The sequence below is a fragment of the Mya arenaria genome, chromosome 6 (assembly GCF_026914265.1).
Source record: "Mya arenaria isolate MELC-2E11 chromosome 6, ASM2691426v1".
In the NCBI taxonomy this organism is placed as follows: domain Eukaryota; kingdom Metazoa; phylum Mollusca; class Bivalvia; order Myida; family Myidae; genus Mya; species Mya arenaria.
Genome location: NC_069127.1, coordinates 48784999 through 48898469, shown reverse-complemented (window position 1 = coordinate 48898469; position 113471 = coordinate 48784999). Strand labels below are relative to the sequence as shown.

At 35.8% G+C, this 113471-nt stretch overlaps 2 protein-coding genes across 4 annotated transcripts; one reads left to right on the top strand and one right to left on the bottom strand.

Moving 5' to 3' along the window:
- Positions 1-6015: 6015 nt before the first annotated feature.
- On the bottom strand, positions 6016-14687 carry LOC128238656 (uncharacterized). The gene is made up of 5 exons (XM_052954784.1): positions 14665-14687; positions 13429-13598; positions 12033-12140; positions 7430-7609; positions 6016-7000 (listed from the first exon to the last, which is right to left on the bottom strand). The coding sequence occupies exons 1-5, from the start codon at positions 14665-14667 to the stop codon at positions 6760-6762; spliced, it is 702 nt and encodes a 233-aa protein (XP_052810744.1). The 5' UTR covers positions 14668-14687; the 3' UTR covers positions 6016-6759.
- Positions 14688-30164: 15477 nt separating this feature from the next.
- On the top strand, positions 30165-112231 carry LOC128238911 (potassium voltage-gated channel subfamily KQT member 1-like). 3 transcript variants are annotated; one of them, XM_052955225.1, is made up of 16 exons: positions 42353-42713; positions 66000-66067; positions 67863-68126; positions 69905-69995; positions 73350-73476; positions 85721-85799; positions 86992-87088; positions 90007-90144; positions 90590-90700; positions 92186-92281; positions 94373-94595; positions 96436-96493; positions 99668-99743; positions 101303-101397; positions 104235-104331; positions 104920-112231. In XM_052955225.1, exons 3-16 carry the CDS (start codon positions 67891-67893, stop codon positions 105124-105126), a joined length of 1731 nt encoding a protein of 576 aa, XP_052811185.1. In that variant the 5' UTR covers positions 42353-42713; positions 66000-66067; positions 67863-67890; the 3' UTR covers positions 105127-112231. The 3 variants fall into 3 exon arrangements, with proteins under 3 accessions (XP_052811186.1, XP_052811185.1, XP_052811184.1); XM_052955224.1 differs by lacking the exon at positions 42353-42713 and adding an exon at positions 42971-42999; XM_052955226.1 differs by lacking the exons at positions 42353-42713; positions 66000-66067 and adding an exon at positions 30165-30213.
- Positions 112232-113471: the final 1240 nt, after the last annotated feature.

The window sequence follows — 113471 nt, the reverse complement described above, 5'->3', positions numbered from 1 at the left end:
ATTTGGCTTGTGAGTTTAGTTTCTTAAAACACTTTAACAAACCTTTTCACAAAACGGCCGTCTGACGGAACACTGTCAAAACATTATTTCGGAAACAGGTTTGTCGAAGTGATTGATGAAACTAATAAGCTATTCGAACTCCGGTAATAACACGAAGACTGCCCTTTGTTTCATTTAAAATGGTGTGGTAAAGAAAAGTTATCTTTGTTTTAAAGCTGCATTCTCACAGATTGAACGTTTGACATTTTTTATTTTTTTTTGTCTTGGAATGAGCCATTTTTGCGAAAATCCATTGAATCCAGTTAAATAAGACTGCTGACGAAAAAATATATCACAGATTTTTATATTTAAGTTCAGAAATTGATGTTTTATGCATTTTTCTTAAACCGTTAGTTTAGGCCATAAAACATTAATTTTCGAACGAAAATATGAAAATCTACGATCTGATTGTTTGTCAGCAATCTTATTGGTTTGTGGATATTTACGCACAAATTTGCTCATTTCAAGATTTATTTTTTTCAAAGTTGTAAAAATGGTAAATATGTGAGAGTGCAGCTTTAAGTCTTCATTTTAAGCAAAATGCTGCCTTCCGATCGCATTTAGAATTTATGACGTAATTTATCACGTGGTATACACACACTGCATTCGTAGCATGTTAAGAAACTCGTAAGTATGCTGATTGTTTGGCTCGATGCTGCTGAACTTCAAGAAAACGCAGGATCGCTGAACTCACAAATTTCCTTGTTATGTGTTGGATTATAGGTGGCACACATAATCCTATCCGTAGATAAGGCTGAAGGTGACATGAATTTTATAATCGAAACAACTTTTACTCCGTTATACTACAAGGAGTTGTTGCAAAACACATGCGCTTCACAAATGCAGCATATGCCGGATTTCCAGGGAAATTCATGACGCACAAGCACTCCGTAATTCATCGCTTTTTACAAAGGGTTGGGCGGAGTGAGCGTGGTGAACGATCCCCTAATCACCATTAAGATTTTACTTCAGGTCATCTAACTGACTTAGAATACAACCTAATTGGATGACACATTCCAAAATAGGTGATAGACGACAGCTTATCGGTGCAGGGACACGGTAAAACAGGTGATAGGCGATCGATTATCGGTGCAGGGACACGTTGAAACAGGTGAGAGACGACCGCTTATCGGTGCAGGGACACGTTCAAACAGGTGATAGACGACCGCTTATCGATGCAGGGATACGTTCAAACAGGTGATAGACGAACGCTTATCGGTGCAGGGACACGTTGAAACAGGTGATAGACGACCCCGTATCTGTGCAGGGACACGTTAAAACAGGTGATAGACGACCGCTTATCTGTGCAGTGACACGTTGAAACAGGTGATAAACGATCGCTTATCGGTGCAGGGACACGTTAAAACAGGTGATAAACGATCGTTTATCTTTGCAGTTACACCTTAAAACAGTTTATAGACGACCGCTTATCGGACAGGGACACGTTACAACAGGTTATAGACGACCACTTATCGGTGCAGGGACACGTTAAAACAGGTGATAGACGACCGCTTATCGGTGCAGGTGAAAGTTGAATCAGGTGATAGACGACCGCTTAACGGTGCAGGTGAAAGTTGAAACAGGTGATAGACGACCGCTTATCGGTGCAGAGACACGTTAAAACATGTGATAGATGACCGCTTATCGGTGCAGGGACACAATGAAACAGGTGATAGACGACCGCTTATCGGTGCAAGGACACGTTAAAACAGGTGATAGACAACCGCTTATCGGGGCAGGGATACGTAGAAACAGGTGATAGACGACCGCTTATCGTTGCAGGTGAAAGTTGAAACAGGTGATAGACGACCGCTTAACGGTGCAGGTGAAAGTTGAATCAGGTGATAGACGACCGCTTATCGGTTCAGGGACACGTTAAAACATGTGATAGACGATCGTTTATCGGTGCAGTGAAAGTTGAAACAGGTGATAGACGACAGCTTAACGGTGCAAGTGAAAGTTGAAACAGGTGATAGACGACCGCTTATCGGTGCAGGGACACGTTAAAACAGGTGATAGACGATCGCTTATTGGTACAGCGACACGTTAAATCAGGTGATAGACGACCGCTTATCGGTCCAGGAACATGTTAAAGCAGATGGTAGACGACCGCTTATCGATGCAGGGACACGAAAAACGTGTGATAGACAGTCGCTTATTGGTGCAGGGACACGTTGAAACAGGTAATAGACGACCGCTTATCGGTGCAGGGATACGTTGAACATGTGATAGACGACAGCTTATCGGTGCAGGGACACGTTAAAACATGTGATAGACGACCGCTTATCTCGGCAATCACACCTTTAAACAGGTGATAGACGACCGCTTATCGGTGCAGGGACACGTTAAAACAGGTGATAGACGACCGCTTATCGGTGCAGGGACACGTTGAAACACGTGATAGACGACCGCTTATCGGTGCAAGGCCACGTTGAAACAGGTGATAGACGACCGCTTACCGGTGCAATGACACGTTGAAACAGGTGATAGATGACCGCTTAACGGTGCAATGACACGTTGAAATAGGTGATAGACGACCGCTAACAGTGCAGGGACACGTTGAAACAGGTGATAGACGACCGCTTAACGGTGCAAGGGCACGTTGAATCGGGTGATAGATGACCGCTTAACGGTGCAAGGGCACGTAGAAACAGGTGATAGATGACCGCTTAACGGTGCAAGGACACGTTGAATCGGATGATAGACGACCGCTTAACGGTGCAAGGGCACGTTGAATCGGGTGATAGACGACCGCTTAACGGTGCAAGGGCACGTAGAAACAGGTGATAGATGACCGCTTAACGGTGCAAGGACACGTTGAAACAGGTGATAGACGACCGCTTATCGATGCAAAGACACGTTTAAACAGGTGATGGTCGACCGCTTAACGGTGCAAGGACACGATGAATCAGGTGATAGATGACCGCTTAACGGTGCAAGGACACGATGAATCAGGTGATAGATGACCGCTTAACGGTGCTAAGAGAAGTTAAAAGAAGTGATATATTAACTCTTAACGGTGCACAGAGACAATTAAATAGGTGCTAGATTACCTCTTAGATGTGCACCGAGACTATAAAATAGGTGATAGACTAACTGTTAATGGCGCAAGGAGATGTTGAAAGAAGTAATAGAATACCGCTTAACGGCGCAAGGAGATGTTGAAAGCAGTGATAAAATATCGTTGAAGGTGCAAGGTGATGTTGGAAAAAGTTATAGAATACCGCTTAACGGTGCAAGGAGATGTTGAAAGCAGTGATAGAATACCGCTTAATAGGGCAAGGAGATGTTGAAAGCAGTGATAAAATACCGCTGAAAGGCAAGGAGATATCAAAAGAAGTGATAAAATACCGTTGAAGGTGCAAAGAGATGTTGAAAGAAGTTATATAATACCGCTTAACGGTGCAAGAAGATGTTGAAAACAGTGATAAAATACCGTTGAAGGTGCGAGGAGATGTTGAAAAAAGTTATAGAATACCGCTTAACGGTGCAAGGAAGTGATAAAATACCGCTTAACGGTGCAAGGAGATGTTGAAAGCAGTGATAAAATTCCGCTTAACGGTGCAAGGAGATGTTGAAAGCACAGATAAAATACCGCTTAACGGTGCAAAAAGATGTTGAAGGCAGTGATAAAATACCGCTTAACGGTGCAAGGAGATGTTGAAAGAAGTGATAAAATACCGCTTAACGGTGCATGGAGATGTTGATACCGCTTAAAGGCCGGGGTAATAGTATAAAAAAGGCAGACAATCAGAAAAATGGCCACTTCACTTGACCTCACAGAGCTGTCTGCTAGTACAGACTGCCAGTACATTTTTTTCAAATATTCAAATAATTTAAGATCAAATATTGCTAAAATTTACAAGATGGTTAATTGAATGTATCATATTCATATCTTGTGAATTTCAAGTCTCACAAACAGTTATAAATACTACTTTCAAATATTTATTATTTTCATAATTGTCAAACAAATTCAAATATCCCAGCAAAGTTGATTGACAGATTTTGAAAGTTCATGACCTCCTGCCAACAGCCAACTGAATTTCACTACCAATTCCTGCTTACTACAGGTTCACTATCATAGTATGAGGTTGTTACTGCCATATGGTGGAAAACATCCATGATCTGGGGATGATATATACAATCAAATGGCATATTATAACACAATTCGTGGACGTATTGGTCAAGGTATATGAGACTTTATTTATCTAATCTCAAATGAGAAACCAATGAACAAATTCTTCTGTACCACTCTATCAGAATCATATTACACCACAAGCCATGTAAATGTTTACAGTCAAAACTGCTGACCAGAGCAGACCTCATAACCCCAATTAACCACGCCTCCTCTGCCAAATTGGCTTAATTATTGTCCGGTAGTATATTTGGGGTCATGCACCCCGGTCTTTAACGGCGCAAGGAGATGTTGAAAGAAGTGATAAAATACCACTTAACGGTGGAAGGAGATGTTAAAAGCAGTGATAGAATGCCGCTTATCAGTGCAAGTAGAAAAAAAAGCAGTGATAGAATGCCGCTTATCAGTGCAAGTAGATGTTGAAAGAGGTGATATAATACCACTTGAAGGTTCACGGAGACAATTAAATATGTGATAGATTACCTCTTAACATTGCAAGGAGATTACGAAATACGCGATAGATTATCGCTAAAATGTGCAAGGATTCTACGAAAAATGTGATACATAATGGTGCAAGGAGACGATTGAATAGTGATAGAATACTGCATCACGGTGCAAGAAGACGTCGAAAGAAGCTTTTACGATCAAGGAATAGCTATACTATCTGAAATATTGAATTAGCCAGAGTTCAAATGTTTTCGAACCACGATTAAAGCGCCATTGTAAGTCAGTGTCAATACTGGCGAATGTTGATTGTCTGCATTGATGTTTAATGCGAATGAGGATCTGCAGTCCAAGCATCTTAAACTCCTGTGACAAAATAGTTAGTTGTATGTAACCTTCGTCGTTCGTTGCTTTCCTTTGTTTTGGTAACGCCTTTATAAGTAGTACACAGAGGTATTTCAGAATGACTTGTAGGTAATGCAGATGTTTTCATTCGTCTCTTTGGTTGGATATAATTAGATAGCGGTATTATCATGTATTATCAGTAGACATATGACTCGTGGTCTTAGGCAGCTTTCGAATTTAAAAATCGTTAAGAGGGCAATCACAAATTGGAGCGGAGTTAACACTACCAATATCGACAGTGTGTCGGTCATCATATCTTAACGATTCTGTTTCACCAATTATCACCAGTCGACCAAATGTCACAATGTTAATCATTAGATTCGACGAAGAGTCGTACTTAATACAGTAGTCGTAGTAGACATTTTATCTTATTCAGCGAAATGTCGGATTCGTCAAAGTGACTTTCTACCAAGTATCGTGCACCGTGCCAGATAGTACTTATGATTGTTTAAATTGGAAATGACTATTTTGGGCATTCAAATTTGATTAAATGTTTGCATGATAGCCAAATTCATTTGCATATGTGTATCTGAGTAACCGTCCATATTTGTATTTATTAAATTTATTAATGAAATCTGAATTATAATTGGTGAATCTTATTGAAAAGTATGGCCTCCTTAACAGTTTGATAAGGCAAATATAGATTAATTTCTAGATTCTCATTTCAGGGACGACAGAAACAAAATGGGGCGGGGATGAAAAACTAGCAATTAATTTATAGTCGCCTATGTTTGTCACAGTTTCGCATGTAAGGCGCTAGCAATGCTGTTTCTCGGTAAATACGTTATCAATGAGCATTATTTCAATTAAAGTTTACGAAGAGTTATGTCCCCTACTGCAGTTCTTACGAAAATAATGTTATCGAGTTTGGTTGTAGTCTCGTCATATTAATAAACACTTAAATTGCTATAATTTCCATTGAAGTCAACCAATAGTTGTGTCACTTGATTGTCTTGATTATGAGGACAATGGTAATAAATGAATGCATTGGCTTGTTTTAAGAGTGCGTAGTCTTTGCACAGCTCTTGTTTATTCATACAAACTACACCATTTACACGCTTTAATTATCGAAACAATACATATAGTTAGCACTTCTTCCCAAGCCAGATTTTTAAGCGCCGGGTTATCTTTAATAAAATGTTGTCTTGGGGTTGTATTCAATGTGCTATTTAATTCAATCTTATGGTCACGCATCAGTGACTTTATTCACTGTTTATGTCCGTTATCTTCTCCACGCGATCCGATTAGCTACATCGTTCTTAGAGCCAATTAGGCGCAATATTGAATACCAGCCCAGATTGTATTCATGTTTATGTTTACATTGTACAATGTTATAATTGTTTGTCATTTGCACATATGCGTACATACACACTGGACGCACCGTGTCAACAGACGTCCGACAAAATATCGTAACATAGAGAAGAGTTTTAGTTAGAAAGTACGTCAACGTAACATAATTATTTTATTGAAATGTTTATTCGCAATTTCAAAGGAACCATGGCCATCTTATAAAAGCTTTCGAAATTATCAGAAATAGTGGTCGTACGACACGTCCATTGAGACAAGATCATGGTCAATATGATTTACAAGTAGTATTTAGTTATACGGAGACAAGTATTTGTGAAATAGTTTTTCTCCAAAGCAGCAACTTACATTTCTGAAACACAAATAAAGACCTTTGCATCCATATTTGTTCCAAAGTATTTGTATATATAATATATACATAAACACGCGCCTTAACAATCACATTTAGCACAAATACACGATGTGGGAATGTCAGTGATTTCTGTCTTGAAAATCAAGTCCAGATGTGGTGAATAAACCAACACGCGTCTGGTCACAAACCCTGAAGGCTTACAGATGTAGCCCGGTATGTAAAAATAACTCTGGTAACATGATTTCTTCGTCACTGGCGTCCATGTTGTGGCAGCCAGAAGTCTAGCCACTCCACTGTTTGATGACGTGTCTGTTCCATAGCTGTAAAGCAGTATCGTATTAAAATACCAATAAATTTTCAATCTTTCTTCTAGTGCTGCTCAGCAATAAAAGAAGTTAAAGCTCTGTTTGAAAACCAGTAAATTTGTTCTGTGCCAGGTACCATATCCAATGACTAATATATATTTGAACTTAAGGTTAAGAGTAGAATCTGAATGTTGTGATTGGATTGTAAAAATAACTGGATCTAATGATAAAGATAAGATCTATATTGAATACTGCCCAAGCTGTTGCGGTTTTCATTATTCAACTTAAGTTAATCTTATGGTCATACATCGTTGACTTTATTTACTCTATTGGTCAGTTATTAATAACAAATAATCCGATTAGCTGCAATATTCTTAGATCCAATTAAGACCTATATATTGAATACTAGGACTTATGTTAATTTGTGTTCATATTTATACGTACAAGGGATGAACGCATTCGGCATTATACAGGAATTGACCCTCTAATACAAAGCAGGGTAAGAATCCTCCATTGATGGCCGCAAGTTCCGGCGTCAGTAATCCATCTGGTTTCGCCCATACCATTTTTATAGGTGTTCGTACCAGTTTACACATACTCGTCCAATTGTAGTATGTTCCATACCTGAAACGTTAAAACTAAATTTAAGTTACAAATTCATAATATGTGTCACGTGTTTCCGGTCCCGACGGAAAAATCCCATCCGAGGGCACGCACGTAAGCCGTTTACCATGCATGTCGAGTTTCCGGCCACGCAGCGAGTCAGAAATTCGGAATTTTCCAACAAGGCCGGAAACACATGACTGATTTATTTTCTTGGTGGCAGCATCGGTTACAGATAAGGGTGTTGTTTTTAATTCTATTAAAGTGGGGTTACCATAGCAACAAACGTACGCCAACATATAGTGAGATCGCGAATGGTATTTAAATATGATTTGACATATTTTAAAACAAAATCAAATACACTTTTCCTAAACTGACCAATGAAGTTACAAGTTTGAAAATACATATAACAGATACAAATAATCAGAAATCTTGCTTACAAATGTGACTATAAGTGCTTTGATATGACGGTCCCAGTGTATGTATGAACTTCATTATTAAATAACATAACCCTAGTGCGAAAGTAAATTTATTCAATCGTAACAACAATTGAGATTTCTAATATTAAACTGCGTGCGTTCCCTTGAGGAAAAATGACAACGTGAGAGCGCATGTACTTTTCCAAGAAGTATGAGATATTGCGTATAAGTTCGGAGACTTAAAGATGCACTATCACTCAAAAATAAGATTTAACACATTTAATACAATTGTTTTAATATATCAAAAAGGATGAATAAATGTCGAAAACAGTGGTTCTTATGAAGGATACCGAATTTGATATGAAAGCATTCACCAATCATTTAATATTTTTGCTTTTTCAGCTATTAAATCCACGGTTATTATATGGCTAATAGTAATTAATATTTTCCAGAAGTGCCTTATTTAGTTATTATTTTATGGTGTATCACTCAGAATTGATCTTTGTTTTACATGTGTATACAATTATTGATTTTGAATAAGAGTGTCACTTTAATGATTCGTGACAAATAGAGTAGCGCTAACTCGAGTGCTACATGTAGGGCGAGGAAGATTTGGTACCTATACCATAGCCGTAGCGAAACAATATCAATGGACACGAGACCTCGGTTGTTTTTCATTTTTAACGAAATATATAATACCGGAGGATGTCATATCAAAAAAGGTTACACACCATAAATATTGTGTAGTAATAATAATTAACACTATTATATTATTTGATTTACGTAGTCAACAGATACACAATTAACTGTTTCGCATAGTCGACAGTTACACACCCAATCAGTTTTCATAGTAGTTAACACTTACACACCAATGCAGTTTTCGTATTCATCTCTTACACACCGATTCAGTTTCGTAGTCAACTCTTACACACCAACTCAGTTTTCGTAGTCAACTCTTACACACCAACTCAGTTTTCGTAGTCAACTCATACTCCCCAATGCACTTTCCGTAGTCAACTCTTACACACCAACTCAGTTTTCGTAGTCAACTCTTACTCCCCAATGCACTTTTCGTAGTCAACTCTTACACACCAATTCAGTTTTCGTAGTCAACTCTTACACACCAACTCAGTTTTCGTAGTCAACTCATACTCCCCAATGCACTTTTCGTAGTCAACTCTTACACCAACTCAGTTTTCGTAGTCAACTCTTACTCCCCAATGCACTTTTCGTAGTCAACTCTTACACACCAATTCAGTTTTCGTAGTCAACTCTTACACACCAACTCAGTTTTCGTAGTCAACTCATACTCCCCAATTCAGTTTTCGTAGTCAACTCTTACACACCAACTCAGTTTTCGTAGTCAACTCATACTCCCCAATGCACTTTCCGTAGTCAACTCTTACACACCAACTCAGTTTTCGTAGTCAACTCTTACTCCCCAATGCACTTTTCGTAGTCAACTCTTACACACCAACTCAGTTTTCGTAGTCAACTCTTACACACCAACTCAGTTTTCGTAGTCAACTCTTACACACCAACTCAGTTTTCGTAGTCAACTCTTACTCCCCAATGCACTTTCCGTAGTCAACTCTTACACACCAACTCAGTTTTCGTAGTCAACTCTTACTCCCCAATGCACTTTTCGTAGTCAACTCTTACACACCAATTCAGTTTCGTAGTCAACTCTTACACGCCAGTTCAGTTTTCGTAGTTAGCACTTACTCACATACATGTTTTATAAACTCAACACTGACACACACACAATTATTTTACATTGTCAGTACTTACACATCCAAATATTTTGCATAGTCAACACTTACACACCAACTCAGTTTTCGTAGTCAACTCTTACTCCCCAATGCACTTTTCGTAGTCAACTCTTACACACCAACTCAGTTTTCGTAGTCAACTTTTACTCCCCAATGCACTTTCAGTAATCAACTTTTACACACCAACTCAGTTTTCGTAGTCAACTCTTACTCCCCAATGCACTTTCCGTAGTCAACTTTTACACACCAATTCAGTTTCGTAGTCAACTCTTACACGCCAGTTCAGTTTTTGTAGTCAACTCTTACACACCAATTTAGATTTCGTAGTCAAATCTTACACACCTACTCAGTTTTCGTAGTCAACTCTTACACCCCAATGCACTTTCCGTAGTCAACTTTTACACACCAATTCAGTTTCGTAGTCAACTCTTACACACCAACTCAGTTTCCGTAGTTAGCACTTACTCACATACATGTTTTATAAACTCAACACTGACACACACACAATTATTTTACATTGTCAGTACTTACACATCTAAATATTTTGCATAGTCAACACTTACACACCCAAATGTTTAACATAGTAACACTCAAAACTGACACACACAAATGTTTGACAATGCCAACACTAACACACCTAATTGTTTGCAACACTAACACTTTTGATCGTTGTGTGTAGTCAGCACTGGCAAACATACACATTTCTTTCTGCGTAGTCAGCACTTTAACACCCAATTGTTTTCCGAAGACAAAATTATAAATCCTCCGAATAGTTTGTGAATTTAACACCTACCCCTGGAATTGGTGTGTATTGGCAACACTTACCTTTCTAGTCTGTCTGCGTTATAAGTTAACACCTACCCCTGGAATTGGTGTGTATTGGCAACACTTACCCTTCTAGTCTGTCTGCGTTGTAAGTTAACACCTACCCCTGGAATTGGTGTGTATTGGCAACACTTACCTTTCTTGACTGTCTGCGTTGTAAGTTAACACCTACCCCTGGAATTGGTGTGTATTGGCAAAACTTACCCTTCTAGTCTGTCTGAGTTGTAAGTTAACACCTACCCCTGGAATTGGTGTGTATTGGCAAAACTTACCCTTCTAGTCTGTCTGAGTTGTAAGTTAACACCTACCCCTGGAATTGGTGTGTATTGGCAACACTTACCTTTCTAGTCTGTCTGTGTTGTAAGTTAACACCTACCCCTGGAATTGGTGTGTATTGGCAAAACTTACCCTTCTAGTCTGTCTGAGTTGTAAGTTAACACCTACCCCTGGAATTGGTGTGTATTGGCAACACTTACCTTTCTAGTCTGTCTGCGTTGTAAGTTAACACCTACCCCTGGATTTGGTGTGTATAGGCAACACTTACCCTTCTAGACTGTCTGCGTTGTAAGTTAACACCTACCCCTGGATTTGGTGTATATAGGCAACACTTACCATTCTAGACTGTCTGCGTTGTAAGTTAACACCTACCCCTGGAATTGGTGTGTATTGGCAAAACTTACACTTCTAGTCTGTCTGAGTTGTAAGTTAACACCTACCCCTGGAATTGGTGTGTATAGGCAACACTTACCTTTCTAGTCTGTCTGTGTTGTAAGTTAACACCTACCCTTGGAATTGGTGTGTATAGGCAACACTTACCTTTCTTGACTGTCTGCGTTGTAAGTTAACACCTACCCCTGGAATTGGTGTGTATTGGCAAAACTTACCCTTCTAGTCTGTCTGCATTGTAAGTTAACACCTACCCCTGGAATTGGTGTGTATTGGCAACACTTACCCTTCTAGTCTGTCTGCGTTGTAAGTTAACTCCTACCCCTGGAATTGGTGTGTATTGGCAACACTTACCCTCCTAGTCTGTCTGCGTTGTAAGTTAACACCTACACCTAGAATTGGTGTGTATAGGCAACACTTACCCTTCTAGTCTGTCTGCGTTGTAAGTTAACACCTACACCTGGATTTGGTGTGTATAGGCAAAACTTACCCTTCTAGTCTGTCTGCGTTGTAAGTTAACACCTACCCCTGGAATTGGTGTGTATAGGCAACACTTACCCTTCTAGTCTGTCTGCGTTGTAAGTTAACACCTGTCCCACGATTTGGTATGTATAGGTAACACTTACCCTTCTAGACTGTCTGCGTTGTAAGTTAACACTTGTCCCACGGTTTGGTATGTATAGGCAACACTTACCCTTCTAGACTGTCTACGTTGTAAGTTAACACCTGTCCCACGATTTGGTATGTATAGGCAACACTTACCCTTCTAGACTGTCTGCGTTGTAATCAACAAAATCCACACAGGAGCGCGTAATTTCCAGCTCTGCCTTGTAGTGTGCATATTTTGTTAGCAATGCATCTATAGTTGCCCTGCAATAGAAGGAGATTACAGCAACAGTTGATCACATAAACGACAATTTGAACTATAAACAAACACTTCACATTTCCCTTGACACTGTTGTAAACTAAGCGCCAGTTGTCAATTACTTATTAAGGTAGACCATCCACAATGTGTTAGTGCATTTCAGATTTTGACATCGAGATTATAAATTGTACATGTTTTATGAAATTAATAAAACATCCTATTTTGCATTAAATACATATGTTAAATTACACCATAATGACGCTACTATTATACACTATATTAAAGACATGTAATAAAACAAAACAAAACACTATTTTTGATATAGCAATTTAATCATTTCGTCTCTTAAATAGTATAATGTCTTTACATAATAATATATCGGTGAAAACTAAAAATTTATAGAATAAAAATATTCAAATGTAACATGTTGTGACTTTGAAATGAAACTTTATCAGTATTACAGTTTTGTTTTCATGACAAATGGATTACCTTAAGTTCTATGACAAAGTTCCTCATGAATTTTAAAGAAAACCCGATAGCACATTGTTTGATTGTCTTCAACGATACCAAAAGTATATATGTGATCATCGGTCATCAGACTTCAACGCTACGTCCAATAGCGATACTTGTTCCTCGAATACCTTAAGTTACCCATGATAAATTACGTCATAAATGCTACGACGGAAGGCAACATTTTCTTTCACATGAAGACTTAAAAACAAAGAATATTTTTCTTCACCATTCTAAATGAAATTAAAAAGCCCTACCTTCGTTTCATTACCGGCGTTTGATTATTAAAGTGAACAGTTTCATCAAACACTTCGACAAGCCTGTGTCAAAAATAATGTTTTGACAGTGCTCCATCAGGCGGTGGTTTTGTGAAAAGGTTTGTCGAAGTGTTTTAAGAAACCAAAATCTCAACCAAACTCTGGTAAAAGGCCGAGGGCGGGATTTTTAAGCGGCGTGGACTGCGTAATGTTTCATTTAAAATGGTAGAGACATAGTAAAGTTATCTTTGTTTAAAGTCTTCTTGGAGGCAAATTATTGCCATCCTACAAAGCATGTATGACGCGATTCATCACGTGGTTTACACACACTGAGTTTATCAGCTAATAAAAACTGCGGTCTGGACACAAGAGCCAAAAATAGAAGAACCGTATATTCGATATACATGAAGCATAAATGATAAACGAAATGTACAAAACTTGGGAGTTTTTAATGTTAACATGTACTCATCTTAGTTACCGTACAAAACTGTTGCACAAACATGAAAATAACTGTAGCTATTCTTACGTTGGGTATGTTGTCTCCGCATACTGGTCCTCTGAGCAAATCCATTGGTGTCCCGGATTGACCCGGCCATATGTCCAGGCATCCTCATAAGAGAAGACGCATTTGCGAGCGGGGTATCTTTTAGCTGAGTTGGCGCCAATCAGCGTTGATATAAGGAGGATGTAGAAGATCTGAAGTTGTAAATGTTCACGTTATTAATCAAAATAGAAGAAAATATCCGAACATTAGGAGCTAATGTTTGGCAAATGGTTCGTTATATTTAAAGGCGACTCTTTCACGTTTCATTTGGGTGGACATTTTAATTCCATGTGATAATTAAATTCCTTATAACAATGGTAAGTCGTAGCTCATTTAGATCAAATAAGAGTGTTTGTGTTCTTGAAGGGACTGGCAGATGTTTTGGCGCCTAAAAAAGCAGTGTTCCATTTAACGCAAAGTCACGTGAGATATTGTAATTATATAACAAGCCAGCTATAGTTTACAAGATACAAGAACATTTATTTCACGTCGGATATACATTAATTACCACACTAACTCGCAGAGCTATTTTCCGATCAAATACAAATCAGATAACATATCAATAATGCATCACAGAACCTGGAAGATAATCAATGCAATCAAATAAGATTAAAGATACTAGTAAATAGTTTAAGCAAAATAGTTAAAACATAAAATCAAATCATCTTAAATGATGATAAATATGTCGATTCTTAACAGATAAATTGTCATTGTAAACTAGAAGATTTGTTTATTAAAACTATGCTTTCAAACGATGTGCTTATGTATGAATTTAATATAGGAAAAATAGATTGAACTAAATTCTTAAAATGCAAATAACATTGATACATGATACAAAAGCAGAATGCCAAATAAAATACATAAAGCAGTACATAGCGCATGGTTTTGCAGACATATCTGTGGAAAATGTGACAAATGAAAAGACGAATGCATACATAAAATTATTTTAAAGATCTAATTTTTCATGAAATATTTTTTTATAGTTTTAACACGATCTATGTCTATTTCATATCTACTCCCTTTATCTAGATTTGTACAAAATGAATGCTAGATATTGCTTGTTTTTGTATAATTTCACTTATTCGGGTCGTGCGTGCAGTCACTAAAATTTGGAATACAATATTTAAAATTTAATACCCACAACTCGAGTTGGTGGAATTATACACGAGTGTTTAACGTTAAATCACGATGGCAGTGGGTCAAGTAACTGTTTTGTACCATGTTCTCAAGGATAACGTTCAATAACTAGTATGTGTACAAGTGAGTATCCTTGCAGTTTATCCGCACGAAAGTTATTGCACGGTCATGCTCCACCTTTTTGGAACCGTTCCGATAAAGGAGTTAATTTATGAACACAAACAAGGAAATCACTACCCCGCATTGAATTAACGCAGTTAAACTGCGTTTGATATAGAATCGCAATCAATGTATTGTTTGGTCGCTTTTGAAGAAAGCAGTCAGCAGTTCAATGCACTATTTTGGATGACAAAAATACAAAATAGAAACAGAAATTAATTCAATCATACAACATCTTCGTATGTTGTTAAATTGACGGGTTTTTTTTATATTTTTGAAAAGAAACAATACTTTAATTAACAACTTCTGTAGTTAACTCTTAAAAAGAATCTCACAAAATTATTTTATTCATATCAATTTCATAAAATGATAAAGAGAAAAAGGACTTACCATGTTTATTTCGTTTAATCAACACATAACCGTTCAGATATTTACGAACATTTTGTTATAACTTCAAGCAGAGTTTGTCTAATATGTAACAACCGTTACGATTGGACGATAGGAAGGACGTCAATTACGTAGAAATAATTGAAATTAAAAACGTAAGATTAATGAAGAAGGGACAATATCCTGAATATAAATAGGGCGAACGCATTTGCTTTAATGTCAAACAAGTAATTATGTAAATTTTGAATAACAAGATAATTAAGCGAGATGAAGATATGATTGTTGCATGCTTGGATTATTGGAGGGGTCGTTACAAAACTAACGTCATGTTTAATGTTGCTCGCAATTCATCTGCATTATACAATAACACAAGAGACACAGCAAATACACATGACAATAAGCTTCTGATTATAAGTGTATGATAACCGCAATACATATATCTGTTTCATTAACGTAACAGTCATATACACATTTATAACAAACATAAATTTTGAGGTATTAATTACTGATAACAAGATTGTAACCGTGTATGTAATAGCTGAAAACGCATAAATATTGAATAACTGGTGAAGACTAAAATGTATACAGTAATAAACTAAATCGTGTCATGAGGTAGAAATATCGTGTTTTCTGCACCTTTCTTTCAAATTGAACACGATGTCCTTCAGAACCATTGTTTTCGATATTAATTCACCATTTTCGATAAATGAAAACAATTGTATTAATTGTAGTATTCTTGCTTATTTGGGAGTAAGGGTTCATCTTCAAGGAACAGTTGGCATGTTCATATTCATCCAGTACTGTGCCCTATCCTCAAGCAGGCATTCGTAGCCGTTTCTGAATACATGACTAACTCCGTATCTGCAATGTTCGCTGACGACATCACCTATAATAAAACTAATTAGTACATGTTATATAACATGAATCTATGACAGTGTTGTATTGTGATATTATTTCTTGTTGAATGTTAGTGGTGTATTGGTAATGCACCAGTCAATTGTAACCAAGGCACCCAGGTCAGGGGGTATACTGGGGATAGCCGGTGAAATGGCCCGTGTTTTTACCTTCCAGGTGGCCCCGTAGTGCCGGGTTAATGCGGTGGTTTTGTATTCGCGCCAAAAATAGGAATGGAAGTCATCTAGGGCCCTTGGGGTCAGGGGGCATTTGGCGTGGATTTAACAGCAGTTGGACCGAAAGTCAAAGTCCCCGCTATTCCCCGGACATGGGGGTGTTGTGGTTACAATTGACTGGTGCATACTGCAACGACACTCGACGGAGAATCATTGGAAAAACAACATTTTGTATGTGTTTAAAATTCTCTCATGAAATCATTACATGGCTTTCTATATAAATAACCGGTCAATATGTAAATGTTCGGTATCCGGTCAATGTTTCCGATTTTTTCTGTTACTTAAATATTTTCATTTGGTCTATTGCATATTCTTAAATTTTGCTGTGTTAAGTAACGCATTTTCTGAAAAACAAAGTTACAGTTATTAATTTGAATTACTACTGTAAACAGTTAATTAAAAGTACCTATCTTTTAATGCATCGCTTCTTCTTTAATTCAAATCGAACTTCCTTCAAATTTACGCTATTCGTATTTTAAGGCTGTAGACTGCAGGCATACAGACTGTAGCGACGCAGATCTTCTTTTTGTCATGACAACTTAAAATGATTAATGCGCCGGTGTTACCAAAAACGACGTATGATGTTATTTAAAAAAGTGCGAACTACAATTAACGCCGTATTTTCACGCGGCATCCACTTGTGCTTGCTGTAGGACCTGTGCGTTCAATGTTCATTCCGCATTGTTACAGTTAACGCCTATTTTCAAGTGGCCTCCACTTGTGCGTGCTGTAGGACCTGTGCGTTCAATGTTCATTCCGCATTGTTACAATTAACGCTTACTTTCAAGTGGCCTCCACTTGGGCGTGCTGTAGGACCTGTGCGTTCAATGTTCATTCCGCATTGTTACAATTAACGCCTAATTTCAAGTGGCCTCCACTTGTGCTTGCTGTAGGACCTGTGCGTTCAATGTTCATTCCGCATTGTTACAATTAACGCCTAATTTCAAGTGGCCTCCACTTGTGCGTGCTGTAGGACCTGTGCGTTCAATGTTCATTCCGCATTGTTACAATTAACGCCTAATTTCAAGTGGCCTCCACTTGTGCGTGCTATAGGACCTGTGCGTTCAATGTTCATTCCGCATTGTAACAATTAACGCCTAATTTCAAGTGGCCTCCACTTTTGCGTGCTGTAGGACCTGTGCGTTCAATGTTCATTCCGCATTGTTACAATTAACGCCTAATTTCAAGTGGCCTGCACTTGTGCTTGCTGTAGGACCTGTGCGTTCAATGTTCATTCCGCATTGTTACAATTAACGCCTATTTTCAAGTGGCCTCCACTTGTGCGTGCTGTAGGACCTGTGCGTTCAATGTTCATTCCGCATTGTTACAATTAACGCCGTATTTTCAAGTGGCCTCCACTTGTGCGTGCTGTAGGTCCTGTGCGTTCAATGTTCATTCCACATTGTTACCATTAACGCCTAATTTCAAGTGGCCTCCACTTGTGCGTGCTGTAGGACCTGTGCGTTCAATGTTCATTCCGCATTGTTACCATTAACGCCTAATTTCAAGTGGCCTCCACTTGTGCGTGCTGTAGGTCCTGTGCGTTCAATGTTCATTCCACATTGTTACCATTAACGCATATTTTCAAGTGGCCTCCACTTGTGCGTACTGTAGGACCTGTGCGTTCAATGTTCATTCCGCATTGTTACCATTAACGCCTAATTTCAAGTGGCCTCCACTTGTGCGTGCTGTAGGACCTGTGCGTTCAATGTTCATTCCGCATTGTTACCATTAACGCCTAATTTCAAGTGGCCTCCACTTGTGCGTGCTGTAGGACCTGTGCGTTCAATGTTCATTCCGCATTGTTACAATTAACGCCTAATTTCAAGTGGCCTCCACTTGTGCGTACTGTAGGACCTGTGCGTTCAATGTTCATTCCGCATTGTTACAATTAACGCCTAATTTCAAGTGGCCTCCACTTGTGCGTGCTGTAGGACCTGTGCGTTCAATGTTCATTCCACATTGTTACAATTAACGCCTATTTTCAAGTGGCCTCCACTTGTGCGTGCTGTAGGACCTGTGCGTTCAATGTTCATTACGCATTGTTACAATTAACGCCTAATTTCAAGTGGCCTCCACTTGTGCGTGCTGTAGGACCTGTGCGTTCAATGTTCATTCCACATTGTTACAATTAACGCCTATTTTCAAGTGGCCTCCACTTGTGCGTGCTGTAGGACCTGTGCGTTCAATGTTCATTACGCATTGTTACAATTAACGCCGTATTTTCAAGTGGCCTCCACGTGTGCTTGCTGTAGGACCTGTGCGTTCAATGTTCATTCCGCATTGTTACAATTAACGCCTATTTTCAGGTGGCCTCCACTTGTGCGTGCTGTAGGACCTGTGCGTTCAATGTTCATTCCGCATTGTTACAATTAACGCTTATTTTCAAGTGGCCTCCACTTGTGCGTGCTGTAGGACCTGTGCGTTCAATGTTCATTCCGCATTGTTACAATTAACGCCGTATTTTCAAGTGGCCTCCACTTGTGCGTGCTGTAGGACCTGTGCGTTCAATGTTCATTCCGCATTGTTACAATTAACGCCTATTTTCAAGCGGCATCCACTTGTGCTTGCTGTAGGACCTGTGCGTTCAATGTTCATTCCGCATTGTTACAATTAACGCATATTTTCAAGCGGCATCCACTTGTGCTTGCTGTAGGACCTGTGCGTTCAATGTTCATTCCGCATTGTTACAATTAACGCCTATTTTCAAGTGGCCTCAACTTGTGCGTGCTGTAGGAGCTGTGCGTTCAATGTTCATTCCGCATTATTATAATTAACGCCGTATTTTCACGCGGCCTCCACTTGTGCTTGCTGTAGGACCTGTGCGTTCAATGTTCATTCCGCATTGTTACAATTAACGCCGTATTTTCAAGTGGCCTCCACTTGTGCGTGCTGTAGGTCCTGTGCGTTCAATGTTCATTCCGCATTGTTACAATTAACGCCTATTTTCAAGTGGCCTCCACTTGTGCGTGCTGTAGAACCTGTGCGTTCAATGTTCATTCCGCATTGTTACAATTAACGCCTATTTTCAAGTGGCCTCCACTTGTGCGTACTGTAGGACCTGTGCGTTCAATGTTCATTCCGCATTGTTACCATTAACGCCTAATTTCAAGTGGCCTCCACTTGTGCGTGCTGTAGGACCTGTGCGTTCAATGTTCATTCCGCATTGTTACAATTAACGCCTATTTTCAAGTGGCCTCCACTTGTGCGTACTGTAGGACCTGTGCGTTCAATGTTCATTCCGCATTGTTACCATTAACGCCTAATTTCAAGTGGCCTCCACTTGTGCGTACTGTAGGACCTGTGCGTTCAATGTTCATTCCGCATTGTTACCATTAACGCCTAATTTCAAGTGGCCTCCACTTGTGCGTACTGTAGGACCTGTGCGTTCAATGTTCATTCCGCATTGTTACCATTAACGCCTATTTTCAAGTGGCCTCCACGTGTGCGTACTGTAGGACCTGTGCGTTCAATGTTCATTCCGCATTGTTACAATTAACGCCTATTTTCAAGTGGCCTCCACTTGTGCGTGCTGTAGTTTTGCATTGGTTCTCACAAGCGGCCTTCACATGTGCGTGTTGTAGGGCCTGTTTTTTAATCTTTGTTACGGGTTAAAATATTTAACACCGTCTTCACAAGTACATTCGTACACAAGAGGCAACACTTTATCACATTGTGCATTTGTACTCCAAGGCCAAAACTTCATCTTGCAGTACATTTGTGTAGTTCATTTGTACACCATAGACAACTATTCATCTTGTAGTACATTTGTACACCATCGACAACTATTCATCTTGTAGTACATTTGTACACCATCGACAACTATTCATCTTGTAGTACATTTGTACACCAACGACCACATCTTATTACGAAGTATTTTCGCACACCATCGACAACTATTCATCTTGTAGTACATGTGTACACCAACGACAACTATTCATCTTGAAGTACATTCGTACACCAACGACAACACTTTATCTCGTAGTACATTCGTACACCAACGACAACACTTCATCTTGTAGTACATTCGTACACCAACGACAACACTTTATCTCGTAGTACATTCGTACACCATCGACAACACTTTATCTCGTAGTACATTCGTACACCTACGACAACACTTTATCTCGTAGTACATTCGTACACCAACGACAACACTTTATCTCGTAGTACATTCGTACATCATCGACAACACTTTATCTCGTAGTACATTCGTACGCCAACGACAACACTTTATCTCGTAGTACATTCGTACACCAACGACAACACTCCTCTGTTTTTACACACCTTCTTGAGTTGTGTAAGTAAGCTTTGTTATGCTTAACCGATTGTTTGCATACCGGGGATAAAATTTGGTCAAGTTTGTCTAAGTGTTTGGGAAGGACCTGGTGCAACTGCCTACTTTTAAATCACACAATAATTAACTTTGCTATAAAAATGCATTTTTAATATGTGTATACGAAATATTTACTTAAATTTGATTCGTGTATTTTTAAATATATTTGCTATGCCCTCAGCAAGTTCCTGTTTAGCGTTGCTTATTCCATCATCGGCTTTGTAGGAAAAAACCCAACGTTGTGGCTTTTTGATCGAAACAGCAGTTTGCTTTGATTCCCTTATAGAAATCGTTTGACCAGATTATGGCATCCACTAACGTTTCGGCGTCCCCTAAAATCGTCCAAGTTAACTTCTTATTTCGAAGTAGGAAAAATAGTTATAATATACGCATAAAATGCACCATTTCGGACAAGAAATTCTTAAAAAAATACTACATACTCTTTAAACCAAATATGATTCGGTTCTGAGGGAGGGGCGTACTAAGTCAAAAGATAACGCCCCTAAGTTACCCCCCCCCCCCTCTAACCCCAAGTTCTAGAACCGCCCCTGGTATCTAGTAATTTAAAGCATAATTTAGACAGTAAAATAAGGCCTAAAAAAAATATGTCCGTTTCGGGAAACCCGACCCTACCTATAAAAATGCGCCGACCCTAACTATTTTTTTCCGTTTCTGAGCAAAAAGAATATTCGTTAGCGAATAGAGAGTTACGAAGGGCGGATAAATGCAGATTATAATCAGAATTATTGTTAATATGATAAAACAAAGTCAGGCAATGACTGTAATGTAGGAAATACTGCCATGTGCAAGAAAACACTCTGAACTAACGACAGATTTTGAAAAAAAAAATCCCTACCTACCCTACCTAGAAATTTTGGGAAGGTTACCCTAAACAAACAATTTTTTGGGGGGCCTAAGCAATCAGTTTTAATTTACATACGGAATTAGATTTTTAATTACATAAGATAATGTGACTGCGATGTCTAAACATATTTGCCGATAGTAAATCATGGTTTTAACATCATGCATAACGTAAACATAAAAAGTGTCTTAAATATTGAATCAACCAAATTCAGTCAAGGCTAAATGCACACATATTGACGACACTAATTTGGTAAAATAATATCCCGGTGTGATAGCTAGCGTGTTTCGTCTTTTTTCCATATTTGTCAATGTGCGTGCGAAAAATACTTGGGCTAGTTTCTAAGTATCATGCCATAACAATTGAGGTTGATTGTTTTTCATAATATACTAGTATATAATATATTTCTATACCTACTCTATTGATACATGGATAACAAAACTTCAAAAAAGACATAACCCAGGTACATCAGACAGATGTATAGTAATACCACGTGATAAATTACGTCTCATATGCTGCGTCGGAAGGCAACATTTTGCTTAAAATGAAGACTTAAATGAAAGATAACTTTTCTTCCATGCCGCTTAAAAAGCCCCGCCTTCTTTTATTACCGGAGTTTGATAAGTTTATTAGTTTCATCAAACTCTTCGACAAATCTGTTTCCAAAATAATGTTTTGAAATTTCTACGTCAGACGGCCGTATTTGAAAATGGTTGACGAACTGTTTTAAGAAAGTAACTTCCCAATCAAACTCTGGTAAAAAAAAGAAGAATTAGGGGTTCCGTATGCTGCGTAGACTGTGCTATGATACATTAATCAAAGCGCTGATATCGCTGCATGAACAGGGTTTTATACGGGTTTTCACCATTTAATGATTCACTATCATGTGTGTATTAATAAGGTGCTGATATGTAGCACAGTGAATCTAAGAGTCCCCGTGTAAAACAACCACCGGGGCCGCCCCAGGTTTATTGAAGCATGATGGTAAATGACAAATTAATATTTAATTGACAATAAAGTTAATGTCGCTGTGTAAGCAGGCAAACCAGGAAGGAGAATGTAACCAATCCCAGTAAAAGACTCCATCCTATGGTGTTACAATATGAGTTAGGCTTGCCAAGGATTTATTAACCAGAGAAATAAAATAGAAATTGGTTGATCATCCTGGGTGAATTTAAAAGATACACTAAAACCGTTTCCGGTTGGTAATTAGATGTTGGCATAAACATAAAGACTATACCAAAATTATTAAATTGAAAACGATCCTTTTCAGGGCCACTTTTAAATTTTTAAATAGTATTTTAAAATGATATATACATTTTTTTTACATAAAAAATGGATTTAACCCGGGAGGAACGATAAATAGATAGTATGCAACGGATGGTGAATTATTGAAACAGCATAGAAACAAACTCCACGAAGCCTTCCTCCCCGCACATGTGTGGGGTTTAATAATAGAAAATGAAAATATAAAAATGGGTGAATGTTTGTGCTATTCCCAACCAAGAAAATGAAATATATACTAATCAAACTTTACTCATTGGCAAGAGTTTGCTTATGTTTGCCTTGTTATTAAAAATACAACAGATTAAAGAAAAATAGTTTCTTACTTAAATGATCAAAATTAAAATAATTGCTTTCAAACAATTGTAAATGAAACCCACCTAGCTCGGTTATTGGAACCATAGCTTGCAATTTATATAGTCTGCACTTTCTCAAACTATATTTTTGGTGGTAAAGAGGCAGAAGACACTTGTAATTATTAATAGGCATTTAATGTTGTGAGTGTCGAGTTTGTGGCTACACTGAAAAGAGTTGAAAACAACCCTGTTCAAAAATGACGAAGAAACAGTGAAGTTATCTTTGTTTATTCTTTAAAGACTTCATTCGAAGCAAAATGTTCCGACGTAGCATTAGTGATGCAATTTATCACGTGGTATATACACACTGCTTTATAGTTAACCGTGCCGTACATCGATTTTTTTTATTGTCGATTTGTATCTTCTTTCTCTTTAACACTCCAAGCTATTCACTGAGCTGAAACATCTTTCCGGTATTTCCTAGTTATCTATGTCATTGGCCCACACATATGTGTGGACAACAAATATAAGGTATTGCCAATGTGTTTCCGATAAACTAAATTTATTCCAAGGAAGCCACAACGACTGCTTGAATACCTAATTCAATTTGTGATAAATGAACTGTAATCGACTTGATCGTGGAAACTCAGACTTTAAAGCTGCACTCTCATAGATTGAACGTTTTGACATATTTTTTTTTTGGCTTTAAACGAGCCAATTCTTACGAACATCCATGAAAAACAGTGATATAAGACTGCAGACAAAAAATCAGATCGCAGATATTTATATTTAGGTTCAAAAATTAATGTTTCATGTATTTTTTTCCATAAAACATTAATTTTCGAACGGAAATATGCAAATCTGTGATCTAATTTCTTGTCAGCAATCTTTTTATCATTGGTTTGCAGATATCTACGCAAAAAATGCTCTTTCCAAGACAAACAATAAAATAGTTGTAAAAATGGTATATCTGTGAGAGTCTAGCTTTGTAACGCCGCATAACACCATCGCCGCATAAACGAAATCGACCACGTTTATGCGGTGATTTTCAACGCATAAACAGTACTTTCTTATGTGGCAAAAAGGAACACTTTCGCCGCATAAAAATCACACAATTAAAACACATACCAGTACACTAGTGGTTGATCAAGTTTCATCAAGATCGGACTAAGGTTTTTGTGTCCACTTAACCAAGCTTTGAACCAGACTTTTTGAGACGTAAATTCTGACAGAGATTTAGTAAGATCGGTTTAAATGTGAACCAAACCAATTACTCTTTCTGTGAAAACGTTTGAAATGACGTTCGGTGCGACTAATGGCGACGATATATGTTACGACAACGCAAAACACCGTCATTTTCGACAATCAGAAAATTGAATCGTTTTATGATGTAACATAATTATATTCTCGCCTTTTTGTCAGACTGACGGGCATGTACCCTTGACAATGCGCACTTTCAACGTCATTTCAAACGTTTCTAGAAAAGTCAATTGTTAACGACGGACAAACAAAAGAAATCCAACAATCCTCACAGCTCAATATGTGCTCTTCGTGCTCAGATGAGCTAAGAATTATTTCAATGTCAAGAACTACTGGTAATTGTGCGATTGTGAAATTTATTCACTTCTGGGCGATTAGCGTATATCTCTGGTTACCAGGGCAACAAAAGAAAAACTTTTGAAAATGATATTTTTTCCAAAATTTTCAACACAACATTAGTTTTGGGCACTTGAACAAGAGGACTCAGATGACTGATATAGGGTCATCATGGACGTCTTTCTTTCATTGATTGTGTTTGTATGCACTAGTCATTTGTAACCAAGAACATGTAGATTTGAACGCTCAAAGGGGAGTAATAATTTATTTTCAACTTTCAATTTTGGCTTAACTTTTAAAATATTACCTAAAATTTGACCAATTTGCCTGCCTACTTTTCCCGTTTTTCTTCAAAATGACAGTAATATGCTACGCCCTAATCTTAATCAACATCATAATCAACAACATCATCACAACCACCATCATCATCACCACAATCACAACCATCATCATCATCATCATCATCATCATCATCATCATCATCATCATCATCATCATCATCATCATCATTATCATCATCATCATCATCATCATCATCATCATCATCATCATCATTATCAATCACAATCACAACCACCACCATCATCTCTACAATCACAACCACCACCATCATCATTCATACACCAATGAATAAATGTAAGTGACTCTGGAGACTCCAATGTCACAAGATTTCGGGACGGACGGACGGACATCATCATCGTCATCATCATCATCATCATCATCATCATCAACGTCATCACCATCGTTTTTGTTGAAATATTAGAACTCTATTTTTTAGCTTTATAATAAATGGTTTGAATGATGGTGGTGGTGGTTACAATTGTGGAGATGATGGTGATGATTGAGATGATGTTGTTGAAAAGTTGTCATTCACCGCATAAACGAAAAACAACACGTTTATGCGGCGATGCTGCTATGCGGCGATACATAGCTTTAAACGTAGGAAAGTTAAATTCAAATATATTGCCACGACCAATTAAATCGGCAAAACAGTCCAAAACTGAGTTAACTTACAGATTAAATGTCGCGAATATCGCCATCGTGATTTTGCAATAAGGTGATGAAAAGTTTGGCATACGTTTACAATGCTATTTGTAACACAAATATGAAAAGTTCGCGTGGTCGTACTTTTCGAAGATATTGGGGAAAATATATCGACGGACATATAATTGTTTTAGGTTCACGGACGCTAGCTTTTAATTTTCGATCAAAATCTTATTCTGCCCACAATGGTTAATAAACAGTGGAAGTATATTCCTATTCCATAATTCGGACGTGTCACCTAAAGCGTTTGGCGTATACTTTCTGACGTCTGGACACGGAAGGCGTAGCATCAACGTCACCATCAATGCCTTCCGCCTTCTGGACGAGGACCAAGACATAATCGTCGTTCCTCTCCGTCTGGACGTTTTATAATACAATAGACCGTGTGACTAACTGGAATGAACTGTGCCAAAGTACATGGATTTATAACAAAAGATTATTCTTAAAATTCTGTACTGAACATTGCAATTTCTATTGGTAAAACATTATTTACCTGAAGCAGAGCCCAAATGCCTCGTATGTCTTTAGCCGCATGAAGAAGGCCACAATCCTTCGAATGTTGCGTTTACTTGTTTGCTGCGAGAAATGTGTTCAATTCGTCCGCACGTGCCGACCAGCGATTCTTTAACAGAGACCGGAGCCGCGTCCGCAACGCCATGCTTTCCCTGCAAGCGATTCTTGGAAGTTCAGCAGTAAGCGTCATTTTGATTGTGTAATAGTTTAGTAACAGTAATAGTAGTCGGAGCAATTTATTTTAGAGCATCAACTCAACATTACAAGGATACCAATTATTGTTGCAAACCATTACGTTTAAAATAAGCTTATCGGACTCGCTCATGTTTTGGCACCTTTTTCCGGTAATACATCTGAAAACACTTAATATATTATAACTCTTTTATACCGATATTGCAGAAAAAATACACTTAAAGCATCATCATTATCATCATTACCACTGCCACGAAGACAAATACCCTAGCCCTTATTATAAAAGTGTTACGAAATTATACCGCCACTACAGATTTGACCGCAAATACCTATCATCTCATTCTGAGTCTTATACGACGTGTATTAGATTCAAAGGTCAACATTTACTAAATTAACTTTTAATAAAGGGGCTGTCTCACGTATGATAAAATAAGGAAATTGTCGAAAACTGACATAGACTTGGCATCAATGTGTAAAATGCATTGAAACTTTCTAACTGAAGTACCACATAGTTTACAATTTATTTAAGTTTAGCAGTTATTTCGTATTTCTCCATTTAAAAAAATTACTGGGTATGTCTACCAGGTAGAATTCATTCCTTATGCGTGATTGGCTAGTCGGTTTTATTACGTGATATTACCGAGGTAGGTGTAAAGCTTAATTATGTCAAGACGCCGGACTTCAATTTTGGCGACGCGGGTTCGAACCCGGTCTCCGACACATTTTTTTTACATTTTGGTACTTTTTTTAAAATTATGATATCAAAGCGTAACACATTCTAATAGATAATTGTCCTGAGATTCGTTACAGAAAAAAACTTTTTTTGGTGCCAATCTGTGACACAGTCCCTTTAATACGTTCGTTGTGTTTGCTTGGAAAACGTTTGGAAGTTGCTCGATGACTCAGAGCAATGTTTTTGCTGATTTAAAATAGCATTGTCTCAACTAGTGCACCAATATCTGGCACCGTGCAGAAAACACACCATCGGTGATTCGGTAATGCTTCAGTCCTGAGCCAGCTGGGGTCATATTACAGAAGCATCTTAAGTTAAAGTTTTACCTTTTCCTTAAATTCAACAGCTTCCTTAACTGTTTTATTCCACAGGTAGAAAGTGCTAATCTTAGTGTATATTAGGCATTTAAAGTTTGGACACTAAAGTTTTTAGAAATGAAAACTCCATTTTAAAGATTTTTTTAAGAAATATAACAATTCCAAATTGTACACTTAAGTTAAAATATTTTATATATATCTTAAGATGCTTCTGCAATACAGACCCTGGTACTTTGATATTTTGCCGTTTTCCACCACTGGGTCTCTGTCTATATGATGAAGTGTTTTGATGCTATCTATAGAAATGCACCCTGGCTTAATTAATATAATTGTGGTAATCAAAGCAAATTATTGAAAGTTATTCGAAATAAGTATTTATCAGAATGTTAAATCATGTTTAAAATCATAGTCATCATACTCAGGCGATTTTAGCTACGCTATTGGCTTACGCCAAGGGGAGGTAATGTCGCCGATATTATTTTCGTTAAATGTTGACCTAGACCTACTGGTTATTATGCATTAAACCAAGACAGTTTAGCAGATAAGGCATCTGAAGGCTTTAAATGAATTAATGAATAGAATATGATTTATAACCTCATATATTTTGCCAGTTGTCTGATGTCTTTGAATAGTCTATATTGAATTAAATGTGATTATACTAAATCAAATGAAATATTTAACGCTTTCATTAGAAATTTTGCAAGATTATTACAAGTTGAGATTGCCACGAGTACTGCTAGTGTATATGGCGAACTTGGTAGATGTCCTTTATATATCCGAAGGTATGTAAGGATAATTAAATACAGGACCAGGTTGAAATTGGCAAATACAAATAATATATTGTTAAGAGCTGTATCATGTGTTGTATTTAGAAATACTAGCTGATAGTAATCAAGGATATTCTTACTGATAACACTCTTAAATGATTTTGGTTTTCATAAATATGTATTTGACGATGTGCAGAATATAAATCTAAGAATTATTGAATTATTCAAACAGGAGTGGCATGGATTATTAAAGTAATAGTTATGCTCTTGATATGTATAAGAGTTTTAACAAGAGGTCCATGAGGGCCTATGCTCTACTGGCATGGCTCTAGTGGTCATTTTCAATCCAGAGCATGTACATGTGTATATGTATGGGTAGTAAGCTACAAACATATAGTTCACGTTTTGAATTTGAGATAGCTGAAAACGTTGCGCGTTCAACATCTGAGGACAGAAAATGTTGTAAGCAGATTAGTTGCATGAACTATTTTAATTGTTTTATTCTGTTATATTCAATCTAAAATAACAATATATTATACATATGTCAAATAAGTATCGGTTTATTTTTTCGCCTGAGACATCAAAATGATATTTTGATTTTGGAACGTTTCGATCATTATGAACAATCAAATAAATAGTTCATATTAAGATCCTCCGCAGTGGATGGGGTGGCGAATTTACGGTGTGAAAAAGATTCACGAATATTTGCTGCGGTATTTACTGACATGAACATACATTTTATGGTATTTTTGTGTGTATCGCTTAATGGAATACACACATAATAAGAACGTTTTTCGTTATATAACAAAATAATATTTCGGTATAAAACAATACGTTTTATTTCTATTTAGGCGAAATATCAGTCTGTTGTAGGGATAGATTATTAAGCTATGGTTTATACATGTGTAGGTCCGTGGTTATAACAACGTCAACAAATAAGTAATAATACAGACAAGTGTGTGTTTTTGTCACACCAGGGGCTCCGTTAATATCAATGCCACCTACTATTTTTGACTTCTATATTTGTAATTGCATAACTAGCCTAAGAGTTCATGACAGTCAAACAATATATTTTGTTAGGTCAAGGTGTAGATATATGTATGTTTAAATATATGATAAGTTGCATAGTATACATATAGTTAAAAACAACAGAAACAAAACACGTTACCCTATTGTTTGATTCATGATTGACAGAACGGAACAGAACCGAATATTTATTAGACTTAAACTTATCGTCATAATAACACATATTCATACAGAAAATATATCGAGTGGTGAAAGCGAAAAGGTTCTATCTGCTTCTTTATTTAATGTCACTTAGAACCCCCATCCCTCCACAGGCTTCCCCACCCCTCTCCAACCTCCAACGATTACGGCATACAACATTCGAACACAATAAAGTAGTAAATCCGGGCGTATTAAAGAAAACGCTATATACCTCAGAGAATGGAAGGGATTTTCGGTATTTACGGGGATTTTCGGGTTTTCGGTAATTCCACCGACCGAACCTTTTCGCTTTTACCCCTCGAAATGCACCTTGATGGTACTGTAAATCAATATAATGCGCATCATCCCATGACGTTGGCAACAGTTCGACCTTCGAAAGGTCATGGGTTCAATCACCGGCCGACTCTAGTCCAAATAATTGTACGTTGACAGATTTTTTTACGATTTTAGATATGGCAAATCCTTCATTGGAAGAATCCCGTTTAACACGTCTATTATTTTAGACTACGACCATCTCGTATTGATGTGTTTATATATATTTTTTCTTTTTCTTTTTAATTTTCATGATAAACAAATGAGTTTAATTTAAACATTAAATTAAACATTATTTATAATTTATTTCAACTACGGTACAGTGGGAGTAAACATTCCGTTTTCATAAATATGTTTCTTATAATCCCGGTGTAGCCAGAATCCGGACTCCGGTCAGTGAACTGTACTCTCATTTACGTTTTCCACACAAGGAATTTTTTTACCCCTCGGAGCGGAAAACAAATACAGAAAATAGGTATCTATATATATATAGTCTTTTCCTCATTTGTCTTTGGTGATAACGGATTTAAATGTATGCAACACTTAGAGCAAGGCCGTTAGAACTGCAGACAGTCTAAAACGCTTCGTTTGACTGCGTGATTTGTAGTTGTTAGGGACGCCACTTTTTGGAATGGATGGCAGACTTGGCTAAATAAAAAAAAAGCCGCTTTAAATTGTCACTTGGTATTCTGACATTCAAAGCAGGCCCATGATGTGTACTGTCATGATTTATGTGTGCAATCTGCATTTTTTTTTTTTTTAAGTAAACCTAGAAGGAAAAGTGTCTGGGATGTAATGAAGCACACTCCAAAAAATTGTACGTTGTGGACAGATGATATTTTTATTTGGAAAATCCTTCATGTACAAATCTGAACACTTTTTGAGGTTTTTCACAATTATCTTGGAGAGTTTTTGTTGTAGCAAGTTAATATTGCGTATGAAACATCTTTGGTTAATGTGACAAAATCTGTTAAAGTACAAATTCACGATCTCATCAATTTTATGTCGAAAACCATTCATTTTATGGACACTTTATCACCCTTAAATTTATTCTATGAAGGGCACAGATACCGAACACTTGCAAAGCAAAAATATATGGTCATACAATTATAATTAATAAGTATGCTATATTAAATAATCACTAAGCTGCAAAGTTATTGATTGTTTCCGATGTTTTTCAAAACATGCAATTCAAATGATTTCTATTTATAAATATCTTTAATGTAGGTCAACATAACTGCAAAACCTTAAGATGCGCGTGGACATGGGAAATATGTGGTGATTGGTGGAGTATTGGAACAGGCGGCATTTATTGTAAAGCGATGAAAAACTGAAGAAAATAGGACTATGATCTACTTTTCACCATTTTCCACCTTTTTTTCACCAAATGTCACCCAAACATGGCCGTTGTTGGATTACTGGAATGTTTTCCACAAATGCCATGTGGCAATCATTTACCCCAAATGGCACCCAAACATGGCAGTTGATGGAGTATTTGAATGTTTTTCACCAAATACACCGTGGCATTTGGTGGCATTTAATTTATCAAAATTGCACAAATATCTCTATTTACTCACTATTTAAAGTTCCACAAATGCTAGTAATTTTCGGTACAATACATTAACATATTTTGAGCAAATTTTCCAGTAGGGATCGAGGTCATTCTGAGTTTAAATCAAACATTAATGGGATCCTTTCAACTTAAGGGAAATAGCAACAAAGCATGTACACAGAATGCTTCGTTTAACTCATAGTCATCATTGTCATCGTCATCATCTTCATCATCATCATCATAATCATCATCATCATCATCATCATGACATCATTGTTGTTATTGTTATCACCACCACCATCATTATCATCATCACCACCACCAACATCACCATCATTATCATTATCATCATTACCACCTCCATCACCACCACCAAATATCTTTTATTAAGAAGAGCTGGTTTGCTATGCTCACTCCGCCCCATTCTTAATCAACAAGATCTTACTTCATGTTGTCTAACTATTACATAGTGTTGCAAGTTAATTTTAATACTTAGTATATGAAATGATGCTGAAGCAACAGCATGAACAGCAACTGAATGCTTATTTAATTCCATGACGATTGTGCTGTTAATTAATGACGATTGTGCTGTTAATTAATGAGTTCCATCTTTTAGTACTCTTTTTTACAGTACATTCCTTTTAAAACTGAATTCATGTCAATTATTTTGGAAAAAATAAAACCAGTGCTTTACAACACATGCATAAAGCTTATCTCTAAGAGAAATGTTAAACAAATACAAAGAGCCTATGTGTGTAAAAAAGATAAAAAAATGATAAGTCACGAGTTTTTGGTTGTTTATATGATAAAAACAGTTACCTTTTAATCAATCCATTTAATTTATCAAAACTGCACAAAAATCTCTATTTACTCACTATTGTAAGTTCAACAAATCCTAGATACTGTCAGAAGATTAAAATATTTTGAGCAAATTTTCAAGTAGATGATGATGACAATGAAATGGTAAATCAGTATCGTGAAATACATGTTCACTTGGATAAACTTCCCATACCGGTAATATTGTATGACTTGTCACCTAAGGTATTTAATGTTTTAGTATTCTGCTTGCTTTGCAAACTTTCATTGTATCAAGCTGAAAAACACTTCACACAATGACTATCAAAAGTCATTTACTGGTAAATCAGTTGTTAAAGGGACTAGACACCAGATAATACAATTGCAAGAAAAAAGAACATTGTCAAAAACTTTTATGTCAGAAATTGACACCGTTGTGTTATTTATACATTGAATCTTACTTTAACATATACTAGTAAATCCGTTGTTAAAGGGACTAGACACCAGATAATACCATTGCAAGAAAAACATTGTCAAAAAACTTTCATGTCAGAAATTGACACCATTGTGTTATTTATACAACATATTGGATCTTACTTACTAATGTCTGTCACATCGCTTACGACACATGCATCTATCCCAGTTAGTTTAAAAGTAGCATAGTATTTATTTGTACTCATAAACCAATATGATTTTAACTGGGAAACCAATATGGGCTATTTTTAAACAGGGAAACAGATGAGACAGCAACTTGAGAGTTGATTCTTTCAATCATGTAAAATGATGTATTTTTGGCCTCCTACTTGCCTGCATTAACAATGGTAGGCTTGTTTTTGGGAAATGATACTGTATTAGCAGATTTTTTAACCATCTGGTGTCTAGTCCCTTTAATCGTAGTATATATATTTTCCTTAATATGCAATATATTTGTATTCCTTTCAATTTTCCATCAGATGATCTAAACCTAAACCAACAGGTTGTTTCAAAACTATGTACCTTTTAAAGAAATAATGTATTTTTGAAAATGTGTATAACTTGCAAATCCATGATAATGTAGCCTTTCAAGAATTTGAGATTTTTTTTAACCTAGGTCTTATTAAATAGTTAACTATAAGTTGAGTCAAACATATATATTACTACATGTGCATGTCAATTTCAGACCAGTTTAAAACTTTTAGAATCTGTGAGTAATTGATCATAAAATTTGGCTAGAAATGCATTTTATCATTGACATGAAAAGTAATGGATTAAGATCTAAAGTATGTATACTTACAAATTTTATATAAATAGTTTGATTGGACACCATTGCATAAACATTTAAGAACATGCTTACAATATTAAAGGATGTTTAAGTGCTCTATATTATATAATGTAAACTACAAACTAATGGGCCTGTCACTGTTTATTTCTACTGCTTCACCTTATTAAAATCATTAAATGCTAACTGCTGATTAACTGAAATAAATGTATTGGAAGTTTTGAATCTGTCGTCTCATTGGACAAAATATAATGTTGAGCACTAACATTTATAATAACACCACCATTTACTGCATATTTTTATCATTTGGGAGTTGTTGAGGCATTTTGCCTATTGTGTTTACAAAATTTGATCTACGGCATATGCCAGTATATGCATTTGTAGTTCAGACTATGTTGGACAAATTTTTATTGAAAGGGAAATCAATGCTGCTAATGCCTTTTCATTTAGTTTGTAGGGTTTCTTTTTCTCTCCTCATTGGATATACTGTACAAAAATGTCCTATAGGAAGAAAATGCCCTTATCGACATGCATGTTTTTTTTTGTGGGTTTATTATTTTCGGATTCCTTTGACATAAATTAAAAATGCTTACTTTATATCCAAACTTTTAAGGAAATGCAATTTGTTCACGTGAAAAGCATCACATTGGCGCCATCTTTTGAGGGGATAGGAAATTGTGATAAGAGTAGTCGTCATTTAATATTTATGATCCTATACATGACTGATTATCAAATTTAATGCATTTTTAAGGAGTTTGCTGAATAAATAAAATTGATAAGAGAGCAGGGTTCTTTAAAAAGACAGGCGCCTTGGACACTATAATGTCTTACAGAAAGTGTTTCTGAATGAGAAGTAGAAAGCAGAATGATATAGGGAAAGTTGTTATAGATTCATCATTGGTAATTGTTAAAAGGTATTTGTTCCATTATCTAGTGTTTTGCCCATGCTATTTTATTCACATATTGTGAATATAATTTTCTTGCTCACCGGATAGTCATTTCCGGTAAATTTGAAGCCGTTCTAGAAAATTCCATCTGGCACCCCCCTGATGCCAGATGAGTCACATGCTGTAAAGTTTTACTGTTTATTTCTTTTATTTCACTTTATGTAACCATAATTATGAGATTTCAATAAATGAGTTCCATAAACATTAACTAAATACAAAAATAGACCTTCAAACAAAACAAAATAACCCTTAAAAGATGTGATATTGAAAAAACTCCTTGACACTTTGTGATTAAATGTACAAAAATCCATATTTTTCGCCAAAATTTTTTTTTATGGTATGTTAGAAAAAATATCAATCATGTGTTTCTGTTTTTGATAGAAAAATCCGACCCTTGGGCATGCTGCATAGCTGATAAGCCGGCAAGCCTTGTTACCTTGCAAAGCAGGTGCCCTCGAGTCGGATTTTTCTGTCTGGAAGGAAAAAGCATGACAGATATTATTAATCTGAGACCTTTGAAGTTGTTGAAAACCTCATGGATAATATGTCTTTGCGTTGCAAGATGTCCCAGCAGGCACACAACATTGTTTCAATGTTGAAATATAGTTGAATATTGGTCACAACATCGATCAACAATATTTCAACGTTGAAACAACGTCGAAGCTTCAACGTTGAAAAATTGTCGATATTTCGATGTTGAAACGATGTTGAAATACGGTCGATACCTCAACATTGAGGATGGTTGAAAAATGGTTGTCATATTAATGTTGTCATGACTTTCGAATATATATCGATATTCTGTTCTGATTGTATTAATATTTCCACATTCAATTTTTTATAGAGAGCCATTCATGCTTGACGAGTAGACTCCTTTTTTAGGCTGAATGGCCATTTCCGCAATACAGAGTTACCCCAATTGGAAAGTTTGAAACGAGTTGCGCCCTTGCGTATTGCGTAGTTCCGGTCAGGTTTCAAAAAATATCGATTGTGCAGATCATCAGTAACAGCAGAGCTTTAAAATTATCGTAAATTCCATTAGTTCAAGCTAACTACGTGTGGGAAGTGACAGTCGGTTCCATTCGAGTAAGTACGTTTGGTATTTATTTACAAAATTTAAAAAAATTATGTTTTTGAACGAATTATTTGTTGAAAATCATACATTTCGGATACAAAAAAACCCCTATTATGTTTATAAAGCATGGTTTATTTACATTTATTGTTTTAATCTTTTACATTTCAGCATGGATGAAGAAGAGGTGGCGCATCGCATTGTTGGTGGGGCCGTGGATGAGGAGACATTGGCAAATTATATCTTTTGTTAAATTTAAACTCATTTTACCATGTACATGTACATACTGTATAAATGTAATTCCAAACAGAACTGTGTTCTTTATAGTTTTCACCTTACCTTAACCCTTCAGCGGTTTAACTGCAACGTCTATTCAATGTTGAAACTGCAACGCCGGTTCAACCTCATTTCAACGTTGTTTCAACCTCATTTCAACATTCAATACAACTTTCAAATACAACCATATTTCAACCTTTTCTCAACGTTGAAGGATGACTGTTGTTTCAACGTTGCTTCAACGTTGTTGTGCCTGCTGGGGTGTTTCGTTGTACTGTGGTCACAAGCCAACATTCTCTGCACTGGTATAATGCTTTCCTGGCTTGCTCAAATTCTGGATTTTATATAGCTGGGCTATATATAGTTAAGAATGTTGATGCCAAGCACTAGTGTTGGAAATCAGGCTTGTTCATCCAAAGTTTAATTTCAATGACTGGTTGTGCATGTGAAAAATTTGTTTGAAAACATTTTGAGAATGATTTTTTTTCACCTGGAAATGGTGTGACAAAATGTTCTTTTAATGTGACTGACATATGTTTAATTCGCACCCAGAGTATTCATGTATTCTGATGAATTCCTTGATCATGTCTGTTATGGGAATTTAAGTGTTGTTTTAAGTGTCTTTTAATACCACAAACATCCTCCGCAAAACTCTCATTAGTAAACCACTAATTGTTTCTTAATTAAAATCAATACAAAAAGACTACTCTGACATTCAATTTAGTAATTTTACAGAAAACGTTGTTGACTACACAGGGTAAGTCAGTCAACAAGTAAGTGATTTTAATTTTTAATGAAGGCCACAAACAGGATTTCTTGATTGTACTAATTATTTAATTGTCTTAGAAGATACCAATCTGTTTTGTTCCAGATATGTTAAAATAATAAAGCTTAAACGGCTGACCACAATTGACATGATCATGCTCCGAACTGGATTAAGGCCAAAAAAAAATACCTGTGTTTACGGTAACATGGCGAAAAAAATAGTGTCAGTAGGTCGGGATTTTTTTTTTTTTACACTTTCCATATCATGCAATTTTCTGTTGCATCAAATCAGTTATGTTATATCTACCTGTTTCCTTATTTACAAAATGTCTGATAAAACAGTATTGTTTACTGTCTGAAATCATTTCCTTACCTAATCGACTACCGTATTTTCCAGCCAATTTTGCCCATGAAATCTGGTGTTTTTTGTATACAATGCTGGTCGTGATCGATTTTTAGGAAAACCCAGCACTTCAATTTCAACAAATCTGTGATAATCTTCTAGCCAAACAGTCACTTATCAACTAAATATTTGATTTGCTTGAGGAAAATCGCCGATTTTCTTGTCAACTGTGAGCTCCTTAAACAGGGCCTTCAAGTGGAGGTAGGTTAATAAAAGAACAAAGTAAATGCGGATATGGATTTATTTTACGTATCTTATTTTCGTACATTACTACAATCAAAGTTTCATTCATATTTATAGTGAATTAAAACATTTCAGTCATTGTTTTAAGATTCCCAGACAACGATTATTGTTTATTATTTTTTCGATCGTAAGGTATTTTCGTACCAGCCTAAGCGAAACCCAGGCAATCAAATGGGATCATACGGTAACCGACTGACCAAATTAGATACAAACCATAGCCATGCGCCTTTGATCTTATCACCGCTTGTGCTCTGACGCCACAAATTGTACCGTTTGATCTGCAGCCGACACATTCCAATAAATGTAAAAGTGTTACTAACTTTCGCAGGTTTTTGTTTGGATTTCAGTTGATGGGACTTAAATAATGCGAAATAAATAACCATTTGATAATTGCGGATAAATTAATATTAGTTTAAACATATTTATTATGCAGAAAAACAACAATACAGCATTTGTTACAAACATATAAAATAAAGGATTGGAATGGTAGAATTACCTAATAAAGTTCCTTTCCTTGAATGGTTATTTGCAATAGTATTAAATACAGGTTTTACTAAATAAAGGATTAATATGATAGCTCCCAGAGTAGTAAGATGATTTTAGATAGAACGGTGGTAAAATTTCAAATTTAAAGGAATTTAATATCAGATAATGAAAAAAAAAAACGCAAAAGAAGAAAATGATAAGCTATGTTGAGATAGGAGAAGGAAAGAAGGAAGGCAGAGTAAAAGTCATAGGATGGATTTAAACTGGAGTCGATTAATCAAATCTTTTTGTTAAGTGAATATATTGGTGGACTGCATCAAACAGTTTGAAATTCTGTTCTTCAGTCAGAGTGTCAGCACCATACAATAGTGAATGAAGAGTTGCTTCAGTCAGTGCTTCCACTGAGTCGATCAGAGAAAGTCGGAGTAGAGTGAACATAAAAGAAGAAAATGATATGTTGTTTCTTGCCGTCCGCAAATACAGAGTGGAGAAGATACGATGTTTTTCGAACAAAGGTGATGGTTTAACGAGTATGTAGGACTTGAAGCTTACGCTTCCCATAATAGAATAACTTGCTAGATTTAGAAGTAACTGACTTGAGATACTCTTTGAAACCAGACACGGTATCTAAAGAAGATGCCTCAGCTGGAAGACTATTCCAGGAAGAGATAGCCGAAGGAAGGAAAGAGTTCATATACGATGATGTGCGAGTTCTAGGAATGGAGATTTTAGATGAATTTCTGAGAGATCTTTTTGATACTTGCCCTACTGTTGGGGGGGACCAAGTATGAAAGATAACAGGAGTGAACCCATTTTTCATTTTTAAGAAAAGGAGAAGTTTGTGCTTTTCGCGCCTAGTTTGTAAACTTTCCCAGCCAGTTTCAACTTCGAGAAGACGTAAGGAAACGTGTACAACCAGTTACAATTCTGGCACACTCTGTCTGGATTTTATCTAATTCATTCTTTTCATGTTGGGTGCAATTACTCCAAATAACGTCTGCATATTCAAGAATTGGTCTGACAAAAGATAAATAAATAACTTCTAAAGATCGCCTGTCTAATTGAAATCTTAGCCGTTTCATCACGTTGATCCGAGCCCAAGCTTTATCTTTAATATAATCAATATGAACATGCCAACTACAATCTTCAGATATATGTATTTCGAGATGTTTATGGGATTCAACAGAGGGTATCACTGTATCAAACATTTGCAAAGGAGGATGAAGGGGCTTTAATCTTTTTTTGGTTAGCACCATAGATTCGGATTTAGATTCAGATGGATTAAATTTCACAAGCCACTTGTCAGCTTAATGAGACAACTTGTTGATATCGGACTGTAGTTGCTCAGCTGCAACTTGGGGTGTTTCGACTATGACAAATAGACTAGTATCATCAGCAAATAAATTGATGTTAGAATTGACATCATTTACAATATCATTAATGTATATAAGAAACAAAAGGGGACCTAAAATAGAGCCTTGGGGTACACCAGCCTTAATCTCAGAAAATGATGAAGAGGCTCCTGGAATAACCACTCTTTGTCGACGATATTCCAAGTAATTTGAAAAAAAAGAAAGAAGTGAACCACATATGCCTGCATGTTCGAGTTTGTACAAAAGGCCACAGTCCCAAACCTTGTCAAAGGCTTTACTTTCATCAAAGAAAACAACTCTTATTTCAAGACCTTCGTCAAGGGCATGGCAGAACTTATTATAGATATGTTAGTTGATTAATGGTAGAGTCACCGGGCAAGAAACTGGATTGAAAACATGTAAAGAAGTGAGTATCACGGAGAAAATTAAAGACATGTTTAAATATAATCCGTTCAAAGACCTTTTCCATAGTATTTAGGAGTGATATTGGACGATCATTTGATGGGTCTGAAGGATCACCCTTTTTGAAAATTGATTTCAATGAGTATACTAAAGTTGTTATTGAGTATTGGTAATGCAAAGAACAGCATTAATAACAAAGGGAATCGAGCAGAAATACAGAAATGAGGCATGACAACCTCTATTTGGTCAACACTATGATCTCGTGAAATCGTGAGTTAAAAAATACGAAACAGTATTCAGTTGACCTGCTTAACTTAGAAACTTTGCGAATCGATAAATTGACTAAAAAGAAATGGATTGACTCAGTCCACCCTATGAAACTAAAATGCGAGAATGAAATAGAAGTGAGGAAAAAAGAGCATAATAATCGAAGTGAGACAAAGGAACACATGACAATGATATGGAGAATTAACGTTCTAAAATAGAAAGATATCAAGGTATGAAGTATAGCATGATGCGAAAAGGTTGATACTGGTGGACACATTTTACAAAAGGGTAGGTGAGATATTTAATTTAAGGGGTGTTTTTAATTATCGAAAGCTCTGGTATATCATATAATAGAAATTGTATACATTACCATAAAAAGATCATTACTAGTTGATAAATACTCGCTTTAAGTAAGACTGAATGTGAGTATAAGTCTAATATGTAGAAACATCAGGAACGTTAAAATCTTGGTGGTGTATGGTAAATCTAAACAAACGTAGAACAAATATACAAACATTATGTTAGTGATTTTACAAAGCTCAAACATATGTTAATAGAGTAAAACTACATGTATAAATTGGCTTTACAAAATACAGTGCCATATCAACTAAATGATAATAGTTAGGTAACATAAAGTATTTGTGTCATTATCCTATTTCTTAGGTCAGAGTAATGAAACTGAATATAATGCATATTCGCCCATACAAAAGAGCGCACCGCGCTTGAAAGGCATGTCAATTGGCCACATTGCCGATCTGAAACCTTATGACATTATTAGATAGTTTCATAATAATGCAGGCTTTACCTTAATTAATGTAATGTAAATTTAGAATTAAACGACAAATTGAAGTATCGTAGTTATCAATATATGACAATATTCAAGTGAGCATAATGTACGTCATACATACTAAACAACTTTGGAAATACATTTGTGAAAATTGCGAATAAATTAAAACGAAAATAGGGTTTATACAACGTAGCTAGAATAATCAATATGGCGTAACAATGTCATAAGAACAGGTAAAGGTGACCGATTCGATAGACCAGTATAAACATGACTGGATTACCAGTGCACACTACACTGCCGAACAAAAGTTAATCACGGATTCCCTCTTCTTTTTTGAGAGATGTGAAGTCCTTTTCAGACTCAGTTCGATAGTAGCGGTTGGCATGGCTTTTGATGATTATGGTGCCGTCTGAGGTCCAAGTGCTGTTGATCAGCTTTCTCTGCGCTAGCACTCTAGACTGGTAGTAAAGGTGACTTCTAGATTTGGTGAGGTCCTTATTCAGAAAGACACCCTTATAACCAGTGTTTTTGAGTTTCGATTTGCATGAGTACATCTTGTTGCGGGCCCTGTAGCTGACAAATTTAATGATGATATCGCGCGGTTTAGTGCGCACAGATTTAGCCCCACTATTTTCATTTTCTAGTGCACTCACTTTAGCATTGATGCCTTGTAGTACACCATCTACAATGGTTTTTACCATAACGGGCAATTGCTCCTGAAAGGACTTTTGGATAAGAGCACTAATTTGAGAAAAGTCCTCACTTCTGAAGTTACTGGTGGCACCGGAGTCAGACATATCTGTATGTTCGCGCGGCGAATCTAGGTCGACAGAGCATTCACGGACCCTCTTTGAATCGGTAGGGTCAAAAGGTGATGTAAGGTCTCGCTTGCCAGTTAATAGACAAATTAATATTACTATTAATGAAATGTGTATTGGAACCTGGTAGTTTAAAACCTGCATCAATTCGCAAAGCCTTATTGTAGGAAGCCTGCATAATATACGCAAAGCCTAATCGTAAAAAAGTAAGTTTTATTTTGGACATGGATATAGATATTAGAATAACACTGCAAACTATAATTCAAAATATTTTCATTATAAAGACAGCAAAATATGTCTCCAGGGATCAATCACGTGTTTGGACCGTAAACATGTGTTTGCCAATTTTAAGATATCGGACAGGGTTCGCCGCCCTCCGCCATTTGATTTTCCTGTCTCGGTAATACATAATCAGGAATGAAAGTATATTCTCCGGGGACATTGAAAGACAAACAACGAAAATAATAACGATATATTTAAAGAAATATATTTTTTAAGGATAGAAATTAAGTTGTTTTTTTTTTACTTTAAGGCCACGTTTTTTTTATTTTTTGGTTTACGAGAAATTTTTGAAAAAGTACTCACCGGCAGGTCGAAAAAAACAACAAAAAAACAAAACTTTAAAGACTTAAGCATACCACTTTTCGAATCTTTAGAAAAACTGATTTTTTCACATTTTGATCATTTATAATATATGTACATACAGTGTTCTGCCAAGGACGCGCCCTTGCGCCATTGGCGCAGAAAAAATCGGGATGGCGCAACGAAATACCTGTAGACGGGCCGATCGGCGCGCCCGTTTTTCAAAAAGCCGTTTTGACTTAATCGAATTTTTAAAGAGCCGTTTTGACTTAATTGATTTCTTTTTCAGAAGTTTTACAACACAGCATTCATTCGATAAAACAACGATTTTCATTGGTCCGTATACGTGTAACTATCCAACCGTGAGGGGTAGTATATTTTTTTGCCAAATTCAATGTCATCATCATGGCTGAGAAAAAGAAAACAACTCAAATTAGAGGGGGGAGATATAAACAAATTCAATATCAATGAGGCCCTCAACAGGTGCATTAGAGGAATGCAAAACAGAGGAAAATGTTCCTGGGTGGGGAGGGTTATAATTTAGGGATGTGATTTATCCGCGGATTCGCGGAATCACGCGGATCTAATGCCCCCAAGGACCCTCCCCCCCACCCCCCCCCCCCCCCCCCCCCAAAAAAAAAAAAGAAAAAAAAGAAGAAATAAATAAAAAACAGATTTTTTTTAGCTGATTAAAAAAGATAATGGTGTGACTCAAAAAGTCAGTTTTTCTTGTACGGCAGTGTGCTTTTTACCCCAAAAGTGCCCCTCAATCAATCAGTCAATCACATCCCTGATAAAGCATAACAACACATTGACATGTGAAACTGTTCATTAACGTATATCATTGTGTCTCAATTGTGCCATGTTTATAGTTTTTTCTAAATGTTAAATTGATCTGTCCAATATTTGAGAATACTGATGTCATGTGGATGTTACACCATGTATATAATGGGTAAATAAAACACTTTCATTTAAAAGTTTTCATTTTTGGAAAAGGTCATGGCCCTTCACTTTTGAAAATGGCCCCTAATTTTCATGACTGCTGGGCCATCCGGCCCCATCTTTTTCAATCCTTGGCAGAACACTGGTACATATATAAACATTGTATAAATGTAATGTTTAAGGTACTCAATAAAATTAAACAAGTACTGTAAGCTTGCTGTTACATGTGTTTATCATTTAAGGGGTTTTGAAAACGAATATAAACAGAAAACACATTTTATTGCAATATGATACAGGTAAGTAGCACTGTGTCTCGATTCACAAGTTTATATATTAAAATTCAGTTTCCAACATCATGTGTAGAATGTTTATCTGTTTTTTTTTATATAAATGGATAGGAATAATCTCCTTTGAAACATATTGAACGGAGATATAAAACTCTAAACCTTGAAGCATTTATATGATTCCCAAGTAGTCTTCCAAATAAGCAAAAGTTTACTGCCGTTGGTTTGTGGTTTTGGTTCGGGCCTATGAAAAATTAAATTTAAACACGAAGTCAGGTCAATGTGGTACTTGGGTCATTTTCTATATTTATATACTATATGAGCATTCGGAATGGTTTCAAAATCCTTATTTATAATACTGCACCAACAACAATAAGTCAGATTTAATATGGTCATAAAATCATTATGACACACACTACTTTAAAAACAAACACTGTTTTCTAATAGGTCTATGATAATAAGTCACTGTCGCTTGTCATATCTCCATAATTTCTTTAATATAAACAAATAATTCAGACAATTGTGACTGCCCCCCCTCAGTGCTTTGATTTTGAAAAGTAAAGTAAATATCACAGGTCAGGAAATCCGTATGGAAAATACTAATGCTCGATTCACATTATTAAAATAGGTTATACATCTACAGAAACAAAGGTTTGCAGAAAAATATGTTGATGAAAAAAGTTGAAATTCGGGTCGCGAAAATATATGACAGAAATGAAATGCGACAAGTTTACCTACCAGAACATTTTCTATGGGAAGGTACTGAGATATTACAGTTCCAATATCTTCTTGTGCCGTTGTTTTACTTTTAATAAACTTTTGGCATAGTATTTTGTTGTTCATTTCGAACTTAGCGTGGAAGAATATATTCGACATGACGCCGCGATACGTTTCGTACCCACTCTATATTGTACCCGAATTTAATTTTTTTGACTCGCAGCACGTCGGATCGGCAAAAAAAATCACAAAAATCATTTTTATTTTTTTCAGTTTTGTCAAAAATAAAAAAAATGTGGCCTTACATCTAAAAAAAGATAAGGGTCGGTGAGGAAAAAATAGGGTCGGTCGGGTTACCGGAAATACAGGTGTTTTTTTTTTGGCCCAAGACCGCTCTCGATTTTCACCTACTCTGTAAAAGAATATAGTGAATCCATTAATTAAGTCCTAGTGCATTAATTTTGTTTGTCCAAGGTTAACCGATCCCACCATTGGTTAAAAAGTGAATTATTTATATCAGAGTGGTTCGGCATGATGACGTGTCATTTACAATACAGATCATAACGAATTGCATTCTGTCAGGCGGTACATTTTTATGTCCTGACAATGACATAGGTATGCTTTGAAATTTAGTTTCCTTATTGTTTTTAATATAGACATGCATGTTTTAACAGTTGCCCAAGGTTTTGGGTATCTTGTCAGGTTTTGGGGCTTGAATTGAAAACTTGCAACTTGAAGCAATATAAATCTGCTGTTTAAGCATTGAATTGGCTGCCAATTGGTTTTCAACTGCCTGTTGATGTCTGTAATATAATGCACTACCCCTTTGTAGTATAGTACTTACTGCCTGGGTCACAAACCTTATATTATAAAGACCAAAATTTTGGGTCATTATATTGCATGATAAAGACTAAGCACCATTGACAATGTTTATTTTGTGGTTGCAGCTGATAAACATTATATTGGGTGAAAATTCACATTCACCTTGCTGGTCTGAAACAGGTCACATACTTTTTTTTGCAATTGATTAAATGAAGTGCAAACTTCTCAGATTTCATTTTGTTTTTCGATAGTCTTTTATCCCATCTACCTCTGCTCCCCTTCTAAACACGATTTCCAAAAAAACATACTTCATTCTATGATGTAACAGGAGGCATGTTCACCCAAGTCTTTGTTGTCTGGCTTAAAAGCCTTTTGATGAAAGATTAGGCCGCTATTGTTTTTTATTGATGTATTGTTATTTCCTTGTACTAGTCTGATATTCCAGAAAATGTAATCAGTACCTCTGCATACAGAAGAATTGAACTGATTGACGGCAAAAATCTGCATATTGCTGATTGTCTTGCAGATATTGGCCTTATTAGTATGATTAATATGTCTATGATAATTGGAAGTTGTACAAATTAGGTTTAATCAAGCTATGTATCGGCAGATATTTGTTATAAATAAAGATTAGTAATACGAAGCAGGCTATTTATTTGTCCCAAATGTTATATCATTTTGTTTAATAATGGCGTACCATAATGTGTTTATTTTACTGTAAATATGTTACAGTTTTTGACTTTGTAAAATATGATATAAAGGATATAAAAACATGTGAGTAAACCAATTGATTGATATTGAAGAACTAGTTAAACAAAGAAATGCAACAGGCTTCACAGGCATATCAAGGGTTTTGATATTACATTTTTTATATATCTGATTGACAGGGCTTGAATTTAACTTTTTTTGATACTCGCAAATTTTTGCGAGTGCTTAAATTTTCAACTCGCAAAACCAGACACTCACTCGCATTTTTTTAAGGCAAACCATTGTGTTTGCTAGGAAAAGGTATATATTGTTTGGAAAACAATGGTTAAAGGTATAGTGTAACTGTTTTAATGAATGATCATGTAATTTTTATACGCCCATCTTACGATGGCCGTATTATGGGAACACCCATGGCGGGCGGGCGGCGGGCGGGCGGGCGGCGGGCGGGCGGTCATCTCCACAATGTTGTCCGCTCTCTAACTTGAACATTTCTCATCCAATTTCCACCAAACTTCATGAAAGTGTTTGTTGGTGAAATATCTAGGTCAAGTTCGATAACCAGCCAAATCGCTTTAGGCACTCCAGAGTTATTGCCCCCTGAATTTGTCAAAATTGGCCATTTTAGCTTTGTCCACTCTCTAACTTGATCATTTCTCATCCAATTTCCACGAAACGTCATGAAAGTGTTTGTTGGTGAAATATCTCGGTCAAGTTCAATAACCAGCCAAATCGCTTTAGGCACTCCAGAGTTATGGCCCCCTGAATTTGTCAAAATTGTCCATTTTAGCTTTGTCCGCTCTCTAACTTGAACATTTCTCATCCAATTTCCACCAAACTTCATGAAAGTGTTTGTTGGTGAAATATCTAGTTCATTATTGATTAAACGATATCATCATAAATGTAACACTGACAATACGTTCTGAGGAAGTCTGATCAGGCCAGTATTGGTCTGTTTAATGTTCAACTTCCTCTTCCACATTGAAACAGTTTTACAGACGGATTATTTCATTTTGGAACTGATTGATCATTGCCATCAGCCATTGGCGATTTAAAATCCACATGCGTAATTTTTGTTATCTTTTTACTTATCATCATTTTATAGACTGTATCTCGATACGATTATCACTAAAAACAGCCACCAAAAGTTTAAACGAAAGACCAGTCTACAAAAATACATAGTAACGAGTACCTGCCACATTGTAACGAGTACCTGCCTCTGCGCATAATGTTAGTCTACGTCATCAGTTTCTGTGTGATTATAGGAAAACGAAAGTAGGCATTTCTAAAATATTTTTTTTATCTATTGTGCAGGAATTGATCACCGATTATGTTCATATCTATTTCAATGATTGCATATTTATTATTATCTGCAAATTTTGAACTCGCAAATATTTGCCAGTGCCTTTTAATTCAACTCGCATTTTTAAATTTTGGCCCGCATTTTGCGAGCGTGCGAGTGCGAAATTCGAGCCCTGTCTGATTTGCTAAAATCTCAAAGTCATTTTAATAGTAAATAAAATGAGACTGTGCCGGAAAAAAATATTTTCCCTCAAATTTTCTTCTATTGTCTTATTCTCTTATTAAGTCTTCCCTACAATTAAAGGGACTCACTCATGGTTTGTAAAATGATTTTTCTTATTTAACAATAATTGAACCCTGTTGACCCGAACTCGCTTGGCTCTAATTCCCCATTTACCAAGACCGATTTCTTTATACTGAAGGTAAACATAATCCTGCTTGGCTCAAATTTCCGAGGCTCGAGGTAGTATCCCTGGTCCCTGGGAGAAAGTGTGGTAAATCATTAGGAGTGTCAAAACTAAGATACCGACAGCTGCATGGAACCCTTCAACAAATGTTGATATTCTCTCAAATGTTGTCTTTGAAGATCACAATTTTAAATACCATTAGTAATATTCACTCAGGCGGATGTCCAGACTTTTTTTTCATGTGATGTTTCCAATGTATTCAATAAAGGTTAAAATATATATATCAGCTATTGTATAAGTCCTTGTGGCGGAGTTGTGAAGGCATTAGTTTTATTTATTTTTCTTGACTGTTCTGGCATGGGTACACTCCCCACTACAACCAGAATATTTTTATGACCCCTTTGAAGAAGAGGGGGTATGTTGCTTTGTACATGTTGGTCGGTCAGTCGATCGGTAGACCAAAGCTTGTCCGAGTGAGAAGTTGTCAATTCCTGGACATATGGTCATCAAACTTGACATGAAGGTTGGGCCTGACCAGTAAATGACCCCCATTGAATTTGGGGCTTATTGGGTAAAAGGTGGAGGTCAAAGTGACTTTTTAAGGGTAAAAGGTTTTCAAAGCTTGTCCGAGTGATAACAATGCTTAGACCTATTTCCATCAAATTTAAGATGGATGCTTGGCCTGCCAGTAGATGACCCTATTGATCTTATTGGTCTTTAGGTCATGGTCACAGTGACCTTGAATGATAAAAGGTTGTCTGAGTGTTAACACGGTAATGCCTGCACCCATGGCCCTCAAATTTGACTTGGAGGTTTGTCCTGATCAGTAGATGACCCTCAAATTTGACTTGGAGGTTGGTCCTGATCATTTGATGACCCCTATTGTTTGAAGGGGTCATCGGGTCAAAGGTCAAAGTCACAGTGACCTTGAGTGCTAAAAGGATGTCAGAGTGATAACTCAACAATGGGTTCACCTATGGCCCTCAAATTTAATTTGGAGTTTGGGCCTGACCAGTAGGTGACCTCTATTGATTTAAGAGGTCATTGAGTCAAAGGTCAAGGTAACAGTGACCTTGAATGCAAACTCTACAATTCCTGGGCCTACGATCATCAAACTTGACAAGCAGGTTTGGCATGACTAGTAGATGACCCCTATTGATTAAGGGGTCAAAGGTCAAAGTCACTGTGACCTCAAATGGGAAAAGGTTGTCAAAGCTTATCAGAGTGATAACTAAACAATGCCAGGATCTATGGTCATTAAACATTACATGGGGACTGGGCCTGACCAGTAGATGACCCCTACTGATTTTAGGGGTCATAGAGTTAAAGGTCATGGTCACAGTGACCTTGAATGTGAAAATGTTGTCTGAGTGTTAACTCAACAATGCCTGCACCCATGACCCTCAGTGGTTGGGCCTGAGCAGTTGATGACCCATATTGATTTAATGGATCATCAAGTCAAAGGTCAACACAAAAATCTTGTCTGTGTGCTAACTTGACAATGCCTGCACCCATGGCCCTAAAACTTTGAATTTTGGTTTGGGTGGGGGGGACAAGTAGATGACCACTAAGGACCCCAAGCGTGAAGGTCAAGGCCACTCATAGTTATTAAAATTACCTCATATTTACTTATTCCTTGCTACTAAGAGGATACATGTTTATCTGCAAATATCTGTCATCATCTGAAAGTGATTAAAAACTGTACTTACTATCCTCATAAATACTTTGAATGGTCATAATCTTTAAACTGCCTCTAAGGCATCTTTGCTGTCAATTCAGTCCATGCATATTTCATTTAATTGTCCAAATAATCTTGACAACATGGCACTTTTTTTTATAAAAAGATTGTTTTCAGATGCCTTTATATGAAGAAAAAAATGAGCGAGCCCCTTTAAAAGGATGCATCTTGATGATGATCTCAAGTTGGTATGAAAAGTTATAATGTATACGCTGTTTTATTAGATATAGAAGCAATTCCAATCTCAGTAAGATGTCCCTTTAAAGGTGTTCAAAAGTAATGATTTTATAGATCACCAGAGTCCTGGTATCAAATTATATTCGTAATTTAATTTTTGTTTGTCACGAGAATAGTAAATGGCTTATTGTCTGGTAAAATCTCTACTGACCATTATTACTGTCATATTTTATCAACTTCGTTTGGCATTAAGTTACCAGAGACATATTGTCATATGGCAGCTTTGCCATGTATTGATGACAACAGCAAGCGATAGCATTTTCAGTGTGACCAGAAGACATGGTGTGATTGTTAACCAATTCTTGTGAAAATTTCCTTAAATAACAATTTGAGGCAGGAAGAGGAGTGAAATTATTGAATTTATTGTTGTCTGTGCTTTTCAAATGTCAAATTATCTATGTTTAATACTTATCAGTGAAATTTCGAGTTTGGCAACAGTATTGAAAACTGGATTATACTTGGGAACTTGTATTTTACTTCTCTTTAAAAAAATCTCTGATGTGCTATTGGTTATTTGTTTAATTAATAACATCTTTGGATTTATTCTGAAAATGACTTGAAATACGGATGCTATCTGAAGATCAAAATTCATGTCTGCAATAAAGTAAGTTTGTGTAATTTATCTCTTATTGAAAGTTTTGTTTCAATGAAATTGACCGTTTCGATTTAATGGGGTTTTGCTGAGAATCAAACCTGCGACCCAATATTTTTTGCAGTCCTTAGTCAAGAACATAACTGTAATTCGCGACTATTCTACAGTATAAAACATTGATTACCTTCATAAAAGTTGCTTTGGGAGATCCTGATATTTGGAATACAAGATTTTGCAAGGTAATTGTCTTTTGATACACGATGAAGCCGTTAAACAGACCTCAAGTGTTGGAGTATATCTTATGTTGTCTTTGGGTGCACCCACAGTCATTGGGAAATCAAAAGTGAAACTCATGTTATAATGCCCATGCACTGATTAAACTAGAATTGTGAACTATAGTCTCAGGTTCAAAAGCTGATGCCTATTTTGGCATGTCTTGTTGATATTACCAGTGTGCTTTATTATAAACCACTGAGGAAACCAGACATTGCTAACCTCTTGCATAAGAGCTAGACTCAAATATGCCATTAAATGTTGCCATTAATTGTTATAGCAATGACATATTAAGTGATAGAAGTGCTGCAGCGGAGATTTAATGTGAGGAAACTTATAATGGTCTGGTCTTTTTTATGAAGAACTATATGTGGGCGTTTTGTCTTTTATTATATCGATGAGGCCATATTGGAGCCCTTGTCTAGGTAACTTGATTACTTTCGGCATTTGAACTTGAATTTTTTTTACGATATTTTAATTTATATTTATAATGAAGCTTATACCATATTTTGTCCGATCACATTGGTTATGAGATTTGGGTATTTCTGCAGGCTGCTGTATGGCCAGGTGGACGTCCTTTTGGGCATCAACAGTTCATGTCTGAGCTGTAAATTTGTCATCTCATACCTGGGATTGTATTATGACTTAACACAAATGGTTCACCATATCAAGCCAGTGTGTGGCGTGCACTGTCCTGGACCCATCAGTAGGTCCAAAGGTCAAGGTCACACGTAGTCAGGTCACAGGCTGTATATTGGCCAAGCATTATGGGATTTAAAAATATCTTGACACGTACAGCTGTTTACCATTATAAGCTGAAGATACCCATGTCATAAGGTTGAAAGGTCACATATAAGTGTCATTGGTCAAAATGTATTTTGGCTTAATCTGTGCTGTAACAGTGTGTGTACGTATATATCACATGATAAATTGCTTCATAAATGCTACATTAACATGTATGTTGAATATGTGCAATAATTGGCTTCAATGAAGACTTTACACAAAGATAAAATTAACTTTTATTTTTAATTATTTTGGAAACAGGTTTGTCGAAGTGTTTGATGAAACTAATCACCTTATCAAACTCCGGTAATAAAACGAAGGCATGTCTCTTTAAATGGCTTAGACTGTTTTGTTTCATTTTAAATTGTGAAGTAAAAGAAAAGTTATCATTGATTTAAGTTTTCATTTAAAGGAAAATGTTGCCTTCTAAATTTGTAGCATATATGAGGTAATTTATCAAGTGGTATACACACACTAGCTGTGGAACAATGGCCATGCATTGAGGGATTGCAAAATAACAAATGTTCTTCACCATAAGAAGTTGGCAATTTAAGACTTATGCATGTCAGTAAAACAAAAGTCCAACTAGAGGGTCATCAGTCAAAATTTATTGTATTATGGGTTGTCAGGGTTGCAACTAATATCATGTGTTAACTGCCATTGGGAAATTCAAAACATTTCTGGGGAAGCCAAAATTATAGACCATACTTTTAATAGAGTTAATATTCTTTATCCATCTGTCATTTTCCCAAACCTTCTGATATCACAAATGGAAGAGCTGGTTTCCGTCACATTTGCATTTATACATTGATTCTCATATTAGAACAGTAACCATGCAGTACCGGTAGTATTATTAATACAAGCTTTATATACTGTTCAACATTATTGTGTCTCAGGTATATGGAAATATTGTTATGATATATCTGCCTACCATGTATTGTTCAGTAGCAATTGTCAACTAGTTTTATATTTAAATTCCTTTATTTCTAAGAATATTTAAAAAACTTCAAGAAGGGTAACTCAAAATGGTAAACTATGGATTTTTCTCAAGACTCATAACTAAAATTATACGAGTTAGAGGAATGTAAATGCTTAGTTGTATCACAGTTTAATGCCCCTCTAAGTAATAGCCAATGAAATCGCTGTTTTGCATTTGAAAATCATTTTTCATAAAATATGCCCAGACGTCTTGATATGTAGAAAATAAGAGTAAGAGTTTTTTCTGGTATGCAGTCTACATGATCAAACGCAGTGAATGTGACAATATAGGTCAAATTGTAAATTTGTTATCATTCATATTTTGAATTTTATGGAACAATTTTTTTTATATTGCTGCTGATGCTTCACTCGCTAATGTGATGTATTCCATTAAATTCAAAATGAAAAATGATTTTTCGAACAATCACTTTGGAACAGGTCTAAGACATATAAATTTAACATATACACTAGTTGTACTGGTATATGTACTAGTTCCTGATATATGGCACAGCGCACCCCAGTTAAGTCGTGCAGCGTCGGGAACGGGCCAGTATATACACTCCGGTATAGTAGGGGTGGTCACCGAGCCCGAGCCACACTGTCTAAGGGGCACGTGCAGTTGGCCATTAATTTGGGGAATTAGCTGGCACAACTGCGTCAGTTACCGTTTAAGTTCAGATCACGTTTAATGGTTCACTTTGATTAACAACTCGAGTCCAATTAAGATATTTAAAAGTTGGTTCTTTATTAATTCCACATTTATGTTGAATAGTTAACAAAGATAAATCCAAAGACTTATTCAACAAGAAACATTCAATAGTCCATGTGATATATTAAGTTATGAAAGTAAGTGAATTAATTATATAGTCACAAAAAAAGTAGTTCAAAGATATTTCCTTAGTAAAAGAAGAAGTACAAAGTTCCTAGTCTATAAGTATATCTAATGTATATATTTCTCCTCCTCCCTAAATGAAAAATATACATACTTATATACTAACTTAAAGAGTAGAAGTTACCAATCAGAATTAAGTGATAAAAAGATAATGTTCAAAGATTTTAGAAAGTGTCACTCAAAAATAATTATTGTCAAAAATAACGGTGACATATAGTTGTTTATGTACTAGTTTCGTTGTTTGGCAATATCTTAGTCGTATACGTACTAGTTACATTTGATTGGCAATACCTTGAATTTGGTACGAAAAGGTTAATTACCACACCTACTACGCTCTTAACTCAGATAATAGTGGTTGCAGTAACTATTACTTTGTAAGTGTAACAGCTTGTACCCTTGAACGGCAATACACATGACTGACTGTAGCATTGTCTTTTTATTCCAATCATTTGCCTCTATTTAAACAATTGTTATTGAGCCTATATATGCACTAAGACTTGGTCAAATGTCATCATGAAGGTGATCTCGACAAGTTTTATAAATCTGTCACATGATCGTCTGTAACAGCTATAGCTTTAAGACAGTGTCCTTTTTATTTAAGCTCATTATTTTAAAGAAAAAGAGAAGGAAATATCATAATTTTATATATATATATATAATAAGACTTGTACTTGTCATTGTCACTGTTAGTGTGTTGATCAGAATAATAAAAAAAATGTTCAAATGAATCTTGGTCAATAGTCCTGTTATCAGAGATGATATGCATTAGTTAGCAAGGCCCTTAACTCCGGATTGATTTATTGTTAAAATTGTACATTCTTTTCCTTTACAATGACTAACCTTATAAAGTCAATGAGTTTGACAAGACGTTCCCTTGTGGTTCAAGTTGTCATTCAAAATTGATGCTTATTCATATACTGCCCACATGCAAACATTTTAAATCACTTCAGAGACATAAATATTCAATTTGTATTTGATGGCTGGAAACAACTTGGCCCTGTTTACCCATTTGGTGCCATTTTGACATCTGCGCATGACACATTTGAATTCCATGATGCCACATTATGGGAATGATATGGCACACTTGAGGAACTTTAATGGCTATTTAATGGAAATTCAATGTGTTTTCAAAGTTTGCTATTAAAATCATTGAGAAGGGAGATTTGTCGAAATTCCTGGATAAATTCCATTTTAAGAATAAACAAAATTATATCTTATTATATATATATATTGTATATATTATTGTTCAATTTTGGCAATTTTACAGAAAATGGAGCGCCAGAGTGTCAGATTTCAGATCAAGCAAGACTGTCCCCATTGTCTGTAAAAATCCAAAACTGAATGCTAATTTATTTGGTGTTAATATGTTCCACCTTGTATTTTTTGACGAAATTCCAACCACCCAGACTACTGCATGCTGGCTTCATTCAATCAGGGTTGGAGAATGTAAATAGTTTAGATATTGTTAATACCTGCCATCCACTAATTAGGCCCCAGAAGGGTTCCCAGAGTGGGATTCGCAAAATAGGGATGTTTGGGCATGTCTTTGTGATGTTTTGGAACCTTTCCATGTCCTTCCTTAACACTTCTGGAAACCTTCTCGGCACACCCTTTACTTCATAGATACGCAATTTTACTTATCTATCCATAGCTTCATAGATACGGATCTTAACGTTTTATCCATAGCTTCATAGATACGTAATCCTACGTATTCGTAATGTAGGGGCATTTATTTTCATACCTGATGCTTGTTTATGCGCTATAAATTCATATTCATGAAGTATAAACATCGATAAATACAATGCACTAAAAAAAACACTATGTTACTATTTAAAGAATTTCGGAAAATCGGGAAATAAGGTCACTGGTATCAAAGATGCGTAAAACGTTGACTGCGCAGGTTTGTGGGCATTCCTGTCTCATTTTCCTCGTGGAAATTTACACAATACTGCAAGTTATAATTAACTACCAATAATACAACTATATTTTATTGATCACGCGCCTGACGTCACAGGTCATGGTTCGAAAACGTGTCAAAATGTCGGCCATGTTGGATAAACAAAAAATCATCTGGCTTGTATAAACAAAGGCCATAAATCATTATATGGGACATATGTGTCACTTCTGTTTCGCTAATCCGGTCATAAAAATGCGCATCTGCTTCTACAAATTGAAAGTAAGTACAAATGTGTTATAAAATAATGACTATCCCTATTGTTAAACTTTGACATGACCCAATTTAACATCGATCAGCTGTTGAAACACGTGTTTTCGAATACACAAGAATGCAATGTAGAGCTAATTTCTGCCCTTGTTAACTTCAGTTTAAAACAAGATTCCTGAATAATGTCATTTATATTTCAGTGTTTGTCTGACGAATCGGAACATTCTGGCTTCGATATAAATGAGTTTGAGACATTGAGTACGACGTCGAGAATTCAGACCTCGGCGTCACGCACACAAGGATACGAGATATGAGGATTTTTAAAATCAAACCCAAATGACAATACATGGACATGCAATAAACGATATAAATTTAGTAAACAACAACATGCAGGCCTCATTTAGTAGTTGAATAATAACTTTATTTGTTCATTGTAGTGTTAAATAACCGAAAGTTATACATACTGTGACTGTTGATCAACTTGTTTTTTTTCTTCTGTATCATATATATAAATATACCGTGCTTCTTTGTTGTGAACTATTTTTTAATTCTGTCCATCTTTGTTTCAATTCAGGTTGCATTAAATGAATTATAAAAATATGTTGTTTATAGAATATTTTGTGTTATGTTTGATAAATAAAAGTGTAGTAAAAATTAATTTTCATCAAATTTGACATATTTTTCTGTTTATTTATGAATATCATGCGGAAATAATTTAGATAACAAAATAAAATTTATATGACTGGATTGGAAATTTAATTCTCTATAAACTTTACATTGATGACTTATTGATTAAACCAAAAGAAATACTAAGAAAATAGGTTTGTAATACATTAGGGTTAAAATTCCAATAATATCAATAATCTCCTATGAAGTAGGGGTACTGATATGAACTGATAAGCCATGAACTGGCAGCCTGAAATGGCTTAGGTTTACATGAAGTAAAGGGTTAAAGAGTAGAAGTTACCAATCAGAATTAAGTGATAAAAAGATAATGTTCAAAGATTTTAGAAAGTGTCACTCAAAAATAATTATTGTCAAAAATAACGGTGACATATAGTTGTTTATGTACTAGTTTCGTTGTTTGGCAATATCTTAGTCGTATACGTACTAGTTACATTTGATTGGCAATACCTTGAATTTGGTACGAAAAGGTTAATTACCACACCTACTACGCTCTTAACTCAGATAATAGTGGTTGCAGTAACTATTACTTTGTAAGTGTAACAGCTTGTACCCTTGAACGGCAATACACATGACTGACTGTAGCATTGTCTTTTTATTCCAATCATTTGCCTCTATTTAAACAATTGTTATTGAGCCTATATATGCACTAAGACTTGGTCAAATGTCATCATGAAGGTGATCTCGACAAGTTTTATAAATCTGTCACATGATCGTCTGTAACAGCTATAGCTTTAAGACAGTGTCCTTTTTATTTAAGCTCATTATTTTAAAGAAAAAGAGAAGGAAATATCATAATTTTATATATATATATATAATAAGACTTGTACTTGTCATTGTCACTGTTAGTGTGTTGATCAGAATAATAAAAAAAATGTTCAAATGAATCTTGGTCAATAGTCCTGTTATCAGAGATGATATGCATTAGTTAGCAAGGCCCTTAACTCCGGATTGATTTATTGTTAAAATTGTACATTCTTTTCCTTTACAATGACTAACCTTATAAAGTCAATGAGTTTGACAAGACGTTCCCTTGTGGTTCAAGTTGTCATTCAAAATTGATGCTTATTCATATACTGCCCACATGCAAACATTTTAAATCACTTCAGAGACATAAATATTCAATTTGTATTTGATGGCTGGAAACAACTTGGCCCTGTTTACCCATTTGGTGCCATTTTGACATCTGCGCATGACACATTTGAATTCCATGATGCCACATTATGGGAATGATATGGCACACTTGAGGAACTTTAATGGCTATTTAATGGAAATTCAATGTGTTTTCAAAGTTTGCTATTAAAATCATTGAGAAGGGAGATTTGTCGAAATTCCTGGATAAATTCCATTTTAAGAATAAACAAAATTATATCTTATTATATATATATATTGTATATATTATTGTTCAATTTTGGCAATTTTACAGAAAATGGAGCGCCAGAGTGTCAGATTTCAGATCAAGCAAGACTGTCCCCATTGTCTGTAAAAATCCAAAACTGAATGCTAATTTATTTGGTGTTAATATGTTCCACCTTGTATTTTTTGACGAAATTCCAACCACCCAGACTACTGCATGCTGGCTTCATTCAATCAGGGTTGGAGAATGTAAATAGTTTAGATATTGTTAATACCTGCCATCCACTAATTAGGCCCCAGAAGGGTTCCCAGAGTGGGATTCGCAAAATAGGGATGTTTGGGCATGTCTTTGTGATGTTTTGGAACCTTTCCATGTCCTTCCTTAACACTTCTGGAAACCTTCTCGGCACATCAGGCCAAATCAGGATCGAAAAAACTTTGGCATCCAAATTTTAAAAGTTAAAGGTTTAATTCGAGACGGCTTCGGGGTCTTCTAATAAACATCAGGAACCATTCGCGACGTTCGGGGACCCATCACCATTAACTCAGCATCTTCGGAAAGCCTTCTGCGAGGCTTCAAAATCTTTTAGCCATTCTGAGCAGTCCCTAAAGGAAGCTAAATTGATGCCGAAAGCTCCTGAAAGACGACGAGTGGAAGAATTTTGTTTCGCGTATACATGTGGAAGCTATGCAGATCATGTAACCCTATGCCGATCATCATGCTGAATCATTGCTGGAGATACCAATTGTCAGCAAAAGAGATGCTGAGCACAGAGTTCCCACTCACGTAAAATATTACATAAATCATGCCAAAAAAATAAAAATCACAAATACATTTTTCACCTGGTACAAGATCGCGCACATCTGAAAAGCTTGCGGGCGAATATTAATTTCTTTGGAATCCTACACCACGTTCTAAAAATAGACCTGACAAATATTATCTAGTCCCATTGATTGGCTTAACCACAGATTCTGCTCGCTGACGTCATTACAATGTAGATGGGTTATAACTTTATACGCCTGGCGAAATGAATGATTAGCAGTGAACCTGTGCAAACTTCAGGCGACGAAACAACATGGGACAGACGTGGATGAAGTCATCCAAAAGGCAGTTCAGAAATGTAACCTGTAGACAATAAACTTTGATTGACAGGGATTGAAATGGTTGTGAAGTTGTAACTTCAATACAAAACTAACAATTTGTTATTATGCAACTTTTTAATATTTTTTTTTTAAGTATTTATTTATTTCATAACCCCAATAATTGCATTTTACCCCCAATTTTTGTACGGAGGGGATAAGTTTACCCTTGAAAAAAATAGTAAGTGGGAACTGAGACTGCATGGAGCAGGAGCCGTATTTCCCGAACTATAAAAGAGCGACAGCAGAAGCGTCTGTTTGTCGGATGCCGTCAGTTTGCCGATATTTTCAAATTGACAACATCGACATTTTAATGTTTTTGGTGCGAGTTGAACTCGTTAAAAAAAATATAGTCATGGTAAGAGAGAAGGGCAAGCTACCAAAAAGAGATTTGGGGTGAAATATACTAAGACAGCCAGCCCTTGAACACTGAAGTTCAGCATAACCTATTATCTGCCGGCCCAAGCTGAGAAGAAAAAATCTCAAAAGAAAAACTCCATTAAGGGATGCCCCCAGCACATCCCACTCTTCTTCTGCTGTAAAAGGCAGCAAAGACCAGAGCAAGCTGAATCAGAACTTGAAAGAGACTACGAAAAATAGTAAGTCTATTATTTTCTTATTAAAGGTATTTGTTACTGAACATTCAGGTCACACCAGATAAACCTATAGTTTGCATTGACTAATTCCAGAAGGACTATGCTAAAGAAGCCCTTGTAATTGTGATACAAACTATCTGAACCCGGTGGCTTCTAAATTTCCACATGTTTGCCATCGAGGGAAACAAGAGTAAGAGGCATGTTCAACCTTCTCTCGAATTGGGTAGCCACTTCACGCCTGGCCTCTGGAGTTTTGGGAATGCCCAGAGGGTTTCTCCTGAAGCAAAGCAGTACACACCTCTGGGACAAATGGGTAAACACTTTCTGCAGCATCACGGAAGTCATGTGCCAAGAAGGCGTACATGTCCCCAGATACTATGTACCTCAGCGTCATCGCAAGCTTTAGGCCAGCAGGAAAGACATTACGGACCCTGGTGTTCTTTTTCTGAATGCGAGGTGTTAGACGCTGGAGTATGTCGTCAAACATTGTTGGGGTGATCCTCCAATACCTTTTGAAGGAGGAGGCTGAAGGCATCTTCATCTCTGAGTTCTTGCATCAATGTATTGTACTGTCCATACTGAAGCCTCCTGTCGTCTGTGAGCCAGGGGCAGACCCACCATTGATGATGTTTTCTTCTTCTCGGTCTCAAATACAATGTCCATGCAAGCATGGCACCATTTCAGCTTGGATTTGAAACTCACTCTGAAGTGCAATGTGAAGGCCTGTAACATCCATGGTGTCCCAATAGCAATTGATAACCAAATAGTTTATATGTACCCCGACTCTCAACATTTAAGCATTCTATCTTGGTACCAAGTATTCTGCAACTCGCCCATTTATTGATTAATGATACCGAAAGGTTCCCGAAACTAACAAATTTTATTGGCAACCCTTCTACAAAGCATCGGGGCTGTAGTGGAAGGCAGCTGTAAAAGAATGTGATTTACTATGGTTTTAGTTGGAATGCATTTATAATGAGCATGATTTACTATGATTTCAATTGGAATGCCTTTATAACAAGCATGTCATTTACTATGGATTCAATTGGGATGCATTTATAAGGTGCATGCTTTACTATGCTATCAACTCAAGAATGCATTTATAACATGCATGATTTACCATGGTTTCAATTTGAATGCATTTATAACATGCATGATTTACCATGGTTTCAATTGGAATGCATTTATAACATGCATGATTTACCATGGTTTCAATAGGAATGCATTTATAACATGCATGATTTACCATGGTTTCAATTGGAATGCATTTATAACATGCATGATTTACCATGGTTTCAATTGGAATGCATTTATAACATGCATGATTTACCATGGTTTCAATTGGAATGCATTTACAACATGCATGATTAACCAATTGTTTCAGTTGGAATGCATTTACAACATGCATGATTTACTATGGTTTCAATTGGAATGCATTTATTACATGCGTGATTTACTAAGTTTTCAATTGATATGCATTTATATACTCTTCTACAAAAAGAAAAGAAAGCTAAAAAGCACCTAAATGGCTTCCATTCTTATTTTTCAATAGCAACAAATTGTTGACATTTGAATTATTAATATTATTAATGTTTATTTTTATGAGGGTTGATCGCGAAGTTCGTGTTATTAATGTACTGTAATTTGTGTTCTTTTGCAAATAAATAAACAAAACATATACCACAATAATGTTTAATGAATAACAATACTCCATGATAAATATTATATGAATCCATTAAAAAGTTTGATAGTTACATCAATTACAACACAGTTACTATGCGTCACTTTCGCACGCCAAAACGTAAACAACGTCAATTAACGTCACACGTCATCCATATTCAATGAACAGTGCACTTTTTCTACGTAGTCACCACGCAAGGCTTCACATTTCTGACGTCTCGCAATCCACTTGATAAATGACTCCCGGTACCAGTCTGTGTCAAGTTGTGAAACTCTTTGACGGGTTGCCAATGTCAAATCAGCAGGGCTGTAGGGAGGGTGTTCTATTGAGACTTCAAATCCCAGAAATGTAATCTCTGACTGTAGAGTTTGCCCTATGTGCAGGAGCATGATCCTGGTGCAGGATAATCCGATCAAGGTCCAAAGCCGGCTGTTATCCTCTTAAGAGCATTCACAAGAGCCCTTTTCAATACCTGAAAATCAACATGTTTCAGTTAGCAATGCAAGCGGTGATGTTTTAATGCAAGAAAGTATTGTAATATAAAATTAATCAATTGCTATATTTCTATATAAATATTTAAATTTTATATCATTGTAGTTTATTGATTTATTTATCCGTGGGTTGCATTGATATTTACCATTGAGTTATTATAAGTCAGCATTCACCGTTCTTCCCTCTTTGACTCTGTGCATCACGATCATCCCGCAGCGATCCATGAAGAAGATGAACATCTCTTTTTCGCAGCTTCTTTGCACCCGATTTTTTTTCGGTGGGTGTATTCTTGGTGTTTTCCACACCGACAATTGCGCCTTCGTCTCTGTATCATAGTGATGAAGCAAAGTTTAGTTTGTTGTTACTATCCTGTCAAGGAATTTGTCACCTTCTGCTGCGTACCGATCCAAGAATGCAGCTGAACACCTTGCTCTCGTCTGCTTTTCTTTCGTCCGACAGCAACTTCGTGACCCAGCGCGCATTGACTTTCAACATACCTAACCCTTTGTAAGAATGCCATGTACAATTGAAGGAGATATGTCAAGTTCACTGGCAATCTGTCTCAATGTTTTTTGTCTATCTTCCTGGATGATACTTCTCACTTTTTCTCGAACACTAGGAATCACGATCCTAGGCCTACCTTAATTCTCTCTTATTGTCTTCAAGTGGTTTTCTGCCATTCTTAATTTTTTTGTGCCATTTGTAGACGAATGCTGGGCCAAACCTCTTTAAAGTATCGCATCATTTTGTCATTGAAACTGTTTCAGCTGGTGTCATTCTGATCCCGACAAAAAATTTAATGAAGCTCCGTAATTAATTCAACATCTCCAGTTGAAGTCATGACGCAGGTTTGGTTTCCTTGACTGTTCAAATAAACTGCTATTTTCAAACCGGATGTAGTAAACAATGTTGAATTTTAAGGAAATGGCGTCATGACAATGATATTGAACGTGCAAGATTTACGCGGATTTTTGACAATAAGATCCAGTGTACAAATTGCATTTCTTAAGGTGAATGAATGGTAACATGTATACACATTTCGGTGTGTGCTGACTCTGGCCTTTTGCTTTGCTAAGGATACGTTAATTATTATTATTATTGTTAGCCGATTGTTATTTCACCTAATATTTAATCTCTAAATAAATTGATCTTGTGGATAATACCGTGTCAGATGTATTGGAATAAAAATAAAAATGTTATGAACATTTTACACGAACTTTGCGATCACCCCTCATATAATTATGCAACATGATGGCATTTATAAGTAATTTTGTTAAAATTGTAATCTTGCCTAATCTTAAATTTACTGTAATGTAATATTGTGTAACACATTTTGCGCTGAATTTGATCAAACCCATCAGCTTTCAATTTTAAAACTACGGACATGTATTATTGTCCTTGGCAGATGTTTTAGTCTATTCCAAGCTAGTTATAATAACAATGTCAAATTTTAGGTATGAATTATTTGGGTCAGGCTGATTTAAGTCTATACTCTAGCTAGGTAATGTAAACTTTTCGGCATAGCATTATTTGGGTCAGCGGGGCTGATTATTTTCCGATGGGTAGTCATGGGAGGGGAAAGATTTAATGTTTTATCTTCAAGGCCCAGTCATTCAAGTGTCAAAATTACAAGGCCATTTGAAAAACAATGGTACTTAGATTTAAACTTCCAAAGTGTTGGCATTCCCAATTTAAGTAGACATATTTCATTTGGGAAATTGAACTTATGCTTGTATCAGTTGATTTGGAGGTTTTGAAGCACAGCCGGCCAAAATGGACAGCTCAAATGGCAATTTGCCGCTTCACATTTAGAAAATTAAATGAATTTTAAGTAAAATAAGTAGTAGCTGGTATCGGTTACAATATACTATTTGATTAAAAACCCCGATTGAATATAAGCTGAGTGTCAAGTCCACCCTATTCACGATTATCTGCTGAATGATTGAATTTGCGGAAACATCAGATTATATATATATAATACTTGACTGCACTTGATGTATAAATGACAGACCGAAACAGGCACATTAAAGATCAATGTCAACGCTACACGGTAACACAAACACGACTTCAAAACTGGTGGAAAAATCTAGTGACTGTTTTTGTTTTGGCGGTATTTTCTGACATCTTCATCCACCATTATCGGTACAAATTACAATGGTTTAGTGCATTTTTTGCAAACAGAAGTATAGTCTTGTTGATAAGGTGTATATAAGATGGTGACAGCATTTTTTTGTTCGATAACTGTAACCTTGGTCATTAAACTATAAAACTGTTCAAAGTATTGACATAAAACTTTGAAAACAGTTATTGCGAGCGACATTTCGCTCATTTGTTAAGTGAGGCCCTGAAAACTAAGTTATTGCGAGCGACATTTCGCTCATTTGTTAAGTGAGGCCCATAAATCTTGTTTGAATGGTAAGCTGAGTTTTATATTGCCCCTTTTTATTGATGGAAAGAAATGCAGAAGAGCATTGACATTTAATCCATGGTGCTCTAGTTTAAATATAAAGATTTATTGGTCCGAATAATTCATTATCTTAATAATCAGATTTTTTGTACATAATTATCTGATATACAATGTATTTGTTGTCTTTTGGTAATGTCTGTCTGGTAAAGAATCAGATTTGACAAGTTACCAGACAAGTGAAAGTGATTTTAGTAACCATAATGTTTCCCTGACGTAATTAATGTCTGGACATTGCGCCTAATTGTCACTTCAACACCATAAAGCCTGATTTCTTAAGAGCAGGAAAATAAAAAACCCAAATCAGTGTCTGGCAATGAATCGTGGTAGCTCAACATCAAATATTTATGGTTTTAATTTCATGTGAAACGTAAAGTGTAATTTTCCACTCAATAAATTATTCAAATGAAATTATTTTCACTCTATGTGGGCTGTGTTGTCACTCAATTCATTAAGACTTATAGTGATGACTTTAGGATAATTGTATCAATGTTTACTTCTGTACAAAAATAAAGCAACACAAACTACTTTCATGTGTAAAAGTCATGATTGTTTCCTTCATACAACAATCATGTGCAAAGTGTATTTTATCAGGAAGTGAAATACATGTTTTATGAGATTGTATATAAGAAAAACTGGCATTTTACTGTGAGGACTTGGTGTGGCAGATTCGGGGCATGTCGATTCACCACTGTTTAGCCTTACCACACCCCTGCATATTTACCTCAGCTAAAATAAAAATAAAACATTAGGAATATTTGTTTTATTCATTCCTGATTTATTGATCTGATTAAAAACAGATATAAAAAAGTTCAATTGTTAATTAATGCCATATGCCCCTTACGAGTAATTTCAGTCAAACTTTTGCAAAATCAATAATGTCTGTTACTCCCTGACATCATTGACTCTTGCTAGCATCTACACATTTTTTAACTCAAATAGAGAACACAGGAACTCTGTTATGATGTTTCACCAAGCTACAGAGATTGCACCAAGCTGGTAGCCGAGTGCAGCTCTCTTAGGGCCCCAGAAGAGCTTGCACTCAGTGAGCATGAGGCATCGCACGTTGTCTGTGGAGATTTGGACCACAGTTGCGAGGCCTGTAAGAGCTTGTAGTTTGTTGCTGGCATAACTATTGCGTGGGGAGTTGGACGGTCAATGTATGTTGTCTGTACAATACTACAGGCAGGGCGGGGAACTTGAAATGTCCCCACGTTCTGTCTAGGATGTTGGTACAGATAATCTACAATATTGCATCCTCCAAAAAAAAAGGTAAAACGTATTGGCCTCTTGGGTTTGGATCAGTAGCTATGATTGTACGGAAACCGTACAGATCCAGTTTAAAAATTGCTTGAATAAAAATTGCTTGAATAATTTGTACAATTTTATCATTCCTACTGACATCATATAGATATGTGACCTTGAAGACAATTATTAGCTATAAATCTTTTGCATGTGTTGAATATTATTAATTAATCTTATAAATTCATATATTTTTTGTGTTTATAATAAATTTGAAATGACATATGAAATGAAGTTGTTAACGTTGGCCATAAACAATTTTGCTCTTACTAAAATAATGGTTATATTGATTTTATTGTCAGCTTGTTTAGCAAGAAACATTTAATGTGGAATGTGACATGCCAGTAAATTTATACAGGGATGTGGGATGTGGCATCTGTCATATAAATATGTAGCTTAATCTCATGCATCTAGAATAAATTGTATGCCTTGTAATTAAATGACTGGCATCATATACCAGTGATATAGGGGATATTGTTAAAATATAGGAACTGACATAATGGAAGAAAAGAATGGAGATGGAATAAAGTGACTTCAGTCAAGTATATAATATGTATTGATATGTTTTTTGCTTCGTCTGTTGAAAGAATGAATTTGTGATTGGTTGTATAAAACCTTGGAAATACTGTGGGGGAAATTCTTGGCAAAACCAGGCAACGATACATGTGCATGAATTAAACTTAAATGGTATAATACTGTAGCATTATGCATATATATATTTATACAGTCGAAACTCGTTGGCTCGATAATTTCCAGGGACCGGCCAAATTACTTCGAGCCTCGAGAATATCAAGCCAAGCGGTATTGCTTATATACTGAATGTGTATTTCTCTTTGAACGTTTTGTTAACCTCATTTGTTATTTGATACATTACCTCCCCATGCGAAGAGTAGGCATTGGATATTATAAGTTATCATACAGTTTGCAACATGACGCATTCGATACTATGAAAATATAATTTGATTTTTTTTATTTATTTATATAATAACATTCAGCGCAATATTTTTTTGTGAATGACGTTTTATCAAATTGCATTAAGATTTACACATGTGATTACATAATTTTGAAGTTTGTACTTGTGCCAATATAAGACAGAAATTAAAGTGATGGCTATATTGCTTGCTCAAACTGTTAAACCATTTAAATATGATAATAATTATGATACTTAAATCAAGCAATTCTAATCGATATCGCCTTTTGCTAAATGAAGCCACACAAACAAATCAAAGTGTGAAATTCTTACGCCATTTTCACTATAAATGTCACGGGGATGTTGCACTTTTATGAAAAATGAATTTTTTTTCTACTATTTAATATTTACTATAAACAGATTGACATATTATCTGAGCATAATTTTCTGAAGTTCTATGTTTGTGACTCAAGTCATTCAAAAGTTATGTACCTAAGACCCGCGAAATTGACATCGAGCATTAAGCAATCGAAACAAAGTGTGAAATTCTTACTAGGGACCTAAAAAATGACATCGAGCGTGGAGAAATATTGACCCTCAAGATATCGAGCCATCTGATCAAATTTTGTAGGAACATATAGTTAAAAAAAAATTTGGTCGTTTTAATCCGGTTCGAGCAATTGAAGATATCGAGCCATGCGATATTGAGCTAACGAGTTTCGACTGTATATGTGTCAAATATCAAATACTGTTATTCTTTCTGATACTCTTTTTCAGTTATGAACTTAATTGCTGTTATGTCATTATAACTGAACTATGGCATCCGTAACCTGTCATTAATCAAGGTAAACATGAGTGCAGAAAAATGGTATAATATCAATCAGGAGAGTTTAGGGTGAAGTAAGTGTTTTTGAACCATGTTGTCAAGGACAACATTCAATAAAAAAAGTACGGTATTAGTGAATAGCAAAATAATTTATCCGCACTGTTGCATTACAAAATTGCTACGCCCATTCTACAGTTAATGTTCTGATATGGGAGTTAAAGTGTAAACGAAAAGAATGAAAACACTCTTAGATATGGTAAATGATCAATCGAGAATAATCGACACAGTTTTTATGCACCGGCCTTTGAAGAAGAAGGTGTATATTGGTTTGCATATGTCGGTTGGTTGTTCTTTTCGTCAGTAGACCAAAGTTTGTCCGAGTGAAGATTCCTGGAGCAAACTTGACATGAGGGTTGGGCCTGACAAGTAGATGACCCCTTTTGATTTTAGGGTTAAAGGTCAAGGTCACAGTGACCTTAAATTGGAAAAGTTGACGTAGAGGATGGGCCTGGCCAGTAGATAATCACTATTGTTTCAGGGGACATCAGGTCAAAGGTCAAGGTCACAGTGACCTTGAACACAAACTCAACAATCCTGGACCTTATGGTCATCAAACTTGACATGAAGGTTGGGCTGGACCAGTCGATGACCCCTGTTGATTTTAGGGGTCATTGGGTCAAAGGTCAAGGTGACCTTGAATGGAAAAAGGTTGTCCTAGTGATAATTTGACAATGCCTGCACTCATGGCCCTCAAACTTTACTTGGAGGTTGGGCCTGACAAGTAGATGACCCCTATTGATTTAAGGGGTCATTGGGTCAAAGGTCAATGTCACAGTGTCCTTGAATGTAAAGATCTTGTCTGTGTGATAGCACGACAAAGCCTGCATCCATGGCTTCAAAAATTGACATTTAGGTTGGAGGTAACAAGTAGATGTATGACCCCTATGGATTTTGAGGTCATAGAGTGAAAGGTCAAGGTCACAACTCATTGAGCATTAAAATACATCATATTTACTTATTCCCTGCTGCTAAGAGGATACATGATTGTTTATCTGCAAAAATCAGTCATCCTCTGAACATGATTAAAAACTGTTCCTACCATTCATAATTTTACTTTGAATGGTCATAATCTTAAAACTGCCTCAAAGGCATCCAAAATCAATGACAAAATCAGCTGTCATTTTGGTCCTTGCATATTTCATTCAATTGTCCAAATAGTCATAACAACATGGCGCTCATGGGGCGCATAATGTTTGACAAACATCTCTAGTTTATTGTGGCTACAATGCTTCTGGTGCTTTCTCTCTTGTGTTTGGATAAATTGGGTGCCACAAAAAGGGATTACTTTTGATACAATATATATCTTTTACTTCTAATTTTGTAGTTTTAAATTTTTGTTCAATATCTAACTAAAACTGGAAATCAGCTGGTCCAGATTGAACAATTGTATTACATCTTACAACAGCACACTTTTTCAAATTTTGGTATGAGTTGAGTAATATTTATTCTCATTTTAAAGCTTTTCTGAAATTTAAAGGCAATTATCTTAAGTGATAATAATGATGAAAATATATTTTTGGGAAGTAAAGTTTTAGTAAGTAATTTGGCTAAATTTGAAACAAAATGCTTAAATAGTCTGTTATGCTTAAAATAATTTTCATTTTTGAGAAATTTGGAAAATCTTGAAAAAATCCACAAAGAAATTAAACCTTATGGTTAATTTATGGTATTAAATATCTTATTTTTCTTCAGCATAAGTAGAGCATTTCAATTGCCTTATGTTGTCTATAAATTGTGTCCAATTTTCTTTCCAGGAAGTAGGGAACGGCAGCAACATCAGCCATGGGGACAAATACAAATCAAGGGATGGAGATCAAACATTTACAAGACCACTTCTCCTCAAAATTCCAGCAAGATGCCTTGTCTTCGTTCGAGAAACCGCCTGAAACCGAAAAGCTGATTTCCGAACAATATAGGATGAAAATACGGACATCGGTGAAGTCAACGATCCAGGGGAAGGTTTATAATTTCCTCGAACGACCAACGGGATGGAAATGCTTTATATATCATTTTACTGTGTAAGAATGGTACATTTCACTTTATTTATCCTCAGACCTGAAATAATTAATTTGCCATCCATTTTATTTTGTGTAATGTTTTAATGACAGTAGATTTTTTAAATTTTAATAGCATTTTTCAGTAACTCCATCAGAAATAGTATTTAAAATCTAGTAAAATATCAATTGATTTATTATCTTAAGAAGCATAATGGCATTGCATATTTTTAACCTGCAGAAATTGGACTTCTATAAAAAAAACTTCAAAACTAAAAAGATCTCGTTAATATAAGGAATGTCTTGTATAAAGACCACCTCAGTTGATGCTAATTTAATTACATTTAAGGCCACATATAGCTAGCTAGTTTATTAAGTGTTTCCCTACCCTCACTTTTGGGTGTGGGTAGCTAGGCTGGTAGATTTTCTACTTGACCACATCCCTAAATTATGAAAAAACAAAAATATACAAATGAAGCCATAAAAAAATTGGAGCGCGAAAATAATTCTGAGTCAGTCGGAAAACGCCAAAGAAACTATTATATGAAGCCTTACGAGGTTGTTACTATTAATTCAATGCTAAATTCCGATTATGACAGCCCTCGAAAACTACTGACTTTGTTAAACAAACAATATATTTACTCAAAGTATGCATTAATGTTGTTTGCCTTATGGCTATCATGATAAAGTAAAATCCTTCCTTGGTTTATATAACATGAATATTTATAACAGGGTTGACCAGCATCATGTCAATTGGCGTAGATCTAGCATTATGATTAGATGGTAATTTGTATGAAATTAACTGTTATGACAGCAGATGTCTCATAAGTTATCAGATCTATGGTAAATGCCATATTAACATTGATCAATGCACTCGTATATTTATATGCACTTGGATGTTCGATTGATGCTGGACAAAAAGTTATTACATAATTTTTCAAAAAATGATGTCAAGATGTACGTGACACTTGTGCCATCAAAGTACTATAGTAATGGTGTTACTCTGTAGAAATTATAACAACCTTTTTTGTAAATGTTGAGATAATTTTGACTTGCGTCAAGTACCAATATATATATATGTGTGTTGTCAAGGATACCAGACATCTAGATGTAGCAATTGATGAAAAACGTAATATTTCTACCTTCAATGATGATTGCATTGAGCTTTATTTGTACCAAATTTCAAACATTTTCAACACATTTGTTCAGTTGATGTAAAATTTCCACGAACATCCCAGACACTACCCTCATACATTGAAGCAATCACATGAATCTTTACTTACAGAAAAAACAACTAAATTAATATTGTAACTGCTGGCAAAGAAATGTTTTCTTAGGTTTTTAAACGTATGTAATATAAATTGGCTAGTTTAGAAAAAATAAGTGAAAGACATTAGGTTTAAACCCTTTCAAGGAATCTTAAAGGTCATGCGCATCTTATATATGTTATGCTATAACATGACCATTGCAAAATATGATTTACATGTGTGTTGGCGTCTGTTTGCTCATTATTTGAATGCTCTTGGTGGAAGGTTATTATGATTCTGAAAGCAAGTTTTATTTTTAGCTTGTTTGTTTTACAAACACAAGAAGTTGAGGTATTGTCATAACCTTGGTGTTGACAGCATGACAGCATGCAAAAACATCAACCTTGGCCATAACTCTAAATCCATTATATATATTCAAATAAAACTTGGTATACATATTGAGTTATATCCCTTTTTAACTGAAAAACAGCCAATAAGTGTTGGCAGTCCCTCAATGGCACTCTTGTTAGCTCATATCCTACTTCTATGTTGCAGGTTCATGATGGTTTTAGTGTGTCTCATCTTTAGTGTATTGTCCACCATTGACCAGTATGCCGACTTCGCCAATGAAACCCTCTTCTGGATGGTAAGAGATTAGCTAGTGTTTGTGAACCACTTCATAGGTCAGTGGTAGAGCAGCTGCTTCTGGAGCTGGAGATCCTGGGTTAAATACCCAACCACGTTATACCAAAGACGATTATGAAAACTGTACCAGTGGCTTGCTTCATGACCCTTGCCTGGCACTTGGCTTTGAGGGTTGTCTTGGAAACTTGAAGTACTCAGTACTATTATAATATAAGTTATATCTGGGAAATTTGTCTCCAATGTATCATGCTTTACACTGTGCATGTTAGTTTAACTTTAAACACTATATTTTACAACGAAGTTATGATAACATGTACTGGGGTAGTCACTCTCGTTGGCAAGAGTGTGGTCTTGTGTTGTGGGAGAAACCGGAGTGCCTGGAGAAAATCCACTTCTCTGGCTTGCTGACCACTAACCAAACTCACATTAACTGGAAGGCCAGGAATTGAACCGGGGTCGCTTTGGTGAGAAGCGAGTGTGATAACCACTAAGCTAACCAGACAACCAATGCAAGTGATAGGACCAGAGGGGGTCTGTTCTTAAAACTAAGAGATAGGGTGATTCACCTGGAAGTCCCATTACAAATAAGGATATGGTACTCCAATAGGCTATCTAAAGGTATCCTGAATGGCCTTGGCTTCATCACTTTTTTGTGCGTTATTGTTCACCAATAATTATAATTTCAAACATTATTTATGGGAAATGGGGGTTTAAAAAATGCAAGGTTGACTTTTGAATGAATACCAAATCTTTATATATTGCTTATTATCCAGTGAAACTTCTGATATTGTAATATGTGTAAATTAAACTTTTATTTTGCTGTAATGTGCTGATTGACACAGAAATAGCATTTGCATCCTTGTATTTTATGTAAAAGCCTTACAAAAGCACTTCATGAGACACACGTCTCAAACTTTTCTGTCATAGTAAAGCACGAAGCCATGTTGCACAGTGTATGGCATGCAATTTCTGTCTTTTACAGGAGATAGAAAACGATGGTCATTTTGCAGATTGCTTTGCATTGATTTCCTAAAGAAAATGCGATGTCATTTTGTTATTTACCTACAGTAACTTTGCAGATTAAGTTATGATATTGTTTTATATCAAAGGATAAAAATAAACAATGTATAAGATGGATGCTGTCAACAGGATTCATCCATTTTTTGCAATTAGTCTGTAAAATGTTCAAAGATTTTTGGCTTTTTAATTTTTGCTTATCTGTCTGACTTTCTTCCTAATGTAAAATATTTGCTGACATCCATTGGCATCGTCACTCTTCAACAGTTGTTTACTTGGTGTAAATGGACATCACAGATGCATGAGAAAACGATTGCTGGCTAAATGGAGTTTTCAGCCAGCATACTTGAGCCTTAACGATTAGCAAACAATAGTGTTTTTTTTTATGTTTGAGAATCATGCAGGTTCATAAACAATAAGGCTTGGTACCTCATTTCTTGGGCTACTGTCAATTTCAATATAAAAATGCAAATGGTCATGTATAATAATTTTAGCTTGGCTCTATAGTTATGAAAAACCAAATGAAAAAAAATGAAAACCACTATATTTAAAATGGAGTTAAAAAAAGATTTACAATTGTTCTTGACATTCAGATATAATAATGGTTTCGTTATATTCTTATCAATTTGTTTGCTTGTCTGTTGGTCTTCTTAAGAAATTATGTTCCTCAATTTTTGTTAAGCAAGTCCACAGTATCACTCTGACTGAAGTTCAAGACGAGTTAGTGACTAATTTAGGGTACAAAATTCAGTCCCATTTCTCATCCCAAAATATAATTTATACTCTTATCCCCAATATGAAGATTCACTTTTTGACTTCTAAAGAGAAGAGTTTTGTTGATAAGAAACTTCAGCAAAACAAATCAACCCCCTCCCCTCAAAAAAAGGTACAGCCGTATAACTGGCTTTCACTTTTCTATTCATAGCTTGTATAAAAACTTATATGTTAACTTTTTGTATTTTTTGCAAAGCCGAAATTCCCAAATTTAGTCAAAATTTAATGCATTTTTCCCCAATCAGAGAGGCCCTGGTAAAACAAGAGTTTTTTGACCGGAGCTATGCCCCTTTATTAAATGTTAAATGAGAAAATGGATGAGTATTTGCATCTGCTTCCAGTTCACCTCATTGTCAGTTTAAGATAATAGCCAAAATAGTTGTGGCATTGTTGTCGTCATCATCATGCAAACAATTTAGTCTTGGACATAATTCTAAAATGAAACTTGGTACACATGTTGCCAGAGAAAATACACACATGTCTTAAATATCACTTTAATAAATGCTGAGTTATGTACCTTGTTTGTAATAGAAAACCTCCCATAAGCATTATAAGAGTTTGCTCATTATGGCCATCTCCTACTTGATTTATATGTCAATGAAAAAGATGCCTCCAAGCATATTGGTCTATCTTTTCATTTTGTCTAAAATGAGAAGACATTGATGTTAGATATGTTGCAGTAAAGGTTGTAATTCTGATAAAATTGCAGTTATGCAGTCTTGTATTTCAATGGTAAACAATATAAGCTACACACTCACAGATTTACGGTTTTGACAACCTTTTTTTTTTGTCTTGGAATGAGCCAATTTTTGCGTAAATATCCGCAAACCAGTGATATAAGACTACTGACAAAAGATAAGATCGCAGATTTTAATATTTCCGGTCGAAAAGTAATGTTTTATGGCTATGTTGAAAAGTAATGTTTTATGGCTATAAAAGTGTTACTGACGGTTTAAGAAATATGCATATATATATATATAATTATAAAAAAAAATAACTTTAATGTGAAAATCTGCGATCTGATTTTTTGTGAGCTGAGTCTTGGGTATATAACTGGCTTCCATGCATTTTCGCATAAATTCGTTCCAAGGCAAAAAATAATAAAAATGTCAAAATGTTCTAGCTGTGAGAGAGCAGCTTTAAAGCTGCATTAGACACAGATCAGCAAAATTTGGGGAAAAAACAACAAATAGTCCTTTTCCAGCAATAATGTTTCATGGTTGATTGGATTCCAATGAAACCGCAACCCAAAATTGTTTTAATGAATTATATTGTAGAGATTTATAATTATGTGAGGAAAACTAATGCTAAGAATGGATGGCTGTTGCCAAACGGAATAACTGCCACTTTAAATCCTATGCTTAAATATTGCATGAAAGCTTGGCAGTTACATTGTAGCAGTGGAGGTAACCATTATTTGTCACCAAAGAGATCTTTGAATCAGTTCCTTATGGACATGTTTCTTATAAACGCCAGCTGTATGGATTTTTGCTTCAGAAACATATTAGGGAGGGAGAGAGATGCTTTGTCCATGTTTTGTAATATTTCTTTTTATTATTTTCAGGAGATAGTTCTGGTTGTATTTTTTGGCCTCGAGTACTCAGTTCGACTTTGGTCAGCTGGATGTCGCAGCAAATACATTGGCATACGAGGGCGATTCCGCTTCGCCAGAAAACCAATCTCCATCATAGGTTTGTACCCTGGTTCCATCAGATAGAGAGAGGATTTCCCTGGTGTTTTTAGAGAGTAATACGTTCATCATTTTTTTTTTAAAGCAAAACAAAATTCAACAATCTGGGTTTTCAATTGATAAATTTACCGACAACAATATACCCATATATATAATCTTCTTGCTGATGCCATTTTTAAGCTTGTCTGCTTTTGCGAAGAAGATGTCGAGGTATTGTTATTGCCTCGATGTCATTGTTAACAATGACTAATTCAACACACAGTTGGCATGGTCATTGTACAAAAACTTTAATGTTGGTCAGTACACAAAAACTGGTCAAGATATTTAAACAATCTTGATACAAATGTCCGAAAAGACATTTATTATACACATGATGCATATCAAGGCTTTAACAATTGTTCCCCTTGTTGGAGAGAAAAATAGACAACAGACCAGCAATGGCATTCCATATCTGCGCTCTTTATAATTGTAGATTTTAAATTACACACAATTTTTTTCTTCTTGTATCAGAATTCCAATTTCGACTTGAAATGCAGAGATTCTATTTCTAATAAATATCAAAGTTATAAAGTGCATGCTGCCATGTAATGAAAAGAATGAATAATATATTTGCTGAAGATTGGGAAGATGCACGTCCGTTATATGGTTATTTTCTAGGAAAAGTGCAAATATTAGATTCTCTAAAAATCAATGCCTTAAACAAAGCTTTTACATTTGTTAAAGAGTTTTAGAGAAGTTTTAAATAATTAACAATTGTCTGCCGCAACTTGTTCATTTGTTTAATAAATTGTCTGAATAAAAGATATGGACATTTCGTTATCGTATGTAAACACTAAAATTGAAACCTTTAATTGATAGAACATGAAAAATGATTAAATATATTGTTATTTGTATCGTGCAAACAAATTATACTGGACAAAACTTCAAAAACATTACAAAGATCACTTTCAAATTTTAGCAAGCTAGGCCATTAATTGCTATGGTAGAAAGGTATGAGGTTACTAGAGTTAAAAAATGCAAGGCAGCAATGATAATCATTATAGTTAAAAGGATGAGTTTAATCAAGTTAAAGGATAAAGCAACGCAGAAATTAATGTACAGGAGCCTAATGAGGGAAGGAGAGTGTATGAGGCTTGGACTGCTATACAATGTATGCATGTTTAACAACAAGAAAGACAACTTGGGATTATGAAACACATTAGTATGCAAGTTGAAAGAATACCCAATGCAAATGATGGGGGGGGGGGGGGGTATCAAGGATTTGACGTTAGAGGGGGCATAACTTAAGTGGGTTGGTATTTGACTTACACCCCTCCCTCAGAACCGAAGTGTTTTTGGTTTAAAGTTTTGGCAGGGGGGTTTGGTGGTACTGAAATAATGCATTTTGAGCGTTTAAAATTTCTCGTAATAAATAAAAAGTAAATATGGATGATTTTAGGGGGGACTATGCCAGGTGCCCCCCACCACCCATTCCCCTGGATTTGCTAGTGAGCACAAAATATATTAACCTGGTGTAAAATGTGCACAATGTGCATAATAGTGATTGGAGCACTTAAATAGAATAGATAGAACAATGGGTCGTGTTGATTAAACTTTTCCTACCAGTTTGCATAATGATTAAAAAAATATGATTAAATTTCTCGCAAATGTGATCAAAGTTAATTATTCGGAAATTTCCGGGCTCTCACATTGCCCATTGGTTTCCCAGGGGGAGTATCAGGAGGATTTCATTGTTATCAACATTGATTTTGATGTTATGATTTATATTTGATTATCGTTTTCTACATTCTGTTACTAGGAAGGGTAAAATCTAATGGTATATTGATTGGAATTGTAATGAGTTGGTATTCGATGATAAATAAAGCAGATGATTTGAAGTTATATAAATTAAATTTAATTAAAGTCTAGGCTTAGCTTTAGAAGACTTTGATTTTTTGCCTCAAACTTGGTATAGAAAAGTGGCATATGAAGCAGGATTTAGGGTTAGTTTGTAACATTCAGGTTGTATGTATTTATTGTAAAGGTTGTTAATATAATGAGTATCACTCTCAAGATTAAACATTTTAAGCTTGCCTGGAAATATGTAGAGGTTTAAATTGTCACAAAGAAATGGTTCAAGGTAATATTGTACTTAAAAAATAAATGGTTTGATGAGACACAGTCGCATAATCACTTTTTTACGTACTAACAACCTTTACTTTTTTAGTGGTCTACATACTGTGGTGTAGACTACCTACTAAGAAGGCCAGCCATTGTTTATATTTACCGAATAACCTGAATAAAATCAATAACGGCTGATCACTGCTGATTTACTGAAATAAATGATTTGGCAAATTTGAAGTATACCCACTTCTCATTGGTCAGAAAAATATGTTGGCCACTAAAACCAACATAAAAATTGTCAATGTTTGTAGCATTAATGAATCTGAAAATACTTTTGTTGAGTCTACATCATGAATTTGAAGCATAAAACATTGTTTTTAATTACCATGGTAAAGACAGATTATACGCATTAGTATATTAATTATTACTCTGGCTTAAATATGTATTAGAAATGTATGTCTCATATAGCATTTACTATATAGTAAACAAACCAGAAAAAAACATACATCTTAAGCCTGAAATAATTGGCATCAGCTGGTAATACATTAGCACAAAATTGCCAGTCCAGTATTCAATCATTTTAATGAACTTTTTCTTCTTCAGGAACATCTGTATGAGAACATTGACCATATAATTGCTTAGAACTTTTTGTCTCTGGCTCAGTTCAGAACTCCAGACTAGAAATTGCCTTGCTAATCACATCCTGCAAATTAATGGATAAAAAGTATTGCTTGAAAATAAAACTGCCACCAATGGTCTCCTATATATGTTTCACGACTCGGCTCTTTCCTTCTTGACGATGGCTAGCAATGATTTGAAGCCATAAACTTTCATGATGTTTTCCTTATATGACATTGTCTTTATGTGTGTCTTTGCATGGGGTGAATATTAAATATCACAGGATTGCATGTAAGGAAAAAAAAAATACCCAATGTAAAATTTGCACCAGGGTACGTATAATATAAGCCCTGGAGTGCCAAATATCTATTTATGGGGAGTACAAATAATTTTTGAACTTATTAGAAAAACCTAATGAGAAATAAATGTCCAGATTATTTATATTCTATTTTTTTAAAAGGAATGTTCTGGATTCTGTAAATTTTAGAAGGTTTTTGAAATGTAAATAAAAGCTGTGGGTAGGGGGCGTGGTGGGCAGGCATGAAGCATCAACAATTGGTGTTCAGGTTGTAACTTTGTCATGAACGGAAGGATCTGTAAATAGCTGGGCACAAATATTCTCCATAACACCGTGTGTCACGTATAAGACCCATGTCTACAGATCGAAGGTCAAGGTCACACTTAAGGGTCGGTCATTTGTTAAAAGGCCTTGTACTTTATGCTCAAGTTTAATTAATGTACATGTTTAGAGAGATTTTGAAATAACTTGACGCAAACATTTTCCATGACAAGACCATAATGTGATGCTTAAAATTGTGCTGTATGTCAAGGATCAATATCACACTTAAAGCTGCACTCTCACAGATTGAACGTTTTGACAACTTTTTTATTTTTTGTCTTCAGGAACGAGCAAATTTTTGCGAAAATCCATGGAAACCAGTTATATAAGACTGCTGACAAAAATAAGATCACAGATTTTTATATTTAAGTTCAAAAATTGATGTTTTATGCATTTTCAAAACATTAATTTTGAACAAAAATATGAAAATATGCGATCTTTTGTCAGCAATCTTTTTATCATTTGTTTGCAGATATTTACAAAAAAATTTGCTCCAAGACAAAAAATAAAAAAAGTTGTAAAAATGGTATATCTGTGAGAGTGCAGCTTTAAAGGTCATTTGTCCAAATGCTTTGTGTTTTGGTTAATCTAAGCTGTAACTTGATTGGCCCAGCAGCATGCATGAATTTGAAAATGATTTGGCACAAATGCTTGCCAAGAGTACTCAGGCTAAAGGTCAAGGTCACACCTTAAGGTAATGGTTTAAAATTAAAGGTTTTTCAGTCAAGAATCAACAGTTACCTAATTGGTCATGCATTTGAGGAATTTAAAATAAATATACCGTAAATGAGTGGGTTTTAGACGCACTTTTTTCCCTCAGATTTTGATGTAAAAAAATGCCTGCGTCTAATAACCAGTAACAAGCTTTTGAACTTTTTTTCTGAGGTCGATATCAGACTGAGCGTTTGTTTAGATCTATGTAGAAAGGGATGTTACTCGCGTCATATCGATCGAGTATATCCGAGTTAAAACTGCAGTTGAAGATCGGGGTACGGTATATCATAGGACGTTTATAATTTAAATAAAATATTGTACGATTAAAATTATTAACATTATTCAATATTATTTTGAATATAACAATAATTAAACATGCATATAAAGAAGCAAAGTTGTGCACTGTCAACATATTTTTTTTCAGTTGTATGATAAGGTGTGAAAAACTCGCACTGCCTTTAAACCTGTTTAACATACCAACACTACAAACTGTTGCGATAATGGTCTTGTTTTTTCGCACTTTGCCACCACGTTCTTTATTCTTTTCTGTGACATGTTGACATTTTGAGAACAAACCCGTACAATATAAGGTTTTTGCATAACTTCACTTTTCATTCTCGACAGGTTATCGTTTACAAAATACTGTCAGAAAGAAATCTTACAAATTGACATATTAAAAGATACTTTTCAGTGCCATCGAGCAACAAATTGTCACACACGGTCCTTTTCAGTGCCTATCTTACTGCTTCCCATCATGGGAAAAGTGCGTACATCGTACACAGCACGAGAAAAGCTAGCTGTCATCAGCTATGCTGAAGAGCACAGCAATTGTGCAGCGGTTCGCCAGTACACCATGAATGAAGTCAACGCACAAATTAATGGCCATGACAAAGACGAGAAAAGCCAATCGGGGCATGGTGGCGCTCTATCCCACTATTGAGACGGCTATTCTACAATACGTCAAAGAGCGAAGAGAGGGGGGTGTGGCCGTATCAACGATTGATATCCATCTTGAGGCTATGAAGTTGGCCAAGACACATCAAGTTCAATCATCCTTCAAGGCATCGACAACATGGGTCCGCACCTTCATGAAACATCAACAGCTGTCCATCCGAAGACGTACTCACATCAGCCAGAAGCTGCTAGAAGATTTTGAGACTTAAATCACAGAGTTTCAGCGATTTATTATCCGCCAAAGGAAAACCACCGGCTTCCCACTCAGCCAAATAGGCAACGCCAACCAGACTCCACTGACGTTCGACATGCCTGCATCAACAAAGTTGAATGCCCTTGGATCTAAGACTGTAACCACACATACAACGGGAAACGAAAAAAAACAGATTTACTTTGATGTTAGCTTGTACAGCTGACGGAGGCAAGCTCCCACCATACGTTATATTTAAGAGGAAAACTATGCTGAAGAATATCGAGTGGCCAGCAGGGATCCATGTTTGTGTGCAGGAAAAGGCTGGATTGACCAGGCTCTTTGCTACATCTGGATGAAAACTGTTTGGACCTGCATCGCTCTCTTCTGGTCCTGGATGCCTTCAGGGCACACACAACCCCCGGAATGAAAGAGTTGATGAAAGAGTCGAGGACATCTCCTGCTGTCATTCCTGGAAGGGTGACATCCATACGTAACAGTCCCTAGATGTCTCCATAAATAAGCCGATGAAAGTGGCACATCGATATAAATGGAACTACTGGATGGCCGGTGAAAAACACTCGTACACAAAGACCGGACAGAGAAAGAAACCTGAACTAGATCAAATCTGTGCTTGGATCGTGGACACATGGAAAGAGCTGGATCCAAAGATCAATGTATATGCGTTTAAGAAATGTTTCATTTCATACGCTATGGACGAGACCAAAGATGACACCATAATGTGAGAAGTTTGTTAAGAAACCAGTGCACCAACCGACAGACGAGGCAGCCAACGAAGAAGAAGACGATAATGGTTGCGGTTACTACACTGACAGGACGACCAAAGACATGACTGAGGTTGAAATGGAGCATTCCTTCCAGAGCGACAACAATGACGAGGGCTTTGAGGAAAGTGACTTAAGGTTAAGCGAATTACATTTTATGTGCTTTTTGTGCAGTTTGTTTATGTGCTGGTTGAATGTATTTCATTTTTAATAATTTGTTATGTTTTATAAAATATGAAACAAATAAAAATGAAACATATTTTGCTTTGTATTATCATGGTATGGTTTTAAAGATAACCATCGCCATTTTCCTGAATTTTTTTTTTTTCGTCACTGTTAACAAACATGGTGGCCGTAATTGGCAGTTGATTTTGACATTTTTTTCTATGCGTCCTTTATCCCAAAACATAGATTAAAAGTTTTTTTCTCAGATTTTCATGGATTTTTTTGCCTGCGTCTTATACCCCCTTAATCGTCTTATACCCAGTCATTTACGGTAACAAATAAAATATCACTAATTTAAAGGTCAAGGTTACACCTTAAGGTCATAGTTTAAAATTGATAATATTTTTTTTCAGACAAGACTCAACAGTTACTTATAATTGGCCATGTGTTTGAAGAATTCAAAATAACTTTTTCAGACAAGACTCAACAGTTAGTCTCAACAGTTACTTATAATTGGCCATGTGTTTGAAGAATTCAAAATAACTTTTTCAGACAAGACTCAACAGTTACTTATAATTGGCCATGTGTTTGAAGAATTCAAAATAACTATAACAAATAAAATAATATAAGTACGTTAAAGGTCAAGTCAAACCTATGGTCTTTGGTAAAATAACAGGCCGCACTCAAAGCTTGCATTTAGGTTCTCTTGTTTTAACATAAAGAAGTTTATAAACATTTTGGAGTTTCCCTTTTCCATCTGTATATGCTGATCCATCACTTATTTAATTTGGCAACAACCATTCTTTGCACAAAGGTTGAAAACCTTGTCTTCTTAAGTTTTCAAAATAGCAAAAAAATTGTGTCCACTGTCTGAAAAATGAAAAAAATACATACCGGTAATATTTTAAAAAAAATTGCATGTATTGACTTTGATTAATGTTTTCACATCTGGCTTATATAATTGTGTACCCTGGTGATGCAGTGCTATGTTAGATTAAAGAAACAACCTGAAACATTAAATATCACATGTTACAATTTTTAGCTGGACTATTTGAAGAATACGTGATGGCACCTTGTTAAAGATTTAGGGCAAGTCGGCATTTTCACTTATAACTCCACTTAACCCTTCATTCAATTCTCTTAAGGCTTACATGGGTTTGTGCTTGGGGCCCCTAGGGTCAAGGTCACCTTTACTAAAAAGAGGTATACGTTTGGTACTGGATAACTTAAGTTAGGGTTGTCATATTGTGACCAAACTTGGTAGTATTTAAAAGAGGTTAAGGAGAACTTCCATGGGATTGTGTTTTCGGCCCCTCTGGGCCAAGGTCACTGTTACTAAAAATAGGAAAAACAGTTGAAATTGAATCTCACAACAAAGGATGAAGTTCTTCTTTCAATCAGGTTTTCAAACCTGGTTTCGATGCACTTCCGCATTCTTGTTTACTTTTTAATTTGACTGTTTTTATTGCTTTGACAAGCACATATTACATCATTATTGTATTCATTTCTAAAACAAAGCAGCTTATAAATAGTCGAGGGCACTGTCGTATGACAGCTGTTGTTAGTGACACTTGACACAAGGGAGAAATAAGAGCATTATAAAATTGGATCTGGCATTACTTCTTGTGAATAATTTATATTGTGTTCATGTCATATCAGGACCTTCTCTTGGTCTAATGAGAACAGCCAAGAAAATAGACTCTTAAATCAATGGATAGTCTCAATATCATGAAGAAGCATTGTTGGATAACCCCTGTGCACTTGAACTATAATCAAGCTGCTATTGTCAAGTGCCACCATGATGTATTATCATTTGCCATAATGTATTATGTGCCTTAATGATGTATTATAATGTGGTGTGGGACACTGAATCATGATTATGGTTCTTGCAAACATCTGGTTTTGTGTTTTATGTGGAGGATACCCAGTTCTGAGATAATAATTGGCTTATTTTTCAGAAGCTTTTTTACCAATTGTTGTCAAATTCTGTAAACCTAGCATGCATTGTAGCTGTTGGTAACCTCAACTGGACCACAAGACAAAGAATTAATGAGTTAATTCTTACTGTTTGCTAAAATATGAAGAAGAGCCACAACTTGCAATGCCTTTATAGCTGCCGTCCACTACAGCCCCGATGCTTTGCAGAAGGGTTGTCGATAAAATTTTGCTAGTTTCGGAAACCTTTCAGGATCATATATCAATAAATGGGCGGAGCTTTGCCATCTGGTCCGTTCGTCATGTATTCGCATGCATTTGCTGAGCAGCATACGAAAGGTTGCGGTTTAAACGCTGAAACCTATCCGAAGTAGCCAAATGCGAAGCAGAAGAATACCGACATGTCCGGAATCGGCTCCCAAATGTTTCCCGATCGTGGGGAATGGTTGCAGTAACATTGCATGCTGAAGAGTTGCCGAATCGTTGGCGATAGAATGCTGAAATGTTGTGGAGTTGAAAGTCGGGGTATATAAACGGTGCCAAACTACTATTTTGTTATCAGTCGCTAGTGGGACACCATGGGGCTTGGATGTTTGAGGCCTTCACCTTGTACTTCAGTTTTAAATCCAAGCTGAAATGGATGCCATGCTTGCATTGTTTTTGAGACAGAGAAAAAGAAGACGTCATCGATGATCAGATGGGTCCGCCCCCTGGCTCACAGACGATAGGAGGCTTCACTATAGACAGTACAATACATTGATGTAAGAACTCCGAGATGAAGATCATTCAAACGGTATTTCAGGATCAGGCCAACAATGTTTGACGACATACTCCAGCGTCTAAGGCCTCACATTCAGAAAAGGACACCAGGTTTCGTAATGCCCTTCCTGCTGGCCTAAAGCTTGTGATGACGCTGAGGTACAATGCCTCTGGGGACACGTACGCTGTCTTGGCATATGACTTCCTTGTTGCTGCGGAAAGTTTATGCCATTTCATCCCAGAAGTGTGTACTGCTCTGCTTCAGGAGTATAAAGATGATGTTCTGGCCATTCCCAATACTCCAGAGGCCTGGCGTGAGTGGCCACCTAATTTAAGAGAAGGTGGAACATGCTCCATACTCATGGTGCCCTCGATGGCAAACATGTGGAAATCAAGAAGTTTGTATCACACTAAGAAGGGCTTTTTTAGCATAGTCCTTCTGGTGTTAGTCGATGCAAACTAAAAGTTATCTGGTATGACTGGGGGCATTGGCTTCATGTCAGACTTCCAGATCTTTAAAGATTCTGAATTGAAGGAATGTATGGCTAAATAATTACGAAGCCTCGCAGAAGGCTTTTCAAAGATGCCGAGTTAATGGGGATGGGTTTCCAAATGTCCCCAATGGTTCCCGATGGTTTTCCAAAGATCCCAAAGCCATCCCGAATAAAACCTTCGGCTTCCAAATTTTAAAACTTCTAAAATTTGGATGCCGAATTTTTTTCAATCCCGATTTGGCCCGAAGGTTTCCAGAAGTGTTAAGGATCGAAGGACACAGAACGAAGGGTTCCAGATCATCGCAAAGACATGCCGAATCATCCAGGTTTTGCGAATTCCGCTTTTGGGAACATACGGGGCCTAGTGGACGGCAGATATTATAGATGTCATCTTCAGGAGTAAATTCAGTTGTCAACCTTCTGTAGTTAGACCTAGGTTTTTTGATGGGAGGCTAAGTGTTTTCTCCAGGATTGATAAAATTAAGGCATGGTATTTTTTCCTAAAAAGGGTAAAAGAAGCAGGTCAACTTTTATAATTTATCCAAGAGGACACCCTGGTTTAATCATGCATAATATAAGTACTGCTATGATATAAATATTGATTATTTTAGTATATGGCTTATAAGCATCTGTATGAACCAGTTAGAATGCAATATTTTTTTTAAACCAGTTGACTATATAAAAGCCCATACTGGTTGTAAAAGAAGCAACTCCTGATACAAATTCTTGCTATACGTGCACAAGCCTCAATATATTCACAATCATCGATCTTAATTGCATTTCCTAGATGGAATATTCATAAATAAATCATGTCTAAATCTTAGGTGTAACAAAAGTGAATTTTGCAATGTCAAATTATTTCTTCCTAAATTGTATCTGAAGTGAACAAAAAATTTAAGACAACTAAGTACTGAAAACAATCAGAATTGCCTAAATGTACTTAATTAAATCAAGTGTAAGGCAAATCTTATTAAGATATGATGGGATTATAAGGGTATGATCAAGCTTAAATGTCACATTTAGCTCTGTTGTTTATTACTAGAAAATTGCTGACATTTTAGAACAAAATGGCATTTAAGATCACTGCCCTTATGAGAACGTTGATGAAAAAAATAATCAGAAAATCTTTCTGACAAAACAGTGGCCTCCCTGAATCTTCCATTTACTGACCTCGCAGACATAAGGAAATTGCTGATACTGTGGAACCAATCCTAACTCCAAGTTGATAGTTAACTTTACATAAACCCAACCAAGATGATTCCACATCTAAGCAGCAATCAACTGGTGAAAAATTATTTAGATTGCGAAATTCAAAGTAACCTCTAAAAAAGATTTGGAAAAACAGATTCCAGTCTCCTGATTTACTGATACCAGTGCATGGATCAGGCTAAACACTGGTAGTACAAATGGCAGACCAAATATATATGTCTGATATGTTTTCTTTCATAAATTTAACATTGCTTTTTTCATGCATTTTTATTTCCCAAAAAGTAAAAGCTCCAAAATATGAGATCGTGCAGGAATTAATGCATGTCTTGCCTTAGTAGGAGTCCCTCCTCGATATTTGGGATCCTTGGAATCCCGGGATCCCATTAATGCTGTACACTGGTATTAACTCCACCCCGATCCGTGATAGCTGTCCGAACTACTTAAGTTTCGTTAATATGATAAGACCAACAGACATACATAATTTTGTAACATAGTGCATATTCTGCGTACGTAAATGGATGAAGTATGTCAGGCTAGTTTCAGATTTTTCCTTCCCACATATAAATAACTGCCAGATAACGCACGAAAATTTGATACTCCTTCCACTTTCCTGCCAAATGAATTCATATAGGAAATATGTCATGACTCTGACCAAAATCCATTGTTGACCGTCTCCGTGGCCTAGTGGTTAAGCGTCCGCCTACGGAGCGGGAGGTCGTGGGTTCGATCCCTGGCCGCGTCATACCAAAAGACGTTAAAAATTGGTACAAGTAGCTCCCTTGCCTGGCGCTTGGCATTTAAAGGGTAGTGCTTGGAAAAGTGGTGTACTCAGTACTGGTTTAACCCAGGAAAGTTGTACCCCGTGTATCGGTGCTTTACACCGAGCACGTAAAAGAACCAAGGGGTCTCTTCGAAAAAGAGCTAGGGTATCGCACCCGGACTTCCTTGTATCCCACCACTGTCTCTTCAGCGTGCTGTCCCTTCAGCAAAAACAAAGGACCCCATTGGAAATAAGTGCTTGCACTTTCATGGGTTATCCTTGACCGCAGGGTCTGAAGAAATACATACATACATACATCGTTAATAAAACGTTGAACCATATCATTGGTTTAACATTGGGGCTCCGATGTTAACCTGATGTTGAATTATGGTTGCCGACATTGTGATGTAAATCCAACAGTGGTGCAACTTTAGTCTTACATCTAGTGTTTGCTGGGAAGGGTTCACTCATAGTATTAATCTCTTCAATGAACTTTCGTTATTCGAACAACACCCGAACATGTGCTCGAGTTCATGGCTGCATGGTTGGTGGCATCTGCTGCGATGGATATCAGAGTCACAACAAAACTATCAGATTGTGCTGACCTTACAATTTAAGATATTATTGGTGTGCCACTTAAGGGATATCTTCAAATAAGAACTTGGTGGGGTAATTTCAGATTTCTTTGAAATGTTCAATGTCTGGCTGTATAACATGAACATGCTGAATCACAATGAGAACCTGCCTTGTTTAACTGCTTGAGGAGCAATTGTCTTGTTGTTTTTTACAAATATTGGTAGAGGTTTGAGTCCCACCAAATATTTAACATTTTGTTCAACTTCATTTCCTTTTTAGGAAAAGTTTTTAATAACAAGATTGAAGATTGACATCTGAAAGGTGTTCTTGTGTCTCATGCTGATGATATAACTTTCTTTTTCAGATTTCCTTGTGGTAACAGCTTCAGCAGTTGTTTTAGCTGTTGGTTCCAATGGCCAGGTTTTTGCCACCTCAGCAATCAGGTAGTCAATTATTCATGATTTAAATTAGATTATTTATTTTTCAGGGAAAATGTTGTTCAACTGTCGTCAACAACAACAAACTGTTTTTGTAGAAAAGAGATGTTAAATCGTAACAACCAAAGAGACATTATTACATATATTGTAAAGAAAGTATACGAGATTTAAATTCACCATTATCTGCAAATAATGAGTAAATCAGCCTTGGTGTTGTTGTCAGTACCTTGTGGTGCTGTTTGCAGCTATTTAAATGTTGAGGATAACTCCGGAACTATTAAAGACATTCCACAGTATGATACACAAGCAGATAGTTGTTAAAAATGGTAACTCAACACTTACTTGTATGAGTGACTTCACTGAAATGAAAAGATGATGATGTCATTCGAACGTTAAGCCTATCCTAGCTTAAGCCTATCTTAGCTCGACTGTTCTAGAATAAGGAGAGCTATACTACTCACCCTGGCTTCAACATCATTTTCACACGTTGGTTTTAAAGTTTTGCATAAGGCACGCATAGGTAAATTAATCTCTGCAAAATCTTGATGTATTGCGTTCCGACTTTATACAACGGTACTCACCGATTCAGCCTTCATACATAAACAAGTTAGATAACTCTTTATTGCATATAATATAAATTATGGCTCTTTATTATTCAACATAGAAATTCTGGTTAAGGTTTTGCCCTTAATCTGATTTTACAATGATCCATGAATGATTCACCAAATCTTTACAATTTGAACTTAACGCAGCTGATAAAAGTCGAGCGCGCTGTCTATGACAGCTCTTGTGTATGCTTGTGTTATATTTTTATGTCTATTGTGCATGACAATTGATTTACTCTATTTAAAACTGTTTCATAACGAAGCAGTTCCAATTATAAGGAAATGTCATACTTGTTTTTTTTTTATGTAATATAATGGTGTTGTTATCTGGAACGCCTATAAAATTCTCCATTAAACATGTGATGGGTTACCTTTGGCATTTACCTTCTGTTAAACTGTTAATTATTGCCATGAGTTTGACTGTCAGTATATTTATATACATTGCTAGTGAGTTTTATCAACAGATATATCTGTCAAAAGTTTTAATAAACACCATTAAACAAGGATCAGCCTATCTTTCAGCTTATACAGAAGTTGTTCCCAACAAAAGTAATATTGATTTCACAGTATTTCTAAAAAACACTTTATTTCAGAGGTGTCCGATTTCTCCAGATACTTCGCATGTTACATGTTGATCGTCAAGGAGGAACTTGGCGACTTCTCGGCTCTGTTGTATACATTCACAGACAGGTAACACAATAATACCATCTTCACAAGTTATATTAGATCAGATCATGTACGATTGTATCTTAACCTAATTCATGGAATAACAACATTTGTGATATAGGGCTGAGCATTGTATGAAGGTCAAGGTCATATAGTAGTAGGAGCACAGGTAGGTGAGCTTTGTATGAAGGTCAAGGTCATTAAAGTTTGAGGAGTGCAGTGAGCTTAGTTTGAAGGTCAAGGTCATTGTAGTTTGAATTTTTGGTGGGCTTAGTTTGAAGGTCAAGGACATTGATGCTTGAGCAGTGGGTTGAACTTAATATGAAGATCAAGGTCATTGTAGTTTGAGTGGTTGAGTGAGTTTAGTATGACGGTCAAGGTCATTGAAGTTTTGAGTGGTTGAGTGAGCTTAGTATGAATGTCAAGGTCATTGTAGTTTGGGCGGTGAGTCAACAAGCTTTATGTGATGGTCAAGGTCATTGTAGTTTGAGCATACGGATGAGCTTAGACACCATCAAAATAATTGTATTCATGCAGATGACCCGATAATATTCATAGGCATAATCATCCAGAAGCATCTGTTCCATACAGCTACTCCTTAATCCAGAATTTAGCCTCCTATGTCATGATTGCTCATATGTAACCTTAGGCACACCAAAACTGTGGTGGATTTCTACTTTTTGGCCAGAAAGCAACAATGTTAACAACATTGAAGTTTTGAGTGTTTTCTTTTTATTGTTATTGAAAATAGGTCATCTTGAGGTCTAGGATGCCTGCTACTATACTGTCATGTTTTTTAGCTGCTTCATTGCAGTTTTACATAGATCTGTAACTGAATCTCATTTGACTCCAAAAAAACCATCAGTTCTGGTTATAACCCAGGTAATTGGCTTAGCAGTAGTTAATGTCAACTTGAAGTACATGCATGGAACATAAGACACAGATCCTGGTCTTAGTATAATTGCCAACAATGTCCTGTTTTAAGCCAATGTATCTTTTCTAGTCGATAAATAATAATAGGCTTTTATGTCCAACGGTAATACTTTGTTTCATTCACTGAGAAAGAGATCTGTCGTGGTATTTTGGTGACATTATTTAAAATCTGTCTGCTCAAGGCCATATTAATGTGTCTTTATGATGTCAAGTGCTTTTAGAGCAATAAATAGAGGAAAATAATCCCAACTGTCTGGTAAAGATTTCAAAACTACATTCCTCGGAACATTTTATTGCTTAATAGACTATTTACTAAAATTCTGTTGAAAACGTTAGTGCTTATTTATTGACAGTCTAGCTCACTTGCCCACAAACTGTTCTGAGAATAACACCTGGGATATGCATATCTTGGGGCTTTACTTATGAAACTTCACACATAGGTTTATGACAAACATGTAATTACTCATAGGCCATCACATCACTCTCTGTCAAATAATGGAAAGTAATGCCCTTTGTTATCCCCCGCCTTGAAAAGGCGAGGGGATATAGTAATGGTAGGCCCGCTTCCGTGCTTGCTTCCCTCTGTCCGTCCCACATTCATTTCTTTGCATCTCCTCTTACATTTCTCATGCGATTTCTACCAAACTTTCAGAGATTGATGATCATAAAGTGAAGCAGCGCATGTTGTCTGGCTTTTGCGATTTGACCATTTTTGAAAGAGTTATACCCCTTTGTTTATTTTACATTTAAAATTGGTTTCTTCGCAACTCCTCTTACGTTTTTTATGCGATTTCTACCAAACTTTCACAGATTGATGACTATATAGTGACGCAGTGCATTTTGTTGGGCTTTCGCGATTCGGCCATTTTCGAAAGAGTAAATGCCCTTCTTTTTTTTTACATTTAAAATTGGTTTCTTCACAACTCCAGTTACATTTTTCATGCAATTTCTACCAACTTTCACAGATTGATGACTATATAGTGACACAGGGCATATTGTCAGGATTTCACGATTCGACCATTTTTGAAAGAGTTATTGGCCTTTCTTTATTTTACATTTAAAATTTGTTTCTTCGCAACTCCTCTTACGTTTATGACTATATAGTGACGCAGCGCATATTGTCAGGCTTTTGCAATTTGACCTTTTTTGAAAGAGTTATTGCCCTTTCTTAATTTTACACATTTCTTATGTTCCTGAGAAACTACCCTTACCATTGATTGGCTTTCGTTACAAAAAATGCCCTCTTGAGGCAGGGGATATAGCTGTCTGTGACCCCTCTTCTTGAAATTCGAAACAAAATCCATCCTTTCTTTTGCATTACTAATTTCATTTAACAATTGTTACATGAGCTTTGTTGAAATTTTATCAAACTTAGTAGATAGGTTCATAACAGAAAGTTCATTTTTGTATGCAAGGCACATCAATTTGACTGAGCGATTTTGCCTCTTATATTAAGTGATATTTGAGAACATAATGAAGAAAATGTTTTTTTAATTTATTATTTAGTTGCAATACTAAGGGCCGATTGTTCATTACTTTCTTAATGTGAACAATGCGTGATAAAATTAACAAAATCATAGTAAACATTTTAAATGTGAAATATTTAGGGATGGTATTGAGTAGTGAAATCAGTACTTGAGTACTCGGATAGGCTTCTGATCGAAGAGGCATGTTCATATACCCTAGTAGTACTCAGTTTGTACACACATTTAGCACCAAAACAAAGGTGAATTCTAGGTGGTTTTCCACACATTTTTGAATTAATTCTCAATTTCAATGATTGTTGCCAAACTGTTAATGGGCTTTGGGTATGAAATTGATGTGGGATGTTTTGTCCACCTTGTCAAAATGATGTGGGATGTTTTGGAGGTTTTGTACACCTGGAAAAAATGACATGGGAGGTTTTGTCCATGGGATGTTTTGTCCGGCTCCCATTTACCATATATTCTTCACAGTTAAGCTAAGATGAATATAAGTATATTTTTTTCTTTTTTTGTTGCTGTTTCCAGGAGCTCATCACTACACTGTATATAGGTTTCCTGGGGCTCATTTTTTCATCATACTTTGTCTACTTGGCGGAGAAAGATGCAGATCCATCCTCCGGGTCCAACTTCAACAGCTACGCCGATGCCCTTTGGTGGGGTGTGGTACGTATTTCAGGTTGCATATTATTTTCAAGAAAAATATTAAGGTAATGGTATAAAGTTTGGCTATGGCGTTGTTAGAATTGTAGCTTTTAGCATAGTGCAAAGTTTTTTTTGTTGGCCACATATAATTTGAAAACAATAAGCATAATTTTACAATTTGGATATGTATATTCAATGCAAGTCCCATCATTTATTCTAAAATATTTGATGAGAAAATGTGCATTGATTGATATGACATTAAGCAGCTAGATTTTCAAATTCATGCCTTTGTAATGAATACACAGTCAAAGAAAAACTTGCGGGCAAACAAGTCCTTGTTTTTACAGTAGTGCTTGGCATCAACAATTTTAAGAAGCAATCAAGAATTTTGCTCCGAAAGTATTCAACCAGTACAGGGCTTGCAGACTTATGTGAAAACTGTTAGAGCTTGTGTCATTGTTTCTAGATCACAGTAACAACGATAGGATACGGAGACACAGTACCACAGACGTGGATGGGCAGAATTGTGGCCTCTTGTTTCTCTGTGTTTGCAATATCATTCTTCGCGCTTCCAGCAGTAAGTGACAAGAGCTTTGCAATTAGAAAGTGTGTTCCTTTGTTTTTGTTAAGATAATCAATCCATCATTCATTAAAAAAAAATCATGCTAAAGTATCATTTTAAGGTTACAAAATGTTTAGTTTGATTTTTTTTTTAAAGTTTTCACTGTACTGACAATTGTTATATAATCATAGTATTTTTTTGTGTTATTACCTCCCTTAAAAAGTTCAGTAAATTTCATTTAAATAGATGTGTACTTATGGTGTAATTCAAAAATGTAATCCATGTAGAAATAATAAAATGTTTAATCAATATAAATTAAACATACTAGAAATATTTCATATACACCTCTACTTTCATTCCTGAATTAAACTGCCTAAATTCTGCAATTGCAAACATTTTCTGATGAACCCAACATCTTGGGATATGTTCGGATCGCTAATCATTGCTTAATTATATACATCTAAATTGATTTTTTTTTATGTTGTTATTGTTTGTATTGTGTCAGCAGGTTTAAAAGTGATTTGAAGTGATATTATAGTTTTTTCCCGTGTTATTGCAACATAATATGATTAACTGTTTCCAGTTACAGTCGGATCATTCCATTTACAGAATGGATAAGAAAGAAATACTATAAGGTTTTCTTAAATGAAATGAAGTGTTATTTTAACAATCCTGGAAAGAAATGATAAATTATTGGTGTAAATATAAGTAATGAATTGTGCAATTGATTCCATTATCGAGGATATGAACACAGTTGGGCTGGTAAAAGTAGTCCGAAGGACTCCACACACTTTACCAGCCCAACTGTGTTCACACCCCAATAATGACATCAATCCCATAATTCGAATCATTCCTAAAATAATCTTAATTTCAATATGTAAAATGCACGAAAACATCTTTGCATCTATTGATTCGATGGAGGGCTTACCTTAAAAGGAATATTTTCTGTGTAACATTATAGCCCTGATGTTATCTTTATCCTCAACTTTGATATAGCTGATATATGCCCTTAAAAGAAGACAAACACATTAACTTTCATTTTCCCTTGAAATAACAATGATTAGCCTTCTAGTAAAGATTTAATAGTGTTTTCTTCTCATTGTTTTACCATTAAAAATTCAAAAGTATCCATGGGAACTTCTAATTGACTTGATTACAAAGATTGCATGCAGTAAAAGACCTTCAAGGTGATATTGAATGAAGCTAGAAATAAAGATAATTGAACAGGACTCATTCCTATATAAAGTTGGTTTTGAAAAGTAAGTAAGCAAAATGCTGTCAAAAATAAAGTAGCATATATTCACTATTTGGAAGCTTGTCAATATTGGATTTAAAAGAGTCTTTTGCTTTATGGTAACAATTGTGATTTTCAGTTGAAAACCTGACTGCTTTACAGTAGCCAGGGCATAAACAACTGAGCTAATTTTCTGACGTTATTTCTATATTTAAATATAGTTGTATCTATCTGTAGATAATAATGCATGTTGTTTGATTTTTCAGGGTATTTTGGGGTCTGGTTTTGCCTTAAAGGTTCAGCAGAAGCAGCGACAAAAACATTTCAACAGACAGATACCAACTGCAGCATCTCTTATACAGGTTTCATTTTAGCTCATCTATTATTTGAAGAAAATAAAGTGAAGATATTTGATAGCCTTGGAGTCGTCCTTTACATCAAAATATTAACATTGCCAATAACTCTTACTCAGAAACCACACTATGTATTCGAATGAATCTTGGTATGCATGTTGAAAAGGTTGAGTTATGCCCCTTAGTTGACTGAAAGAAGAGAAGAGAGTCTGGGTCTGGTTTACCGCTCTTCTTTATCATAAATGTAATCAATATGATGCTGATATTTTAACATGAACCCAAATTGTTTTATGATTACTTTTAATTATGAATAATACCAGAACATTCAAAGATTATTAGTTTCTGCAAAATAATATACCTTGTTTAATGTTATTGGTGAAAGTAACTCATGAACTCTGGCATTCATTTGACAAGCAGAATTGCTTTTCGTGCATTGATCAATACAACAACATGATATTTAAGCTTCTCTGAGCATTATGAATTTGAAATATTATTCTAAAAAGAATGTGTCCCAATATCATATCCTCTCTTTCTAACATCTACAAATTTCTTCTACTATTTAAAAAACATGGCGGCAATAATACTTGGCATAATATCTCAACTAGGTTGGATGACCAGTCAGATCACACTCTTCAAAAAACATGGCAGCAATGCTAGTTGGCATAATATCTCAACTGGATTGGATGACCGGTCAGATCACACTCTTTAAAAAACATGGCATTAATGCTTAAGTTGGCATAATAACTCAACTAGGTTGTATGACCGGTCAGATCACACTCTTTAAAAAACATGGCATTAAATGCTTAAGTTGGCATAATAACTCAACTAGGTTTGATGACCGGTCAGATCACACTCTTTAAAAAACATGGCATTAATGCTTAAGTTGGTATAATAACTCAACTAGGTTGGATGACCGGTCAGATCACACTCTTTAAAAAACATGGCATTAATGCTTAAGTTGGCATAATAGCTCAACTAGGTTTGATGACCGGTCAGATCACACTCTTTAAAAAACATGGCATTAAATGCTTAAGTTGGCATAATAACTCAACTAGGTTTGATGACCGGTCAGATCACACTCTTTAAAAAACATGGCATTAAATGCTTAAGTTGGCATAATAACTCAACTAGGTTGGATGACCAGTCAGATCACACTCTTTAAAAAACATGGCATTAAATGCTTAAGTTGGCATAATAACTCAACTAGGTTGGATGACCGGTCAGATCACACTCTTTAAAAAACATGGCATTAATGCTTAAGTTGGCATAATATCTCAACTAGATTGGATGACCGGTCAGATCACACTCTTTAAAAAACATGGCATTAAATGCTTAAGTTGGCATAATAACTCAACTAGGTTGGATGACCGGTCAGATCACACTCTTTAAAAAACATGGCATTAAATGCTTAAGTTGGCATAATAACTCAACTAGGTTGGATGACCAGTCAGATCACACTCTTTAAAAAACATGGCATTAAATGCTTAAGTTGGCATAATAACTCAACTAGGTTGGATGACCGGTCAGATCACACTCTTTAAAAAACATGGCATTAAATGCTTAAGTTGGCATAATATCTCAACAAGATTGGATGACCAATCAGATCACACTCTTTAAAAAACATGGCAGCAATGCTATTGGCATAATATCTCAACTAGGTTTGATGACCGGTCAGATCACACTCTAAAAAACATGGCATTAAATGCTTAAGTTGGCATAATAACTCAACTAGGTTGGATGACCGGTCAGATCACACTCTTTAAAAAACATGGCATTAAATGCTTAAGTTGTCATGATAACTCAACTAGGTTTGATGACCGGTCAGATCACACTCTTTAAAAAACATGGCATTAAAGGCTTAAGTTGGCATAATAACTCAACTAGGTTGGATGACCGGTCAGATCACACTCTTTAAAAAACATGGCATTAATGCTTAAGTTGGCATAATGTCTCAACCGGATTTGATGACCAGTCATAGTGTTGTAGGCAATCTTTGAGTAATGGTCAGTGAGTTGATGAAATCTTACCAGTGATGTGTGCTTCTGATAGATAACACAATAAATTTCACTGTTTTCCTTAATTTTGTCCAATGTCTTGCAGAGTATATGGCGATGTCACGCAGCCGACTCACATTTTCATTCAGAAGCTACATGGCGTGTACACATGAGTCACCATCACAGCCACCATAATCACATGTTCGGCTCATCTGGTACATCAAGTAATGCCATATCTCGCATGGCGCGGCGCGCCAGTTTGCTCACTCGACGTCTGTCTGCTCAGAAACTCACTTTGAAAGATATGCACCCTTCCACAAAACAAGACGGTAGGTCTACAAGTATATTTATGGATGGGACTTTTTCATATGCTTTAATAATACCTGTAGAAAATGACTTTCAGAATACTTTAAAAGAAAAGGAGAGGTATTGTCAAAGACCTTAATTCCACTGTTGTTGTCATTTATTTAATAGTTAATGCTTAGTTTAGATTAAGTCTAATAACTTGCAGAATCACTTGTCTGGGAAGAAGCCAGTACTGGCCCCAATACAATATGAATACTTCAGTCAAATATCAATCTCAGTCTCAGCTTGATTTACCACAAAGAATAAAAAGATATTGAAAATAATATGTTTTACATCTTTTAAAACTGCATTTTATCACTGAATATGTTGATTAAAATCTTTTGTCTAGATTCCAAAGGAAAATATTCTTAGGCAAAAAAGTACTTCAGTTACAATTCATTGTTTTTTAACAATTACTGAAGTACATTATTTGCTCTAGAATTAGTTTTCTTTGAAATATTGACAAAATAAACACATTCTACGAGAAAATACGTTATTAGAAAGGATAAAATAATGCAAGATTTTTAATCATACTTTGCTTTAATCATGGTAAAATGAGTTGAGATTGAGACTTGACTTGAGTATATTTGTGATATTTGGGCCTGGTGTACATTCTGACAGGTATGAGAAAGTACTCTTGGTGGGGATGGAGCCCACACTTTGTTGGGTGAGAGACAGATATCTAAGGCACTAGACCACTCTAACATTCTTGTTCTTGGCCTTAACTTAAAAATAGTTCAGATATTGACAAGAAAATTGGTACTCATGGCTCCAATTTCTCAAACAAGTCCTAACAATCTATCTATGCTCACTATTTATATTCTTGTATAATTTGTGTAACATTCTCATTATAAAGAGTTCGGAGACTTTTAGAAAGAATGATCTGAAGGGATATCATGATGAATCATTTATTATCTTGTAAAGTCATGTTTAAATTAAGTAATATGGCTTAATGAAATATGATATTAAAGCTTGTTATACTTAAAACTGTTCAAGAAACTGGGGCCTGTTGACTATGGAATATGCATTGTGTAGCAAATCACATACAGTAAAACTGCGATCGCTCGAAGACGCCGGGGACGAGACAAAACCTTGAGGGAACGGATGTTTCGAACGAGCCGAATTTTAATTTTCCAGTCTGTTATGAAATATCTTTCAGTGTATTTTAAGTTTGAAGTCGTCACACCGACTGTTTACTGACACCGATTATGTGTTGCGTTGTGGAAATCGCTCGTATACTAAATGTAAAATGTAAAAGAAATATCAGTAAATGAATAAATAAGGTTTATTTTAACAAAATTGCCATATTGCAAAGCAAAGTGACAAGAAGGAATTCTTTATCTTCTCAAATGCCCCTATCAACTACTATCGGTCATGCGTAAACACTGATAAACAGTTTTTCACACCAAATTGCCTTTTAACTGTCATTGCAATTTCTACAACTTGCGAAAATTTTAACACCTAGCAATTGTTTGCTTATTTTTAAACACTTGTGCAGGGAAATTATGACCTCCAGGGAGCCATAAGGTTTTATGCATTATTTGTGTACTTGGGACCGACTATATTGCTCGACTCCTTGACATATTTAGGTTTCGATGCAGCGTAGGTATATTTTGTATGAAAAAAAAAAGGAAAAATGTTCGGGACCAAGCTCCGACCTCGAGGTTCCCCCGGTTCTCAAACGACTGCTTGTTCCAACAACCACAGTTTTACTGTAATTCTGACTTTAGTAATTGCTAGGTTATGCCCCTTGACAAACCCAGACAGGCATTGGCATCCACTAACAGCGCTCTTGTCATTCATTTATTGTTCTGTTCCTTTCAGGTCAGATTGGCTCAGATGATGAAGATGCAGAGTATCACCCTGTCTCAAAGCCAGACCAGTATGTTATCTCAGCAACTAGATATATCAATAGGACCAGTCTAGAAAGTAGTTTAGATAAAACATTTAGATTTATCAGTACGTCCAGATAAGTAGGTAGTCTCATAAGTACAATATATCAGTAGTTTTTTCGAAAATTATCTCATTCAGTAGAAGTAGTCTCAACATGCTGGATCTATTTGTAGTGCCTGACCAGTTAGTAATCTTAACAATTAGAGTTATCTGTAGGCAGTCCAACAACTTGATCCATCAGTAGGCAGTCAAACAACTTGATCTATCAGTAGACAGTCCAACAACTTGATCTATCAGTAGACAGTCCAACAACTTGATCTATCAGTAGACAGTCCAACAACTTGATCTATCAGTAGGCAGTCAAACAACTTGATCTATCAGTAGGCAGTCCAACAACTTGATCTATCAGTAGGAAGTTCAACAGCTTGATCAATCAGTAGGCTGTCCCCAGGTTAATCTATCAGTAGGAAGTTCAACAGCTTGATCTATCAATAGGAAATCCATCAACGTGATATATCAGTAGGAAGTCCCCAGCTTGATCTATCAATAGGAAGTTCAACAGCTTGCTCTATCAGTTGGCAGTCCAATAACTTGATCTATCAGTAGGAAGTCCCCAGCTTGATCCATCAGTAGAAGTCCCCAGCTTGATCTATCAGTAGGAAATTCAACAGCTTGATCTATCAATAAGAAGTCCATCAACTTGATCAATCAGTAGGAAGTCCCCAGCTTGATCTATCATTAGGAAATTCAACAGCTTGATCTATCAATAAGAAGTCCATCAACTTGATCAATCAGTAGGAAGTCCCCAGATTGATCTATAAGTAGGAAGTTCAACAGCTTGCTCTATCAGTTGGCAGTCCAACAACTTGATCTATCAGTAGGAAGTCACAGCTTGATCTATCAATAGGAAGTCCATCAACTTGATCAATCAGTAGGAAGTCCCCAGCTTGATCTATCAATAGAAAGTCCAACAACTTGATCTATCAGTAGGAAGTCCCAAAGCTTGATCTATCAGTAGGAAGTTTAACAGCTTGATCTAAAAGTAGGAAGTCCGCAGCTTGATCTATCAGTAGGAAGTTCAACAGCTTGATCTAAAAGTAGGAAGTCCAACAACTTGATCTCGCAGTAGGAAGTTCAACAGCTTGATCTATCAGTAGGAAGTCCAACAGCTTGATCTATCTGTAGGAAGTCCAACAGATTGATCTATCAGTAGTAAGTTCAACACCTTGATCTATCAATAGGAAGTCCATCAACTTGAGCAATATAAAAGTAGGAAGTCAAACAGCTAGGTCTTACAATAGAAAGTCCATCAACTTGATCTATCAGTAGGATGTCCCCAGCTTGGTCTATCAGTAGGAAGCCCCCCCCCCCCCTCCGGCTTGATCTATCAGTAGGAAGACCCTAGCTTGATCTAACTGTAGGAAGTCCCCAGCTTGATCTATCAGTAGGAAGCCCCCCCTCCCCGGCTTGATCTATCAGTAGAAAGTCTGCAGCTTGATCTATCAATAGGAAGTCCATCAACTTGATCTAAAAGTAGGAAGTCCGCTACTTGATCTATTAGTAGAAAGCCCCCCAGATTGATCTTTCAGTAGGAAGTCCCCAGCTTGATCTATTAATAGGAAGTCCAACAGCTTGATATATCACTACGAAATCCAACAGCTTGATATATCAGTAGGAAGTCCCCAAACTTGATCTATTAGTAGGAAGTCCAACAACTTGATTTATCAGTAGGAAGTCCAACAGCTTGATCTGTCAGTAGGAAGTCCATCAACTTGATTTATCAGTAGGGAGTGGCCAGCTTGATCTATCAGTAGGCAGTCCAACAGCTTGATATATCAGTAGGAAGTCCAACAGTTTGATCTATAGTAGGAAGCCCAACAGCTTGATCTATCAGTAGGCAGTCCAACAGCTTGATCTATCAGTAGGAAGTCCAATAGCTTGATCTATCAGTAGGAAGTCCCTCCGGCTTGATCTATCAGTAGGAAGTCCCCCCCCCCGGCAGGAAGTCCATCAACTTGATCAATCAGTAGGAAGTCCCCAGCTTGATTTATCAATAGAAAGTCCAACAACTTGATCTATCAGTAGGAAATTCAACAGCTCGATCTCTCAGTAGGTAGTCAGCAGCTTGATCTATCAGTAGGAATTTCAACAGCTTGATCTATCAATAGGAAGTCCAACAACTTGATCTAAAAGTAGGAAGTCCAACAGTTTGATCTATCAGTAGGAAGTCTAAAAACCTGATCTATCAGTAGGAAGCCCCCCAACTTGATCTATCAGTAGGAAGTCCCCCAGCTTGATCTATCAGTAGGAAGTCCCCAAGCTTGATCTATAATTAGGAAGTGGCCAGACCAGTAGATAGTCTCAACAGCTGGATCCATAAGTAAGGCCAGACCAGTTGGTATTCTCATCAGCTTCATTTATCAATAGGGCCAGACCAGTAGGTATTCTCAACAGCTTGATTTATCAATAGGGCCAGACCAGTAGGTAGTCTCAACAGCTAGATCTATTAGTAAGGCCAGACCAGTTGGTATCATCGACAGATAGATCTATAAATAATGCCAGACCAGTAGGTAGTCTCAACAGCTTGATTTATCAATAGGGCCAGACCAGTAGGTAGTCTCAACAGCTAGATCTATTAGTAAGGCCAGACCAGTACTTAGTCTCGACAGCTAGATAAATCAGTAGGGCCAGACCAGTAGGTAGCTTCAAACAGCTAGATTTATAATTTAGGCCAGACCAGTAGGTAGTGTCAACAGCTTGATATTTTATTAAGGCTAGACTAGTAGATCTCGACAGCTTGATTTATCAATAGGACCAAACCAGTAGGTAGTCTCAACAGCTAGATCTATTATTAAGGCCAGGCCAGTAGGTAGTCTCAACAGCTTAATCAATCATTGATTTATCAATAGGGCCAGACCAGTAGGTAGTCTTGTCAAGTAGATTTATCAATAAGGCCTGCCAGAGAAAAAAATAAATAATCTACTATATTTTTTGAAGGATAAATTTCTTCAAACTCGTTTTATTTTGATGGAAATAACATTTCTTCTTTTTCTTTGTAATCTACCTGATGCAACTGTAGCATACATCATCATGCTATATTTCTCATGTCTTAAATTGGTATAAATGTGGATGACATCTCACAATTGTATTGTGCATTTTTCAGACTTACAGAATCACACAAAGTGATGATACGTGTCATAAGAAAAATCAAATTTTTCGTAGCAAGAAGAAAGTTTCAGGTAAATGCAAGCAGCAGTTGATATAAAGCTAAATGAACAGATACTGGAAGACAATTGAATAACATAAAAAATGATGAGGCACTAATGTTTAGTTGTTGAAAAAAGAAAACAGTTTGAGATTAGGATAGTTTTGATGTCATCATTGACAAAAAACCTTTACCTTGACCGTTCAAGATTTGAGACAGTATGCACATGTCTAGCAAAGCCCACAACCCAGGTTTAAATAATGGCCTTAACTGAAAAAAAACACGACAGTCAGGCGTTGTCATTTGCTTTGCTGGCTTTTGTTGAGACTTTCCTGTTATTCAAAGTGATAAGTTTCATTCTGTTTGATTAATCTTGCCACTTAAGTTGTGAATAATTGTCATTTCTTACATTCGTTCGACATGTATTTTAATAATGTTAAAGAAAAGTTTGGGGTATTGTTTAAGCCTTGGTGTCATTGTCGGCAGCGTCAAGCAAAAAACTCGGCTAATTTGGATTTACTCAAAATCTGTTCAAGAAACTTAAATGAAGCTTTAAACACATGTTGCCAGAGACAAATAAACACTTGAATAGCAAGGCCAATAACCCTGGTTTTAATTATTGTCGCAAAATGCCCCCCTCATCGACTGAAAACAATTGCAGAAGAGCATTGGCATTCCCTCCATGGCACCATTGTTTCTGTCAATGGGTGCCTGAGTGACTCATTTAAAAGACTCAGAGACATGCAATCTTTGTGTTATATCCACAAACTCTCTCAATTTCATGTAACAAAACAATCTTGTTCTATTTCAAAGATAGTAATAAACAATTGTTTTCTTTTGTTACAGTAATTATTCCCCGAAAGAAATTCAGCTGTTCATGTAAAGAACTTATTGCCATGGGGTTTCTAGATTAAAATAAAGTAGCACCCTTTCATGTGAACATCCGTGAACATTCCTTTGTTTGGTTGTTTTTCATTTCTTGGAGGATTATTAAGGAAAACATGTCTGATTATGCAAAGAATCGTAAAACAAATGTATGCTGTGATGTAATTATTCCTTGTTTCTGGTTATTTTTTCAACTTTAAAGAGTTTTAAGGTTAAGTCTTTCAGAGAACAAAGAAAAAAAAGTTGAGTTTTTGTTTATGTAATAGCCTCTGCCTGTTTTGTAGGCGGCTTCTACATTGACTTTAAGAATCTTGGCTAAAACATTAATGATATTGACATGAAACTTTGTACCCTTGACGATATGCACATGTGTAGCAAGGCCCATAACTCTGGCTTCAATTATTATTACATTATGCTCCTTGATAGTTGGAAAAGTCTGTCATGAAGTTAAAATCATAATTTACTATCATGAAAGAATCCTGGGAAGTATCTTTCATAATTATAAATGCCTGAAAATAATGGTAAAATTCATCTGTTATTATCAAAGCTTTGGATGCTGTTTTCATCAAAGAGTAATATTCTGTTTAAAATATTTTTTGTGTGCTGTTATTGTAGGCGTTTTTACAGTGTAATTAGCTGGCATGCATGCCGGAAAAGTGTGCTTCATAATTCTTCAAAGATAAAACAGCCATGTATCTTGTGTTTCAGCAAGCACGAAAGCCATATGATGTTCGTGACGTGATAGAACAGTATTCTCAGGGACATCTCAACATGATGGTTCGCATCAAAGAACTGCAGCGAAGGTATACTATTACCACTCAGGGCAATCTTGCCCTTTATAAGGCCTGAAATTATCTTCTGAAATTCATTCTTGCATAATCCGATTTGAAACCTCTTGCCTTGGTGAAAAATCAGGGAAACACTGCTGAAATGTAAACATTCTTCATACTTTACATTTTAAAATAAAAAATAAAATCCTTTATGGCCACCAGCACCATTTATTTCCTCAAAATGTGCATTTAAATCATACCATTATTATGTCTCCGGAGACATATTGTTTTTGCCGGGCGGCTGTCCGTCACTATATCACACTTCATTTCCGCTCAATAACTATAGAACGCTTAGACCAAGGAACTTCATACTTGGTATGCTAGTTGGTCATGACTAGTAGATGACCCCTATTGATTTTGGGGTCAAAGGTCAAGGTCGCTCTGACCTTGAGGTGAAGAAATGGTTTCCGCTCACTTACTAAAGATCCTTTGGGTCCAGGAACTCCATACTTGGTATGCTTGTTGTTCATGACTAGTAGATGAGCCCTATTGATTTTGAGATCAAAAGGTCAAAGGTCATGGTTACCTTCAGGTAAAAACGATATGTTGGCAGTGACCTTTAGCTTAAAAATGGTTTCTGCTCAATTACTTAAGAATGCTTGTACCCAGGAACTTCATACTTGGTATGCTAGTTGGTCATGACTAGGTCACTGTGACCTTGAAGAAACGGTTTTACGCTCAGTAACTAAAGAACGCTTGCACCCAGGAACTTCATAGTTGGACCCAGGAACTTCATACTTTGTATGCAGGTTGGTCATAACCAGTAGATGACCCCTATGTTTGTTCGTCTTCAGTCCAAAAGTACAAACTTCATGTCCATCATTGATTATTTCTCACCTACAACCACACAATGGGGGTGACAAGCGCTTTTTCAAAAAAGCAATCTCTAGTTTTTCTCTGGCCTTGTATTAAGATTAACTGTTGTATGAAAAGTGTGCTTTAAAAGTACATTATAGGGTTTAATTTATTAGTAAGTAGTTATTTTGCCCACCTTTGAAGAACGGTGGATATATTGCTTTGCACATGTCGGCGGTTGGTCAGTCGGTAAGTCAGTCTGTCTGTAGACCAAAGCTTGTCTGAGAGAAAACTAGACAGTTCCTGGACCAACAGTCATCAAACTTGACATGAAGGCTGAGCCTGACCAGTAGATGAGCCCTAGTGAGTCAAAGGTCAAGGTTACAATGACCTTTAACTGGAAAAGGTTGCCAACCCATAGCCTTAAAACTTGTCATGAAGGCTAGTCCTGACCAGAAGATGACCCTTATTGATTTTAGGGGTCAAAGGTCATATGACCTTGAACGCAAACTCGACAATTGCTGGACCTATGGTTATCAAACTATATATATGGGCCTGACCAGTAGGTGGCCACTATTGATCACAGTGACCTTTAACATGAAAAGGTTAACAAAGATTCTCAGAGTGAAAACTAAACAATGCCTGGACCTTACTTATTCCCTGCTACTAAGAGGTTACATGTTTATCTGCAAATATCAGTCATCATCTGACCATCATTAAAAACTGTACCTAATATCCTCACACTTTGAATGGTCATAATCTTAACACTGCCTCAAAGGCATCCAATGTCAATGACAAATCAGCGGTCATTTCAGTCCATGCATATTTCAATCAATAGTCAAATATTCCTGACAACATGGCACTCAGGGGAGGGGGGTGGGGGTTGTCTACTGTTTGACAAACATCTCTTGTTAGAACAGTTTCATTTTGGCAATGTTCCAATGGCTTGAAGTATGTATATTCTTAAAAAATCTGTGGCCATGATAACCAACAGGATCAAGTCTAGACTCAGACTCAGAAAGGCATTTTTATTTGATTACAAATAATTGTGTTTGTTCCATTCGTTTTACAAAAACATATGTGAATAATTGTACAATTTACTCATCAAAACTCAGCAAGAAAGAAAGTAACAATGAGATGAAGACTTGCCACTTGAGTCTGAAAGGTGTTAAAGTGGTATAAGGAATATTGCAAACTAAAGGAGAAACTGAAGTTACTTCCCATATTAGCTTCCCAAATGCTGATAAAACAAAGTTGGCATTCGTTTGCACCATATGTTAGTTTTAATTCTATACTTAGTGGTTAAGGCATATGTCTCTCATCCAAGAGGTTGTAAGTTAAACTTCCCCAGGGTTAGAGTGGTATAGTGATATGGGCATCTTTCCCTCATTCAAGAGGTCGGGATTTCAAGCCCCCTGGTGGGGCACATTTACCTGGCTTCTAAAACTTACACTATAACCATTGACCTATAAACCATGGATTGGCAACTCTCATCTGTGTTAATGCGATTAGCTCAAACTCACGCGTGCAGCGCGATTTCATTCCGAGATCTTACCGTGTGGTCGTTTTCGAGAAGTCCGACATCGGCCGAATTATATACATGAAGGAAAACATTTATTAAAACTAAATATAAATTTAATAAGGAACATAATAGGTCCTGATTAATACTTCGATAATTAGATTAGATTACATGCGACATGTCGATCGGTGTTAAAAATAATTATCAGCAGAGCTGGCGGAAATAACCAAAGATCGCCGTTAATCACCGATCAGAAATTCTGTGGAATTTTCCGATATTTGCCGAGCCCGCGCTAAGGATTGTGGGTAAATTATTATTTCTTAGCGTTTCACCGATATCGGGCAGTTGCCAATCCATGGTTTTTAGGTCCGTGACTATAACATATAAACTAACAAGGAAATTGACTCAAACAGGGTTGGTACCAGGTAAAAAAACTGCCTTCAACAATGATATTAATTGTAATATGTTAATTTTACAGTTAATTCACTGTTTCCAGGTTGGATCAGACTCTCGGAAAACCCAGCTATGTTGGAAACGTTCGGGACAAGGACAAAGTCACCATAAGTTCTCGACTCGAATTCATCGAACATCAGGTTGGTTGTATGATGAATTCAATTTGTACAAAACGATGGATCGGGGCTGATGCCTTTTACTGAAGAAGTTTAATAGTACTGTGTCAAATGACATGTCTTTAAAAGGCTGTAATCTCTTGCTAATTTTTTTGAAAATACATTTTTTACCTTACATCTAGTCGTACAGAGATTACGCAGAGTGCATTCATGATTGCAACATGCTGAAAGGGATTCCCAAGTTTGATTTTATAAGACATGAAACATTCTAAGTAAATGTATAATACTTACAAATTAAACTGCTTTTAACAGTGGTAAGCCAAATAATCTTAAGAGTTCTTTGTTCATAAACATTTGGATTCATGAAGGAAATTATTTTATTTTGCTGAAAATCATATGTAGCTCTATAGACTATAGAAAATGGTCTATTTTGGGCATAAATTTATAAAATCTGTTTATATCTACTCATTACTGTTTAGTGTTTGTTGATTAATATAATTTGAACAGTCTGTGGGGTTTAAATTTTTATATCTTTACCTGAAGATGTTTTTGCGAATGGTCAATGTATAATTGTCGCTCATAAATTTGTTAGCTATAAATTCATTTTTACAGGTGCATAAAATGGACAGAAAACTAGACCAGACTCTAGTATTGTTGAACACAATAACTAAATCATTCCAATCAACATCAAAACAAAAGTCCCGAAATCGATCTCTTACTTCTCAGACTGACAGTTTATGTGATAACCAAGAAAGTGGTAAAGGAAATGTGGAGAATAAATCCACAGATACAGTAATTGAAGAGGAGTCAGAGTTATAACAATACATAGATGAAGAATGTGGTGTTAACGAAGATTGTGCCAAGAACAGATATTCTTAATTTTTATTTATAAATTATGAAGAATTATTGATTTTTTTCAGGGAATAAGCTTGTATGTTTTTTTACAATAATATGTCGAGGTATTGTCATAGCCTTGGTGTTGTTGTGATTCTCGGCGTTGTTGTAAAACAGAAACTTGTCACTTGTTACCAGAGAAAATATACACATTTGTGGCAAGACCCATCACTCTTGCTTTAATAATTGTTGAGTTATCCTCCTATTTAATTTCAGTTTAAACTATTTTATTTAAGCTCAATCAATTAACTAAATAATTAATTAAGTATAAAATCAATCTCGAGTCTGTTTTGGGGGCAGAGACAAATACTGTGTCCTTTTTGAGAAGCCATAAGAAAGTACCCGCGGTGGGGATGGGAGCCTGGCAACCTCTTGGGTCAAAAGTGGACGCCATATAATACCACTAAACCATTCTGACCCCCATATTGACAGAAGACGTGCATTGGTGTTCCTTGCGCTGCGCTCTTGTTTTATCATTAGTACAAAAACATCATGTCATTATTACTCACGTTTTGACATCATGTTCATGGGTAAACATAATGGGTATTTCAGACATTTTTTCAGCTGGACAACAGTTTTCTTCACTTCTAATTTGATTTTTTTAAGTTTACAATGCTACGAAACTAAGCAACGGATGACAGCATAACAAAGCATTTTCACTTTTGTTGTAAAACAAAAACTTTTTATGTATTATCATAAACAAAAAGTGCATGTATAGCAAGATCTATAACTCTGGCTTAAATAAGTGTTGAGTTATCCCCCTTTTCATAGTTACAGTACGTAAAAGCTCTTCAAGAACTTTTCAATGTTGTTAATGGATCAGCAAATGATTTGCCTTTTCTAAGTCCCACTTACAGGCCTCATACTTACACAATGTTTTTTAGTAAGGTTGTGCACATGTTTACCGAATCCCTTTTAACTTTGGTCAAATGCACAACATCCAAGACAGTAAATTAGTGCAAATGCATTTTGTCTGGTTGAAAACCGTCCAGAATACCAGTGAAGTTTCTGTTCAATATGATGTTTAAACCATGTGATTGTACATGGTAGAAAATCTCTCCAGAGAAAACAATGACCATCACCGGTAGTTCTGGGACGTAACAGTGTGTGACACCAGACTGTCCACGGGTGTCAACCCAATTGAGAGTATTAGTGTTGTTAGATTGTGAGGCATTACTTAATGCGTGTAACACTGACACACTGGACCAGTTTAAGGTACTTTCTAGAAGACACCAAACGTAATCGGTGGTTAAACTTAATTTATCATTATGCATTCCATGGTTGTTACAAGTCATAAACATCTCTGTAGCTTCAATAATGCCCAGGGGTTATAAGTTGTATTTTTGCATTCTTATGAAGATATAATTATGCTTTTAGCAATAAAACTTATTCATTTTCATGTATTTCTTTAGGAGATTGACTTTTTTACCTTTTAAGGCATGTTTTAAATTGTTTTACGACAGATATACTACAAAATATTGTTGTTTCGTATAGAAATTTTTATAAGCAGCTTGAATACTTTGCAAAGAAACATGGCTTTGATACTTTGTAATATTATGTATTTTCATATCATGTTGTATTTTAGTGTAGTCAGAGTAATAATTTAATGCTCAAATTCTTAATATGTGAAATACTCATTTTATATTGTATATCAATTCAATGTTTATATAATGTAGAAGTGTGAGCTTGATGGTCATCCATAATTCACACATTTAGCTCATGTACAATCAGTCAACATCAACTATATAATCATGTATAATACAAAATTGCAAACACTGAGCTCATAATCGTCACATATACCTTCTGAAATTTGAACTTTAAGAAAACTAGAAATGCTTTTTACAGTTAAAATATGAAATAAGTATAAGAATGGTAACATGATAAAAAGCAGGTATGATTTTTTTTTTTTTTTTTTTTTTTTTGAAAAAACTATAAATTTATCCATGTTAAATTTTGGCATGTAACAGTATGATTAATGTTTGTGTTCAGAAACTCGGTAAATAAAGGCCATTATTACATTATCTATAAATAAACATACATATTTGGACGAAAAGCAATTTTTGTAGACGAAATAAAACACAATATTGTCCTGTCTTTTTATGGACAGGAAACAGTTTTTCATATGACGTCATATTAGCGCTAAAAAAATCACTTCAAAAACACCATATTGACCTGTCTGTTTAAAGACCGAAAATAGTCTAGCATATGATGTCATAATATATCATGCGGTATCATGTAATAAAACAATCATCTACTTTTTAGCTGTAAATAATGCAGTTCATTTTGACCACAAAATAATTGTTGACCTCGGCTATTGCCTCAGTCAATTAGATTTTTTTTGGTCAATAATGACAGCATATTTCTTAGTTAATAATTGTATACAGTATAAACGACTACAGTTGTATAATGTAGCGACTGGTCTCATTATAAAAACAATGAGACCAAAAATTCTTAAAAGTAAAGTTATTTTTACACGTAATAAATAGGTTTTTGCTATATATTATTTCATTTGATTTAGATTTATAGTGTTTATAATATTGTGTGCACAGAATTGAAGTTCTATATCAACTAGATGTACAAATGTAAAAAATGTTTTTTTAATTCATTGTTGTTTATTTTGATCTATGAAACGCACTTATCTTTAATTAGATTTCAAACTGGCACAATTTCCATTTATCAACATTCGGCAAATTGTTCACAAGTTGTTTAAAGTTGTTAACCTTGTTAACATGATTTTTTTTTTTTACTTTAAAATATTTTTCTGCTCTAAAAGTCAAATGAATACATGTACACTTGTGATCTGCAGTATTTCTAATAAGATTTGAGACAACTGTTCAGCTGTACTTGTTTTTATTCAAAAGATATATATGAGCACACCATAAACTAATTCACCTTTTAAAGTTAACAATGATGCATTTAACAATGTTGTTAATTTTAATCAAAGATCTAAACAATTTGCTCAATGCGTAACAAGGGTAATGTGTAAGATTCTAGTAAGTCCTTTTATAAATTCGGGTAGTTACAGCTTTCTTGCATGATAGTATGAATATATGCTATAACTAGGCTATGTAGTCTTTACTGTATGAGTAAAAGTTTTCCTTGATCCTCCTACATAAATATTACTAAAGTTGAACACTTAAAACGGAATAATCCCATTCTTCTTAAGGTAAGCCATCCATCATTAATACAAAAAATACAAAAAAATATTGTTCCTGGAAAAAGTTCATTGTAACACAATGACATTTGAATATTTTTAAAGATTTCACTGAGTGCTTTTTATACGCTCGAAGGGTCGTATTATGTTATGGCCTCCATCGTCTGTCCGTCTGTCTGTCCATCTGTTAGCAATTCCGTGTCCAGGCCATAACTTGGTAACTAATAAAGCGATTTTCAAATAACTTTATACAAATCATCACTACATTAAAAGGATGTGTCACGCGCAATTTCCAGGTCCATACCTCAAAGACTAGAATCACCATGGGGGTGCGTTAGCAAATCCGTGTCCGGGCCACAACTTGGTCACTAATAAAGTCATTTTCAAATAACTTTATACAAATCATCATTACATTAAAAGGATGTGTCGCGCGCAATTTCCAGGTCCATACCTCAAACACTAGAATCACCATGGGGGGGACGTTAGCAATTCCATGTCCAGGCCATAACTGGGTTACTACTAAAGCAATTTTCAAATAACTTTATACAAATCATCTCTACATTAAAAGGATTTGTCAAGCATGCTTTCCAGGTCCGTACCTCAAAAGGCTAATTTCACTGGGGGGCGTTAGCAATTCCATGTCCGGACCATAACTTGGTAACTAATAAAGCGATTTTCAAATAACTTTATACAAATCATCACTACATTAAAAGGATGTGTCGCGCGCAATTTCCAGGTCCATACCTCAAAGACTAGAATCACCATGGGGGTGCGTTAGCAAATCCGTGTCCGGGCCACAACTTGGTCACTAATAAAGTCATTTTCAAATAACTGTAAGGCAGGCATGTTGGAGACATATTACACAGACCATAGATTGTGCTGGGCTGGCTGGTAATTGGGTAATTTAGGAGATATGTACCAACGATATTTGTATGCTGATTTTATAAAAATAATTCATTTCATAAAATCTGATTCCATATTAGTACATCCTTCATTGCACTACTTACCAGTATGTATGTTGTTTTACAATTATTCTATGTTGTTAAAAAATACTGTTGAACAAAGGTTTTTATTAGCATTGCTAACTTAAGTATCCTTAAAGTTTCAATGTTGGAAGTTTAAGCCTTTGTTGTAAACACTTCACACCTAGTAAGCAGTATACTAGCATAACCTAAATGTTTATTAAAGACCTCAAGCCGAATCTTCTTCGGGCGTATAATGCTCCGTTTCGCAGTGCTCTTGTTTTCTTTATATAGACATAAAGTGTTGCAAGAAACGAATTGATAAAATTGTTATATACCGTAATTGTTGTAAAAACTTGTTTTATTACCTCCCTTATATTAAATTTTCATTAAAAAATGTAATCCGTTCAAAAATAATTTAAAAAATGGTTAATCAATATAAATTAGACATTGAAATAATCTCGGTGATAATATGTGAAGTGCTGCAACTAGCACATCTTTGCTTTCTAATGATGGATGCCTTACCTTAAAAATGAACCTATAAATGTAAGTACAAATAAGTTAATAAGAATAAGTTGTAAGCGAAAAATTCAGACAAGATTGCTCTTATCTGTTGTCATAGTTTCAATTGTTCAGCAGATTTTCAGGTCATGAGTAAGGTCAAATTTGATAGTTTATCTGTTTTTCAAAGATAAAAACTCATTCAACTGAGATAGCCTTAGTGTTGGCATCAGTGGCATTGTAGTGCACCCACCTCAGATAAGTAGATCCCATGATTTAACAATGCTAGAAATTCTTATCTTGCCCACGGCCGAAGATAAAATGCCCGTATGGAACTCCTTTTTTATGGTCGCCGCATACTAATTACCTCCCTTGTTGAAAACTGTTGTCTGTAGCATCATGGAAAACTTGTCTTATGGCAATATTGAGAACGCTAATTAATTATTTCCCGCTTCAAATGTTACCGTAAAACAGTTTTCACGCACCTTCAAGAAATAATGCTTCACTCTCCTTATAACATAATGTGTATCACTGTGTGCATATCAATGACAACTACGAATTATCGCATATCCATACCCAATTACTTTCACTAAGCACAAAAGAGTTCTAGCGAAAAAAATACATTTTTGCTTTATTTGGTTTAACTGAGGTGGGAGAAAAAGCATCTACCATAGCCGCTCGTGTAAGATAGGTTCATACCGACCCTGGCGCAGGGTGTTTTGCTGAAACTCGGTAAACCTCGTTTTCGCAAAACACCCTTAGTAACGCTCGGGTCGGAATGAACCTATCTTACACTCTTGGCCATGGAAGATACTTATAATCTTGGATAAAACTCAAATAGAAATGTTATGAATTGAAATGATACTTGGTACACCTGTAGCCAGATACAATACCCACATGTACATCACAGCCCCTTAGATTAATAATGGCTATATTAATTATGATGTTATGCTCCTTGTTAGACTTAAAACCCTAAACATTGGCAATTGCTCAGCAGCATTCTTGTTTTTTTGATAGCTTTGATTTTTGTCATTAAATAAGAAAACTATAAGCAACATTTTGCACTATTTTCATTTATTATGGCATAAATTTGTTGATGTTTAAGTGTAATTTAGAATTCTGTCATAACTGGTGTGATGCAGAATTTTGCCAGCAAACTATAATGACATCTTCCCCGAGTTTACAGATATATTGACTTAGCAGAGTATTTTAATATTTATTATATGACTTAGGATTTATACAATTCTCAATATTTGTTTTAAAACAATGATGTTTAAAATGCAATCACTTGTAATCTTGAATTAAGTGGTGGTTTTAAATTGTATACTTGTATTTGGCAATACTGTATTATTTCATTGACAGTTTTGTCTACTTTTAAAAATTAATCGTATTCTATTAGTGTGTTGTGTTTTTTATCAGCACTTGTGTGTGATTCAAATAATTTTCTATGCAACCATTTGTTTATTATTGTCAACATTGTTGTAAATTAAAATTAATCAAGAAAATAAGTATTGATTTTGCAATAGATAAGCTATTGATGTATCAAATTTTGATGTATTTCACATAAAAACATTTTTTGATTATGATGATCATTTGACTAGGTCTCTAGTCTTATAGTTTTCCCTGTGGGAATTTGTTCTATTTATTTATTTTGTTGTAGTTTTTCTTTAAATCTACTTCAAACACTAGTATGCGGCATACGGACCACCTCGGCCATTTTCCCTTTGAAAACAACCTCAGATGTATGCAGGTACATCAGTAGAAGTAGTTCGCGACAATTTCAATAATAGTTTGTTTTTTTATCAATTATATCGTTTTAATGTGTTATTTGTATTACTTAGTTCAAACTAATTCCCATTGAAGTGGATAATTGCATAAATAATTAAGATTCCCATAGGTCATTAAGTTTAAGTGCTAAATTGAAATTACTATGCAATCTGCTGATTGCAGCGTATTGTATTGTAAAGTTTTATAGTATTGTAAACCGTCCATATACATTCGAGGTCGTTTTCGAACGACAATGGCCAAGGTGTTCCAAATGTAATCACGGTACATCTTCAGCAAATTGTTAATTTCTTAATGAAATATTCAGCGGCTTACTTGTGGCTACCTCAAATTTTCAAAGGTTTTGGTCGGTTTATAACCAGTAATTAATTAACAATCTTTTAATATTGGATTAAAAAAATAACCATATTGAAAGTTAAGGAGATGATATTGTGTGCTGTGTAAAACTTAGGGTATAGATGTGCAATGATCAGTATACTTTGTGAAATTGAGACTAGTTGATATTGGATTGATATAATATAATATATTTTATTGATATTCCACTGTTTTACAGTATTTCTCTGGTTTTAGGGACCACACCACTTATATTATTGTGATACTTTTGTTTATTACATGGTTGTTTAATAAAATTTGCAACTCTTAAATTTTGTTGTAGAATCTTTTATTGAAAATGAATACCTAGAGTCTTTTTCTTGAATGATACAAAGGGAAGTAAACGTAGATTTTTCACAATCAAGCTTGTAATCCGACTAGAGGAAATCGGCTGACAGTGTGTGTATAGCACATGCTAGGTTACGTCATAAATGCTACGTTGTAAGGCAACATTTTGCTTCGAATGATAAATAAAAACAAAGATGATCATTTTAATTGAAAAAAAGGGCAGTTAATATATGCCGCTTAAAGAGCACAACCTTCGTTATATAACCGGAGTTTGATTAGGTGAGCAGTTTCCTCAAACACCTGTTTCCAAACTCATGTTTTTGATTAAAGTCTTCATTTGAAGCAAAATGTTGTCTTCCGACGTAGCATTTATGACGTAATTAATCACGTGGTATACACACTGGTCGAGTTTCACCGAATATTACGGGACGCACCTAACTGTCGGGAGTGTCCGGCCCACCTCTCCGGGACATTCACGATCCGGAGGAATCTTGTTACGAACGTATACGACTGCAATCAGACAATGGTAGGAGTGTTCAGGTCAATGAGGATAGTAATCCGACTTGTGTACTTTTCGTGTCGTAGCGCTGTCTGTTCAAAAACGGCCGTTATTCGGCTTTATGTGTCCGCCGTATTAACTATGAACTGTCTTACTTTTTTCTTTTCTGTGTTAGTGTCTGTATTGACTGGTTTAAAGATAACAATTACAAAGTAAATTGTGAAGTTAAAACAGTTTTGAAAACAGCAATATATTTCATTGTGAGGATTTTGAAGAAATTATTTAATAATAACATATTCTTCAGCTCAAAAGAACGGTATCTCTTTCAATTATGAACTTATTCAATACTATTTTAAAAGTATAATAAATATAATGTAGCACTCATAAAACAGAAATGACTAAACATTTTAACGTTTCATATATTCATATTAGAATTTCATCTATCTCAATTTAATCTTTTTGAATGGCAAATTCAATTTGCTTAATCTCTCAAAAGTGCCTCAATTGATAAATAGCATACAATGTAAATAAAAACAGCGGCAAGGTCGTCTCAAATATAACCTGGTTAACATATTTAAAATCGAATCACTTGTAATAGCTTCTAGCTTGTAAACCTTTTGTTGAACATATAGTAAAACAGCCATTTCTCAAAACCCAATGCTACATTAATTAAAATTGAATGCGTATACTTTGTACTAATTTTTGAACC

Bases quoted from the DNA above. Each gene is read 5' to 3' on its own strand.
- LOC128238656 (XM_052954784.1), bottom strand. The intron at 12,141-13,428 runs GTAAGAATAGCT...CTTCTATTGCAG, and splicing joins GCGGAGACAACATACCCAAC to GGCAACTATAGATGCATTGC. The intron at 7,001-7,429 runs GTACGTATAAAT...ACTGCTTTACAG, and splicing joins GCCGAATGCGTTCATCCCTT to CTATGGAACAGACACGTCAT.
- LOC128238911 (XM_052955226.1), top strand. From the start codon at position 67,891: ATGGGGACAAATACAAATCAAGGGATGGAGATCAAACATTTACAAGAC. The intron at 87,089-90,006 runs GTAACACAATAA...TGCTGTTTCCAG, and splicing joins TTGTATACATTCACAGACAG to GAGCTCATCACTACACTGTA. The intron at 96,494-99,667 runs GTATGTTATCTC...TGCATTTTTCAG, and splicing joins CCTGTCTCAAAGCCAGACCA to ACTTACAGAATCACACAAAG.